The sequence below is a fragment of the Miniopterus natalensis genome, chromosome 12 (genome assembly GCF_054644295.1).
Source record: "Miniopterus natalensis isolate mMinNat1 chromosome 12, mMinNat1.hap1, whole genome shotgun sequence".
Classification (NCBI taxonomy): domain Eukaryota; kingdom Metazoa; phylum Chordata; class Mammalia; order Chiroptera; family Miniopteridae; genus Miniopterus; species Miniopterus natalensis.
The window spans coordinates 37,930,200-38,074,378 of NC_142092.1; the positions used below are offsets into that span (position 1 = coordinate 37,930,200).

The 144,179-nt window shown below is 39.4% G+C and overlaps 1 protein-coding gene across 1 annotated transcript; it reads left to right on the top strand.

Moving 5' to 3' along the window:
- The first annotated feature begins 58,770 nt into the window (after window positions 1–58,770).
- On the top strand, window positions 58,771–120,608 carry RORB (RAR related orphan receptor B). Its single transcript, XM_016223070.2, has 10 exons — window positions 58,771–58,810; window positions 68,582–68,667; window positions 72,935–73,076; window positions 77,923–78,324; window positions 95,019–95,140; window positions 96,114–96,246; window positions 99,402–99,509; window positions 101,043–101,153; window positions 103,930–104,042; window positions 117,432–120,608. Exons 1-10 carry the CDS (start codon window positions 58,771–58,773, stop codon window positions 117,585–117,587), a joined length of 1,413 nt encoding a protein of 470 aa, XP_016078556.2. The 3' UTR covers window positions 117,588–120,608.
- The last annotated feature ends 23,571 nt before the right edge of the window (window positions 120,609–144,179 follow it).

A 144,179-nucleotide genomic window follows, 5' to 3' on the forward strand; every position in this document is an offset into this window, starting at 1 on the left:
AAATGGGGGGGGGGAGTGCGGAATTCACTAGGAAAGCCATTCCTTTAAAAGTATTTACCTATATGCTGTTGCGGGTGCTTTGTGTGCTGGGGAGCAGGTGGTCAGGGTGGGGGAGGGATGAAATGAGGAACAGTCTGATAGTGGAGCTGACCGGGGCCATAGAATTATTTTTATACCAACTTGCTAGTGCTACAATAACTGAAACCCAGAAATTTTGTGACTTTGTTCAGTCAAATGGTTTTTTAATGCCAACCACTGGCATAGATTCTGAGTGTCCTGACTCATATATTGATTTTCTCCCCACTATGGGTACACTACCATGTAGTAGGTACTGTTCCTTGCAACCTAGGATTCATTGCCCCTTTTTCTTCTATTTACTAGAACCCCACCCTACCCAATGTCCCACCTTCCCCCTCCTCCCAGGAACAAACTCCTTCCCCACGTAGTGCATAGGACCCAGGCGAAATTGTCTATTCCCAGGCAGAGTCTAAATCAAAGTAATCCCCTCCCTGCCTTGCCTGGGGTTGGTTCTGGAAACCAAGCTTAAGCCAATCATCACAAGGATCCTCTAACATCATTATTGGCCCAAATACACCGATGGGAAGGACTTTTACCCCATCCTTGGGGCAGCGACATCAGTAAGGAGGCAGAGGGCCCCAGTTGCTGCTGGCAGCCATCCTGACACCACGCGGAAAGCCAGCTTGAGGAGCGTGCCTCACAGACAGAGGAGGGCAGTCAGAATGCTAACGGGATTGTGCCTTGAACTTGCCTTGCCTCTGGACGTTCTAAGTGACTTAAATTTTTAATCAGCTCAGCCAGTTTGAGTCAGAGTTTCTGTGACTTGCAGTTGAAAACATCCCACCTAATGGGCACTAATGTGTTTAGCTATGTGAATAAACCCTATATGTGATCGGGCCTCAGGGAAGCACTGTGCTTTGACAGATGTTCCCACTATCATTGTTAAGATGACCTTCCAGAACTTTGGCCTTAGTTGTGGTAATGGCAGAGAACTCAGTGTGACATCCCTCACAACTCAAGTAGCCTGGAATTCTGGTCTTTTTCCCTTTGTTTTAGTTGTGGTTGTGATTTCTTAACAAGGAGAAAACACCATCTTTGGTTTCTTTTAGGTTGTTCATATGAAGAACATTTATTGGTTTGTGTTGTATTTTCCTCTAAACTTTAAGTTTCTACAACTTAAGATTGATAACCAATTATAACATAACATTTTAAAATATTAAAACAAGAAGAAAAATTAAAATGACCTGTCATATTCCCAGTCTTCAAAGCAAACCATTGTTGGGAGATGGTCACATGTGTTTCTCCTTTCCTGTCAAGGAGTACATATTTTCCTTAATATTTATATATTACCTATATAAATATCTACATAAATGTTCTAACAGCTGTATAAATGTTATTTTATTTTTTATATCGTGTGACGTCTTGACTAATGTTATATTTCATTTGAATTAGAACATCCCACAAAGCTACCTTTCCCTTTGGGGCTGCTCCTCAGGCAGCGACCCTGAGCTGGGTGCCTCTGGATGGAAGGGACAGTCAGTTGGCCTGAGCAGGAGCGGGTGACTGTCGGAGCTGGGGAGCGCTGTTGCTCAGCCCTGAGAACCCGCCTCCCTGGACTGGCACCTCTTGGAGATATGCCTGTCACCTCTGTCACTTTTCCCCCTTTCTCTACATTTTTATCTTAGCTCTCATCATCACTTTAAGACTATATTTAAATAGATACGTGTTGATTTTAGAAGTCTAATGAAAAGAAGATAGACTTTTTATCATAAATGGCTTTAGCTCACTCACTCGCACACGGTAGCCCGCAGCCGGGGGTGAATGGACCCGGGCACCTGACCTCCACGGTTCCCGGTGCCCTGGGGGAGACAGGCTGTGCACACGCCAGAGCGATGCGATGTGAGGAAGGTAGAGCGGGGTGCTGAGACGCAGAAGGGGAAACAGCTGGACTCCGCAGGCCCCCTCCCTTTCAGGGGCTGCTCACGTTTGTATCCCAATGTTGTTTTATGTAAGGCCTAAGGCTGGTTAGCAGCCAGTTATCCTGGGACTTTACCTCTAGAAAGACAGAGACAGAGAACGACAAATGCTGTTGTGATCTCACTTATATGTAAAATCTAAAACAAAGCAAAGCAAAAAAAAAAACAAGCTCAGATATACGCAGAACAAATTGGTGAATAGGTGAAGAGGTCAAAAGGTACAAACTTCCAGTTATAAAATAAGTCCTGGGGATGTACTGTCCAGCATGGTGATCAGAGTTAATAATTCTGTATTGCATATTTGAAAGTTGCTAAGGGAGTAAATCTGAAAAGTCCTCACAACAAGGAAAAAAAATTGAGTAACTATGTGTGGTGATGGATGTTAACTAGACTTACTGTGGTGAGCATTTTGAATAATATACAAATATTGAATTATTATGTCATACACCTGAAGCTAATATAATGTTATGTGTCGATTATACCTCAATAAATAAATTTAAAAGACTGGTTGCTTGCCAGTTATCCTGGGCCTTTAGCTCTAGAAGAGATTGCAGCACCTGTCTGCTATAATAAAATCCCCCTTGGAAAGGGCTCATTGAAAGCAGACACATGTAAATGGTCATTATCAGCAATAATTATGGGGGGAAAATTCTGGGAACAGTGTGACTGATCCATTTAACCCATAGCCTCTTGAACTGGAGTGTGGTTGTCAACTTCAAAATGTCATATTTGGTAGCCATATTTTCCAAACTCAGGACATAAGATTTGATAACCACCATGGGCTAGTGAGGCAGAATGAAATCACTACTATATTGACAAATCCAAGGCACTGGGTCTCTGTAAACCGTATTTCCTTGCATATTTGTGCATGTTGAACAAGTCATTTTATTTACCTTCTATACTAGAATGCCAAATAGTGGCTTCTAAAACTTTGAAAGAGGTAGAGTGAGTCTTCAGATATTTGCTCCCCAGCCCCAAGGTACAGAAATTAATGGAAGACAGACACTTCAGAGCTGCTCCTGCCAGAATGCGAGCATGAGGTTGGTATTGGGTGCCTGTGGCCCATGAAACCCTTCCAAAAATCCTCAGCCACCATCTTTCTTTGCCTGTTTTTTTGTCTGTGAGTTATTTTTTCTTTCTGATAATATAGCCACAGTTTCACCTTTGACTTTTCATATTATTGATAGGAAGTTGATAATCAAAACAAACCCAAATTTTTCAGACTGGAATTTTATACACAAAGACAGGAGCTTTTGGCTGTAAAGTTCACTCAGGCCAGATGAAATAATAATAATGATAATATCCTGGATTTCTATGCCATCCTCCTACCAAAGAGATGAATGCACCTTGATGGCAATATTGAAATATTCATAAAATTTCCAGTAAGTAGATGTAATGCTGTTATCCTACCTTTTTGGTGAGGACTCCAAGGCCTGCTTCTTTTGAAGGTGTTTTTCAAGGTTGTACAGAAAGTGGCTAAGTTGGAACTGTCAGAGTCTTTAAAGCAGGGACACTAAGGAAAGATTTAAGAATTTGATGCAGCTATCATACAACCACATTGCAAACCATTTACAAAATCTCATTTAAATGTATTGATACTTAATAGTCATACAAGCAAATCCTACTTGAATCATGTGTCTTAAACAAACTATAGCAAATGTATTTGGAAAATGTTAAGAGAACTGGAGCATTTGTTTCCTCTGAAATTCACCCATTTCTCTTTATTCTTCAGTGACACGTGGAAACCTCATGGTTCTCATATGATGTGTCATTTAAGAGTAAAAATGTATCTCTAGACACATCCTTTGGCTATTTCTCTTTACAAAGTTCAAATTGCAGTTCACAGCTTCAAGTACAAGATATCTTTAATCTATTGTGTGCTTGTAGTGCAGTATAATGAAAGCATTCAGAATCCAAGGAAGGGCATAAGGCACCTTGTGGCACAATCCCTTAACTCCTCCAGCAACGCAAGAATGTCACCCTACACAGAGCGTGTCAAAGAGCACTGTGGCTCCATGTAGCAACAATTGCTGTGCCCTGATCACCCCAACTCTAAAGCAGCTTATTGAACTGAAAATATTAAGGGAAAAGTATGACTAGGGATGTTGATTCACAGATTTAAGAAAATACATATATTCTCAGAAGTGTTTGGCTTTAGTTAAAAACATTTGAGACTTTTCCAAAGAGAGGCTGAGATTGTTGGGTTAAATCTTAAAGCAGATTCAAAACAATTTGGTCAACATTTTGAAATGTATCTAATAATATGTGAATTTAACTTGATAATCTTTCAGTATTGATAAGATGATATTAACGATTACCCCAATTCACCTATAATTTCAAAATTACTTGCTCTACTAAAACTCAAAAGCAAGACACATAAATAGTTCTCTCCTCTAACCACGTGGGCTTCAGTTTCTCTTACATGATCCTCTCAGAATCCTGTGAGCTGTTTGCCAGGATTCTATCTAAAAATACATGTTATCAGGATTAGGCCTGAAACCTAGTATGAGGCAGGGTCTTAGTTTTCCATCTGTGGAATAGATGAAACTGTTATTCCTCAGTCCCTGAGTCAAATTAAAGATGATGTTGCCTACAATAGATGCAACTTCCCTTCCGTTCTTATATAAGAGGATAAGTCATGCTCTTCCACATACTCCCAGGAGATAGAACAAGAGCAAGAAATATTAGAACCGAATCCCAGCTGTGGAGATTTCCAGCTCCCCAGGATGCCTTCATTGGGTCTTTTCTAGAAACGTGAAGAATGGGCTATTTCTGCTCCTTACCACTCCTAGCATTATATGTTTCTCTAGCTCTTGTTCTAAATGGATATCAGGAAAGATGATAGAAATATCAGGGGAAATCTTGGATGAAGTACCACATTCCCTTAAAAGACAGTCAAAGTAAATATCTTATCTTTGCATAAATGTTATGAGCCTAAAGAATCATACATTGACATCTGAATATACGTACCAACTAAATTAATACCAGTTTAAAATCTGAAACCTTTTATGTTGGGTATAAAATAACATTTTAGGACTTAATGTGCCATGTCTATGCACAAAATTGGAAACATTCAAGACAGAATTGTAATAGTTTTATTTCCTAGAATGAATTCCTGGAAATATTTTATTTTCTATTTTGAAATCATTTTAGACTTGAAGAAAGGTGCAAAAATAGTACAGAGAGTTCACATACATCCTTCACCAGACTTCCTCTAATGTTAACAATTTATATAACCACAGTACTATGATCCAAAACAGGGAATTTACATTGGTACAATGTTATTAACTAAATTACAGACTTTATTCAGATTTTACCAGTTTGTCCTCTAATGTCCTTTTCTCTACCAGGATCCAATCCAGAATTCCACATTTTATTTTGTTGATGTGACTCTCTAATCTGTGAGAGTCCCTCACTCTTTCTTACCTTGAACACTTTTGATGACTGCTGGTTGAGTATTACGTAGAATGTCACTCAACTCAGTTTTACTTTATGTGATGTTTTCTCATGAATAGATTGATGATATGCATTTTTTACCAGAAGATCATAAAAGTAGTTATGTCTTTCTCAATGCGTTATATCAGAGGCTGGTGCCCAATCTCAGTATGTCACATTGCCCGTGGTGATAACCTGGATCGTTTGGTTAAGGCAGTATCTTCCAAATCAATAGTAATCTTGACTCTGCTATCCTTGAGTCAGTGAAACTATCTGTACCCAAATTCAAACCTTTAATATACTGCATATTTTAATCTGCTGTCTTGTTGTACACTCAGTTATATGTCAGGTGTGATTCTATATCTTACCCGTAAGGATATACTAAAATATCACTCTTAGTATCTCAAAGTTCGATCCAGGGGAGTAGAAATTTAAGTCAGACTTCATCATGGACTCTGACCCCTGCAACCATCTCAGTATGTGTGTATACATTTTTATAGATTTAATACGTGACATCATAAGATACATGTTATGTCAAGATTATCAAGAAATTTATAAATTTGCATTTGTCTGTGAATTGCATCTGAGAGCAGAGCTAGGTATCTGAATGCTCTGGGAGGCACCTTGGTCACTCACCTGCTGGTTCATCCCCGCTGGACCTGATGAGCTAGGTGGTCATCTTTTCTTCCCCTGAGCCCTAACCTCAATGTCTCGTGTGGCTCTGATGCAATGAAAGGGTTGAAGAGTGGGACCATCATTCCGAGTAGACAGCTATTAGCATGGAGATTCAAATCCTTATCAGCGGGAGGCCTGGCAGAAATTAGATAACACACTCAGCTAGAATTTTTGGAAACTCATTTAAAATTATTTTTATTTCTTATTTTGAAAAAGTTTCCAGTTTACAGAAAAGTTGCAACAATAGTACAAAATACTCCTATATGCACTTTATCACAAATGCTTTCTCATCCCTTCTCCTTCTTTCTCCCTCCCTCTCTCTTCTCCCCCTCTCTATATACACTTTTTCTTTTCTGCTTCACTTGAAATTCAGGTGAAGACATGATGTTCCTTTACTTCCCTAAATATTTTAATGTGCATTTTCTGGCAATAAGGACATTATCTCATATAACCACAGTACAATCATCCAAATCAAGAGATTAGCGATGATACATTACCATTACCTAATGCACAGGCCTTACTTATATTTCACCTATTTTCCCAGTAATATTCTTTGTAGAAAAAAGTAATAATCTTGCCTGGAGTTCAATGCAGGATCACAAGTTGGATTTAGGTGCCGTGTCCCTTTAATCTGAAATTTTCCTCAGCCTGCTTTTTTCTTTCATGGCATTGACATTTCAAAGTAGAAAGGCCAGTTATTTCGTAGATGGTCCGTCAATTTGGTTTTGTCTGATAATTCGTCGTGATTCAAATGAAGTGCATTTTGACAGTGATGTGTCTTGAAGAGACTCATAATGAAGGGACAATGTACATAAGGGTGGGAAGGATTAAGGAAACCTGCAAGGTATGCAGAGGCACTTAGAACTAGCAAAAGAGGAGGCGGTTACACTCTTGGGGGAGACTGTTACAAGCTAGAGCTGGAGCCTTGGGGGGGGGGGCTGGAGAAAAGCAATAGTCTTAGAGGGAGAGAGATTCTGCAAGAGCTGTGCCAAAGAATGGTGGGGGTGGAAATGGGTGCCTCCCAATGGCTGAATTCTTCAGGAAGCCATAAGGCAAAGAAGGCGAGTGATGTGGTTCATAAATGCCAACCCCCTGAGGCCCAAAACAAGACAGAAAATCAGAGGCCGAGCCAGGTGTGGCTCAGCGGTTGAGCATCGGCCTAGGACCCAGGAGATCGAGGTTCGATTCCCGGACAGGGCACATGCCCAGGGCTCGATCCCCAGTCGGGGGCATGCACGAGGCAGCTGATCAATGACTCTCATCATTGATGTTTCTGTTTCTCTCTCTCTCCCTCTCCCTTCCTCTCTCTGATATCAATAAAGATTTTTTTTTTTTAAATAGCCACTGCAGAATTTAAGATTCATAGTTTTCATTCTTCCTCTTACAATCAACACATTCCATCAAGCTGCGATACATAATGTTCTAGACAATAAAATATAAAGGATTTTAAAGTATGAGTCAGAAAACTTGGGCTCAATTGTTAGCATCACATCTTTCTGGCATGCACCTTAGGCCAGATGCTTATCTCCTCTGAGTCTCCGTAAATTCAGCATCTTAACATCTGCCCCTCTTTTTTATGGTGTCATTGCAAAGATTATTATCAAGATATGTAATAGGTGTAAGCCTATGAAGTTAGCCAGAATTTAACTTAGAGCAAAAGTAAACGAAGCATACTAATGTTTGCTTATGCCTCATGTTCAAAGTTTATTAGACTTGTTTTCCAAGAAGACCATTTTCTCTTGCAGTGTGTCTTTCTTGCATCTGCCATATTACTACTTCCCTGTGAGTGGCATAAATTGTAAAAGCTGTTACTTGGAAGCCCACCGTTTTCTCTCATGTACAGATATTGCTGAAAAGAATGGAACTTGTTTTGACTGCTCTCTCTCTCGTTTTCTGTTTGTCTTGCCCTTTGCATTTCTGCACTCATTCCTTTGTATATGTGACTATGATTCTTTCAATAGTCAGTAGACACACAGTTGGTGGAGGGTAGATAGGATGAATGCAAACATGAATTTTATGTAAGTATCATTTTTCAAAACAGCATCCACTGGAATTTAAAGGGAGAACTTAGAAATGAAAAGAAGAGTTTTTTAAAATGAAATGGGAAAAATAAAATTGAAAATGGGGTGAGACAAAGCACTGATAGGTTGAGATTTAAAGAATCTCAATCTCAGTTCTAGTGCCTTTTTTTAAGGGTGTCAAGATGCCAGGAGTTTAGGCTTGGATTGGTGGCATTAAGAAAGTGTGTCTCACCCAGCCGGGCGTGGCTCAGCGGTTGAGCATCGACCTAGGATCCAGGCGATCGGGGTTCGATTCCCGGTCAGGGCACATGCCCAGGTTGCAGGCTTGATAAATGACTTTCTCATCATTGATGTTTCTATCTCTCTCTCCCCCTCTCCTTTCCTCTCTCTGAAATCAATAAAGATATATATAAAAAAAAAAAGTGTGTCTTTTTGATAGGTAGCAAGCATTCAGAACATCTTTCTACTTAGCATCTTCTCAGCATGTGTTGAGTGACACCTTAAAGCAGAGATGACTCTCAAAAGAATATATCTTTAATGTAACTGGCACTGGTCCGATACATGAAAAGAAAAAAACATCTCTTTAAAATTTCTCATTTTATTGTTAAATGTCTTTCAGTGATGGTTTCTATGTTCTGTTACTTGAATCTGTTATTCAGGACCTAATAACATAAATACCAGATGTCAGTATAATTCTCAGCTAAAAGCACCCACCCTTTGCAAAGACACACCATAATATATGCACTCGGAAGAGAGCCTCCTGTGTAAAATCCATTTATTCACGAATTCACACAAATAAAATTACTCTTAGAGAATTTCCAGAGAGAACAAATGGGTTGCTCTCACCTGCTTCTTCTTTGATTTAACATTTAACATCCTTGGGTATGAGAACAATGAATTTTGGAGATATACCAGTGTCAAACTCAGAAAGTTGATTAAAATCACATAAATGACTTTGTTGCTCAGCTTTCACTTTAGGTGGCTAACATCCCTTCAGACTTTGTCGTAAGCAGTCTGTATCTTAGAGACCAATGTGATTTGATTTTTAAAGACATTCCATTTTGTGGGCACTCACATGACCTCTCAGCAGGAAAACTGAGAGAATATGAAGTGAAGATAAAGATTATTTATCTTTACATTTCTTCAAAAAGTGGAATGCGGAAAGTGGAATGCAATATCTTAAAAACATGCCTTTCCTTTAAAAGCACCTTCTTTTTCATAGTTTTTTATTTAAACTTTTTTGCTTGTGTATTGGCAAAATAAGTCTCCTTCAGGTTACATGCTATTGAACTACGGCCATTCCGTCAGCGAGACCTAGTTTTATCATTTATACTTCGGCATAAGTCACAATCCCCTTCATGACATTCTCTAGCGTGAATACCACAATTGCCTAATTCGAGTGAAACTGCCCTGATTAGTGACAAGTGCTCTTTGAACAAGATGTTCTGATGATCTCTAATCCTAAAATTCCCCTTTAAAAAGGTCTGTGAAACTACTTCATGCATCGTAATCTGCTCTCAAGCACCGAAAGAGTATTAGTGAGAAAGACCATCGTCATCTATCTGTTACCTACTGGGAGAGGTGGAATAGCGCCTACCAGGGATAAATCTGTTCTCTTTCTCTTCTGTCCCCTCATCTCAAATGCTGAAAGGAGGAGTGAGTTCATGATAATATTCAAGACCAGAGAAATGCATTAGCCAGAGTAGTCTCTCCATTAATGCCTTTCATCAGAAGTTCTTATAACTCTTTGGCTTTTTCTGGCTTTATGAAATCTTAACTCTTAAAGTTAGAATCTCAAAATAATCCTGCTTCGTACAGCTGTTGGGAAGTTATGAGATAATGCATATGGACTTCTTGTCATGTTTTAAGAATATATTATTTATGTTATTTCCCATTAGTTTATTGTAGTGTTAATTTTATTAACTTGCCTACACTATTGTGAACAGTTTTATATTTCTATAGTGATTCCTCGCCAATATTCATCTTTTATAAGCCTTCAAGGCTCCTGATGACCCCCTTCCTAAGTTAACTGGACAAAGTGGGGGTAAGATGTAAGGCTGATAGCCCCAATCAAATCGGAGAAGTCATTAGTATGTCAGTAAATCAGCCATATTCATATTATCACTTGATATGCCTTACCTTCCTAGGTGGGAACCCAAAGTTCTGCTTAAAGGAGTGTGTTCTGTGGGTTATTTTGGTTTTCCAAAAAGCTGTTGCTTACCTGCCTCATTTGGGGCAAGGATGCCCTCTATCTGACAGGACCCTCCTGTCCTAGGAAAGCTGGGAGGTTCCAACCAAAGTGAAGCGAAGATTAGTCTGAGGTAAAATTAAACCGAATCTTCACATTTTTCTTGGTAATTAAGCCCACATAAACCAAGATAGGAAAAAGGATAAGTTAAGGCAGGTAATGGCGAGGAATGAAAAGTAGATTTCCTCAGGGTCATAGCTCTGAGAAACAGGAACATGATAAGTGTGGGGGGAAATGATGACCAGGAGTGTCGTGAAAGAAAACACATTTTGACCGGTTACAGAGCAAACATCAGGAACTGTCAGAGGACTTGTCCTCGAGCTTTGAAGCCTAATGTCATTTTGTTTTTACAGCCCAGGGCTTTCCCAGCTCAGAAGGCCTCCTATGTGTTCATTAACCATAATTCTGTAATTTAAACGTACAAATATCTCCTGTGTAATAATATGTTACATCATTTCCATGAAATAGTTTCCATTTCTTTCTGCTCTCAATACGCCAGATAGTTTAAATATACCAAATTCTTATAACACCTTTCACATGTTAAAAGTGTGCAGTTTTGCTGAATGTAACAAAATAAAATAAAATTCAGCACTGGACAGCACTCCCCAAAGCTGCTTGATTCAGGTGAAAAGTGTTATTTCCATATTGGCTGGCAGGATATGTTTATATAAATGTTCTGAAAATAGAAGTCCAGTAATATTACTGTGAGATTTTTTAAGGTCACTACATTGGGGATCTAACCTCTCTCTAGAGATCACCTAATAATGATGAAAATCAGCAAAATAAATATGACTATGAGAGTAGCAATAACTTCTTCCCCCAAAAAAATAAACCAGAAACTTTTCTTAAAAAAAGTTAGAGTAACTTGAGTTAGTATTTTTACCTAGAGTTAATGAACAGTTAAAATAAAACTTTAAAATTATGTTTCTAAATATAAACATATATTTTAAATAATTTGTAGTTTCCTCAGAATATTTATGTCACAATTCTACAGCTATGAAAATCCTTCATCTTTTACCAAATATTAAAAATCATAAACCTCAAAGTTCTCATTACAAGAAATGCACTCTTAAGAACACATAAGAGATGCACTCCCCTAGCCAGACATCACAGTGAATGTACCAACGTTAAGGCTTTTGTTAGTTGAAGAGGTTGTTCCTAAAATGGATATAGACTATTGAGATGTCACAGCACACAAGTGGAAAAGAATTTTAGTGGCCCACAATAAAATGAAATTATTATTATCGTCCAATTTTTCTTGATTTTATTAATGAATGCAAGGACCTACTCACCGTTATTTCAAGCTTTAGCTTATAAAGCTTGTTCATATTTTCTTAGTGTTTATAAATACGCAAGACTCATTTTTGTTGCTGTTGTTAAAAGGACTGTATCAAAGGCGTTAAGAATGAATATGTATATTAAAATGCATACTGTAACCATAGGCAAGGTTTATTAGAAATGCCAATGCTATTTTTTATAAAGTTTATTCTGATGACAGTTTAAAAAGTGAGACCAATCCAAGAGAGTTTATTACATACAAAATATGGTAATAACTTTGTAGGTAAGTAACATTGTCCTTTATGGTGTCTCGGGGGTAAGCTTATTTCATAAATTTGATGTGTGGCCTTAAGTAGCACATAGGAGCCAGTCAGAGACACCTCACCTGGAGGGGAAGTGCTGCCCTGTAGTGAGCCCCTCGTCGTCTTTGAAAGAACCTGGAAACTACAAAAATGGGCTACAAAATTAAGAAATTCTGATATTTTTGTTTATAAATAATTTAAAATACCTCAGGGCGCTATAAAGAGAAAATTATATTCTACATTTTTCACGAATGGGACTCTGACAATGTAATACAAATGCAAATGTCTCTTTCTTTGGCCGGATACACAGAGTGAGCAAAAGTACGTTGACAGTTGTGAGTACGTGAAACACGGAGTTTAGTCTTGTGTTCTTATTTATTAATTACTGTATTGTCTTTCATACAAACCGCGGTAAACTTGCTTTGGCCCACCTTGAAAATAAAGCCAAACATTCAGCATATTCAATCAAAACTTCATCTCCATGTTTTCTCTGCCAAATATTTGGAAACATTCAAAATGTTTATTCCATTTGTTCCAGACCTCATGAAAGTGTTTATTACGATCATCCTTTTTGCAGCACAGACACAGACAACGGTGTGGTGATGGCCAGAGGGAGAGCGGGGTGGGGGCCGGGGGGAGGGGGTGGAAAGAGACTTCGCTTGGGGCGCTGGGCCGCGGTGCCGCGTGCAGATGCTGTTTTATTGAGCCGTACACTTGAAACACGCATGGTTTTGTGAACCAGTGTCACCGCAATAAATCCAAGGGGAAAAAAGATGATCTTTGTTTTCCTTTCTCCCTCTCCATATACCTTAAAAAAGAACAGCATATACCTTCCAATAATATAAAACTTCAGTTGATATTTTTTAGGGCTAATAAATCTGTATCAATCTTGTAACACTCAAATCTTTTCTTCCCCTGAAACCTTAGAAGTTAAAGTTATTTTTAATAATAGGAATTTCTCTATAGCATTTGTCAGATAGCTTTGTTTTACATATACTTTCTCGTTTTATAATGTATCATTATATGCTATCATTTGTTAAATTAATAGAATTCTGCATGTAGGCATATATTGCTGAATGTGTAAATAAATATGTGTTTGTCATCTTTAATGTATTTGAATTTGGCCAATGTGCCCATAAAAAAAGCCTCCAGCATATTTGCATAATTAAGCTACTATGATGATAAAGCATTTCAAGAAAATAAGTTGGTCTTCTCTTCATCATTATGTTTGTTTGTCTGTTTACCCTGTATATTCAGAGTACATTTGTGAAAGGAATTGGAGGTAGAAAAGATTGGCTTTGGTTCATGAAGATAGGCAAAATGTTATTTTAATTAATCTTACGTTATGCCAAAAAAAAGAGTAATTATGTAATAAATATTAAACATGACTGGTACAATTTTGAGGGGCAAGATTATTCTATCCGTTCCAACTTTCACATAAGAAAATATTCCTAGAAGGTGGTATTGATTGGGACTGCAGTGTACAATAGCTGTGTGTGTGTGTGTGTGTGTGTGTGTGTGTGTGTGTGTGTGTGTGTGTGTTTTATAAATGTGTCTCTGCAAGTCACCATGAGGCCTTGTAGATAGTGTTTAATACTTGCCCTTTGATTAATTCTTTTTCTCCCTCTGAATTATATCACCATAACACATGTGAAGGTTAATAAGCAAATGGATCTTTTGAAAGGATATTTTTTTAATTTATTAATATTTTTTAAAATAAACTTAGAAATGTGTAAAATCTGGGAATCATGCTATACTTGTAAACTAATAATAAATAATATAGTGATAAATTAATGTTACATGTTAATGATTTTTAGCTTGATGGGTAGAAAAAATATTCATGAACAAAACAGAAAATCATTTAACCTACGGGGAAGTGGAGCATTCAGGTTTCTCCCCAAGGCTCCGTCAGTGCCGTAGTTATTGGTGACATCCTGTGGTTGATGTTGGTATCGACAACAAAGGCAGAGTTTCTAAAAGCAGTTGGATTACTGTGAGCAAATTTCAATTATACAGTGCAATGTTATCAACTGTAGTCACTATGTTATGCATTAGATCCTCAGGTCTTATTTATCTAATAAATGAGTGCTTGTGCCCTTTTACCAAGATCTCCCTATCCCCCCTCCCCTGCCAGCCCGTCAACCACTTTTCTACTCTCAGTTTCTATGATTTAACTTAAATGTTCTCACAAACACACAGAAAAGATAAATATGTGAGGTAATGGATGTGTTAATTAGCTCGATGAATGGGACCGTGTCTCGTTGTATATGTATATCCATTATCACGTTGAACACTTAAAATATCTTACAATGTCATTTGTCAATTATTCTCAATAAAGCTGGGAAAACATACTGTTGAGCAAAATAAAATCTCTTAAACATATATTGTCTAAATTAAATTTGAAACAAAGTACTTTACCTATGTCATGACTAATAATGTGACCCTTCAATTATAGACTTCTTTTAGGGCAACGGGCAGGCGCTCGTGAGAATTGGCGAGTCAGAGAACTGCACGCAGAATATGCAAGAGAAGCGGCTTTTATCACAGCACTTGCCCCTTTTCATCAAAAGAGCTAACATTTTTAATTACTGGAGTTGGGTACTAGATCTCCTCAAAAGAAAGTAGAGTTCTTTACTCACTATCTCATATTTTTAAGGGAAAAGATGTTACCACCATTAAAAGCATTTTAAAAACTAAATTTTTATCTTATTTTTTTTGGCTTCAATTACCTATGATATTTTAATCAAACATTACCAGTTCTGGAAAACACCTAAGATCATCCACAGTTTAGAAGTATTTTGTCATAATTCCCTTTTCCATTCATAATAGACAAAAAGTTTAAAAAATATTTGAACTTTGAACTTCAGTGAAAGTGCTGGTGTCTAAAATCGCTTTCCCCCTGCAATGCCAGGCTGCTGTGCGCACTCTGATGAAACGGGAGGGCGCTGACACTAACGTAGCCCTGTTCCCCTGGAGGGAGGGCAAGGCTGAGGCGCAGGGTGGTCAGCACAGGTGTCCTCATCGTTGTCTTTGTCATTGTCATTGTCAGAAGGGCCAGCTAAGCACCCTCCTGGCGCAGAGCAAAGAGGTGAAGATTCCTTCAGTCAGCATTCCTGGGCTGTCCCCAGCCCCGCAGGTCTTCCTCCCACCTGTGGCTCTTCCCTGGTTCTGACCTTACAGAGCAAAATACAGAGCCCTCCGGGAACCTCTGTCCCTACCTGGGGAAGGGCTTCTAAATTCCACTGTATCTCCACCTGAGAGATCAATTTGCAACTTTTGCCAGGGTTTGGTGAATGCGCGTTCCCTAGAGGAACGCTTATTGCGCCACATGATACTAAATGAGAAGCTTTCTTTTCCCCTTTCTCTCTTTCAAATTCAGCCTCTGCATTCAATGGGAAGGGGAAGCACAGATAACATTTATTTTATGGGCGATTGTCACTGCTTGTAAAGGAAAATGGAAGTGACGGGTATGTTTGCATTGAAGAAAGTGGGACTGTCAGTTTTGTTTCAAGACCAAAGTGACAGGAACACAATCTTCAGCTGGCTATGAACGTTGCTTAAAGAAAGCACGGGGATCAGAAGTTTTTTTCTTGAGCTTGGATGACTGAGGAAATCTGGGATGTGCCTGGTACTGCGGTGCAGGCTATTTTTGGAGAGAGCCAAGACCTGTAGTTGCTTCTCCCCGAGAAAGATGCCCCACAGCGATAGCCGGTTATTGAACTGGTGGCATTGACAATTGATGAGGCGATGGTATCATTCCTTTAAGTGCGGGTCACAGGAGGAAAAAAGGGTGATCTTGAGGGCAATGAGATACAAAACCAGCAGAACCACACTGCCGTTGCCCAGAGCTAAATTAACAACGGTAAGGAAAAACCCCTCGGAATATATTTCCTCCCACCCTTGGGCCAAGCCAGCCCTGGGACTAGCTGGCTAAATTCAGCTGAAATCCCCTTTTTCCTCACTAGGTTTCACCTAATTACTTCATGTTCCCTCATCCGGGTGTAACACAGCAATGTTAATTTCAAACAAGCCCCAATGCCACTTTTTAAAATATATGTCCCATTTCCCCCTCATGTATGTGGCACAACGGATGAGAACTTCTAGAATGTGAGGGAATTGCTTATCGAAGGAGTATCCAAAAATCAGCAAATTGTAGCTGACTCTGAAAGGGTCATTTTAACCCTTCAGAATCTTTTGATTTGTAGATAACTGACATCTCACCTCTTTTATATTAAAGTGGATCATTCAGCCAGGAGCCCCAGTTTCCCAACTTATAAAATATTTAACATGAGGTAAATGTAACAAAAGTTTTATGTGTATGTCAACTACTGAAAAGCTTGGCAAGTTTTTAAATGTGCTTTTTCCATGTCTTAACTCTATCAGTTTTACTTTTCTGAACAGAGTAGGTGGTGCCATTTTGGACGTTTAATTAATTGGTACATCTTGCAAAGAATTCAAGCATGATCTGTAACTGTTTTGAAGGGGCTAAAACATCAGACATGGATGGAGGTGCCAATCAGCCACTTTGAGTGTCATTTGTACAAGTGGATTTTCCCATTCGATTTTGGTTCCACTCTAGATGATGACTTCAGTGCTTGGTTTTGTTCCATGGGAGGCCAGGAAAGCGCTGTGTTCCCTGAGCTCGATTTATGACAACCTTCAACCAAAGGCTGAGCTTTTGTTGTGGGGGGAAAAAAACAGGGCTTAATGATTGCAGCAAACAGGGCTGGGGTTTTATTGGTGTACTCTGTGTGACTGTAACAGTGTTGACATTAAATCAAATTCAATTAGCATGGGCCTGCTAATGACTTACACTGCTTCAAAAAGTAGCAAGGACAAAGCACTTGGCAAAAACTCTCCTGGTTACAGTCTGGTTTCCAACTCCTTTGGTTGTTTTTCAGCTGCAATAACTAACGACCAGCTTGTCCCCGCAGATGAATGCTACAGAACTTCACTAATGAAACACTTAGTGTCTGTGTGTGATGAGAGGGAAAGGGTAGGGATGGCAGGGGGACGTCTGTCCTCAGGTGCTCTTGAAGCAATTTCGAAAACCACTGTGAAGCGCATGGAGAGAAACAGCAGCTCTGTCCCTAGGGGATAACTTGGCTGGACAGGGTATCAAAGCTGCGAGGGGAAATAAGGTCTGTGGTCAGGATAGGGTTTCAGTAAAGCTAGAGGCACCCTCTCGGAATGCGTGGGAGGCCAGGCCATTATCTGAACAGCATTTTAAAGGAACAGAGGAGCCATTATGATACCTGCACCACCCCAGCAAGACGAAGACGATGTCCACTCTAGATAGCCAGAGCTTTGATTGACTGCCTTCCCATTGTTCCTTCCCCCAGCGTCTGGCGCTCTCATCATCCCCCCCAGCGGGGCCACAGCCGCTTGGAGTCGATATACACCCCCCGCTGTGCTATCAGCCAACAGTCCCCGCGCTGGGTCCTTTCAGAAGCGCTCTGCAAACACAATATTGAATAAGTAAAGTACCATCCTAACTTAGAGAACGAATTTATGAGAGAAAAAGCCAATATCCTGCCATGTTGTCCTGTCATTTGAATACTTCAAGCTGGTTCCTTGAACGTTTATTCTCAAACTGTCATCTCCCTTTCACCCCTTAATGTCTCCTCTGTTCACTTAACTATACTGTTAATAACAATTGCATAAAGGAGTAGCATTAAAGAACTCCAAAGAGGAAATAAAATCAAGCATGGTATCTGGTGAGAACATGCATATTTGTTTAATGGCATCATGTTGTAGTGCCACCAGATTATCGTAAAAGAACAAAGCTTATGAAGTCAGAATTGGGCAAAACCTACAGCTTTCCTGAAACTTTTAAATCTTATAGATAAGTTTATGTTGTGAAACTGGACCTTGAAAACACCAGTAAAAAGCCCCAAATTAGCCATACAAATGACAATCCAAGCCTACAGTGAGGCGATTTTGACATTAGCGAAAAAGGGAGAAATCTTTCCATTCTAGTGACTTCTGAGATTATAAAAAAAGAGGAAACAATAGGGAGAGATGCTCCAGAAAGACGTATTCAAGTTAAAGAGAGCCCCCCTCATATCACCAGTCAGTCATGCTGATGGGGACTAAGGTGATCGGGGACTGAAGCCTGGACCGGTTGGAGGCAAAGGGGTATTTTGTTCAGGAGGAATACAGATGTAAAGAACTATAAGAAATTCAAACTGCTCTGTGTGTCCCAATCCTTTTAAAAGTTGGTTGAGCCACGTGAAAAATGCCTCTGGACACCTCAGACATATGGACTGGTGCAGAAAGAGCAGAGTGTGCCTCGCTCTTCATAACAACTACAAGATTACCTTTTTTATGCCTCTACTATGAAAGACTCACCTTATTTACTCTGTAAAATTACCCTGTAAAGTTATTGTTCCTCTCATTTTACAAAGGAGGAAACTGAGACTCAGCCTCAAGGACGGCTCTAGAATTTCTCAATGAAAATGTCCCCTTAGAAGAGGCAGTTCAAGGAGCAAGGGGAAGCTGGAGGACCCCGCGAGGCTGCATTTGCTTGGCAGTCACGTGCTTCTCACTTAAAGTGACCCTGTGTTCATATGGCTTAGCCTTGCTACTCTCTAAATCAGAGCAGGCAAGAAACTTGTTCAAAGCCCACCTGGTAGTGGTAGAGCCAGGATGATTTGAATCTACCTGCCTGACGTCAAAGCCCGTGCTCTTGTAGACTGCTTACAAAATCTTCCATCAGGGCTACCTTCATTCACTGTGACAAGCTTCCAGCACCATTGTACACGCCTGGACATTCCCCCAGGAAATGACTACTCCAACTCACAGGGCAATGGACACGCACACACACACACACACAAAGTCACACACTTTCCTGTCTACAAGTTAGGGATTTGCCTCCTGAAATTTTGCACAAAAGTCAGAAAGGCAAGAAACAAAGAGCTGTGTCCCTACAGACTGGAAAGGGGAATATTATATTCCACAGAGTAGGAAGGACAGATTGGAGACGGAATTTTGTGAAGATCAAATGAGATAATGTATGTGAAAGCACTCTGTAAATGAAAAGGCGCTGTGAAATGTAAGCTGGCGTTATTAATAATATCATCACACAGGATTTCTCTGCCTCCATTCTTAATGAAATAATGATCTTCTTCAAGGTCCCTAGAAGCCAAGCCAAAGGAATGTGTTTCCAGAGAAACGAAATGTAAAGATGATTGTGGATGTTCAATAAATATTCAACAGCCTTGCTATTTGTAGGAAGCTTCAAGTGCATGATTAAGTTGCAGGTGATGGTAAAGGAAACCAGCATGATCTTTAATTATAAAATACTTGTTAGGTTTGATTCCAGTAAAATGCAATTACCTTGAGACTTCCGGTTATATCTCACAAGAGGTTATGTTCTCAAGATGAAAGCTTTTGTGGATGAATGTTAGACTCCATTGTTTGGGACCATCTACACCGGTCCTGGCTCCTGTCTGCAGCAGCTAATCACCATTAGCTTGGCGAGCCTTACAGGAATTCCCAGTTGTAGGCCAGCCGTTCTGTGGCCGCCTTGAAGTAGGGAAACATCACAGAAGTGGGGATAAGGGCAACAGTGGCAGACCGGAGCATTAGTTAGGCTTAGGGAGAAAGGGACTTAAAGGGAATTCAAGATTTCATAGTGGACAAAAGAAAGCTCAGTAGGAGGGACGAAATGGAATTGTCCTTGTACGTGTCACCATGGTTATAATGCAAACATATTTTTTTAAAGACTAGCAAGGAAAATGATTTTATTTAGGAAAATGATCCATCAGTCTTTATAGCTTCATTTTAAATTGAAAATTTTAATCAGTGTCTATATTTTTAACCTGCTGGTGGAAGCAATTGATGGGCTAAGAAAATGCTATTTTGAAAGCCTTTTTTAGTTTCAGACTGGTAGGGTTCCAAAAGCCTTTTATTAAGAACCTTCTTATATAATAATAATAGCTAGCATTTAACTTGTGCTTGCTATGTGCCATGTACTGGCAAGTGCTTTATACATGCGAACTCAATAGTCATAATGAACCCATGGGGAAACTGAGGCACACTAATGCTAATTAACTCATCTGCAGTCACACAGTCTATAAAGGGAGGCGTCTGCTGCTGTGCCCCGGTGGTCTGGATGCAGAATTCATGCTCACACCCACTACACCTTTCTACCTCACAGGCTGAGGCCACAGAGGTTTCAGGCATGTACAGGTTATGAGAAAGGCTGCATGTCTGTGTGTCTGCATGGTCTGTGTATTTTGTACACTGAAGCAATTGAAATTTTCTGGTTTCTTTCTCTCTATGTTCTTCAGTTTCTTCCTGTATAATTGGTTCTATCACATGGATTCAGTATTTCCACTAATTTCAAAATGGTTCTGTAGAGGAGTTCTGTCTTCCCTTTAAGAATGGACTCAGTGTCTTTTCCTTTCCCTTCTAAATTAATACTGCCTTCGATTAGAGTAAGGAGCTTAGATGCAGGGTGACCATCAGTCTACTTTTAGAAATCTACCTGATTTCATTTGCCTCATCCTACATTTGCTCTAAGGGGCAATCACAAGCATCAGAGGACATGAATCTTCACATGGAACATGTTAGTCAATAGGCAAAGTAGTTTCTCTGTTTCTGTTTGAGAGAAACTGGGTGCTGTGGATTGTGAGGTGAGTGATAGGTTGCCTTCAAAACCAAGAGCAAACATTTCCTCAGAGGAAGTTAGTAGAGGGTGACACCTGTTTGGGATGCAAAGTGAAACTGAGCAGACTCAGAAACCAGACAAACCTGAGTTTAAATCCCAGCTTCCTACTTTCCAGTTATTTAGACTCACTGATCCTCAGTTTTTAACCCTGTAAAATGGGGCAATGAACTGAATAATAACCTGTATGAAGTGCCCGGAACAGAGTAGCTGATTAATTGATTGTAGTACCAAGCAATAATTGTTTTTCTTCAATTTGGTCCCTGGACTAAAAGGAACCTTGTAATCCTCCTTGGGGATGGTTCTGCAGCTCCCCAGGCTCTAACTCAAAGAATTTTAGAAATCCCCAAATATTATCTGGTCTGGCCAGATAAAGCATAAATCCCTAACCACTCTCCCATTATACAGATAAGAAAACTAAGGACCTGAGAGTGTAAGTGACTTGCTCAAGGTCATATATGTAGCAAGTGGTGAAGATAAAATTGGAACTAAACACTCTGCCACCTTCTGAGAGATTTTTCATTATACTTGCTGCTTTTTTTTCTGTACTGAAAGTCTTAGGCCAGTAGGGGTCAGCCAAGAGCAATTCTAGTTATAAATTTTTACCCTGATCACCAAGATCATAAGATAAAAATACGGGTTCTAAGAAGGGCAGAGAAAATATAGGTTATATCAGGCCATCAAATGCTTATGTAAGAAAGAGAACAGTAACAGTTTACAGAGAGCACAATTAAGATTCAAACTGAACACATTCTTTGGGGAGGGTCCTTTTGCCTCATTATTTGGCTCAGTGAAGTGTGTTCAGGTTCACGGTATGAAGGACCCTGGGAAGTCAGTTATAACAATCAAGCAATACAAGTGTCTTGCAAATGAATTTATAAAATTGTTTGTGCCATAAAATGCAGTAAAAATGATTTTATTTTGAATATTAAAAGTTTGCTTAAAGTAGTAGATTCTTTTAGGGATACCTTATCAATGCTGTATCCCACTGACTTAACTGAAATGGTACAAACTCTTTGCCTTTTCTACACCACTACTTCCATATGAAGCCTGTCATGATAAAAAAAGAAAAAGAAAGAAAAAAAAAAAGCTGCCATTGGAACTCTTTCTTTCTTCTGAAGGCTGCCTAACTCATTTGCACAAGTTCTGATTGCCAATCAGGTCCTCTGCCAGTTGACATTGTGTCTTAGCATGTCTTTATCTCTTCCTTCTGCCTGTCCTGTCCTACTTCAGTTCAGCAGTCGGCGATTGTCTGCATGCAAGAAAAGAGCACTCACTGAGCTTGATTTTATAAAGATGAGTAGATGAATACCTCTTTGAAACAAATCAGATTATACACTATATTCATTATATATATTTGTTATATATCATGCATATTTTATCTGATCATTAAGTTATCTTTTTGTGATTTTCCTAATGCTTATTCTATTATTTTCTCATCTAGATTAATAAATAATAATTCAGTGCATAATATTTTGGTTTTATAAGAAATTTTCAGTTTTGGCTTTTAGCAAGTCAGGCATATGAACATGGAACTTAAAACTAAATTTAAGATATTCTGGGCAGTAACAAAACTACTGTTTACTTATACATTAGTAATGATTTACACTTTGCAGACTGTACTTCCATTGTTTTCTTTTTAAGTTTCTTTCTTTTGTTTTAAGTTGTGGCAGCATCTTTTAGCACTATTAAAGGGCTGAATTCCCGAAGGCTTTGCTCCCTGAATCACAGCAGGGCTAACTGAACTCTGAGGGGTAGGCCGTTGCTTTTCTTATTAAAAGCTACCAAGACTGGGATTGACACACAAGAGTAAAATATAGATGGCAAATAAATGGAAGATGGAAAAGAAGTTTTATTTGCCTAAGAATCTAAATTACGATCCTGAACTTGAGAAGCACTTTTCCTGTCATGTCAGGTTCACTACAGTAGAAGGGAGTATCTTATAAAACACCAACTGTAAGAATTTGAAAATACCAGATTTTGATTTCAATGTGTGCCAGTCAGCTCTAGCTTCCCCTGTCAGTGGACAGTTTTTGTTCCTGGGTAGAGTTATTTGTCCAAAGAACATTGGAAGGCATTGACAGTAGCTTTAGCAGGCTTTTATTTAAGAGAAGATAAAATTTGGGAAAGACCTGTAAAATCTAGTAAGCCTCAACAAGAGTGTAACTGGAGAGATGAGAAAACCATCAGACAGTTTAAGATAAAATTCCCTGTGTCACAAAGTGTCTCCAAAATATACATGAACTGCACTTGATTGTTTTTCTATGTTAATTTGCTAAGCTGATATTACCTCTTACCAAAATCTGCATGAATATAAGTAAATGTGAAATTATTCTGGCGGTCTTGCCCATTTTTCACCCGAGTTTTACTGAGATATAAGTGACACATAACATGGTGAAAGTTTAAGGTGTACAATGTAATCATCATATACATATATGATGAAATGATCACCACAATAAGGTTACTTAACACATCCTTCACTTTAGATAATTACCATTTTTTTTGTTACTGTTATGGTGAGAACATTTAAGATCTACTCTTTTAGTAACTTTCAAGTATACAATAGAATATTAACTACAGTCACTAGGCTTTATATTAGGCCCCTCAAACTCATTCATCTTTTTTAATTTATCTTTATTGTTGAAAGTATTACAGATGTCTCATCCCCCCCCCCCCAATTGACCCTTCTACCTCGCTCCCACCCCCTCCTTAGGCCTTCACCCCATTATTGTCTGTGTCCATGGGTTATGCTTATATGCATATAACTTCTTTGGTTAATCTCTTCCCACCCCCCACCCCCCTTCCCTCTTCTCTCTGAAATATGATCATCTGTTGCATGCATCAATGTCTCTGGATCTATTTAGTTTGTCAGATTCTTTTGTTCATTAGCTTCTTGTTAAAGAAGATCCTTCAACATTTCCTATAGTGCTGGACTGGTGGTGATGAACTCCTTTAGCTTTTCCTTGTCTGAGAAGCTCTTTATCTGACCTTCATTTCTAAATGACAGCTTTGCTGGGTAATCTTGGTTGTAGTTCCATGTTTTTCATCACTTTGAATATTTCTTACCACTCCCTTCTGGCCTGGAAAGTTTCTGTGGAGAAATCATCTGAGAGTCGTATGGGTGCTCCCTTGTAGGTAACTAACTGCCTTTCTCTTGCTCTTTTTAAGATTCTCTCTTTGTCTTTAACCTTTAGCATTTTAATTATGATGTATCTTGCTGTGGGCCTCTTTAGGTTCCTCTTGTTTGGGACCCTCTGTGCTTCCTGGACTTGTAAGTCTATTTCTTTCCCCAGGTAGGGAAAGCTTTCTGTAATTATTTTTTCAAATAGGTTTTCAATTTCTTGCTCTCTTTCCTCTCCTTCTGGCACCCCAATAATACAAATGTTGGGCCTCTTGAAGTTGTCCCAGAGGCTCCTTATGCTATCTTCATATTTCTGGATTCTTTCTTCTTTTTGCTCTTCTGGTTGGGTGTTTTTTGTTTCCTCATGTTCCAAATTGCTGATTTGATTCTCAGTGTCTACTCTACTATTGATTCCCTGTAAATTATTCTTCATTTCAGTTCGTGTAGCCTTCATTTCTGATTGGTACTTTATTATGTCATCAATGGTCTCACTTGTTTTCTTAATAGTCTTACTAATATCCTTGAGCATCTTTATAAGCATAATTCTGAACTCTGTATCTAGTAGTTTGCTTGGTTCTATTTCATTTCGTTCCTTTTCTGGAGATTTCTTCTGTTTTTTCCTTTGTGACATGTTTCTTTGCCTCCACATTTTGGCTGCTTCCAGGTGTTTGTTTCTATGTATTAGGTAGAGCTGCTATGTCTCCTGGAATTTGTAGAATGGCTTTGTGTAGTAGGTGTCCTGTAGGGTGCCGTGGCTCAGCCTCCCCAGTCAGCTGAGCTGGGCCTTCTAGGTGCTCCCCTGTGTGGGCTGTGTGCACTGTTCTGTTGTAGTTGAGCCTTGGTTGGTGTTGGCGTCACTGGGAGGAACTGACCCCCAGACCAATAAGCTGTGAGGACCAGCTGCAAATACAGCCAAAGAGCTGCTGTGCTAGAGACACCCCTATGGAGCAGGATTTACTTCAATGGGGCTTTGGTGTTCACTAAGTACACCCCTTGAGTGTGTCACTTGTGGATGTGGTAGGGTTGTAATCCAGCGTGGTTGAGTCTGACCACCAGGTGCACTGTCTCTGGGACCTCCCAGGCGGTGCAAAGTCAGCCTCTGCCAGTGCCTTGCCCAGGGCCACCCAGCATGAGCTACACAGCAAACCGTAGTTGGCTGCTACATGTGCTGGGCTTGGAGGTGTCCAGGAGAGGCCAAGCTATGAGCCAATGCAGCTGCTGCTGCCTGGGGCCACTTATCAAGCCCTATGGGGCTCTCTGCTGCTTGTTTGAGAGATTTTAGGAAAGTCCTAAGCATGAGGCTCGAGAGGCCACTTGCACAGAAAAGGCCCTGGAAATGGCCTGGATGAGCTGCAGGTGGGGAGGGGCGGGGCCTCCAGGATCACAGGGCGGGGCTAAAGGTGTGAGTCAGGTGCTGGTGATGCGAATATGGCGCCTGCCTGCCGGCTGTGTGCGGAGAGGATTCGCCAAAGGAGCCATGGCCTCTGCCAGCCCTTCTGCCTGGGAGGAAGCTGCCCTCTGCCTCTCTCCCGGATTCCAGGCAGGTTAGTTCCTCCCCGAGTGTCCCAGGTCCTTTCAGGCCCCTGCCCGGCGCTGGGCTCCGAGGGAGCGTCCGAGTGAGTCCGTGCCGGGCCCTTTAGGAGGAGCTGCTGGGGCTCCCACAGCCTCCGAGACCCTCAGGGACAGTCCCCGCTGGTTTCACAGCCCGGAGGTGTGGGGACGTCTCTTCCCAGCCCTAGAGCCCTGGGCTGGGGGCCTGCTGTGGGGCTGGGACCCCTCTCTCCTCCAGGAAACCCCCACTGCCGAGATGTCCCTCTCGGGTTTAACCCGTGGCACCGGGTGTGGGCCCGTGACCTCATCTCCAAGATTCAGCCCCGACCCGCCCGCGTCTCCGCCCCTCCTCCCGGTCTCGATGCTCCTTCAGCTCCCTGGTTGTGGGGCTTCTGTTCAGCCAGATCTCAGGAGGCTCTGAGTGCTGGTGGTTCTGTGTTTTCGCTGTAATTGTGATGTGGTTGCGGGGCGGCGGGACTGGGCTACCTGCGCCGCCATCTTGCCCTAGCAGGCTCATTCATCTTATAACTGGAAGTTGCTACCCTTTGACCAACATCTCATTTCCCCCACCCCCAGCTCCTGGCAACCACCATTCTCCTCTCTGCTCTGGGAGTTCAGCTTTTTTAGATTCCACCTGTAAGTGAGATCATGTTTGTTTTTCTCTGATTTATTTTGCTGATTTTGCCCCTCCATTCACATATAGAATCATTTTTCCAAGAATTATCACCTAACAAACAGTGTATGACCAACACTGAAATCTTTTTGGTGTACTAATTCATGGCGGCTATGGGAAGATTAGAAAAGAATGCCACCTTTTGCTGCATGCAGCTCCAACAAAAGAATTCTATAATGATTTTTAAGAACTATACTATTTTTCCAGGAAAGAAATTAAGGTCACCAAAATTTATTCTTCAAGGATGGTAGATGAAGCAGTTAGCTGTATCTTCCTCTGGGGGCTGAAGGAAGTTGTAGGTCCCAAATGGTTTACAGAAATCAGCCCAGTCACACTGCAAGAACACTGTAGGTACCAGTGATTTCTAATAATATCACCTGACCTTGAGGAAGTCACTGAAATAAACCATGCCTCAGTCACTTTCACTGTATAATGGGAATTTCTATAACAACAAACGTAGCAGAAAAGAAAACGTCTCTAGTCAGTTCACAAACAATAATGGAAAGTCACAGCTTTTTTAGAATCAAGTACTCTACTGAATCTCCAGATGTGAATGAAGTTTTGGCCCAGCAAGCTGTGGAAAGGAGCCAGAATCATATGGGGAAATAGCCCAACTTCTTCCCTCTACCCTAAAGGCTCAAGTCCCTGATGCTGGTAGCACAAAACCTCAGAGACACTACTTAACTCCTCTGAGCCCCTATGTGGAAGTAAAGACATGTCCACTAGCTTCCTTCTTCCCTCATAAAAATGCACTGGCATCTTGAGAACATCAGCCCATAGCTTTTAGAGTTCCAAAGCCCCAGACAAGAGGTTTGTGCTGTCTCAGGCACCAAAAATGTCATGCCATATAAAACTGACTGTGATCAATGGTGAGGACATTAAATAGGATCCAGAAGGTCTGCTTTTTCTTGAGCTGTAAACAAACATTTTTTATGTGCTCCACTCCTACATCAACTGATTAATAAAACTAAGTCTAGTTTCAAGATAGAGATGGGAAGAGCTCATTTACTAAGGAAACCAGACTTGTTTTGTTTTTTATCTCGCACCCTAGGAACCTAGCATCAAAGGAAGGCTTCTATTAGCAAGTGAGATTTGCCATCAATGAATTGATTGTCTTCATAGCCTCACCAAAATGACAGGAAATATCTCCATTTGCTTGAGAGGGAAAAGTTGGTAGACCTCAAGCTAAAATACAAAGAGAAAGAGGCATTAACCATAAAATGTGATCCTACATTCTCTTCAGATATTCCGCTCTCTTTACAAGTGTATCTGCATCAATCTATTAAAAGACCCCAGTCTGTGTAACCTGCAATGAAATTCTCTCTTAATGAAGTGATCCCTACCAAGAGCCAAACATCATTTGATATTGAATTCATGGCTACCAGTAGGCATTAGAACACAGGCATTCCTCTGATGGATTAATTCATTACATATTTTACACCACTCTTTCTCTAGAACTTTAGAAACTCAAAGACACCTGCTATACACTTTATACATGTGTAGGTTGTTACTTCACGTTTTAAAAAATAGCATTGTTATTTTAGTTCTTAAAGTCTGTACTCATGAAGTGAAATAAAGAATTCTCACCCATATCAATCAGTTCAAAGAAAAATTGAATTCCTTGGATTTGTGGTGACAATGTAAATATTCTATCATCTATTCACTGTCTATTTATGTCTCTTCTTGAACTTAGCAGCGTGGATGATATATTGCATTCTGCCAGAAGAAATAACACCCAAAATAGCATTATACTTTAAGTGGAACGCAGAAAGTTTATGACTGGTTTTCTTAGTTGATTAGGCCATGATATTAATAAGACCAAGGTTTAGGATTGAAATTATGAGCCTGTTAGCCATTCTAGGATAATTTCCCCCTTTTGTCTCTAATATAAATTTCCAGCTGGCTTTTGCTATGTATACAAAAAGAGATTTAGTGAAGAGGGAAAGTGGACCGGTAGAAGTTGTAACTGATAATAGAAAAATGATTCAGAGCCCATGCCAAGAATGTCAGGTAAGGAATGCCAGTGTCACTTAAAAATGTGAGCAAATTATTAAATGGAAGAGACTTACAAAGGTTACAAATTTGCAGCCTGCATGCTAAGTACCCCCACAATATCACTTTTTTGGACCCTAGAATGTTTTTAAAAACACCTGAATTAGTTACTTGCATTAAAAGATTGGAAGATATCACACAAAAATCTGGGTTGCCCCTTGTGCCTACATTCTTGTTTAGCAACAGTCACCTAGATCTGAGCAGCCGCTGCTCCTTTGGACAGTGCATGTGCTTATGAGTTCACCACAGTCCCAACTACACCCTTTAACCATGTATGTTACCTACCCAAGCCTCAGAAGGTACTTGAGCTTAAAACCTTCTAACTTCTTATATGCACAAAATAAACATTTGTAGAGTCTGAGCAGTTTATCTTTTTAAAATAAAGAACTTACATGCATATATGCATAACCCAAGGACACAGTGGTGTGGTGAGGGACTGGGGAGGGGTGGAATGGGTCAGTGGGGAGAAAAAAGGACATCTGTAATATTTTGAACAAAATTTTTTTTTAATTTTTAAAAATTAAAAACAAAAATCAGTGTTTCCAAATACTCTATGTATACAACACTCTAAGAGTGTGCATAACCTTTGCTAGAAGTTAAAACAATGCAAAACAAAACTAATTCAAACACTAAAAATTGACTTTTCTCAAAAGACTTTGAAGGAGCATGTACAAATATATTGATTTTAGGTTCTTTCATAGAATAATACATGCATTACATCTCTTTTGGAAAAAATAAAAAATAATAAAATAAAATAAGCAATCCACTCTTTCAATAGGTGTCAAAATTTTCTTGGAAAGGATAGAAAAGTTAGAACTGTTTTATCTTTAAGAGAAGACTCAAAAAGTTGTACCACTGTGGCTCTCTTGCTCAGGTCTCTGCATGGGATTGTATGTACTAAGGGCTCTACTCACACATAAGGCAGCTAGCTGTGTGGCATGTAGACTGGGCTCTGGTGTGCACAAATGGAAGGGCGGGGAATGCATATCTAGCTTCTTGAACCAACCCCTTTCCCCAAGAGTCTTCAAGGCTAACCACTTCCAAGACTCACACAAACCCAATTTCAAATCCATAGAAGTGAATCTAAGACCCATGTAATGTTTCTCTCTAGTAATTTACTATTGCCTCAGTAGATAGTTTATAAAGCACCTATGGACTAAAGAAGAACTGGCATTCACCCATGCAGGCAATTCCCAAAGTTGGACATGCCTCAATGATCTTCCCTGAACATCCAGACCTTTCCTATGAATCTAATGATCCATTTCCAGTACATGGTCCTAGTAATTCTGCTTTTCTTTCTTTTTCAAGATTGTTTATATTTCCAAAATTGGTGATATGTTTTATTTTGTTCACTAATTCTATAGGTAATTATTTATTTACCAAATGGTTGTTTTATCTAATCAAATAGACTTCCAAAAGTTGCCCCTAGGTTGATGATCTACTAGTTACAGAAGAAAAGCAGTTCAGACTACAAACCAGCTTCGTCCTTCCTAGAAGGGCATTGGCCGATAGATGAGGTTTATCATCTAAGAAGTCAATTCTACTTAGTACTAAAGCCTTCAACTCTTTGAGACTCTGATGGCTGAATCCAAATATGCTTCATGGTAGTTCTGATTTGCAGTCTACAAGTTAAAGATGTCTCTTCCACCTGGTCAGTGTGGTTCAATGTTTGAACTTTGACCCATGAACCAAGAGGTCACTGGTTCAATTCCTGGGCAGGGCACTTGCCCAGGTTTTGGGCTTGATCTCCAGCAGGGGGCGTGCATGAGGCAGCCAATTGATGATGTTTCTCTCTCATAGATGTTTCTGTCTCTCTCCCTCTCCCTGCCTCTCTCTCTAAAAAAATCAATAAAAACATATTATATTATTATATATGTATAATAATATAATATAATAATATAATATAATAATATAATAAGATATATATATATCTTCCCTCTCAGAGGCAGAATTCATCATTTGCCTAGCCATAAACTAGACTCATTGGGAAACAGCTCAGAACATTGATGGTGTTGCTTAAGTTTATGCGAATATTGTCGTTATGTAGAACTGGTACAAACTGAAACTTTTCTGCAAGGACTCTTATGATGGTGAGGAAACATTTCAGAGGACTTGGCTTGTGCTATCCCTATGTGTGCCTCTCTTGACAGCCGCAAGCACTCTCTCCCAACTTGAAGCTCTATCTGGACAGGCTGAGAATGAAAGACCATTAAAATCATTAAAAGGACTATTACTAGCACTCTCAGTGTAGCAAATCATATAGAATTTTATTCCTATCCCCTGTGCAGTCTTAGCAATTATATGAGTTTTTTCTTTTTTTCAACACTGCTATGTCATTTAAGCAGCACTATATGATGAAGGGAGAGAGGTTTTATGGAGCCAGCCTGTCTGGAGTTGTACTGCCTACCTGAACTTAGACAAAAATTTATCTTCTCTATGCCTTAGTTTCCTCATGTAAAACGGGTATTATGATAGCATAACCACTTATAGGGTTATATCAGTACTATGTATAGATGCAAAAGTTGGGTAGAGAAGAAGACTGATAGAAAGAAACTAATTCATTTGACATATGGTGTTGGAGGAGAGCTCCACTGATACTCTGGATCACCTGGAAGATGAATAAGTGGATCTTAGAGCAAATTAAGTCTGAAATATTGTTAAAGGCAAAAATGACAAAACTAAAGCTGCCCTACTTCAGGCACATCATGAGAAGGCGGGCTTCCTGGGAAAAGACAATAATGCTGGGAAAATAGAAGGCAGAAGGACCAAATATGAGATGGACTGACTCCGTAAAAGAAGCCATAGGCGTAAGTCTACAGAAGCTGAGCAGGGCTGCTGAGGACAGAACATTGTAGACATCACTCAGTCATAGAGTCGCCAGGAGTTGGAGCCAACCCAATGGTATGTAACACAGGATCGTTATAAGAATTAGATGAGATAGCATATGAAACAAGACTTATTACAATGACTGGCATGTAGTAAGCACTCATTTAAATGTTGATTTCTTATTATTCATAAAGTGTAGTGTGCTAGGCTCTGAAGAGTAGTCTAGGACTTTCACAGTGCCATTCATTGCATTGGAAGCGTTGTCTGTCTATTGATTCAGGAGTCTACTTTCTTCACATCAGGTCAGTATCACAGAGGACAGAAGCCATTAAGAACACATCAGCTAGACATTAGTTTATTTTATTTAAAGTCATTGTTCAGTGGTAATAGAGACACATCTTAGCAAAAGTTTTATTTCTCTCTTCAGTAACTATTGTCAGAGACCCTCATGTTGCTGTAAGCAGAGGGAGACAGATGTGGAAGGAATCTGAGGGCTGCCTTTGGAGAGAGATCCTGCTACTACTGGAACTGGCTATCAATGAATGTGAAGTTTGGTTGTGGCATTGGAAAAAACCATATATAAATAAATGCTATGGATCGTGCTGAGAGTGATGGTACACCTAGGGCTCTGGTGGACTAGGTCTCCACTCCCCTTTTCAATATCAACACTAATGCAATGGTCCAACCAGAGACCCTGAGAGTAACGGCAGAGTCCCCCTGCTTATGTATGCACATAATGTTGCCTGGAGACCAATAAATATTGTCTCATGCAGGTAAATGTGACCATTTTTCAAATGTAGATGCTATGAAGACATTGGTAGCATTTTATAACTGTGTCTACTCCCCATCAACAGATTCCAAAAGTACAGTTTAGGATGAATCTGAAAATCTGCCTACCCTAAGCAAGTCTTTTTAGTCCACATTTTTGAAACCACTCACCCTAGCTTGATTTCAAAAAATATGAGGGACAAAAAGAATTATCTCTGAAAACACAAAAGTGAATGGAATCCTTCAAAGGTTAAAAAAACATATTCTGCATGCAGCTATGCACTTTTATAAAGAATATAAGCAACTATCTGCTATCAGATTTTTCAAACAGGTCATAAATTATTCAAGGTTTGTGAAACTGAAGGTCTGCTGCCTTTCAATAATCTTGATAAGTCCTCTCTTCCTGAATTCTAACTGTTAGAGAGAATGCAGCTGACAGCCATAGTTTACACTTTGTCATTAGATCATTAGATTTTGAAGAATAGCTTCATTGGTACTATATTGTCAACTAACCCCTCCTTCTTTCTCTCCCATAAGAAGACATTCCCATTAGACAAAAACAGACTCATGGAAACATAGATGAAACCGATGGCTGCCGGAGGGAAAGGGTTGGGGAGGGATGAAAGGTGAAGAGGAATATAGTCAATAACACTGTGATGAGTGTTTACTGGACTACTAGACTTAGTGTGCTGATCACATTCTAAGGTCTATAAATGTTGACTCATTATATTATATACCCAAAACTAATATAAATTATATTGTATACCAACTATACTTAAATTTAAAAAATTAAAATAATACAGTTAATCTTCAACTATTAATTTTAGGCTTGTGGATATTATCACTCAATTCTCACCCTATTTAAGTTATATACATTTATTTTTATTTTTTGCAATCCTTTTTTTCTTGTTTTTTCTTTTTATTGTTGACATTATTACAGGTATTCCCCGTTTTTCCCCTCTACCCAGACCCTGCCCTCCCCTCCCTCTGGTCATAACCACATTGTTGTCTGTGTCCCTGGGGTATGCATATTAGACTTTTTTAAATCTACGTAACACTTTTTTTGAAGTTCACAGTAAAATTGAGAGGAAAGCACAGAAATTTCTGTATGCCTCCTTTCCCCCCACAACATACCTAGCCTCCCCATTATCAACATTATTCACCAGAATGGTACATGTTTTAACAAGAACAAACCTCCATTGACACACATCATAATCACCCAAAGTCCATAGTTTACCTTAGGGTTCATTTTGGTATTGTACATCCTATGGGTTTGGACAAATGTGTAATGACATGTGTTGATTATTATAATATCATGCAGAATATTTTCAGTGCCCTAAAAATCCTCATTCCTCCCTTCTGCCTACGACACACACAGCACTCTTTTCCACAAAGGTTATTAGCATAAAAGATGCTATAATTTACCAAAGTATTAATGATCTACAGATGCCATTTGCATATGAAATTCTAAAACTAACAGACAACTTACATTGTAGGAAAACGTACTTCACTTATTTTTATTGGTATCATTGATTCAGGTAAATTGTATATGTATGAGTGTGTGTGTGTGTGTGTGTGTGTGTGTGTGTGTGTGTGTGTGTGTGTTACGTGTGTGTTTTCAGAGTATTTTACTTGGGGAATACTTACCCCTGCTTATACCACTCCACATGAACGAAGTTGGAATGCTTTCTCTGAATCTGGTGAATATTTTTATTTGTGTTTTGCCATTTACTTGAATTTAGAGTAGAGATTGTGAGAGAAACTCTAATAACATGTGCTAATATCACTCATGAGATTGGTTAAATTAACAACATTTTTAACTTTGGTTTAATCATAGAATTAACAATATAGTCTCTGTCAATGTAGATGCATTGTTCAGTTTCTTTGTCTAATGCTTCATATTAAAAGTCATGTCTGATATCCAGTGGGGTCCTAACTAACGTGTCCGTTTTCTTGGTGCCAACATTAGTTGGCAATACCTGGCAGAGCAGGTTATTTAACTTTGGCTTTAACTTTCTCCATCAACTTCATCTAAACCAACAGTTGTATGGTAAATGATAAGAATACTTCTGAATTGATGAAAATCAAATAATTAAAAGACTTCAGCCTTGATGGAACCATGGTGTTCTCAGTGAATGGTTTCAGGATTTGGGTCTGTACTGGTCAGGGCTTCAACGCCCAAATCAAATACTGCTCATATCCACTTTTTCCTGACCACCCCCCAGTGGAATCAACCGAATTCTATATTAAAAATTACTGTTATATGAGAGAATTTAAATGCTTTTAAATTTTGAAAGGATTCAAAAATTGTCAAGTGACTGCTTCTGTCAGATTTGCTCTTGTTCTATTGGCCATAGCAAGTCACATGATCAAGACCAGAGTCAGTGTGGGAGGCACTATCCAAACTTGTGGATGAAGAGAGATGTAAGTGTAGCATTGTGGGACGTTACTGCAACAGTCTACCGGGCCACGCCAGGGTGAGAATACTGTTCAGTCTCTGGGCCTTGTCTTTGGTGTTTCACTGAAAAATCACCCCAGTTTAATTCTGCATAATTTGTCACTAGATTCTGGTCATCTCTACCCTTTTACATAGGGCTCATAAGTGACAGGAGTCTATGTGACTCATGGGCCTTTATTTACAATACAGTTTCTCTGGATTTAGAAGACAATGTTCAGAATATCTAACGAGGGCAGGAGGATATGGTGGCGAGAATATTAGACTAGGTGTAAGCAGGTGTCTTTTCCACCGGCTTGATGTGGGGCAAATGGGATAATTAGGGCAAGTTCCTCCCTTTCAGCAAAGAATCGACTTCCTCACCTGGAAAATGAGGGACTTGAGCTAAGCCTTGTCCTGACTCTGATATTCTACCGTCTAAAATGTCCACAATAAGTCTAACAGTACAAAAATTGATTCTGTGCTTCAGTAAACATATGGATGTCTTGCTCTATGAGGAAAATATTAAACTTGGCAAACTCAGGTCAATAAATTTTGATGTTTGGCTCAAAAGAAATCAATACCCACTTTTTTATCTACACATAAAATAATGCTTTTAAGAGCCAAAGCCAGTGATGGAAATGAGTTTACCTCTCATCCTGATAAATGCATCATATACACTGTAATATTATTATAGATCATCATTCATTATAGTTGGGTATTCTTTGATTTAGAACAAGGGTATAATACTCTTAATTCATCATTCAGTTAACTTTTCCTCTGAAGGAAAGATTAAAAAAATTTTTCTCATTCTTTTCAGGCCATTAGTACATGAAATAGTATATTCATTACATAAGAACACTCGGAGCTTTTAAGCTATCAATGGAATCTTGTTTAGTCAGCTAAAGTACATGTATTACCTTGTTGTATGGGTACAAAGTGATTCAAAGCAAGATATCTTTTAATCCTCTGAGGAAAACAGTTGTATATTTCTCTGGCCTGCTTTCCCTGTTAACGTTTCTTATTTCTTCTTGTTTTCCTTTGGATTTGGCTCAGAACCATTAGATGAGGTTTTTTTTTAAACAAAGAGCCCAGAAAGAAGTGAAGGCTTTACATGCATGCCTGGCAAAAGAATGATGCTAACTATAATTTTCCCTTAAAATGAAGCAGAGTGTTAACATTCACACAACAGTACAGGGAGGACTCAGTACAGGTTGGACATCCTATTAGAGAGCAACTCAAAAGCATCTCTTTCTAAAATTGTCTGTGTTTGAGGTCAGAATATCCCTTAAAATCATTTTTCCACACTTAGATTCAGTCTAAGGATTCAGTAATTTTACAAATAGACAAGAAGAGCAGAAAGTGGAATTAAGGAAGTGGAGGGTTTCAGTGATCCAATGAATTTGTGATCCTCAAGGAACTTTAACTGGGTTTCTATGTCTCTCTGATATTTCTTTCATTACTGGAAACATGAGTACACAGGGCCTCTCACTACCACCTCCCCACCCATTGACTTAAAGTTTTCTCTTCAAAACAGGATCCCCATAGTTCAGAGTAAGAGCCCAGACCTGGACTGGATTCAAAACATGACTTTGTCACCTACTTGCTATGGGACTTTGGGCAAGTCACTTTGTAAGCTTCAGTTTTCTTGTTCTTTAAATGGTGTCAAGACCTATCTCACAGGACACACATGGGAATTAAGAAATCATTTGTTGTATGGAATGCATCTAACAAAAAACCCTAACTCACAAAATATTAGTTTTCTTTTTCATTCCTTCCTTCCTCATCTCCATATACATGCAACCAAATTTGAAAGGAAATGGAAAAATCATAGGAGGAAAACAGCACAGGGACTTCTCACTTGCCCTCCTGCATATCCTGCTCTCTCCTCTCTCAAGGACCTGCGGAGCTGACCTCTTCTGCACTTAAACCCAAACTGCAAGCCTCAGGTCTCCCTCAGAGAAACATTGTCCAACTCAGGGACTAGGTTGGCTCCCCAGCTGTACACTCCCCCTTCTTCTTTGTTGCAGTTTGCACACTTCTCTAATTCATTCATTGTAATGGTTGGCTTTCTGTGGGGAATAAAAACATGGACTTTGGAAGCAGACTACCTAGATTCAAATTCCACCTCCTCCACTTACTACCTCTATGACCTTCGGGAAGTTACTTAATACTTCTGTGCCTCAGTTTCCTCATCTATAACCTGAGAATAACAATATTCCCTGCCTCAAGGAGGTAATATATAGAGAGAGCATTTAAAATCCTGCCTGGCACATAGTAAGCTCCAAGCAGTAGTAGTAATGATAGTCGTAGAGGTAGTACTAGTACTAAGTAGTAGTAGTACATAGTAGAAGCAGTGCTAGTAGTAAGGGTACCAGGAGTAGCAGCACTCCTTACTGGCCTGGAATGTCCATCTTTTTTGTTTACCACTCTATCCTCAGTACTAGGTTTGTGCCTGGCACGTAGCAGACACTCAAATATGTCCATTAAAAGACTGATTACTTTTGGATCAATTATGAGTCCTCCTAAAATGTAATAAAAATTATTTTATCAGTAATATATAATATCATTTGCTGTTAGTCTGGGTTGTAGTCCAAGAGTTGTCGTGCTTAAGTCTATACTCTGATGTCAGCTGGATCTTACTTCAAGTCCTGACTTTACCACTTAACGCATTGTGTGACTTTGGGAAATTTACTTAGCCTTCATAACCTTTGGTTTCTTCAGTGAAATTGAAAATGTCATGAAGATTACATAAGATAGCACATGTAAAATGTTAAGCATATTGACGTACACACAGTAAGGTCTTTCCATGATTGGCTGTCATGTTGAGTGAGACCTCTAGCCCATCCAGCTTTGTATTCCATCTCTCACAAGGTACTAAAGGGTATTTGTGAGAGTACATCATTGCTCTTTGGGATTTATTTGTATTTTCACTTTGGAAAATGTCCTAATCTGAGCAGTTTGGTTATTTTAAGAGAAATTTCAGAGCCAAATTTCAGAGAAAAGCACCTTCTACCAAATACTAAAAAGCACTTGACTTTCTATCTGAATTGAGTTCTTATAAAATTAACTTTAATGTGGGCTGAACTTCTAAAATTCAAGTAGTCTTATATTACCTTTGGAAAGTGATCCCAGTCTTGAACTGGGACCATGCTATTCTGTGCATGTGAATGAACGGCTTTCCATGGTATGAGTCAATGCCTATTCTAAAGACAAAACATCATGGCCTTCTCATTGAGTCTTTCAAGATGAAGCCCCTTCGCTTTAAAAATGTTTTAGGAGAACACAAAAGTTATACACACTCTAGCTACAAAGAAAATGAAAGCATATTTATAGCAAATAACATAAGTAAAACAAAGCAATAAACATTCTAATTTAAGGTGGATAGCTGATACTAAGTGGACATAGATCATAAAGTCCTGGCAGCTAGTCTAATTATTCATTTTATTGCCCCCAGAGTAATATGGTTGAGATAATAAATAGATGCTTTCATGGAATTTGGAATTCTTTTTCACATAAAGCATGTTTTTCTCAAAGCTGGATTTACCTAAATTCACTGACAGCTGGAAGCTAAATGTATTCACAATAAATTGTTTATACCACTGGGATTCCAGCAGCCAGATTAAGTACATTTCATTTATTAATGCACAACAAGAAGAAGAGATTCTAACTCCTATATTTAACCAAATATGTCTCTCATTATTTCTATTGCTTAAAATGTTACTGAGAGGGTGCATGTGTATGTGTGTGTGATGTGAAATCAGATGATGGTTGATTTTTGGTTTTGACAGTGTATCATTTTGTTTGTTTCCTGTCTCTTTTTGCAAAATATAAAGTGAATTAAAATCTACAACAGCCCAGATTTTGATAGTTCAGAAACTGACCATAGCTATTCATATTCATTCAGTTTCCCTGGAACTCTCAGTCTTCAGCTTCAGCATTCACACATCCCTGGAAAATAAACAGTGGGAATGCAAAACTTCAAGATGACAAGACAAGTGTTCACTTTATTGCTAGAGAACATGTAGAACCTGGAGTAGAAGAATTTATTAGAAATGCCGACTCTCAAGGCCCATCGCAGACCTACAGCACCAAAATCTCCATTTACAAAAGCACTTTTCATGTACATTAAAGCTTAGGAAGCACTGCCCTGGGAGGTTTTTCACACTGCTGTGCACCTCCAACCCCCAGGTTCTTTGGAGTATCCCCATGATATTGCTGTAGAATTTGTAGAGTTAGAGAATAAGAAATAGCTAAGGGTGTTGAGAGAATGTTTCTCTTACCACTCATTATCTGGATAGTATTTTTTAAAGATTAGGTGACTTAAGGGCTGGTAAAAATGTGCAAGTAGAGAACTCAGTGGGGAAAGCAGATACTAGCTATATGGAATCTGAGAAGCCAGACCCAGGTCGGATAATAGTGGTCAGTAACAGCCTCAAAGCCCAATGGATGACAGGAGGCACTGAGAGCCTTTCGAGGACCTTCCAAAAGCCACAGTTTAGGGGTGAAGAAATATAGAAAACTAAGGGATGTTGTTAGTGACAAGTCTGTGAGGAATTTCCTGAACCCTAGGAAGGTCTTCCTTGTGTCTGTAGTCTCCTTCTTGAATGAATGACAGTCTCAGCAGCTTTCTATACGTGACACCTTCACTCAGCTTCTTACAGTGACCGAATATAGCCCTTTGATTACAACTCAACTACCTGGCAATGTCGTTTCCCCAAGTATGCATCAGAAATTTAATTTAACTCAATTCAACGAATATGTATTAATGGCATGCATCAGGCACCATAACTATTACTCAATTTTTAAAAATTAAAAAAAGAACCTCCAAATAACCAAAATAGGCAAAGAAGTTCATTATTAAAGTGCATCATTCTTCCATGAAGAATCAGAATGGACCTAATTCTGAGTCTATTTTTACTTATTTTATTTTACTTTATACACAGTCCTGGCAAGCTTGGTTATCTGGTTTCCAAGTCCTCCATAGAAAGCCCCTAATTTACATTATAAGACTTTAGCATGAATGAGGCCTCTGCACCAGCTGTACACTGATGAACATTCCATAGCATTTGTCTGTGACACATCTGAGGACTGAGTTGTCAACACACCCTTCTCATATTCAACCCCCATTTCCATGTTCTTGAGGGTTATTTCGATTAAACCTCCCAGGAATCTCCAAACAAAAGAACCATGACCCTTATTTGCCTGCCTCCTTAAGGAATATTCAAAAATAGTGATATCTGGGTATAAAGTAGTGTAGAAATTGTATATACAATCTATAGGTAATATGTATATTGATTTAGTATACTTAATACAAATATATATTTTATATTGCTCTAGCCAGTTCTGCTCAGTGGTTAGAGCATCAGCCATGGACTGAAGAGTCCCAGGTTCGATTCTTGCCAAGGGCACGCACCTCAGTTAAAAGTCCGATCTCCAGCCCCAGTCCGGGGGAGTGTGGGAGGCAACTGATGGATGTGTCTCTCTCACACCCGTGTTTCTCTCCTCTCTCTTTAAAAATCAATTAAAAAAACAAAACATATCTTCTAATGAGGATTTAAAAAGAGAAGAGAAAAATATTTTTTAAAAAAAAGAGAGAGAGAAGAGAAAGGAAAGAAGGGAAGGGGGAGGGAGGGAGGGAAGCTGGTTCACTTTCCTCCCAAATGCCACATGGCCTGTCGGCTTCCCTTCGCCTTTACCCTTTATTTTAATCCTCACCCAAGGATATAGTGTTTGTTTGTCTGTTTGTTTTTTTAATTGATTTTAGAGAGAGACGAAGGGAGAGAGAGCAAGAGAAACATTAATCAATTGCCTCCCACATGCACCTCAGCCAGGAATCAAACCGGCAACCTTCTGGTGTACAGAACGGCAGCATTTCCTCATAATTGCCACTGATTATTCTACACACCCAGTGCCTGAAAAGGTCTCTGTTGGTAGATGATAAATCCCAAAAACTAAGGATAAAATCAGCCTGAAGCCACAAAGCCAGTCTTGGGTACAACCAAAGATCCGGACCCTTCCACCAGCAGGGTCACCTTCCAGCAGCATAAGGGCCTCTGTGACTCTCCTCCTCTGTTCCATAAGCAATCTGGTCACCTTCCTATTCAGAAACACATGTAAGAACCAAAAGACAACCTTTGGCTCAGAAAGACAGCCACCCTGTCGCGGGTTGGTACAAATTAGGACAACTGGAGAAAGAAGACTCTGGGTACAAGCAGCCTCTCATTCGAGAAACCTTTCCTGAAACCCATTCGTGGTTCACCAAAGTAATCAGGGCGTAAGTCATCTCAAGAGATAGTTTTATTTTTTCTCTCCTGAACATGCCCTTTCTTTTTATGCCGTTTAAGGCTAAGCAGCATAAAATGAGATTGACATTATGTAATTACTTGCCTTTTACACCACGCTAACTTAATTTGCTTTTCATTCTCAAGTATTTAAGAGACCATTATTTTCCCATCAGACTTTACTGTCTGCCAATTAAGGCGTTAGATGGATGAGGTAGAGAGAGACCATTGTTCGGGGAGGTTTCAGGTAGATATATTAGAAACAGCAGCTTTGATTCACTTTCCTTTTGTGAAAGACAGAAGTATTTTTACCAGTTTACCAATTTATGTGATACCCTCTGTCTATAATATGTTGTTTTCTGGTTCACTTACAAATAAAAATGTCATAGCCATCATATAAGTTCTAGCGTTTACAACTAAGTGCAAACTAAGTCTCCTCTCTATGGGAAGGGTGAGCTGAAGGGATCAGGTTTAGAAGCTAGGGTTGTTTTGAGGTCACGCTTACCTTCTGGGGTGGCACCCAAGTAACAAAGAGTGCTGTGATGGGCCCAGTGGTTTCACAGGGCTGAGCTGTCCCTCTGTTCTGCCAGGTAAACTTCATCAGGAGCCACATCCCAGCTCCATAGAGCCCCCTTCAATTGCATGACCAAATATGACTTGTGTCCAGGGAAACGCAGGGTTTGAGTTGGTTTAAGTGAGGTGTGATGACCCGAACAAACAATGAAAGTCACTTCTCTTCTTATCCCCCCTCATTTTAAGTAATAACCGTTGTGGCACTGAGGTTTTCCCTTCCTGTACCTTGAAACCCAGTCATTTTATTTTTCTCTGTGTTATTATGGAAAATGCCTGTACTTAGGAATTGCAAGGACTTGCTCAAGGACTGTGGCAGGAGAAAAAGTCCAGGACAAAGGTAAAATCATTTCCAGAAAGCACTTTTTAGAAAAAAGAATTAACAAAACAAACAAAAAAAGAGTCACCATAAACGTAGCCAGATAGCCTGTACCATTAAAAAAATTAATAGACTGTCAGTTATGATAACTCAAGGGCCAAAGGAAGAGAACAGCTTGTGCAGTCATTAATTACAAATATGATTATTGTGTGTCATGGCCTCCTTGTCAGTATTCATGCTTCTACTTCTGACCTGGAAAAGTAAGTCCCTGCGTCTTGATCAGGCAGTGGGCTACAGGTTGTTTTGATGATCCTAATCCTGTGCTTGGAACACACACTGGTTCAGTGAATCCACCTCCACCTCCGTTCTAAGACAGCAGCCCTGGAGAAGATAGGGCTGTCACCTATCAGGTTCCACCTCTGAGTTAACCCTAAACTCACCCCAGGTTTGCATCTACAATCCCTGCACTGTTACTAAACCCCATGCCTGTCTTTAAGAGAGGCTTATTAGATAACCACAAGCCACATGCAGCTATATACATTTAAATTTAAGGTCATTAAATTAAATTGAATTTAAAACTTAGTTCCTTATTTACACAAGTGGCCAATAGTCATGTGGCTAGTGGCTACCATATTGGACGGTGAGAATATAGAATATTTCCATTGTCAAAGAAAGTTCTGTTAGACAATACTGCTGAATTAGAAGCTCTTGTTCTTTTGGCATCCCCCACTCCAAAGAACAACCTTTAGACCTATAGCAGTCATTTTCAGACTTGTGCACGCATCAAGCCTTGATTCTGTAACTAAATAGGAGTATATTATCTAGAGCTGTGCTGTCCAGTACAATAGCCACTGGCCACATGTGTCTTGTAAGCACTTGAAATACACATCTAAGGAAGTGGATATTCAATACTATTTCATTTTAATTTAAATAGTAAAGCAGTGTGAAATATTTTTCCATTAGTCACAGCTGTACTATTTTGGCAGGACTACATATCACTTGAACCATTGAAAATTTAACATCCAAATTGAGATGTAAGTGTAAAATACATATTGGACTTTAAAGATTTATATGAAAAAAAGGTGAAATATCTCATTAATAATCTTTATGTTAATTGCTCGGGTCCCAGGTCAGAAGGGAGGAATTAGTGATCTCTGAAGTCCCTATAAGTCTATAATAGTCTCTGATTACTATAAGACAGACTGCTAGGAGATAATTTGTCTTTTGTCTCTGCTTTTTATGAAAACATTGGGCAAACCTGCCAAATATTTCCCTTTGAAGGCCATGACAGCCCACTCTCCATCATCAGTTTAGAGAAAAAGATGACTGAATCTCCTTAAACCACTGAGGACTACATGCAGGCCACATACCCATGACACATTTTTCAAACTGGGCTGCACTTATTTAATATCTCCCTACATAACCAAATGAGAATGGGCTTGCTTTTGTTGTGTATAGTAAACCATTGGGTTCCAAATCCAAACACCCTTTCCATCAGACACAAAAATATCATGAATTGAAATGCTAACTATTAGTCAATGGTCCCAAGGTAAATATATATATATATATACAAAATTTACTTCTACCACATACAAATGAAATTTTTACAAGTTAAACCAATATCCCCATGCTTGTAGCAGCATTATGCACAATAGCTAAAAGGCAGAAGTAAGCCAAGTGTCCATCCCAGGATGAGTGGGTAAACAAAGTGTGGTATATACATAATGGAATACTATTCAGCCTTAAAAAGGAAGGAAATTCTGGCACATGCTGTAACATGGATGGATCTTGGAGACATTTTGCCAAGTGAAATAAGCCAGTCACAATAGGACGAATGGTGTATGATTATACAGAAATACTGGTGGCTGGCCAGGTGATTCAGTTGATTGAAGCATTGTCCTGTACACCAAGATGTTGCAAGCTCAATTCCCAGTCAGGGCATATATCTAGGTCAGGGCACATGGGGGAGGCAACCAATTGATGTTTCTCACTCACATCAATGTTTTTTCCTCTATCTCTCTCTCCCTTCCTCTCTCTCTCCCTTCCTCTCTTTCTAAAAATCAATTTAAAAAAAAAATGAGTGGTGGTTTCCAGACAGGGAAGAATGGGAAGGTAAGAAAATTTCAGACACAGAGCAGACAAGAAATGAGATATTCTCAAACTTTCAGTGGTGTCCTTAGTCATATTATGGAAACAACTGTCTATCTACAGATGAAGGTCGTATGCAGAGTGAATTAAGGTAAACCTCCCTGTTCACCACTGAAATGCTTTGGCCATCTTGCCAAAACAATGTAGAAACCTTCATTAAGTCCCTTCTGAGCACAGTGGTTGTCCCTTGGATCACTAATGGGCCAGGTGGCCTGTCATTCATAGTCTTCATTTCATATAGTTCTGTGAGCCATGGCTGGTCCCAAATCTGTCATTTGGTGCAACATGGTCTGAGGGTCTCATGCTGGCTGTGGTACAGTTTTTCTTACTGAGATACACTCAGATATCAAGACAGCAAATGATTTTGGTGACTTTGTAAGGTATATAATGTCAAATCACTGTGCTGTACACCTGATACTAATATAATAGTGTATGTCAACTATATTTTAATTTTAAAAGGATAGAAAAAGATTTCAAAGATGAATTTCAGAGCTAGAAACATTAATAAATTGAAATCTTTTATTGAAGTACAAATCTCATTTTATCAATACACTATCTTCTGCATTGACCGTAACTCTGTCATTCATCTGTGCAGAACAAAAATAGTACAAATTTTACCAAAATCATGGGAAACCGAAAGACTATTTCTACCTAGGTCTGAGCAGATTTCCCTTTGAAAATATAATTTTCTAATGCTTTTGGTAATTTTTATCCCATAGATACAAAACATAAGAAGCAAAAACTTATGTTAAGTGACAGGTAGAAGCCAACTTGGGGTAAATATGTTATCATATTATAGCATTGGAAGTTACTATTTTTAAAAAATAGTAATAGTGTCAGGAAGAGTATAATGAGACAGACATGCTCATAACATGCTCGATGTTTCAAAAAACTTTTAAAATAAGTATACCCTGTTTTTTTATAATAGACAAGAGTCTTAGAATTAGCTTAAATATCCACTTATGATGAAATTGAATAAATTAAGGCAAACCACATGAGGAAGTATTACATATCTACTAAAAGAAATGTTTCTTTGAGAATATTTTTAAAATTTTTATTTTAAATTTTAATTTAATTTTGCATAGGAAATATTTGAATAATATATAATATTTATTGATTCAAAATGTATTTAATTAAATGTTTCCCTCTCACCTCTAACCATCTCTCCACAGACACACAGTATTACCAGCTTCTTGTTATCATGTCAGAGGTATTTTATGCATATACAACCTCTAACATGTGTGAACAAAATGTTTGTTTTTTTCTTGAGGATGCTCATATTAAATGTGTAGCTTTAAAAGAGATTACTACTCAACCCTATCTCATTTTTTTACTGTAGGGCTTCCTGTGAGATTTCCAAAATATTCACTGTAGAAGGACTTATATCATGTGGCATTGCCAGAAATCCTATTTGCCCACTTGTCTATAGAAACCTTTTGATTAAGAGCAAAAGAAGTAAGGAGTTGTAGCCATGTGGGCACTTTCCCTCCAAACTCCTAAAAACCTATTGCAATTTGATGAGTGATTGGGGGTGAATTGTTTTCCCTCCTTCTAAGCCTAGACTATAGTCATTAGAAGACTAGGCTTCTAGTATAAATGTGCAGAACAAGCCAAGTAACACCCCCACTCTTGTCACAAGCTACAGTGAGAAGAAAAACTCACATTCTCACCTTAAAACAAGACTAGACCTTGAACTTAGCTTAGCTCATCGTCAGCAAAAATGAATGCTGACCCCCCCCCCCCCCGCACCAATGGTTCCTGCTCCCCATCGGCCAGGTGTCTAGCTCTATCATCATGGGCATTTAACCCCCAACCCGGCCATCAGTGTGCTCAGAGGAAACCACCCGCAGTGTGTCCAGAGGAAACGTCCCAAGTCTGAAGAGCAACCCTCACCAGCTGTCTCCCCAGGCCGAATAAAATATCTTCCATGGGGCATTTTTGCTGAGACCTTGTGCCTTTTTTCCCATATTAAAGTCATAAGATAGAATTGTTTTACCTAAAGTATTTATTGAATTTCTGGATTTGATACATAAGCACTCAATAATGTTTCAAAGAGATGCCTAAATGAATGAATTCGGTACTGTTGCTTCAAAGGATATTTTTGAAGATTCACACATAATACCTTGTGGTGCTGCATATTATAGATAAAAACAGCTCAGGTGGGGGTCCTGGTGGTGAGAAAAGAACTGGCGGAGTTGTGCTTGAGAAAGGTTTGCTGCGGCGTTGGGGCCTAACGCACTGACGACGACAGGATACACGAAGTTACAAAAGCGCTGCTCTACCCTCTGAGGCCGACCTCACTAACAGACTATTCTGTCCCTGAGCCACTTTGTCTGAAAGGAGCCGCACGTGCAGAGTGGAGAAAAAACATTAATGACCGTTGAATTACATGGCACTGTCTCTTTCTGAAGAACTCCAGTGTTTGCTTAGTCAGCAGTTCCTTTCCCCGTATCTGTCTGTTTAATACCTTTCCCCCTGGTCTGTCAAGAAATCCTTCACTCTGTAAATTGGTTTCACTTATAACTGGTAAACATTTTCAAATTTTAAAATGTGCGCGGAAATGTACAGAAACATGTGCTATATAAAGTCATCATTTATATCTGTTATTGATGTTATAATTTGTATAAGAATAATAATGTTTATAACATTCTCTCAAAGCAACAGGCAGCAGGATAACCAGTGAGTGTAAACGGGCACTGGGTCGGGCAGTTAATGGGTATTTGATAAGAATTTATTGCTGAATTAATCGGTTTGTTTAATTTTCCCTGTTGCGGAATTACAGGGAGTAAGAACCCACTTGGGAAAAGAGGTTCCCTTGAGGTAGAAATTCATAGACAAGGGGGATGGCTTTTGTTCACATATGTTACCAGCTCATAAGAGTTTCAGGCATTCAACCCCAAAACATCTGTGGCCCCAGTGGTGGGTTTCTGGGAGGATTCTCAGCCCCCAGCAACGAGGAAAATGCAGGAACCCCGCACACCTAGGGCTGTGGCTCTTTTCTGGCATAGTGACAGCGTGCTGAATTATGGGGTGGGCAGTTTTCTGCTTAATAATGACCACCACATGCTGACAACTTTCTGTGTGCCAAGCATGGGCCAGTTCTCTCACACAGGATTTTATTTTATTCTTTCAACAACTCTGTGAGATAAGAACCATCACACCAGGTTGGTAGATGGGGAAATAGAGGTGTAGTGAGGTTGGTCATCTTGACTAACGATGCATCTCTTGAGTGGACTTGAACACGGGCACAGGTCCAAAGTCCATGCTGTAAACCAGTGTTTCTCAAAGTGGGATCCTCAGTTCACCGGGAGGGCCATGAGTTCCTCCAGGCCAGCCTCTAATTAAATATTACAAGCCCTTGTTTTTCAGTTCTTATTCTAGGAAAATAACAATTCTATAGAGTTTTATTTTCACATAAGACTAAGGACAAATTCACTAATAATTCACTTAGTAGATTGCAAGGTGTTAGTAAAATATTGATATCCAGAAACTATAATTAACGTGAAGAATTCAGACTTTCATATTGTAAAGTTGCCACTTTACACATGTAAATCTAGAGATAGCTGGAAACCCACTAGAAAGAGGGCATGGGTGGAGTAGGAGAACTCTGAGGTCTTTGCCTTGCTTAAATGTGCTATAATTTTAAAAGGCTGAGCACCACTATCCTAACCATTACACAAAACTGGAAAGAGAAAGGGGCCTGTCTTAATCCACTCGAGCTGCTATAACAAAATACCATAGACTAGGGAGGCTTATAAGCCCCAGAAATTTATTTCTCCCAGCTCTCAAGACTGGAAGTCCAAGATCAATGTGCTTGCATGGTCCAGTTCTGTGTGAGGTCACACATCTGTGTTGTGTTGCAGACTGCCAACTTACTGTGTCCTCACAGGGCAGAGAGAGAGAGCTGGCTAGATCTCTGACCTCTCCTTACAAGGACGCTAATCCCATTCACAAGGGCTCCACCCTTATGACCTAATTATCTCATAAACACCCCACCTCCTAATCTATCACATTGGAGGTTAGGATTTTAACACATAAATTTTGGGGAGACACAAACACTCAGTTCGCTGCAAAGAGTTTATTCCATTCCACGTTAACAAAACAGAGTATGCAGTGGGAACTTAAGTACAAAATGTTATTTTACTCTTCTCATATTCCTATAATTTACATAGGATGAGATCCTTTTTAAAAAACACCCTGTTGTTATTTTCTGAACTAACGATCAAGAATCTCAAATAAGGCAGGACACATCCAACCAGTGCTGATGATTAGCTCTGCTTTAATTCTCATGTGGATTCATTTTTTGAGTAAGTGTTATTTGAATTCTTTCCTGTTTTAAGATATCCTAACGACTGTCTTTTTCACACGCTAAGCAATATAAACACCTCAGCGAGGCCAGTTAGTCTCCCTTCGGAAAATCAGAATAAGCACTTTTTTGAAACATACCTAAGGCGGCTGCTCCTCCAACACATCACCCATCAACTGCCTTTAGCAACCAACAGATAATTTTTAGATTCCGAGCATTAACTAGCCCCGGACCCATTAGTTGCATGGGCGTGGGCAAATTGGGTTCTTCACTCCCCGAGTGTCTCTGTCAGAGTGGAAGATACAGATTGTCTTTATTTATTGAGATGATCCTGCAGCATTCATTCTCGACTCGTCTGAGCATTTCAATATTTATTCCTCCAGACCATCCAATTATTTTTTGCTAGTAAGCATGGTGGCATTAAATAGCAATTATTTTTACTTGGCGATTTTATCTCAGCACAATGGGGGAAAATTGTCTAAATAGGGTAGAAAAAATAGCCTTTCAAGTCTTTGACATGACGTTTACCACTGAAAATTCCCCAGGCTTTGTTGACCTCCAACGCAGCAATATTTTGATAATGCTATTCAAGTGGTTTGAAAATAACTCGAATTCACCACTTAGTAGTGCTTAAGACAGCAGATTGAACACCTACTAAGTATTAAGAAGAAAACACAAAATACAAATAAGATGCATTGCAGATGCTGTGACATTCACTAAATTGAATCCACATTCTGCATTCTACACTTTGTTCTGACAAAATGGGTAAGCCTACAGGTTTTACAGTCACCCTTTAATCCTAGGAAGCAGGGGAAGAGATCATCATAAACATGCATTTCTCTTTATTCCTCTCCTTTCTTCAGGGAAACCGAAGTTTAAATCTTTCATTCAGCCCTAAAGTAACAGTCTGCATGAAGTACAGCAAAGGTGCTAATGATAATAAGTGAAAATAGTAATGATGAAATGCCAACCCAGCCAATGTTATATTGAAAAGGTAGCAAGAGAAGATAAGTGACGATTATTTTCTTATTCAGACACCCAGATTTATGACAGGTGATCAGATTTCATGAGGATTAAAAAGGTTCAACTTTAGAACCAAAAACTCATGGTACCATTTGTTGGTACATGACCCCCTAGAGAAACATGCTGTGGGTTTTCAACCCCGGCAACAGCGGCGTGCTCTCGTTTCCACAGTGCAGGCACTCTGTCCACCGCAGCAATCACCAAATAGCCCAGAGAGGAAATAGCCCAGAGAGGAAATAGCCCAGTGTCTGTCTGCTCCTTAGAAATAGAGAGGGAAATGCTTGCCTGATGTGCACTTTTCCTTGTTTGCAGGGATCATCTAGCCCTGCTGAAACCACCGGGCTGAAAGTATGGGCCTTCAGGGCTTCTTCAAATAGACAAAACAAACAAAACTTAATACTTAGTAAAAAGTATGTGTGTCTTTAAGTACTCCTAAGTGTCTCTCACTTTTGTGAACAAGCCTATAATATCTTGTATCTAATTTAGAGTATGGGCCAAAATGCCACAATAGACAGGATCAAAGCCGTTGTTCTCAGACTTTAGCAGTCATTAGACTCAGCTGGAGGACTTTTAAAAACACAGATTGCTGTAATGTTCACTCCTAGTGTTTGTGGACCACACCTCAGTAGATCTCAGCTGGGCCAGAGAATTCTCACATCTAACCGGTAGACGGAGCGGGTGGTGACACTACTGTTGCTCATCGGTGGACCACGTACTGAGATGACCGCTGTAGGTTCCCTTCCTTAGCCCTGTTGTGCCTCAGTTTCTTCACCAATTACTTGAGAGTACAAACACTTAGCTCCCAGAGCTGCCATGATAAATAAGTGAGGTAATGCATTAAAGCTTTTAACACAGAGTCTGGCACATACTAAGTTCTCAATCCATGCTAACTGTTATTAGTGATGAGTTCTGTGGACCCTGCAGGATTCTGCAAATGAAAACACTAAAATGGCTTGATATATTTGCCTCTAATTGCGTCTCAGGATTTTCTGCTTTTAACTTTAGATCAAACTAAACTCCCGTTTTCACCTTTGCATTAGAAATAAAAGATTTTGTTCTTCAAGGAAGCTAAATCTACATTTAACTTTGCAATATGTGACTTGTTTGTATGGCTCTACATTCTCCATATGCTTCTTATTCCAGTCAATAAAACGTTCACAATTTTGGTTGGCCCTAAGGTGCTGCAAGATGTCCCAGGATGAGTGAGGGGGAAACTGCACAGTTCTCCTCTCTAAGATACTTCAGGGACAAATTTCTCTCTACTAATGCAAGTATGGATTGCACACAGAGTTAATGCTACCATTCTTGGACTTTTAAGTAAATTTACTATATCTGGTTGTTAAGTTGTCTCTTGGTGAGTATGTTCCTTAGAAGATACAAGATGAGAAACTCAACTCTTTTACTGAATTGTTTAGCAGTAATGACTTTACCTGAATTCTTTCTGACAGAACTGCCTGGTTCTCATGGAAAATAGGATATGTTGATGGTGCCTTTATACAGAAAGAAAAAAATAGAATTCAATCAATAGCAATAAATGACAGAACCTAGAAACCTGAGGTTTAGAAAAGTCACTGATATTTATAAAAGGAAGAAGTTATTCTTTTCATTTGATTGCCACAAAGGAGAGCTGGCACGGATGAAGGCCATGTAAGAGTACATAACCATATAGGTCCCAGGTGCAGGGTCTATAGTCATGTGTCCTGGATTAAAATAATCCAGCTCATCCTGTGATGTCACATATTTAGCATCCTGTGATGCTGCACATGCAAAAGTACTGCTGTCTTCCAACAGCATAAATGCTGCAGGTAACAGTGGTCTTATTACACAGGCTTAGGAGGGCCTTATCTGAAGCCAACTTCCAAGTCAAGATACCTTGGCTAACATTTTTATGGTATCAATCCCTTGGCGTATTTTTAATAGTGGTGTTTCCTCCACTCAGGGGAATAACTTTTAGAATGGAAGGAGATACAACAAAAGTCAATAATGCAGAGTTGAAGTTCACCACCAAATTGGAGTTTGCCACTTTAAGTAAGCAAAAGTCTCCAGATGAATAATATATTGGGTATTATAGATTCTTTCTTCCTTGATGGTAAACTTTTATATTCTTGGCTTTTCAAAACTTCTAGAAGATTAGAAATAACTGAAATGTCCCACATTCAAAAGCAGACAGAGAAAGACGAATTACATATAAGTTAAGTATTTATATTATACATATGTATACATAGGTATACATAGATATACATATGCACTATAGACAATAGCAAGACCTTAGAACAAATTGGAGCCTAGAGCCATAAGACTAGGCAGGTAAAATGGTGTCACTGGCAGTCATTTTGGGCACAACAGAAATTAAGTAATGGCAAACTAATCCCAAGCACTTTTTGATAGTGTTTATTATATCAATAAGACCAATGGAACAACAGAGATATAGTATTTTTATTTCAGCAAGCCTTGTGGGCATGCTACAGACATGTGGGCTGGAGGAAACTGATTGATCAGTAAAAAGTTGCAACAATGAGATCTGTTGTCTTGCACAGTGCTACATGAGAACCAGGGAAATCTCTTAACCATTCCTGCACCGTAGGCTTACATACAGATAATAGTGGTCTTATTCTATATAGGCTTATGAAAGACCTTAGGGAAGGTATTTAACTCAGTTACTAAAATATTGTACGCACCTGACAACATATATTTTCTGAATGAACAAATGTCAAGTTCAATAAGTGACTGGGTTTTAGCCATTTCTTGATGTTCAAGTCTTAACTCTTAAATAGCTAGTATTTCTGCATAACTAAACACTATTGAATTAAATAGTGTTTGCTTAATATCAAAAATATTAAAGGCAAAACAATGGAGACAATAAAAAAAATCAGTGGTTGCTAGAGAGGTGGGGAAGGGGGAGATGAATAGACAGAACATGGAGGGTTTTTAGGGCTGTGAAAATACCTGTCTGATAGTATAATGATCAATACATGTCATTATACATTTGTCCAAACCCATAGAATGTGCACCACCAAGAGTGGGCCCTAATGTAAACATGGACTTTGAGTGTGTCAGTCAATGTAGGTTCATCCTTGTTTAAAAAATGTCCCATTCTGGTGAGTGGTGATGACAATGGGGGAGGCTATGCACGTGTGTGAGCAGGACTTACATGAAAAATCTTTATCTTTAAATTTTGTTGTAAAACTGCTTTAAAAAATTAAAGTCTTTAAAAATATTCACCACTTGTTAATGTAAATAAAAAATTACTTGTTCCCAAAAATCTACCTTACATACTTTATCATTCTCATAACTCATATAATAAAACGAATCTAGTTTACATAGTACTGGGAAGTTATTCCTGTTAATTTTCTTACAATTCAAAACCTATGTTAGAAGGAGGCTTTAGGAATGTATTAGTACATAAGCAACTAGGGCTCAAGATTTCTGCCATTTGAATTTTGGGTTATACTACTAATGTCAACCAATAAGAATATTACTAGTCTCTTTGTTTTCCATTTTATTGTCTATATCTTTCTTTTGAGTGAGAAATAAGTAGAAGCACTGTTGGGGAAAATCTTAGAAATGTAAGTGGTTTTCATAATGTAGGTTTGAATCAAAGTTCAAGTATTTGCAGGCTTAGTCACCAGAATAATTTAGCTATTGATCAAGGCAATAATTACTACTCTACAAGGCATCAAAATTAAGCTGCTAAAGTTTCTTAAATGAATTGAACAAGATAAATGTCCTCCAGGGTATATTGGAAATATTTGGAAACATTTTTAGTTGTCACAACTAGTGAATAGAGGCCAAAGATGTTTACAATTTTGCTGTTGAGCAATAGCATAAATGCTGCATTTGCAAAATCACCAAGAGATTAATCTATTCCTTTAGCCTTCTAGAGAATGTATAGTTTTGACAACATTAATATATTTAATTTACTAAGTACGCTTAAAAACCTAGTTTTTCAAATGCAATTTTGACAGAATACAAGTTAGTGTGACTGGAGAAACTCTTTTCGCTGCTTACCTGTCAATTTAGATGAAATTATGCCATTCGAAGTGTATATCCCTGAAGACAGGGACTATGCCTACCTTAGTTTCCCACTATGCTCTCATCAACTATGACTTTAAGGGAATGGAATCTTTATTGAGTGCCTACTGTATACCAGGATATTGGCTTATAAACTTTCACATGTATTACCTAATATAATTTTTATGACAAATACATGAAATAGTAATTATTTTTCCTGCTTTACAAAGGAGAAAACAGTGGTTCTGAAGGTTGTCACTTCCTAAAAGCACATGGCTAGAAAAGGGGGGAAGCAGAACTCTGTTCTGATTCTGACATGCCCTTGATCTTCTCCAACACCAGCTGTAGACCCTAAGATGTATATGAGTATTTAGTCATTCTGATTCATTACTAGAGAAGACATTGATGAATGGGTATACAACTTCTTTGTAAGGACTTTAAGAGAAGGGTTTTCCCATTTTCCCAGGGACGTGGAATCAATATAAGACTACCTATCTATCATCTCTCAAGGGGAGCTGACGTTTACTGAATATGTACTGTCTTAATCTGTTCAGGCTGCTATAACAGAGTACCATAGACTGGGTGGCTTGTAAACAACAGAAGTTTATTTCTCATCGTTCTGGAGGCTGGAAGTCTAAGATCAGGGTGCCAGCATGGTCAGATTCTGGTGAGAGGGTTCTGGTGAGAACCCTCTTCTAGTTGCAGACTAGATACTTCTCACTGTATCTTCACTTAGTGAAAAGGGACCTGTAGAGCTCTCCAGGGCCCTTTTATAAGGGCACTAATTCTATTCATGAGTGCTCTACCTTCATGACCTAATCACTTCCGAAAGGCCCATCTCTTAATATCATTGCATTGGGAGTTAACATCTCAACATATGAATTTGGAGGGACATAAACGTTCAGTCCATAACATTTGCCATGCTCCAGATACTGATCTCAGTGCTTTATTTGTATTTTTCTTTTATTTTTCAAATGGCATAAAAGAACTCTCTCATATGGCTATGACTCTTACTTCCATTTTACAGGAGTGGAAACTGAAGCTCTAATCATACAACTGTTAAATGATAAAGCATGAATTTGTATCCAGGCACTGAAACTAGAGAAAAACTAGAGTTGTCAATTGGGGGGTATTTTGCTCCCTCCCCAGGGCATATTTGGTCATATTTAGAAACCTTCTTTGGTTTTCACAGTCAGTGGGGTGGGGGGTAATATGTCATCTAGTAGATAGAGACCAAGGATGTTTACAATGTACAGAACAACTCCCCTAAAAACAATTATCTAGCCCCAAATATCAATAATGGTAAAGTTGGGAAACCTTGTTCTAGAGCCTACATTTTAGTATTTCTCTGTACTTTTCTACCATTAAATTGGGGCAACATCATGGAAATAATGAATACATCTGGCATTACTGATGATTAATTCTTACCTGTGTTTAATCTCACACCTTTTTCTTGGCAATACTGATTTTAACATATAAAACAGTATATTGTTCTGTACTTCAGAATTATTTTATCTTTTGTAAAATAAAAATCCCTGGTCTTCCAAAAATTTTTACTGAAATAGTCTACATATGTCTCTTAGGAATCAGATATTTTAACATCTCACTTTAAATTCTTCAACACTTCTATCAGGTAGGTATTCTTATGGCCATTTTACAAATGATGAAACAGATATCAGAAGATTGAATGATTTGTCCAGACCACACAACCAGTATGTGAGAGCTGCAAATTTACTCTTGCTCCTCCTGATTGGAAAACCCACACTGTAAACCAGTGGCTGTGAAACATGCGTGTGCATTGCAACCAGCTGGAGAGTGAAAATGTAGACTGCTGGACACACCCTCATATACGTACACACACCCACATACCCCCACCACCACCACACACACACATCAGTTTCTGATTCCGGAGGCCTTGGGCCAGGCCCCAGGAATTTGCATTCTAACAAGTTCCCAGGCGCTGCTACTGATCCAGCTGTTCTGGGGAACTACACTTTGAGAACCACAGTGCTAAACAGGGACAGTTTCCTATAAAATCAAGCTATCTCTCTTTTATGATACTTCTTTGTTTAAGAAGATTCATGTCTCATTTACCCCCAGATCTTAGGAGGTTTTTAAAGAACATTTTTGTCCCATTAGCTTAATGTATTATGATACCAGGGACAGTTTAAGTACTATGTTGGTGTGACAAGTGTTTAATAGCCACCACCTATAGTGGAATGGGGTCAAGGGAGAGCCATCGAGGAGAGAGATCAACTCCCTCTTGCCTCTAATGATAGTACTCCTACCCAGAGAAAAAGAAATATACCTACTGGACAGAGAAAAAACTAGACCAGTGGGACAATAATATAAAGTGGACATTAAATGCCAAACAAAGGGGATGAAAGGAAAGGTAGTCGATGAAGGGAAAACAGGAGATCAAGAGAAGTTTTTTGTTTCAACCTCCTTGCTCCTATACTAAGAACCAATTTTGATTAAATAAAGAGCAAAAAGAGGCAAGGGCTTTTTTCTTAACCTCTCATCTCCACTAAGTAAGTACATAAGCTTAGATGCCCCAAAGATGAGCTACCAAAGTGAAATGCAAGTGAAAGGAAGCGGTGGGAGTGGGCAGTGAGACTCATCTGTGGTCCCCAGCGCTGCAGTCGGCCAGCAGGTGTGCCCTCACCCACTGATCCACTCCATACATTGCACGGACTCTGAGCTAGACACTGGGAGACACCCAGAGGGAGGGCTTTAGCCCTAAGGAGCTTACAGTCAAGGTGAAAGGCAAGCATATAATGAGGATTAGTGAAGAACACCAGGACCAAATGAGTGGTGGGGACAAAGGAGCCCAGGGTGATCCCTGTGGATGAAGTGGTCAGGGGATGCTTTGCGGAGGTGGTACAAGTTGAGTTGTGTTTTCAAAAATAAGCCAGATGTGGGTAGTTGGAGCACAGTGAAGTGAGGCCTTCATGAGGGCCAAGGAGGAGAGAGAAGTAGAAAAAGGTAAAGAAGTGAGGAATTGAGGTCAGAATTTGAAGGTAGATGGATGCCTTTGGTCCTGGATCACAGGGTGTGTTCCTGAAGACAGAGCTGTCCCAGCGTGAAAACCCGGGCCAAGGAGGGGATTAGGTTTATCTTGTGAATCATAGGGAGCTGAAAAGTTATTAGAAAGAAAGTGATATGATAAAATTATAACTTTAGAGAAATCCCAACAATTTCTTCCTTTTTTCCTGACCATATGCCCCTAATATAGGCTGAGTCCCATCCCTATGCATGTGCTCCTATCTCCAACCCTGACCTTTGTTTTCAGGGGAATGAGCATGCTCTGGTAATCAAGATGCCAGTGAGCCTGTTTTGATGTTCTTGGTACCCACTTTCTTTCTCCGGAGCAGGAGCTGAATATTTCTCAAGGCTTAGGAGGCATGAGGATGTGTAACTTTCTAATCCTGAGATTTGGCTTCCAGCACCCTATGAATGGTGCCTATAAATTTATATGCCACACAAGTCAGTATTTAATACCCTTTAAATAGTTCACAGAGAACAATTCTGTCTCCTCATTTAAACTATAACACAGGAAACATCTGGTATCCCCAAATATGTTTATTTTCTGACCAAAAAGAGTTTTTAAATGACTTTCCTACTTATTATCAAAAGGTCCTCTAAAAATATTATTTCTAGTATTATACAGAAAACTGACAATTACAATGGAAGAATTTAAATAGGATTAAATTTATGTATTTTCAATACACATGGACTATGGGCTCCATAATATTTATTTCTCAGTGCCTAGTACAAATAGTATTTATTATTTTTTTAATGGAAATCTTTTTTTTAATATATCTTTATTGATTTCAGAGAGAGGAAAAGAGAGGGAGAGAGAGAGATAGATAGAAACATCAATGATGAGAGAGTCATTGATCAGCTGCCTCCTGCACGCCCCCAACCAGGGATGGAGCCCACAAGCCCGGGCATGTGCCCTGACCAGGAATCGAACCCCGATCACCTGGATCCAAGGTCGACGCTCAACCACTGAGCCACGCCTGGCTGGGCAGTATTTATTATTAATTTATTAATTAATTATATTGGCTGAATAAACAATGATAACCAGAGTTAATAGCCAAAATGCATGTGTTTTTCATAAGCAAAGGTAGGCAGATTTATTTTCAAGTATATTTCCAATATGTACCAGGCTCTGTGCTAAGAGCTATCACATTTACTCCTCACACAACTCTGGTGGGTAGGTGTTATGATCTTATTTTAGACATATACAACTTGAGGCACAGAAAATGTTAAGTAACTTATCCAAGAATTCAAATCTAGATGTTCTAATTCAAAGTCCAAGGCTCTTTCCTCAAGTTTTTCCCGAATTTGCCTATCACAGCAAACACCTGCACGCTTATTACTATACCTTTCCAGGCCCCTCCTCAGAGGATTCTGACTCACTAATTGGTGGGGACAGGGATCTATCATTTCACACATGTCTCTGGTGGTTCTGAGAAACATTCTAGGGGTCTTCAGTCCTGGCTGCCCAATAGAATCACTTTGGAAATGTTTAAAAACCCCAGACACCTTAGCCTCACACCAGACAAATCAATGGGAGGTTAGAGAGAAATCTCTGAGCATTGATATTTTTAAATTCTCCAGATTGTTTCAATGGGCATCCACTGAGCTCAGCTCCACCATGCTGACAATAATACTTGATGGGTTTACCTGGCCTCCTCTAACCACCTCTCCACCCCCGGCCTTTGTTCCCATCAAAAAGTAGTTCTACTACAATGCAAGCCAGGAAAAAGCAAAGGTGTTTATGAGAAGAGAGGAACAGAAGGAAGGAGATCAAGAAACCATTTGTGCTCGGCCGGGTGTGGCTCAGTGGTTGAGCATCGACCTAGGATCCAGGAGGTCACAGTTCAATTCCCAGTCAGGGCACATGCCCGGGTTGCGGGCTCCATCCCCAGTCGGGGGCGTGCAGGAGGCAGCTGATCAATGACTCTCTCAGCATTGATGTTTCTCTCTCTCTCTCTCTCTCTCCCTTTCCCTTCCTTTCTCTGAAATCAATAAAGACATATTTTTTAAAAAGAAAGAAAGAAAAGAAACCATTTGTGATAAAGGATTAGTGAAAAGAAAATGAGAGGGGTCGAAAGTAACGGAGAGGTGAGGGGAGAAGAGAATGGTTTGAGATTCATCCTGGAAACAATTGAGTAACTCTAAGCAAAATTTCAATGGAGCTCATACTCATGTGTGCATTTTGCTCTCGGATAAAGGTCATGCACTTTCCTCTGTCAGTAAAAGCAAATTTTACGTATTCACATATTTATCCTTCCTGGCGACAGGGGCTCAGGATCAGAAGTTTCTGTCTGTGTGTCTGCATCATTCTTATAAGTGTGAGCACTGAGGCGTGCTGGGAGAATAAAGTCACTTTGGACCTCAGGGCTGGGGCCAGGTGACCCACCTAGGATGAAGTCCCAAACTGGTTCCCAAGCTGAGTTGCCACTGCAGCCGTAAGGGACGCACATTTTCTTTGCCTTTAAGATGCTCATGCGCATAGACAACTTCCATCCGGGATTTGGGGGGACAGAGCGTGGTAATACGTTTACAAGATCCCTTGTCCCTGGACCTCAATAGAGGGTCCAAGCTAAATGTGGAAAACGAATCCTGAAGGAAATTTGTGTTGTACATTTATAATCACAGAGGTGACCCTGTTACCTGGCATATGCCTATTCCAACGGGATGAAAATAAAAAAGAGTTGAAGTGCAGAAATTCTATGTGTCTGTACAATTCCGGAGGGGGGAAATGATGTTTTTAAACTTCTGATTGTGATTTCAGCAAATGCTGCATTCTTTCATGAATAAGTAGTATCCAAAAGAAAAGCCAGCACCCTCCCTCCGCCCCCCTTGCCTGGGCGGCCCTTCACCCTGACTTAATGAAATGGAACAGTCGATGCCTTTAACCCCCCTTTCATTTAATCTCATTAATGCAGTCTGTTGGGATTCTAGTTGTGAGGGAGCAGAGGGGCAGTCGTCAGACCGCCAGCGAAAAGTGCAATATTTTTCAGTTAGACTTTTCATTGCAACGTCAAAATGTGTGAGAATGAGCTCAAATCCAAAGCTGACGCCACTGGTGAGTTTTACATTTTCTCCTCTTGTGACACTTGGCTGTGTGAACTGTTCCCAGGCAGGACAGTAAGCGTTTAGAAGCTGTCAGTAAAATAAATGAGTGGCTAGGTGTGGGAACAATAAAATGTTTTCTGACTTGAGAGTGTATATAAGAAAAAGTCACTCAGGCTCTATTTTACACTGGAGAACATATTTGTATATAAATATTATCACATCCGGAAGTGAATTGCTGAGTGCATAGGTTTTGAGACTGAACTGAAATAGTCATCTGCCACATTACACTAACATGCAGTTAGCAGGATGAGCAACTTCATCACAGTTTGCAGTTTTGATTTTAGTTATTGGCATTGCTGTCCTCATGATCATTTTGATGTTTCTAATTTTTTTAATTCTGTTTATAAATATACCAGACACTTTCTCATATGTAAGAAACCTATTTTCCAAAAAATTCTATTTTGTTGAATGATAATTAACAATGAGATGAATTATGTTTGTGGGGTTTTTTCTCCTAAATGTTTTACATGTAAGTTAGTGCATAATTCTCTACACACGCATTATTTCATAATATAGGCAGGCTCTGGGCATTCGTTTTAAAATATTTCAGGGCAATATGATGCATGATTTATTGTCTTTTTTTTTGTCATTACTACATAGCATGAACAACAGTTGGAAATATTAAGATGTGAATTGATATAATCATTTTTTTCAAATAATATGAACCTTATGATTGTTCAAAAAAAGTTACTAATCAAACTAAAACTTCTTCAGATATTATATAAACTCAGAATTACCTCTTTCCATGATGCTTAGAACTTCCTAGTGCTTGTATTTTTAGAAAAGAATATTATTTTAATACAATTATACACTGGTTTCAAAATATATGTATTTAAAGACTTTATGGGTGAAATAAGTGATTATGAGCAGATTGCAGTCCTGACATCAACGGAGTCTTTAAACAACTGTTTATACTTACAGCTGACAGATTTACTCAGGATATTGTTGCTATTATTGCTTAGAAATTAATAACACTGGACATATTAACGTCTATGTACTTAATCCTCTTTGGGTTTGAATTACAATTAGCAGAGGCTGATAGGTGAACATAAATGTTCTTCTCTCCACTGATTTAGTGTTAAAGGAAAAAAACATAAATTTTCCCTCTCTTGTAAAATTACATAAAACACAGCGTTTTATTTTAGGAACTTGCGTTTCTATACACACACACAACTCATTTTTAAAGGAACTATATGAATAATTGTCTTTATGTTTTGCAAAGAGAAGCTGATATTTTTTTCCCTCTTAACTGTGGGGAGAATTAAAAGGAATACTCTAAATTAAAGCTGCAGAGTTTTTCAAGTTACTACAGTAGAATACTTGGCCTTATGTTTAGCAATTTCTGGTTTTCACCAGTCTTTTTCCTCTATTATTTTCCCCCAAAATAAATATCTCTACTGCTTTAGAAGTATTTCAAACCTCTAAAGAAATGACAAAAAACAAAAACAAAATAAACACTTTCTCCTACCAGTTCAGTCCACCTGGAAGCACCCAATGCCTTTGGTAGAAATTAATGTATAAGAAACACAGCTCGCAAAAGACAACCATAAACATCTCCATGCGAATATTATTACAAACTATCAAGCAATGATTATCAATGTTCTGCTTGTAGAGAAAGAATGTTCAAAAGGAAGAAACTTGCTAAAGTGGAACTTGAAAATCACAGTCCCTATTCTTACTACTCGGTCATCGCGTTCGTACAGCTCCTTCCCCAGCATACGTGAACGCTGCAGAAAGCCGGTAGGGATTACGTGCAGCGTGCTGGATCTGATGAGCTCAAAAATAAGACAGCTTGGGTCCTATAATATTTTGGATTATGCTGGTAATCTCTTTAGGGAAAGTGTGCAGTATCAGCAGAACGGGCACTTCAGTCCGAGGGAGCCGTGCACTACTAATTCCACGTTTGTCAGGCGTGCACTGATAGGGCCTTGTGTTGGTTAGCATAGAGTGACAATATGAGAGCTTCTAAAGTGACATTTTAACTAATCATTTTATCCCTAAAATAATTTCTGCTGCTGTGTGCAGATGAGAATACCTTCCTTTAAATTCTATATCTCCCCTCTTTTTTAAAAAAGGCCATCTATGTAAGAATGAACTAAACCCAAACATTCTTTTCTCCAACCTCTGAACTCGTTCTTGTTTCTAGAGATAAAGTACAAATTAAGATGGTCTCTTCAATTCTATAACTTCTTTTTATTTCAAGATTCAGTGCTGAAGCAATGGGGGCTGAACAGTAAATTTGGTAGAACGTAAGTGATATAATAATGTAATTCCTGATGCAGAAACTTGTGATATATTTTGATACTGCAGCATTGTCTATGTTAAAAACAAAATCAAAGCTCTTGCAGACAGTCCACAAAATGAATTCCCAAAATCTGTGTTCATGTACAGTGATCACTGGTGCCATAATATGTCCAAAGTGTTCTCCTCTAAGTGAAAACTCCTTAATGTCACTGTAGGAGTGCCTATTCACACAAATTTTTCCCTAAATCAACCCTCTGATGGCAAAGGAAGTCTTTGAGGCTACTGGGAGTGATTTGTTTTTTTCCATTTCCTCTCTCTCTCTGTCTCATACACACACACACACACACACACACACACACACACACACACACACAAGCACACACACATATACACCAGGTTTAAATATCTCACCTATGTTCTAAATTTTGTTTATGTAACTACTTGTTGCATCCATGGCTAAGAGCATATTAAAAAACAGAGAAGTGTTTGTAAATATGACAGTGTGACAAAATACAGTGCTATTTAGTTTTTGGCCATCCAAGCAAATTATAGGATGTTAAGAGCCAATTAAATAAAGTTATTATTACATTAGGAAGAAAAAAATGTTAATATGATACAAACATTCTCATCTTATGTGGATATAATCTACTCAGGTATCTCATTAAAAAATGAGATGCCAATTTTATTTTACAAGGTTTCTCTTTTCAAGTAAAAGGCACTGAAGTTAGATTGTGATCACTGTATTTTAGAATACGTATGTCATTGTTCTTTCCCTCGTAGCTCTACCTTGTCTGTTTTTAACACACTCCAAGAAATTTAGTGTTTCTTTGTCGCTAGGCAGAAAGAGACATGTTTCTCTTACTTTCATACTTTCTGAACAAGTGCTGAGAACTTCAGGGATGGCCTCCACTGCTGCTATCAATGAAGAGAATGGGAAGGAACATTGCAGGCTTTCCACCCAAATTTTAGTTACTTGGGGCTTTCTTGGGGTTTGTGTCTTCAATGAATGATCCTGTTCCAACCTTTGAATTGTCTACCGTCAGATATATAATTTAACAGCTTTATTTTTCTATCTATGAAGCATATCCCTGTTAATTGGTCTTTTCAAGTATTCTCGAAAAAGAATGTAGAACAGTGACCACAGTCTAGAGCACAGTGTGCGGCTCCTCCCTCCCTGCTCTCCCCGGGGAAGTGGTGCTGCGGGAACGCGACCTTCCCGTTGAAGGCCTCAGCTACATGGACACTAGGGAAAGGCTCAGAGACAAATTAAGGAACTAAGGACAGACAAGGTTTTCACTGCAGCAAAGTAATTGCTGTTTTCTTCTTTTTATAGCTGGAGAAAATAGCTATCAAGTAGCGTACATGTCTTCTTTTTTTATATAAAGTTCTCTTTACAGAGAGCTGGTGTTTGGGGCAGACACCCTGAGAGTTAAGCTGTAGAATGTCCTGCCTTCCTCTCTTCCAGATCCTCTCAAGCTTTACTATGCTCATGCATCACAGAGACACCGGTACTGTGAAGATTCTGATTAAGTCGGTCTAGGGTAGGACCTAAGTGCCTGCATTTCTATCAAGCACCAGGCAATGCCAGTGCTGCTGGTCAGGAGCCACGCTTTGAGTGCATGTCTAAGGACAGCGTTGAGATGGATGAGAGGAAAGGCCTGAGTACCGGCTTGACGGCTTCTCAACTCTGTGTTAACTAATCTGCCCCCACGAGGCGCGGCAGCTTTCCAAAGATTTCATTTCCAGAATTAACATGAAGAGCAGAAATGAGTTCATTTCTGTTTCAAACATTACTTGACCTCCTTACCGCCACCAAAAGAAGGAAACTTGGTGCAATTCAATTTTTAAAATAGAAAAACTATTTTTAAAAATCTTTTCAAGAGAGGCTTTTTCGTACTCAGTATCCAGAGAGTGAGGTCGTGGCCACGACCCCAAGAGCAGTCCACAGAAGAGGGAGGACACACTGCCACACTGTCAGGACGTGAAGAAGATGCAGGCACAGCTGACAATCGTTAAATCTGCAAAGGAAACCCGGTACACTGGGTGTTAGTTACAGTAATGCAAGATGTTTCTGTGAATACACTGGCTTCTCTTTCTTCTGCCTTGTCAATTAATGACCAGAGTTTTTTGTAAATAATCCTTTAATTGTCTTACTGTCTTTTGAACAAAAAAGAAATGCCTAAAAACAATAGCAGAAACTACTTTTCCAGAATCCTGTGATGTTTTTAATTTCTCCTAGTGCCAGAGAAATTGAAAATCCCATCAATTCTCAGGGTAGCTAGGACTGAATTACCTGGGCGTCACAGAACAGTTCTTCGCAAACCTGAACACTGTCCTGGGGAGCTTGTTAAACAGCAAATTCTGATTCAATTGGTCTTGAATAAGTCTCAATGGTCTGCATTTCTAACATGCTCCCCGGTCATGCCAGTGCCAGAGTCTCCAGACCACACTGTGAGTGGTCATGGAAGGCATTAACTGCTTTCAACCTGAGTGAATGTCAGCTCCTACACACACATTATCGCATTATAATTAAAACTTTGGCAAGACAAGAGGTATTAAATGGAAATTAATTCATAAATTATTAGTTTAAAATGATTATGACTTATAAAAGTGATTTGCTTTGTTTCCAAAGGAGATATTTAACTTATCAGTAATTGCCACTAATGATAATCCTAATCATTGTCATTGTTCTTTGTGGGTTACATTCTCTGTTATTTCAGTCTTCTGGGGAGTGAGAGTAGGCAGGCACTTCAGGGGTAAATGTTTCTATGGAAAAGATAAATCCACTCTCTTCATGATAATTTTACAAATCCTGTCTTTTAAAAAGTCATTTTTATGTCACCATCATGTGACAGTAATATTTTTTCTTACTCTGGTTTCCAATGATACATAGGTTAGGAAATTATAACATTGTAAAAGTAAATGTTATCTTTATGTCCTTTAGAAACTATCCACTGAATGGAATAGAGAGATACAGACTGCTACCCAGAATGTTACAGAGAAGAGTGTGAGAGAAAGGGAGGCCCTAAATGCTGATAGATGGGAGGGCATTCTGGTAACAGTTCGAGTGCACTGAATTTCATGTGCTGTATTTGGTACTTAAGCAGGAAGCTGGGATAAAGACGTCATGTGCCTGATGAGATATACACAAACACAAGCCTGACCCAACATCAGGAGTCTTTACAATCACCATATAGCATGAAATAAGGACAAAAGCTCAAAGACTTACTTTTTCCTGAGGGTCTCATTTTTCCACACTTCGATCCCACCCCAGTCTTGGGGTTCTTTTCTTTCCTTTTCTTTTTAATTTATCTTTATTGTTGAAAGTATTACAGATGTCCCCTTGTTCCCCTTGGGGTTATTTTCTGATGAATCACAGTTACAGTGGAGCCAGATCTTAGGAGCGTTCACTTCATCCTTTAGGGGAGTTGTTATGTGACATCAGATGGTCTTATACTCGCTTCAGACATTTACTGGCCTGCCAGAGAGAGGACGACAGCGTGCAGACAGGGATTTCAATGTGCATTTGCCACAAAGGAGGGATGAGATGCAATTTGGGTAGAAGAGATGCAACTTGGTCTACTGAGACCATCTGCAAAAGGATTTTTAACCAAAATAGTCATCTTTATTGGAAGTTTTTATATGTGTGAATTGTGCTTTACTCAGACATGAAGAGTTTTTCCTTCACTGTCTGCTTTTAGCATAACTAAAATTCTCAGAAACAGAAAGTGAGAGGCAAACCTAGTGCCCCTGGATGGGAGCTATTGTAGACTGAGTAGATGCTTCTTATTTCCCTTAAGGAAAAAAACAACAATGGTGGGTGGGCAGAAAACAAGATGCCACAAGTATAGCCCCAAACCAAAGGTCAGGAAACAGAGAAAGAATTACTAGTCACTCCCAAGTATTTTCAAATTCTAGCCTGATCCCAGGTTTTATTTCTTTACAGATGGTTTACATGCTGCAGAGATTTCCTACTTAATAACTTGATTCATTGAAGACTCAGTGGGGCCTTATCATGTCATATCTGAGTCACCTGGGGGCATACTCCAAAGAACGTATCTACCCCCAATCTCAAGATTCTGACATTTTTCTCCTCACCTCATATATGGGAAATCAGTACTGCATAAAGCCTCTTTTATAAAAGGCAGTGTGTCAAATCTCTCAGTTGTACTGAAAGAAAAACAATTTTAAGACCATTACTTTAAAGAGTTATAAAAATTCTCTTTTGGTCTCCACGGAAAATATAAAAAAGAAATATAACCTGGACCCTGTCCTCAATGGACTTATAATGCCCAGAATATAAGAATGTCCAGGTTGAGTTGTCAGAGGTGGAATGATAGGAACTGAGAGTCAGAAGAGCACACACAGTAGAACATTTTCTCCAACCAGAAAGTACCTGATCAGCCCATTCTTATTACCATTCCCGATGGTTGCTTTTAAAAGTTAAGGTATTTTGATGAATCAAAGTGATACATTTTCTAGTTTAACTCATTGGCCTATATTGGTTAATCTAACTTAACACCTCTCTTCACAAGCAGAGGGTTCTAAGAGATCAGAACAAAAGATATGTACATTTTGATAAGCAGAAGGAATTCAACACACACGGTGGATTTGTGAGATGGGAAGGAGCTCTGAGCCAGGACAGGCCCTCAGGAGGTACTGGGGAGAGAAAACTGTCATCTTCAAACAAGAGACAAATTTTGACTACACTATAACTGTTAAATAAGACCTGCATGCCAAATCATGGGGTATTAAATTAATTGTACTCCATAGATTGTTCTAATACAAGGTAAAACATGAAATAATTTTAAATCTTTCATGATTTTCTTTGGCATTGTAAGAATATCATTTCAGAAAAACTGTATCTGATTGCTTTTATAAATAAAAACTTTAATTGGTAAATGAGATTTTAACTAGAGTTTCCACAAAGGATTACCAACAGAAAAATATAAGCAAGAAGAAGATAAAAGAAATGGAACAACTGAGAAATGAGCATATCTCAAGCCATCTCTCAGATCGTTTCAGCCCCTCTATGTTTATCTGCCAGAGAATGCTATTTTTGAAGTAATCCATGAGTTGAACTCTCTCCTCAGTTTCCTTATCGCATCATCATTGTAACAGGTGGTGAGGTCCAAGCCACCAAGTCCTCCCTAGATGTTCAGTTTGAAACCATGATAGATCGCATGTCACCAGATCTGTATTCACTGCAAGGCAATTGCACCAAAGACTATGGCTGGTATCGTGGTAAGATGTTTAGAAAAGGCAAATATTGGAGCAGTCATGTGACCTGTTGTCCTAATCAGCATCTGAAATACTCTGTCTGGAAAATGTGCTTTATAAAATACATTGAATGAATTATGAAGTTGTAGCTCAGAAGCAGTTCATTTTAAATGAGAAGAAGATTAGTACTTCAAATTATTTAAGTTTATCTTCATCTATAATAGACCTCAGCTGATCTATTCTGCCGTGCTAAGTAAAAATGGTTTTCCAAACCAATGATCCCTTCCTACACACAGCAACACACATATACCCTTTTAAGTGCTTCTTTCTCTTTAAAAATACTGTTCTAATGTTTATGGTTCTTCAGGATTACATGTTGAGCTAAGATTATAAATATGTATAAATATGCAGATGCTCTATCGAATCATCTTATCCCATTTGTATTTCCGAAGTTGTATAAGATAACCTTTGTGGCTTTCAAAAACATCTTCTCACATCCCAGGGGGCAAATTACCTCTATTTTCATTTCCTTTAGAGTTAGATCATTTTATAATTAAGAACTTATTGAAGCAGATTCTCCCCACGTGTAAGTTACTCCCTGGGGAGTAATTTATGCAAAGAGTCCCTCTGACTTAATATTATATAAGCCTAACAACTGTACGATGGATACCTGGGATTCTTAGTCAATTTTGTAATTGTTGCAAAGAATTTACTGTTCAAAAGGTTATCACTTTTAAAAATAGTACAAATAGTTTATAGTTTTATTCATTTGTTATTTTTAAAATAATATTTTTAATAAAGGAATAATAATGTGGCATATGATATTTCTTGTCCAAAGCAGGAGTAATACCAGTTAACAATGATGATGCTGATGATGGTGAAGGCTGACAATTTGTAATTCTGCTATTTTCAGGGCACTTCTACATAAAATATCTCATTTAATCATCACAAAACTATGGATTTTGTCAGCTAAGCTTTATAAACCAGAAAACAAGATCAGAGATTTTATCTTTGCCATGGCTCCAGTCACTAACCTATTAGGGACTGGAATCAAGGAAACCAGAACAGAATGCATGACATCAAATTTCTCATTTTCTCCACGTTATGAAATCTTGATGTTCTACTAACTCGTGTGGTCTTAAAGCTAAAAGAATAGAAGCAAATAAACACAGTTGCATAAGTATTTCAGTTGACTTTGTCTTTTCTGATATTTTTATCAATATCTCTATATCCAGTGTTCCTGGAATAATATAGAAATTCAAAACTGTATTCATGTTTTATCTTTGTGGGAGGCCAAGAAAGGGTTACTGAATGAAGTATCAGGAAAACTGGCTAATTTCTGGCTGCCATCTCCCAAGTCAACTCAAGGGCATCCTTAGCCACCTCAATCCTCAGTTTTCTCATAGAACATAACATTGAATTTTTTGCTTGTAAAGATGATTTAGACTTACCACGAAATATTTAATTTTTAAAAAATTTAAAGTAAAGTGTTATCTTTTTTAAGTGTAGAACAGTAAGAAAAAGAGGATTATGTCTTGCATTTTTTTTTTGTTTGTGTTGTATATTTAAGGGTTAGAAACTGTAGAAAAGCATCCAAGTGGCACATTGATAGACAAAGCATTTTGAAGCATATTTTGCATATTTTAAATCAGGAGTAGGAAAAGCAAATCTTCCTAGTGTGTATATTGTATCTTATTTTAACAACGTTTATTGTTTTCGTGGACATATAGAGTATGCTCAATAAACATTTGACTGATTTATCACCAACATTTTCACAAGTGAGCATTCAGCCACATAATGTATAAACTCACCACCATCCCCTCCAGTTTTGCTCTATTTACCTATCTTCAAAATTATTGAAATAAGGCAACGTGGTAGCTCTTCTTGACTTAATTTTTGAACAGCAAAATAAGAAAACCAAAACCTCAGGTCCCAGGGATTTCTGACTCACAGTATTTCAAGGTCAAGTTTATAAAGGAGAAAATGATGAAGGCAAGAGTTTACAAAACTTCTGATTTCTGGTTTTATTTTTTGGTTTGAGGGGGAAAAGAAAGCAAACAAGGTGGAGCCCCTTTCAATTAGAAGAGGCTTAGGGAGGCCATTCAAATAATAGCAGATGACCCCACCCCACACCCCTGCTCCCACCCCAGCGGCTTTCAACACTAAGGTCAGGGCAGGGGGCGGTGGAGAGGGAGGTAAAAGGGTGAAAGTGAGAAGATAACTCTGTGAGCTCAAAATGCCTGTTTTCCCTTTTCAGCACAAATTGAAGTGATACCATGCAAAATTTGTGGCGATAAGTCCTCCGGGATCCACTACGGAGTCATCACGTGCGAAGGCTGCAAGGTATGGGGCTGAGACACCGCAGCCCACAGCACCCGCCTTGCCTCAGGCACCCGTGTCCCTCCTGATGCACGCGGTGACACCTTTCTAAAGGCCTGCTGCTGACATTCAGGAATTCTTGCTTGATGGGTGGGCGGGTTGGTTTTCCGTGTCTTGGCCTTTCACCTTTTAGCTATTGTCTAACGGGTCAGCAGATGCTTAAAAATCGCTTGTTATGTAAAAGCGTGAATTATTCACATTTACTGAGATATAAATGCTGATTCTTTCTTTTTTTAACAGTACTGTCCTCAGTAAACTCCAGGGCACTTATTGCTATATGATAGAACTGAAGGTTAAAATAAAGATTTTAAGCTAATGGGCCTTTATTTATTTATGTTTGAGTAATAAGTCAAAGTAACGGTTGCAATATGCATATGGCCACCCTTTACTCTCACACTCTAGAAAAATTTTAAAAAGAAAAAACTGGAGGCATGAAACATTAGAAGTAAGCCAGGTAATCTCTAAATTAATTAAAAAGCATCTGCCCAACCTCCTCATTTTTCAATGAGGTCCTGAGGTATAAACAAGATTATGTCATTTGGCCAAGGTCACTGATCTGGTTGGAGAGAGAGTAGGGCCAACACGCGGGGCGGTTTCATTCTTGATGCAGTTTCCCCTCCAGGGCAGAGTCAACCAATCCTTCCAAAACAAACCCATTCCTACCGACAAGTCGCTTTTAACACCTTGCTAACCGGCTATTTTGAGCCGGAATTCGCCCCTGCGGCCGGCAAGGTGTTTAAAATTACTTAAATTAATGTAAGTGCAGACACAAGTATACTCTGGACCAGTCTAGATAGGTGATAGATAGATAGATGATAGATGATAGACAGACAGACAGATAGATGATAGATAGATGATAGATAAAACACAGTTGGGGAGATGGTAGTTAACATAGACCTAATGTAAAATAAGAGAAATTTGAAACTTAACAGTAAATTTGTTAAATTAATCCTTAGAAGGAAAGAAAGAGCTAGAGACCAAATATCACAGGGGAAATAAAAGCAGTTCTACAACTAATTTTAATGGGCACTGTGGAATCAGAACAAATAAAATGCAGCTATTGTCTCGCAAGAAAAAGAGATACACTGGCAAAGTTACTGATAAAAGCACTTCTGTTTTTGATCAAAAATGCAAGAGAGTAAATCACTCATTTATGATCAGTAAACTGAAAGAGATGTAGCACAATCATAGATTCTAAGAACCAACCTTACTCTTAAGAGACTTTCAAATATAAATAAAACGAAACAGGCAATGTCTTATCATAGCCTCAAAAAAGCAGGATTCCTGGAATTGAAACTGGATGGAAGAAGAGAAAAAAGAAGTGAATGAAAATAAAGTTAGGGAGGGCTGCAGAGAGGGGAGAGTAACATTGATGCACTAACCCACCAACATACTGACCTGCTTTAGAAGTGGTTTGTAATAATCCACATTCGAATATCACGAGATGTGCCTTTCATTCTTCTGCAGACCCACCGTTAAGAATTGCATGTTACCACCTTCATGCAATTTTTTCAATTCATCAGAAGGGGCAATAAAGCAAAATTACAAATCAGCAGTGTTTTACTCTCCCAGGATAAGTTATTACTACCCCTGGGCAAGTAGATAGTTTTCTTTGTAAACGTAAATAATTTTGGAATCAGAACCCTCTCCAGTGAAAGTATTTCCACCACTGTGTTAGTTTATTGTGCAACTTTAAGAGGCCTGTTCTAGTTTACACAGTATACACACACACACACACACACACACACACATACACACACGTGCACACGATTTTTAGACTAGTTTTAAAGCGGAGATGTACTGTGTTTCACTGCATAAAAGCTCCATTGGAAAATATCTGATTTCCAAACATGAGGATATGTTCATGTTAAGAAGCAAAACATTTAGAACAGTAATTTCCAAACTACTGAACAAATATATTCCAACAGGTCCATAGCCAGGAACAAGTGCTTAGGCTCCTGTCATCTCTTCTATTTAAAGGAGGAATCCACAATCAAAGAAATGATGCTGCTATTCTGGAGCATACTCTGAGGTTTTAGTCCAAATGACATTGTACATCACACTATTTTTTTTAATTTCATGGAAAAACCCACATTTGTAAATATGCTACACTTTCCTCCAAATAGAAAGCTCAAGAGATTCTGTTTAGAATAAGATGTCACTGTCAGCACATTTAGTATCAACCTCTGAATTTTTATAATACTGTTTCCCAGTCAACATAAACAACCCATTTTAAATAACACCAATTCAGCTTGTGCACTTATTCCCATTTCTATTCATTCAATAAAATTTGAAACAATTTCTTTTTCATGCCAAAAACCTCATTTACAATAATGAAGAACACAAAAGCAAGCAATGCCTCATAATTAATGTCAAATTGGCCTTAAATTAAGGCTGTAGCTCTGACTTCAGAAGAGCCTTTTCTGTCAATTCATTTGTTAAGTAAGTGGCACTAGAGTATCCAAAGATTAAAAACTACCCGATCTTTCCCAACATGTAAATTCCAAGTTATCTTTCATCAGTACCAATGGGCTCAGGTTATGCTTTCTGACAGCTTTCGTGGTATATGAAATACATCGTTTCCATCCCTGGGGCTCAGTTGGATATGATCTCTATTTTAAGGGGCTCCATGAATTCATCAGAACTGGACAATCAAATATCGCATTCTGCCACCACTGGTCCATTAAATAAATAATACATATGTATTTGTGGTGATGAAATTAGTGCATGTTGTTGTATGGCTTGGGGCTTACATCACAAAACTAGTTGGCACTCTTTCTCCATGAACATAGTTGACCACACATCCGTTTCTGAGGTTCTTCATAAGGTTGGCGGAGCTCTCTCCACAGTACCATGCCAGGCTATATGGAAGCCTGAAACAGAGGACAATACTAATCTTGATCCTGTCTTTATTCAAACTCTTGGGAGTTTTTTGCATTAGTGTTGATTTTTAACAAACTGTGTTAAAAATCCTGATTTTAAGTTATCCTGATTACCAAGTCTTTTGGCAACCCTAAAATGCTGTGGCCAACGGTATTGCCTCAATAGCCTCACCTAGTCCCAGCCCCACTCTATCTCTGGTTGACAGTTGAGGAGACATGGGAGCTGTTTGATGGAAGTCAGGTGACCGATTCCGGGCCTCTCAGCAAGATGGGTATTGGGCTTGCCACCTGGAACTTTTCCAGTTCTCCTCTTGCAAAAGATGCTACTGTGGGTTATCTTTTCCTAAAATTCCTCTTGGTAAATCTGTAGACCACCTCTTTGTTTGTAGCACTGTGCCCTTTTACTGTGTTGCAATTCAAGAGTAAAGGGGGATTAGGGAAACTGATTAAATAGGTGAATGATGCTTTCATATCTCTGGAGAAAATGTTTCATTCCCAGTAGGGCTTTCTATAAGATAATTAAGGCAAGTGGTATCCAAAGATTAAAAAATTAATAAACTCAGACGTGGGTTTATTCAGAAGGGTAATGTATGATCCATGGTATTTCCTTTTGTACCAGAAGGACCCAAACTTATTTACATGAAAATCTTTTATATTGCTATAGCCTGAGGCCAAGAAGAGAGCATTGATTCAGCTTTTACTTATTGCTTATTTTTTATTGAACAGTTTGTATGCCTTATTTTCTTATTCGAAGATGTGATTGATTGTAAGGTACATCACTGGTTCAAAAAAACAACCTTCCAGATGCATTCTGGACAAATTCAAAATTTTTCAAATGGGCAAAAACGCACCTTACAAACTAGGAAGATAGAGGTACATACCGAGCCCAAACTCCTCAGTTCTGCTCTTGCAACCAGTACCTCAGCCCTTCACCCCCACGGCACTTGACATAAACCTGTGTTACTGTCCCCATCAAGTATGGTCATATTTGGCTTAGCAGTTTTGTCATAATCGTTTTCCTCTGCCACTCCTTTCCCACTCCTCTTTGGGGCAGAAGCTCTGTTCTGCTCTTCTTTGCATAAAACAGGATAGCTAGCAAGGTTTTTAGTAAACATTGAATGAATGAATGAATGAATGAATGAATGAATGAATGAATGAATGAATGAATGAAATCTTCATATTTTCCCTAGTAGAAACATCTGTAAGCTATCCAAGGAGAGGTATCTAAAGAATTTTAAAAATTAAACTCAGTTATGTTCACTGTAGAAAATGTAGCAAGGGTATATGTTAATGGTCTCTGTTCCCATTCTTATACATCTATCTCCCTCCCATTCTTTCTTCCCCTTCAGGGATTCTTTAGGAGGAGCCAGCAAAACAATGCCTCTTACTCCTGCCCAAGGCAGAGAAATTGTTTAATTGACAGAACCAACAGAAACCGTTGCCAACACTGCCGACTGCAGAAGTGTCTTGCCCTAGGAATGTCAAGAGATGGTAAGGCATTGCCCTCCTAGTTCTTACATAAAGACTTTCAAATGGATGCTTTGCTGGAGTCTCTTTAAGCTGCTGGAGGAGTTATAGACAAAAGGAATTAGAAATAAGAAGGAGAAAATAGAACATGCTGGTAGTGCATTAAGAGGAAAAGTAAGAACGTATAAAAATACAGTATTGCCTATGAAATAGGAAGAAAGTAAAGACTTTATTGTAGCTTGTGGAGCAACCTGTGCTAACTAACTAGATTAGGTGAAAGCCATATAGGCCAAGATTGAAAGATCACCACCTGTCCAGGTCTGCCTGCAAATGAGGGGTTGGTTTCCTTGGATATGAGACTTTCAGAGCTAAAACTGGGAAGTCCTAGGAAAACCGAACCGTTTGGTCACGGTGCACAAGTTGCATAGTATGTGGAGATGCTAAGGAACAGAATGTGCTTCTATAGGAAGCCCAGAAGCTCCACTGGCAGGTCACAGCTATTCAGATAAGGGTGCAGACTCTTCTGAGTCATGATGAAGATCCCAAACACTACAGCAGCAAGTCAAGTCTTAGGAGGGTTGTGCAGGTAATGTCCTTCTCAGAATATGACTCAAGTGTACACTCACCTTCATGCCCAACCCAACTGTGTGGTTTGACTCAAGAACTGAACTTCTAAGATTAATAAAAGAGGACAAGTAAACTCAAACAAAGAATTCCATCTAGCTTTTTTTCCATTTTTAAGCATTCATCTAAGCTAATTATTTCCCCACTGGCATGGGCCACTGCACTCCTGTGTCAGACTGTGAGCAGTCCTGAGTCTTGGGGCCATTTCTGTCTTGTTCCCACTGTATCCTCAGGGTCTGGTGAAAAGCAGGCACCTAAATGTTTGTCTAATGAACCATGGCAGTCTCTTTTACCTAGAGCCTGAGACACACACAATGCCCCTGATACTTACTCTCTTTATGTGAAGCACTATGGACTCTATGCCTCTGGTCACACTGCCTCTAATGAAGTTCAAGGTGGTGTGGACTCAGCCCCACACAAAAATCAAAAAGAAAATAAATACTTCCAGATTTTTTTTAAATGGATAACTGGCATGTAATGCATCTTGGTATAAAGGGATTTTATGAATTATTAAATTAAATGTGGGCCTTTTAGTCATTCGGATAAATTCAACTCCACATAGGCCTTGCTATCTAAGCATATAAACTGTTACTCCTTAGCTTGCAATCTCCAAATAGTTATATCTTGAATTTTTGTTTACTTTTTCTCTAATTCTCAACCCAACTAAACTTGTCTTGCACAAAAGTACACCTATGAGATAAATTTGACAAAAAGAAAAAAAGAATCTGACTTTGAACTCTTTAGTTTAGAGGTAGCTTCTAAAGATGCAGAGATGTAAGTTCCCCAAACTTTTCTATTTATTACCTAACTGATTTTTTGTTTGTTTATTTGTTTTTCTAGACTTACTAAGCACATAAATTTACTCCTGGGATGAACTTGTAGCACTGTACTTCCACATAACTGAAATGAGGAAAGTAGAAAGTGGAGGTTAAGTGGTTTTCAAGACTTACTTAGTAAAATTTTATGGGAATTTGAGTTGATGATTTTGTACTTTATGTCTTCCATATGGAGGTAGCATATTAATTGAAAGTATCTGGAAAAAAACATTAATAATTATCCAAAAAGAATAAGTCACTGGGTATTTGTCTTTGTTACTTCTTCCTACAATAAAAGGAAAGACCCCTTTTGGAAGTGCGGATCTTGTAGGTCTGTCTGTGCTGGTAAACAGAATCATAGGCAAGGAATGGGCAGACGGTCCCAGGAAGAATCAGTGACAGACATCAGCCCACAAAATCTGGAAGACTGCCTGAATCCCATGACATAAAAGCATTGTGCTGGGAGAGGGAGGGTCACTCAATGGATACAGCCACAATCTATACTCAAGGGGAAGAAATTTACTGCAGTATATAAATTTCTGTGTAAAAGTGAAAAAGTGTCTAAGGATACTGGGGATTAAGGATAATGATCCATCTTAATATTTGATTCAGAGACCATGCTGAGGATACCAGAGACATCTTCCAAAATGCCTCCTGAGCACATCTTGTCAAAGTAGTGATGAGAAATGCTCAAGGATGGGAGAGGTGGTTGGGAATGCAGAGAAGGGGCTCCAGCAGAAGAAAAGACTGATTCTTTCCGTGGCACATATATGAAGAGACGACAAACTCAGCAATAACAAAGTTGTTCAAATTTAACTCAAAGACTCAAAAATAAATTCCACTTGGAATATATACACGTGTTTATGTGTATAATAAAGTGAAGGTATGCATGTATATGTGTGTGTGACTTGATAGCATGGATATGCCTATTATATCTTCTCCACCACCTTATTTTTCTTTTTAACCGGATCCTTCAAAAATGTTAGTTGCAGGAATATTTAATGGAAACTGTTCCCAATCATACTACTACAAACTACCAAACAAAAAATAGAAAAATGTTTAGCATTAGTAGGAAGATATTGGGCTCCAAAGAGAAAACATGACGCCCACACCTTGCAGTAATCGAATATGTGTCTTCCCCAATGACATGCGCCTACGAAAAAATAGAAGCTGTCCTACAAGGACAGATTTCACAAAGTAAGCTTCTTATTCAGAATGGCATTATCCAATATGGTATTCAAGTGTCACTATTTAAACTTAAGTTAATTAAAATTAAATAAAGTTTAAAATTCCGTTTTTAAGTCATACTAGTTATATTTCAAGGGTCAATAGCCACGTGTGTCTGTGGCTACCATATTGGAAAGAGAGAGAGCCTTCCATCATCACAGGGAGTTCTGTTGGATGATACTTGAGGAGGAGGAAGAGAAGGAATATCTCTAAATTATTAATAGGGTTGAGTAGATTGAATCAGATTTTTTTTCTGCTAAGCTCAGAACACTATAGAAAAGGCACATCCTTGAAATTTAAGAGTTACATTAATACCAGTTTCCTTAGTAAGTAGAGAGATGTAAACATAGAGAACTTTACAAACAAGAATAGTAAGAGAAAATAATTGCCTAAAGATGATGAAAAGCCATAGATGATAGTTCTTCCGTTGTGTTATCTTGAAACCAGAAACAAGTGGTAGTGAGTAGAAGTCTTTGAAGAAGCAATGCCTGTGTTTCATGGTTACTCCCAAAACTTTCATTCCATTTAGAATCCCACAATCCAAATAAATATGAAAAGATTTTCGATATTTTGCGTAAAATTGTTCTTTGCTAGTGTGGGATCAAAATGAGGGTTAAGAGCTTATCATGAGCAAATATCACCACCACTGAATATTTATAAAGCACTTGCAATGTATACAGCATTGTGCTAGTTTCTTTTGAGAGCTAGCAGTTTAACGAGAGACTGCCTCTATACTAAAGTGAATCTCATTAACAGAGTAATTCAAGTTCGAGAGGGGCGAACAATTAAAATATGTGCCATTCTGATTGATGGTTAGTGGTAAGAAGAATGCTAATATTTGACAATAGAATAGTAATACAGCCTTTGTGGAAATAGGTCTATGAATATAACAAATGTATGTATGTACGAATAATGACAAAGAATTATTTATATATTAGGAATGTTCAGTAGGTTTATTTTTGTCATGTACTGTAATTTTTCCCAAATATGTCACTACATTTATTACAGAAAGAGGCATAAAACTGAAATTACTGGCTCATCAGTATTCCTGAAATAAATGGAAAATTCATTCTAAAATAGTATTATAGTAATTGTCAGTAAAGTCAGTGATTTAGGATGAAGCCTGATAATTCCAAAAGATAGTAGGGTTTTAAGTTGCTTCTCTGAAAGTATTTCAGTTTGCTCAGTGACCTGATAAGTTAATTTCTTGGAAAAGGCACAATTATTCACCATTGAGTTTTCAGATGTTCACCAGGCACAGGTCTTGACAGCATACTTATTTGACATTGTTAGCTTTGATTTCGAGATCTATGGTTAACAGCAGAATTCTGAACTTAACATTGTTAAATGTAGGGTCTTGACTGGGCTCATTCACTCATCTGTCATCAGCTACAGGTCAGTCACTGCCTGGACTGATTATGGATGGCCTTGGCTGGGATGACTGAGCGGGCTCGGCTCTGCTTCACATATCGTATCCTTCAGCAAGCTAGGTTAGGCGTGTCGTTTTGATGGTGAGACACTCAATCACACAAGCACTTTGGAAGCCTCTGTTTGTGTCACATATGTCAACATCCCATTGGCCCAAGGCAGGCCACATGAGCCTGAGTCAAGGGGTGGGGTAGGAATGCCTACGCAGACGAAAGGGCCCTGCAAATTTACATGGAGAAGAAATGGAAGGAAGTGAGAGAAATCAGGGTCATTAATAAAATCAATCCACCACAATGTATAATCCACCTAAACATAGAGTATATAGAAATCTAAAACAAGGATTGAACGGAAAAGAGTTTAAGGGAGACGCTGCCTTTCCGTCTTCATGTTAGAAGCGTTTCTCGTTATCAATTTTTTCTCCCTATAATTTTTAAACTAACAAATGCAAAACTATTCTACTGAAGCGAGTCAGAAAGTAGATAATACTCGTGCCAAAACAAAAATATACTTTCTAACTTCATGGCAACAAGAAATACATAAGGTTTCACATTTCTCCCCAGCTTAGATTTAGTTCTCGCTATGCACATAAACCAGTGGGGATGCCCAAGGACATAGCCTTGCACCGAGGATGGAGCGTCAGTGCCTCGGCTCTTGGGCTGCAGGGCCGGGCGCCTGTGCCTTCGATGTGGGGGGGCCGCCCCCGGGGCCCCTCCGACCTGAGGTGCTTGAGGAGAATGGTAACCACAGTGGTGCTTCTGCTCTTGTCTCCGCCCCAGCTGTGAAGTTTGGGAGGATGTCCAAGAAGCAAAGGGACAGCCTGTACGCCGAGGTGCAGAAGCACCAGCAGCGGCTGCAGGAGCAGCGGCAGCAGCAGAGCGGGGAGGCCGAAGCCCTCGCCAGGGTCTACAGCAGCGGCATCAGCAGCAGCCTGGGCAGCCTGAGCGGCGAGGCCGGCGGCACCTACGCCAACGGGCACGCCATCGACCTGCCCAAGTCCGAGGGTTATTACAGCGTGGACTCCGGCCAGCCGTCCCCGGATCAGTCGGGACTGGACATGACTGGCATCAAACAGATAAAGCAGGAGCCCATCTATGACCTCACGTCTGTGCCCAACTTGTTTACCTATAGCTCTTTCAACAACGGGCAGCTAGCGCCGGGGATAACAATGACTGAAATCGGTAAGTGGAAGCCTCCTCCCCGCTCGTTCTGTGGAAACCCCGCTTTGAAGTTGCCTGGGTCCTATTTCTATGGTCATTTTCGTAGGTTGTTGAGTTACTTGCATTCATGGCTTCCAGTGAGAAAACGAATTGATTTTAAAATATATTCTAATAACTGTCCTTGTTCCCCTGCCCCATAAAAGTTCGTCTCGAGCGAAGGAAGAAAGGAATTATAAATAGAAAGATGCTATCCGTAAAGAACAGATGCTATCCATTAAATTCGGGTTCATCACTAAAAGAAAAATGTTATTGGTATAAACAGGAAAATTTCAGGAAGGATTCAAGGTGGTGCTATTTAATGTGAAATAACTAAAGGATATTATTACAAACAATATATAATAATTGAATGAACGGGGCTCCAACTCTCCCTCTAAGATAAGTGGGGACAAACCGTAAGCAAATGGTACCTCCGTTTCCTTCTTAGTAAAGGCAGAGGGATAGACCAGAAGGCCTCTAAGGCTCTTGTAAATCTGAATTCTAGAATTCTGCACAGGAATAGTCTGAATGACTGGCAATGAAAGAGTACAATCGGGAGTGTTACAGAGCCTAAGAGCAACAAATAAGCTCTGGGAGTAGGGCTGGTCACAGCGTGATGGCATCAGCAACCCAATCCTCTTTCTGCTGTGATGTCCTTGGAGTCCTATGGAGTGGCCTTCAAGAGTGTCCTGTCCTAGGATGCTCTCTGTTGGCCTGTCGTAACTGTTTTACCCTGTGAAGCTCGGGAGCCTAATAAATGTTTAACCAGTTGATCTCACTATCTGTCATAAAAATATTGATGTAGGTTTAACACCTTAGCCTGGTGGGTAACGGAGTTGCGAGTTAACAGTAGCCTAGAAGAGCTAACCGAGCAGAGGCCACCAGGCTTTGCTGCAGCGGTCAGTGTGCTGGGGAAAACCAGGCAGCGCTCAGGAGCCCTTGAGGCCGCACATCCCACCCGGAGAGACTGCAGAGCACGAGCGTTTAAGAACCAGGCCACTGAGTTCAAGTCCTGACTCTGGCTTATTATTTGCACTGGAGCAAGTTTCTAAATCTCAGTTTGCTCATCTTTTGTTGTTGTTTTTGATTGTTCATCTTTAAAAAGAGAAAAGTATTCGTTCACAGAGCACATGGTTGTTGTAGGAATTAAATAAGTTAATACTTGTAAAACAGAGCAATGTTTGGAACTCAGTAAGTGCTCAGGAACTCTTGGCTGATATTGCTTATACACCATGTGCTCAGGCACCTTCTCTGTCTACACTGCGAGCAGGAGCCTAAAGCCTACAAGTGTTTTAAATAAAGTTGATGTGAGCACATAATGAAGTACATGCCATATGTATCTTGGCTACTTCCACCATCTGGTTGAGGGAGAAGCAATGTTACGGTTATAAAACCCAAAACATGATTTCTCTCTTTTAGCAATTCAGGGTCTGACAGTGAGTAAAGAAGTTGTTGACAAAACATCAGTAATGACGTTCACATCAAGAAACATAGAAAACTGAACATCAGCTATAATACAAAAATATTTACTACTATTCCTGTCCTTAACCTTGCCTTTTAACAGGTCACAGGTACTTCACATACATTTAATTTTCACAAGCATCTTATAAAATAAGTAAAAATGTTATTCCCACCCTGGCCTGTGTGGCTCAGTGGTTAGAGTGTTGACCCCCCACACCGAAGGGTCTCGGGTTCGATTACCAGTCGGGGACACACACCTCACTTTCAGGTCTGATCCCGGGCCCGTCCAGGCACGTGCAGGAGGAGACTAATCGATGCACCTCTCCCACACTGATGTCCCTCTCTCTCTCCCACACTGATGTCTCTCTCTCTCTCTCCCACACTGATGTCTCTCTCTCTCTCTCTAGTGGTTTACCAAGTGAGAGGGAAGGAAGGAAGGAAGGAAGGAAGGAAGGAAGGAAGGAAGGAAGGAAGGAAGGAAGGAAGGAAGGAAGGAAGGAAGGAAGGAAGGGAGGGAGGGAGGGAGGGAGGGAGGGAGGGAGGGAGGGAGGGAAAGAAGGGAGGGGGGAGGGAGGGAGGGGGGTAGGGAACAATCAGCACCATTTTTCACTTCTATGCTCCTTAATATCTAAGTACAAGAGTCTGCTGTAGATTTGAAACACATGTTTGAAACCTAATGAAAGAAAACTCACAATTGTTGGGCAACCATCTGCCCCATTCCCAAAAAAATGAAGTCCCGTAAGAATTCAAAAATCACAGTTTCCTTGTAATTCAGAATCACTAGGAAGTATGGAAAAAGAAATACAGCCAAAACCATCAGGCCCGGGTATCCCTGGGCAAGTCACTTTTCCTCTCTGGCCTTCAGTCTATTCATCTCAGAACTGATGCCTTTGGACTAAATAATCTCAAAATTCATCCAGATTTTCTACACAGACGGTGATGCCCAAAATGGACTGGCATATTTTTAAAATTATTTCAAGGTACCTTTAGTCTTTAGAATATCTCTAGGTCGTCTCTGAATTCTCTTCCATCAGACTTTTAGGGATGCAATTAGATTGTCCTGGTACTTCTCCCATATTTAGCAGGCTCTTAAACCTAAACGTTGACTCGGTTCACATTTTGTTAAAACAGCAATGCCACCTAGTGGACACAAGCTCCTTCTATGGGTGTCAAATGTAGGTACCTATGACAAGCCACAGTAATGGGACACACCATTCTTTCCTGCACCATCCAAAAACCAGCCACTCATTTCACTAAAACACTGAGTCCATAACAGCATCATTGGGCGAGAGGCATCAGCGGCATAGCGCTGGCGGTTAAGAACTCTGGGGCTGGAGTCAGGCTGCCTGAGTTCAAAACCTGGTGGGCCTTTCCCTTCAGCAGTTTACCTAACCTCTGGGCCTCAGATGTAAACCTGAGACTATTAATAATAGTCCCTACCTGTGTGTGTTGATTAAGTGAGTTAAAATTTGTAAGTTCTTAAGACAATCTATCATGCATAAGCCTCATTATAATTCATATAATTGGTATTATAAATGTTATTAATTTCATTATTACTTAATAACATTGCTTGCTATTACAGGTCATATAATTACTGTTCATTGAACACCTACATTGTGCTGAGCGATGTCTTTTAATTCTCATAACAATCCTATTATACCTATTATATGAGTATTTGTATATCCATTTTACAGATGAAAAATTGAGGCTCAGAAGCTACAAAATTTGTAAAAAGCAAAGCAAGCATGTAAGCCCAGGTCTGAGCAACATCGAAACCCATTCTTTTAACCATCTTACTGTATTTTCCTCCCATCAACAAAGGGAGCCACAGCTAATTGGCATTCCCACCGCAAAGCATGTTTGGTGGCGTTGCCTGCCTGGCGGCCTTCATGTAATAGATGCTACGAAGGAGCACACAGTGTGAACATGCTGACGTTTTGACTTGACTTGATTGATGAGCATCTGTACTAATCGGGCTGGTGGCAGCTGTCAGAGAGAGAACCTTATGCAGACAAAATACAAAATCTGACTTTAGCCCCATTTTCACTGGGTGAATTCAAGGCCATTGAATCACACTAAAGAAATTTTTATCATCAGTCTTGGCTACTGGAAGTCCTGGTCAGCTTCCTCCAGTTTCTGAGAGAGCAATGAAATCTGTAGAATCCAGTCATTATTCTAATTTTGGGTCATCTTAAGGCAGTTGTTTTTTAAACTCTTTTTTTTTTTATTAGTCCATGTAGAGTATGGTCTTACAATTTGGAAACTTTTAATCAAAACATGTCTAAGAACCATAAAACAACTATATAAGCAACAGTATGAAGGTCCCAAAAAGTCAGTTATATAAATGTTATCAGAGTCAGGAATATTCCCTCAGAAAAACCCAACGTGTCTTTCTAAAAGTGCAGCCAAAAAACTACACACTTTCTAGGTTAGGGAGCCTAATAATAATACATCCTGTATGGGGAAGATGTAGGAAGACCTTTCAGGCATGTTAGCCAACTTAAGCCTCAGGCCAATGCCTTCAGATGGGCAGTGAAGAAATGATCCCATAGTGCAGATGAAAAAATTAAGGCTAAGAAACAGTGAGCGATTTTCCTAAACCACAGAGTTAGTAAGAGGTAAAGCCTAAATTCTGACGTGGGGTTATTCTACTACCTTAGACAGCCGGGCATTCTTTCAAAAACAAATTTTCAAAACATGCCAGGCACTCAAGGCGAGCAGCCCATGGTTCCTGACCTCGCTGTCTAGGAGCCAGACATGAAAATAAATAATTGCTATTCAGGGTCATATTCTCGAAGTCCTGGGCATGATGGTATCACAAACCGCCTGGATGGGAGGGAGATGGGGCCTATTGCTTACTCTGAGCCACATCTCTTATGAGGAATAATTTATTCCTATAGTTTGGGGGATAGAAAACAAAATGTGAGTAAGTAAAAGAAAACTGGGGGGGAGGGGCAGGCTGGAATGGGTCATTAGGGAGAAAAACGGACATCTGTAATATTTTGAACAAAAATTTTAAAAAAAGAAAACTATTGAACATTATATCCTTGAGTTTTTCAAAATCCCATGGGAGAAAAAGACATGAAATAAGAAAAGGGCAAAAGTAAGCTTCAAATTAATATTTAGGAAACAGTGTTAACTGGGTTTAGTTGGAATTTTCCTTCAAACTGGCATGTGGATGTGTTTTATATCTCTGGAAATAAAACACTGCAGCCGTTGGTGGCAGGGAGAGGAGGCTGGCTAAAGCATATCTGGCACACAAGCAGAGAAGGAACGTGGGCGCTGGTGTTTTGGCCCCCCCACCATGGCCCTCAGATGGGCTGGGAGATTCTGCAGGACTAATACTCTTAGCAGAAGCTCATTTAAGCTCAGAGATGATTGACAATGTATCTGTGAGTTTCCAGACAACAAGGCGATTCAAACTGCCAGACAACATCCCCTTAAAAACAGAAAGAAAAAATGCCATCGAATTGGCTGCGATGCGAAGGGGATAAGTTGCCTTTTACGCACATCACCTGAGTTTGCGGTTCTATTCAGTAAATCTCTCCAGATAAAGACAATGAAATGCACATTAATTGATCTCTCCTATATAATCTTAAATATAGATTTACTTTCATGTTTCTTTTGTGTCCTATTTATGGAACCTGGAATTTTAAGCAATGAAAATAGAAATTTAAAAATTCACCTCTTGCCCAGCTGGTGTGGCTCAGATGTTGAGCATCAACCTATGGATCCAGGAGATCGAGGTTCCATCCCCATCAGGGCACGTGCCGGGGTTTCTGGCTCGATCCCTGGCAGGGGGCGTGCAGGAGGCAGCCAATCAATGGCTCACTCTCCTCATTGATGTTTCTATCTCTCTCTCCCTCTCTCTTCATCTCTCTGAAATCAATAAAGACATTTTTTAAAAATTCACCTATTACAGAAGTTGAGTGTTAATAGAGAGGATTACAGAAGGGAATTGGCCTAAAAGTGATCTATTCCCCGTAGCGTACAACTTCATTCAATCAAGTCTATATAGAAACATAAAAATAGGAGTAGTGCTGTTTTATTTCAGGGAATTATATAAAAGTTGGTGATGTTTCAATTGTTATTTATTAAGAACCCCAGTGTGTGCTGTGGTCTTAAGGTAGCAGCTTTAATGACACGCTTCTACAGATAAATATTTTCTAAACTGCTTTAATCTGTTTATGCATATTTATATGTATATTAGGTAAATATGCATTTCTCTATCTCTACATATTTAACTACTCATTAAGAAATGGCACAGAGAATAGAATTTAACTCTAGCTATGTTCTATGTCCTCTGATCGCACCTGTATCAAACATAGGTAGCCTTTGATTTAGGAGCAACTGCCTAGTTAGTCATTAAAATGAATAAATGTAGACTAAACTGTGAGAAAATCATTGAAGCAATATGGAAACAGGAAAATCCAGTGTCTTTAGTTCTTCCTTTCTTACTTTGAGGGACATCTTGTGAGCTGCCACTGTCCTCTAACACCTCCTCCCACCCTCACCCCAACCACAAGCCCTCCTCAGGCAGCTTAGGAAAAGGACATTGAAATGCAGAGTCCTGACTGCACATACGAGCCATGCGAGCTTGTTCAGAATTAGTTCAGCTTTCTGAGGCTCAGTCTCTGCATACGAATAATAAGGTGGTTGAACTAAATGAGTTTGAAGGATTATTGTTCTCCCAGCTCCTGGTGGGAGCTTTGGCCACATGAACAAATATTCCCTTTGTTACAGCCACTTCCCAAGGAGAAAGGTAGGGTCGTGGAGAGGAGGGGATTTGCAGGCAACCGGGCAATCCTGAAGCACTTGCCTATGGCAGTAGCCAGCCACACCTCCCTCCCAAGAAGCAGGACGACATTTGGGACTTTCCACAGGGCTAGATGACCCTGACACTTAAGCGTTCAATAACTACATTCAAATCAGGATGGTGCACCAGCCCCTTCTCTCCAACCACCCTCCTGAAAGCAAACAAACAACAAAACAAAATCAAAGACAGTCAGAGGCAGCTCAAGAAGAGGGTGGTGGCCAACCCCAAAATACCCCAAGTTCATGTGTAAAGAATGAGCTGCTACACAGGCAGAGCTTCAGGGCAAATCCACCTGTCCTCTCTGGCCCACTCCAACCTGACTACCTTCCCACACCCCTTTTAAGAGAAAAAGGGAAACTATAAAATGAAGATACATCTTGACTACTAAGGGACCAGCCTTATCCCCAGACCTACACAGGTCACCTTGGTTATTGAAGAGGCACCTGCTTGACTCCTCTGAAATTTTAACATCACCTTGTTCTTTGCCACCCGCAGAATATCTCCCAAGAGGCTATTTCCAGAATTCTGCCTTCTATCTCAAAAAAAGAATACCCTGAGCACAGGAACTGGACTAATCAACTTGATTTGTCACCAGTCCATGGCCATGAATTATTCTAGAGCATCCTGGGACAAAGAACCTTATAGTTTCTTGCTAGGGTCGTTCTAATCCATATCATTCTAGATATCCTTTAACAACCTCACAAAGATGGAGTAAAAATCACCTTGTAATATGTTGTAATCACCCTACTGTCATGCTCAAGCAGTGATGACCCACAAGTGGAGTAAATGCATAATGCAGACAAAAGTACTTTGTGATCAGCAAGGCTCTACACAAATATAAACATGTGATACACACGTATATATGCTCAATTCAAGTACTTATGCATATCTGTTTATAGTACTTGTGTAATATTAGTCACTACATGCTTGTACCTCCGTTAATAAAGCTTTCCTAATGTGTTAGCATTCACTAGATTAGGTAAGTCTTCGAAATCACCTTTTCTATTTTGAGTTGAAATTGTGCAAAATTGATCTTCCTCAGTGGACTTCCCCTAGAGATATGAGTTTGGGATTAATTTTTTACTCAGAATTCAGAACTTCGTAAGAAGATTCTAAAATCCACTTACCTGAGGGGGGGAAAAGGCTCTTGGAAAGCTATTGGAAAACCAATTCCATTTGATACACTCAATTTCAAAAGCCATAGTAGATATGAAGTATTCTGCAGTAAGGAGGAGGAAAGAAGATTTCACGAGGTTCTGCCTGTGACTGATGGAGGGAGGGGATGTTTATGCTTATAAGATAGCCTCTGCTACAGCCCCGCTGTACAGTAGCACTTCAAGCCATTCAAGCTCTGGCGCTGGCCCTAAGCAAAAAGCTCTGCATTGCTTTCTCACTGGTTGGTGTGGACATGCACTGCCTTACCTCAGTGTCAAGCACCTATTTGGGGAAGAGCTGGCACTTGGGTGTTATTAGCTCCGTATACAACCAACTTATCAGGCTCTATCAACCAGTACAGGATTTATTTCTGTGATGTTTACAAAACTGGGGAAACGTGTTGGAAATGTTCCTAACTAGAAAGACTTGGGTTTATTTGTTTTATTTTATGTTTATTTTAGGTTATAAAGTTTCTTTTGACAATATACCCTCAAAACCGAGGAGAAAGAATTTACTGTTTAAATTTAACCATATTTATGAGGTCCATTATAGAGCAGCTATTTGGGTTTCAGATAAGTTTATTCCAGGACAATTTTGTGCTAGACTATTTAGAAAACACTTATTTTAAAACATCAGTTGATTAAATGTATTATTTAAGTAATCAAGTTATTTTTTAAATTTTAGATCAAATGTTAGAAACTGTAAAATTTGCCTCCAAAGATTTCCTCTGAATTAGTTCCTTCTAAAAGTCAGAAATACATTGACTAAATTTCCAAAGAGGGGGTGGGGTAGGGGAGGAATTGCTTGTGTTTAAATTAATAGTCAATCCATATGTCAACAAAATCCAAATAGTAAAAGTCAGTCTTAATTATGACCTTGAGCAATTTTCATAATTAGATTTTCCTCATCTGTGACCCACTAATTGTGCTTCAGGTAGTGTGCGGAAGTACAGTTCTTTAAAGAGAGTAGGGAAATATTTTAATGAGCTCTGGATTATATTGTTTTTGTTTATTCTATAAGATTCTTCAAGTGTTTTTAGGTCTGTGAGCTGTACTCTCAACCTCTGTAACTGCAAGACTTCTCCTCCCGGAGTCAAAACAGAGAGAAATTCCTGGGTAGACCCTCACACTCAAGTTGCCATGCTTCACACAGCCCTAAAAAATGTCTCTGCTGCCAAACCCTTCTGTAGACAGAAAATTAAATCCAAAGAAATTAAGACTTTAAGATGTTAAGTGATTTTCCAAAGGCACAAAATAAAAGTCTGAAGGGGGCATATTGGCTTCCTCTTCTTACAACTCACCAATTTGACATTAAAGTAAGTTGATCTTTGCAGATTACTCTGTGAAGGAGGTCTTTTACTATGAAAGTTAATTTTGAAATGTAATATTTTCATAATAGGTTCTTTCTCAATTTTCTTAGCTAGTTTGAACAAAGAGAACTATAATTTTCCAAAAATTAGACATGCACTATTGCAATAAAACAAAACACTTGTGATCCAAAACAGCTTTCCATTATTAAATTATTAAGAAAGCACCCTCTTAGTGCATTTGCTTTGCCTGTGATTTGTTTTTTCCCTTTGCATATACTCTGCTTAAACACAAAGGCTGTATAGATTCTTTAAATTTTTCTTTCTGCTTTCCTTTCTGCTTTCTTGTCTTCTGTTAAAATGCTCTTACCTAAGCTTTTTGGAATTTGAGAAAATATTAACCTTTTTATTTATTTGTTCAGTCGTTGCCCAGATATTATCATTATTTGTATTAATCTGACTTTTTCGTTATTTTTCTCTGTTTATATTTTATTGAACTGTGTTTTATCACATGTTCATTATTTTTTATAGTTAATAACATAATCTTATATTTTATTAATATATTTTACTGAAGAACTCTAAGAACATTTCGGTTCAGATCTTCATGAAGTAAAAATCAGTTATTTTATTCTCTGATACAATAATGGGCAATAGAATCTGTATGAAAAGGAGACCAGAAGCTACCCTAATTCATTGGTGGGAAAGTAAAGAGTGGTTGGACCATGAATCTGAGCCAACAAATGAGTTATAGGTTATTTTTGCCCCCAACTCTTTCTTTAAAAGATCTGAGGAACTTAAATGCTAAAAAAGACTACTTTCCTATTGACTCTGTGGATTACTAAGAGATGGCTCTTACAAGCTTAAATGTTACTGATGTTTTTATGCTGACAGTACAATTCTATTTGTACTAAAAAATAATAATAATGATGATCTCTAAGTAGAGATTAGAAAAATCAAAAAGGTCTTGAAATTGACATTGTCCTTTCTGACATTGTCATCTATTATACTCTAGCCAGTGGACTTGTTCTACTAAATAATAGAAAACTTATAAAACTAGTGGCCTATTGTCAAAACGACAAAATGCACACTTGATTAAATGTTTCACCTTTCAACCAGTTGTTCTAATATATTCTAGTTACTGCCTCAGAGTGTGGATTCTGAGGAATCTTGATATTCTGCAAACCTAATGCAGGCACTTGAAACTTGCCTTGAGCAAGTCCGTAGAGATATCCTGGCATTAATTCAAAGTGAATCCCCTAAGACTTCCACTTTCACACTAGTTCTATAAACTAAACAGAGAATTGAGTGGTTCTCTAGATCCTTAAGGCAAGTGAAAAATTAAAAATTCATTAATCATTTTGAATGAGGCTGAGATACAGTATATTAGGAAGAATGCTTCCAAGTTTAAAAAAAAAATTCCTTTGTGGAGAAAAATGGATGGGGGCATATAGTTCAACAAGAAGAAACCATCATTTCTCTTGAGAGAGAAAAAGCGGGGGCGGGGGGAGAAAGACTTAGGAAGCTTGATGCAACCCCCTCTAATGCTATATATAACTTTGAGTCTCAGCTTCCTCACCTTGGTTCAGTTGGACCATGGGCGCCCTTGATATTAACACTGAAAGCAGCAGTTTTTAAAGATACACTCAACTTTCCCCACTCCCGGGATGTGGGATTCTAATGAAGTCACCCGTGCAGGCCAGGGCTGTCTGAGACGCTGGAGCCTTTGGAGAGCGCCACTTGCTGAAATGTCTAGTGAGAGCTAAAATAAGCCCCTTTGGTGGAAAAAACCCGCTGAGTGGTTGAAATCAGAGCTGCAGAAGGTCACTTGCTATTTTAGTAGCTGCAAGCTGGTCCTCATTTTATAGCATTACAGTTATAAACAAGAAGTTGTCACCTTGCTTGTCAGTTTACTCATTTCTCACTGAAATAAGCAGATATCGCCTCTTTTTCTGTGTGGAATTAGGTAATTCTGATGACTTGTTTCCAAACTTCACTTCACTATGTGGATCAATGTATAAGAAAAGTTATTATTTGTGTATGTCTTTAAACATTACTTCAAAATATTATTTTTACATTGTCTAATATGATTCACCTTTAAAACTTCATTTACCAGTATGAACTTTCTCGTATACATCTCAACCATCTGTAAACACCTTAAAGGGGATTTCCTTCCTATTTATTTCAGTAGATCACAATGAAGAGTGATAAGGATGGGGGAGGGGTCTGGAAGTCCTTTACAGTTTCATAGAATAGAGACCCAACTAACTTCCAGAATTATTTAGACACAGTCCATTTGGAAATGGAGGAAAGAAGTTTGTTTCAGCCCCGGGGTCCTATAATTTTTGCACACACTATTAAAAATTACCATCAATTTTATTCCAGTTTTCCCTTTAAAAATTTAATTTCTCTTTTCTTAGAATTGCCCATATTGTAAGTGCAATTAAGCCCTGAGTGGGTTTAGGATTACTCTTCTAGGGAAGTGAGACAATTTTAACAATACTTTTAAAAATTTTTAACAAAAATGATAAAGCGTCACAGGGATGTAAAGTACACATAAGAAATATAGTCCATAATATTCTAATAACTATGTATGGTGTCAGATGGGTACTAGAAATATCAGAGAGAACAGTTTGTAAGGTATGTGAATGTCTAACCACTGTCCTGTACACCTGAAACCAATACAAAATAATACTGAAAAAAATTATAAAGCATATTTGCCTATGTCAATTATTTTTAAACCTCTTTATTAAGATATTATTTGACATACAAAAAACTGTATCTATTTAATGTATACAATTTAATGAGTTTGTTGATAAATATATATCAATTAAGCTGTCACCACCATCTAATCCATAAACATACCCCTGTATCAATTATTTTAAAGATTTATGGAATGGTTTTTTCACTTGAATCCTACATTGTCATTTCTATTTCATAAAGAGTTACTTAATACATGAAGTTACAAATTTTATTAATTGTTTATAAGTCTTAGGTTCCAATAAGCCTTCCTTCAAAAAAAAGTATCAGTGTCAAAATCTAAAAACAAAATAGCAATTTTATTTTTCAATAATTATATACATTTACATGGGGAAATAGAAGAGAGAGAGAAAGTGAGAACAAGCTTTTGTTCATGAAATTAACAATAGAAAATAAGGATCATGGACTTAATATAAACCTGTAATCACACACCCAGTTTTCCCTTGCCAGCATCAATATTTACATTTTATCTCATCATGATTGAAAGAAGTGACTGAACTGAGCATGTAAAATTATTTTTCTCAGTCCTTGATATCATTTTATTAACTGTCAGGGCAGCCCACATACTCTTGGTGGTTGGACAAACCTCTCTCACTGAACATATATACAGAATCTTAACTTCTGAGATGTTAACTGCATTTTATTTTCCACTTAAGAAATCTCTAGCCCGGTCCCTGGTTTTAGGAAGAGCGGAGTGTAGGGCCCATGGCCTCACCCTTGCAGGTGGTAGAGTTTCCCATGAGTCAGTCGCGTGGCCACGCTCCCGTTGGACCCATTATCCCAGCGCCCTGCGTGCCGACTCCAACATGGGCCTCCTGCGGCCCAAGGCAAAGAGTCCGACAAAAACTGGGCTCTGAGAGCAACTGCAATCCAAGTCGGGGAAACGGATGAAGGGTATGTGATTGCCCAGAAAGATTCCGCATCCTCTGCTCTTTTACCTCAGTCTCTTTGTCTGGACTTTCTCATGTGGTTGGTCCCTGGAGATGATAGCGTTTACTATTACCTTTTCTATTTTTCCAGGCAAGGACTCTTGAAAGTTCCTTTGGCTCCCAGCAGGAACTTTGCATACTGTATTCATTGTCTCTCCCTTTGTCCCTTCTTTTTAAATCTTTCTCCCCTTTTCACAACTGCAGACTCTCAGTTCAAGCAGACCGTCTTCTCGGTTGTGCATCTTTCTACTTGGCAGAATGAGCTCTCAGGCCTTGCTCCTATGGGACCAAGTCTAGCTTTACCTTGTGGTTTATTGATCTGAGCTTTAAGAGGGTCAAGTCAGGTTTTTGCACAAGTCAGGTTTTTGCACGTGGCTCACCTTTGCTCTGTAGACTCATTGGAGGAAGTGGAGGAGGGCTGCTTCTGCAACAGTGTCTGAGCTTTCATTGCTGTTTACAAGTCTTATGTCAAAAAGAGATTTGCCTTTTGTTTCTCCCCACAAGAGTATGGGAAATAATTATGCATGTTTAATGTTTGACATCAAAGCCATTGTAAGTGCTTAGGCTTTAAAATCATTAAACAAATGCTCAATCTAAGCTTGTTAAAATCCTTTGGGAAATAGAGCAGAAAATGGAAGGATAGAAGGAAGGATAGATGGATGGACAGACATTTTTAACATTATTTTTACTAACTCAGCATTGGCTGAGCACCTCCCATATTGAATGTTGTCTCTCTCTCTCTCTCTCTCTCTCTCTTTGTGTCTCTCTCTCTTGGTTCCTGTGCAGCACCCTCCTTCAGAATTGTCTTGAGTCCAGCCCCTCCACTCCATCTCTGTCATTCTTCCCTAGTACATAGCCTCCTCAGATCTTGCTTGAATTTTCACAGCAGCCTGATGAATCTCATATACTCTCTAATTCCATCTCCTCTTCTTTGCCATGACCAGGACCATTTTTCTAAAGCCAAAACCCCACCACATCACTCCTCTGTTTCACAGATTCCATAAACTCTCACATGCCTACAAGATAAAATCCAAGTTCCTTTCTCAGCTCTTCAGTCTCAAGTCACAGTTTCCATCCCTAGCCTTATATCCCCTTATCTCTTCCATGCATCCTATGCTGCAAACACTATAGACTTCTTGCTAGAAAAGACAGACTCAATTTCAAAACACCATTTGCTACCTCTGTAAAAATGGGTCTAGAGTCACTCACTCTGAACCTCATATTTTTCCTCAGTAAAAGGGAAATTGGTTCTAAAAGGTAAGGGTTGTGAAGATATAAAATAGAATGTCAGGAATTATCAAGCCAATAGCCAGTTTTCCTATCTATCCTTTGTAATGTCATTCCCTCTACCTGAGGTTCATCTTTCTCTTCTTCGTGTGACAAACTCCTACTCAGACCCAGGTCAACTGGCATCTTCTCTGTGTTTATTTTTCTGCCTCCCCCAGATTGAGTTAGATACTTTCTTCTTTGGGATCCCACAATAACTCAAGGCATTTATTACATCATGATATGATATGCTACTATTGCAAGATCCTGAAAAGAAAGTCTTTTTAAAAATCTGTACCTGAACCTGGCTTATAATAGTTTCTCAAAAACTGTTTGCTGAATGAATATATGAAGGCACTATGCTGGGCTCTGCAGTCTAGTTATTGAAGAGCTCACAATCTTGAAGGGCATGGAACAAACAAAATCCACACAAATAACCACAATGTGAACCTGACTAGTTTAATTGGAGGGTTTAATTGGAAGTAGGGTCAAAGTGTAATGGTAGCCTGACTGGCTTGGCTCAGTGGTTGAGCATCTACCTATGATCTAGGAGATCATGGTTCGATTCCAGGTCAGGGCACATGCCCGGGTTGCGGGCTCCATCCCCAGTAGGGGGCGTGCAGGAGGCAGCCAATCAATGACTCTCTCATCATTGATGTTTCTATCTCTCTCTCTCTCTCCCTCTCTCTGAAATCAATAAAGATATATACATATATTTTTTAAAGTGTAATGGCCGCTGGCCCTACTATCTAAGGACATAGAAAAGCAGGGAGACTGTCACCAGGAATGGACATCTGAGCTGAGTCCTAAAGCATGCATGAAGGGTTTAACTTCCAATTTTGCTTAACTTGCCCACCTGTTTATTATGCCCACTCCTCATACTCCACAAAACCCTAAGCTTTGGTGGCAGAAGACTAGAGGATTCTAAAACTTTGGCCAACAGTTCCCCAGATGTGTCATAAACAGATAAAGAGTTTTTCAGAATGCAATTTTGAGCAGCAATTGTAGTTTTGCTTATAAACCCTGAAGCCTATAAATTACTGACAAATCAGCATATCTTTGAAGATGAAAGCAAACTACACCAAGAAGATAAAATTTTGAAAACTATAGAGCTATAAAAATCTTTGTTTTCATTATATACCTACCCAGGAATAGATATGTGTTTTTTTCTATTCTAAGTAATTAGACTGCCCAAGTGAAATTGAAAAATGATAAACCATGACATACCAATCTATTTTAATATGATGTATAGGGTAGTTCCTGCCCTTTTTTACAATACAAGAGGATATTCAATAAAATTTTGAATATAGGATTTTTCAAGAAAGTATTTTATAAGATAATAAGCCATGAAAGCCTAGAAATGCTCAATGCTGAATCAGATAGAGCATAACTATAATCATAAGTTAGCATTTGTAGCACCTTCAACATCTACCACTTTATAGTTCTGATTGAGAAAGTCTAGTAAATATTGAAATATCTTCCTTAGTGTAGCAGTGATTCCAAAATTAAATTTCTTTGCTCTGTTTCCAATGGAGTCATCACACTGCTTCCCTAATGACAAACTATATAGAATGTCCTAATAATGGTAATTTATTTATTCAGTGTTTATAATATGCCAGGCAATGGGCTATATGAGATTATTTTATTTGGGAAGTTAATTAGAAGTTTAATAAGCTTACATTTTTTATTCTCTCCATCACTAAAACTCAATTTATTTCACACCATATATACCAGAATCTTAGCAAGGTATGAAAAAAGTTCTAAGTACTACTTTGAGATTATCGTGGAGAAATAAAAAAAAAAAAAATTGCTATTTAGGAGAAAAAAAATTGCCATAGAAGATATTACATTTGAAATGGCACAAATTGAAACACAAGAAAAATTCCATTTCTGTATGAGCCAAGAACAGTCATTAAGCTGAAAATCAGTCATCATCTTCATTCTACTCACACCCCACATACAGAATTCCTGTGTACTTTGGTTTCCTAAGATATTACCTTGTTCATATGTTCCAGCAGCAGATGGAATTAGGAGGGACTGTCCTACCAGCTCTGTCCAACTTCAGGGGATTCACAGTAGGTTTTTAAGAAGCACTCTTTTGTCTGGTTCTGTTGTTCAAATTTCATACCTCCAAACCCAAAGTCATCAGTATTTAAGATACAATACCAAATGCAATTCATTTGGAATAAATGGCCCCAAAAGACCGATTATGTTTGTTACCACTTTTTTAATGAATATAATCATTTTCTCTCTTTTAAAGAAAAAAATTCATTATATAAAAAATTATAAAGGAGAATATAATGCCCCCATGACCCAACTTCAATAACTCATGAGTCCTATTATTTCATCTGTAACTCCTCTCCTGTTACTAATTATGTAAGATATCTACATGGTTCCAAAGCCAAATATACAAAAATAATATCATCAGAGAAGTCTGGCTTCTATCCCTGTCCCTCTACTCTACTCTCCTTCCTCCACAGAAAACTATTTTTTTTTAGATTATTGCTTAATCCTCCCCTTTTAAAAATATGAGCAAATACATTTGTATTTTAATTCCCCCTTTCTGAGATAAACAATGGGGGGGGTTCCAGGATTTTCAAACATTTTAAAATATTTGGAGTGTAAATGTTAAGACTGTTAGGGGAATTTTAAGCCAAAAGCAAGAGCCATGGTAATTTGTATTTATTTTTAAAATAACTAATTATTTGAACACTTTACAACTTGTAAGACCTAGGTGTGTAATCAGTCAGAGAAGAAAAAGGCAGTAAATTTTGATTAAGAGGTTGAAAATTGAAAATAGACAATAAAGAGTTTGTCTAAAGATTTTAAAAATAGATAGTAGTGTTAAAAAAACAACAAAAAAAACCTCTAATATAATTGAAGTACCTCCAAAAGGCATTCTCATAGCAAACACATTAAGAGCAGGTTTCTTTGAGCAGAGTGGGATTTCATTTACAAACCCTCAAATTGATTGATCTTTTTTTCTTAGATCGAATTGCACAGAACATCATTAAGTCCCATTTGGAGACGTGTCAATACACCATGGAGGAGCTCCACCAGCTGGCGTGGCAGACCCACACTTACGAAGAAATTAAAGCGTATCAGAGCAAGGTACTCTGGAAAACTACAGTTTTCCTGTTGTTTTTCTGTTTTTGGCTTTCTCAACCTCAGAAGTACTGACATTTGGAGCTGGACAATTCTTTGCTGTAGGGACTGTCCTACGCATTGTAGGATGTTTAGCAGCATCCTTGGTCTTACCCACTAGATGCCAGTCGTATGCCTCCTCACACACAATTATGACGATCAAAATATCTTTGAGATTGAGATCCTTAATTATAAGTTCTACCAATAAATGAAATTTTAATTAAATGTATAAATGTGTCTGTGTCTAAATATATAATTACAGCATATATTGGAACAATTAAATCTTACCACTTCTATATGAATATAAAGACAAAAGCATAGTTACAGTCAATGAAAACCAGAATTAACACAGTTGGATTTATGTTTCCCATCCCAAGATAAATAACCCAAAGAGCAAAATACATTTCTGGGATTCGATATTACTTAAGAGAGCAATTTTATTTGATATATTTTCTCTTGAAATTCATTTTATACCAAAAAAACTCTGTAAGTTCTGTGAAAAGAACACAGAATAAAAATATTACTAGTGTCCATCAGGTACACATGAAAATAACCTTATAAAAGCCTGTGAATGAAATCAGTATTCCTCAGTGCAAGAGTTTGTTTTCACAAAATGGACTAAGAGCTTGAGTTTATTTAGATGAGGTGATGGAGGAAGAGGAGAGGGGAAAGTAAGGAAACTATAAATAGCTATCTTTACATGCTATTATAATGTTTCCATGATTGTAGCCTCAATACTTTGATCATTGTGGTGTATCAAAGTTCAAACAGGTCAAAACAATATCTTGGAAAATATTGTCTACCTCTTTTAAAGGAATCCAGTAAACTCCCACCTTGCTCCCTAAGTGACAGGTAAGCACAGTAGGGCGACCCTGAATACTTCATTGGCTCTCCAGGTTGTTCTTTGCTCCATGTGCATTCTGTCTTTTCTCTCTTGAAGTCCAGGGAAGCACTATGGCAGCAATGTGCCATCCAGATCACTCACGCCATCCAGTACGTGGTAGAGTTTGCAAAGCGGATAACAGGCTTTATGGAACTCTGTCAAAACGATCAGATTCTACTTCTGAAGTCAGGTAAGTGAGGAGAAGATTCATGGGGTGGGCCTGTTTTAGGCCAGGATGTGGTCAACCCTGAGCTCAATGTTGGTTCTAGAAAAATCCTCCTTCCAATGAGTACCTCATTTTTACCACCCACGCTGTCAGCCAACTCCCAAAGGAAATTCTCGGCAATAAAAATGCCCTGATGCTCATTCAGATCCCCTTTGAAATCAAATACAATTTTGCTTATTGAAAGGAGAGCTATTAATTGTGAAGGTTGAGATACCCAGCTTGACAGGCAGTGCAAGTAATTAGCGTGTCAAGGTGGCTGAATTGCTGAGCTGGCTCTAAAATGTACTTCTTGCCTTCTGTTGGTGGGGGTAGAAAAATCCAGGCTAGCTGAGCTCTGCCTCTGTGGTCATTTCCAATCATTTTAATGAGGATAGCCTGCAGCCAGAATACACCGGCAGAAACTCCACCATGCTCTCATCTTTCTCTCCCCCTTCTCTCGCATATACTCTGACACACACACAATTAGGAAGTAGCTCAAGAAACTGCATATGATTGACTTTACAGATGCTATCACCCAAACAGGAAAAAAAAAAGTATTTGTCTTTCTTTGCCCTATTTGAAAACCGAAGACAAGAACCACCATTCAGTGTACGTTAACCTCCATGATCCTGGGCCATAGTAACAATAATGATAAATGATATACCCTTATATCTATAATAGCATACATATATATGTTTATGTTTACCTATGATATCTCATTTAATCTTGTGAGATCGGTATTGTTTCCATTTTATAGAAAAGGAAGTAAAGGTTGTTAGGAGTGAAGGGCTGTGTTCAGTATCACAAAGCCAATAGACAGCAAAGATGGCATTTGAACTTGGGCCACATAGAATTCTAAGTTATTCTAAGTTCCTGCTGCTTCTTTACCAAATGATACAGGAGGGTGTAAATCTTGACTCAAACATTAACTTGATATATCAGTTACCTACTGCTGGGTAAAAACAACACCAAAACTAGTTCAAACAACAATAATCATTTCTTTTGCTCTCCCAAAGCTACAATTTGAGCAAGGCTCAGCAGGGATGGCTTGTCCTGCTCACTGAGGCAACTTGATGGGGGAGGTGGGGAGGAGGCAAGAGAATCCACTTTCAAAATGGTTCACTCGTGTGGCTGACAGTTTGTGCTGGTGAACAGCCCAGAATTCAACCAAGGTTCTGGCCTGGGCACCTCGGTTCTTATCCATGGGAGCCTCTCCATAGGCTGCTTGGACTTTCTCACAGAATAGTTCCTAGGTTTCAAAAGCTAGCACTGCAAGAGAGCAAGACAGAAGGACATGGCATTTCTCTGACTTAGCTTCAGAAGGTAGACGGTGTTATTACTACTGGATGCAGTCATGAAGGCCCACCTGGGCTCAAGGGTAGGAGACATGGACTCTACTTCTTCATGGGAGAGTGGTAAGGCTCTAGAAAACATGTGGAATGGTAGATATTTTTGTGACTTTCTTTGAAAAATAAAATCCACCACACTTGATATGTGACCTTGAGCTAAACTCTCTAGATGAAAAATAAAGAGATGAGCCAGAAATAATGAATTCTGAAGTTAGAACTGCATCCACAGCATCGGAGGAGGTTACTCACTGTTCTCAGTCACAGGCAACATCTGAGGCCCATGGAATATGAATCTCCTAGAAGGGAACCCAGTTTATTTCATTTTTTACTAAGTCTCAGATACAACTGGTCCACAGACTGACATTCGGGAACCATTGGGTCATATAATTTTTATCATCTCTGCCTACTGTAAAAATGTTAACTTTAATATAAAAGGCAGAAAACTTAACCTATCTTTAAGCCTCCTGTAACTCATCCATAGAAAGGGGCTAATAAAACTTACCTGAGGTGGTATTGTAAGGAGCAAATAAAATAATGAATGTAAGGGGCAACAGAAATTGCCTTCCACATTGTAGATAATAAATGGTACCTATTGTTTTTGTTAGAAAAACATCGTTTCAATTAATATTTACAAATCCCCTCCTATGTGTAAGCCCCTATTCTAGGTCACATATGAGGGAGAGAAATCAGCAGAACAAAAGAAATAACACAGAGATATAAATATAAAGTAGCAGCATAAGGAGAGCACCATGGGTACCCCTGGGTACACCACAAGTGTGACCAAGTTACCTATATGATGCCCTCATGCAAACTTGTGGCTGCTGAGTCTAGCTGTCACCTTCCAACACTCTACGGGGCGAAATCCCATTTCTCCAAAATGAGGAGAAGCTGTGCAGCAGTAGCTCCTCAGGATGTCAATAAATGTTCAGGAGGAAAAAACAAAGGTAGTAAACTCATTCAATAAATATTTATTAAGCACCTACTATGTGCCAGAGACTTTATTAGGTCATGGAAATAAATGAGTGGCTAAAATAACCTATGGCTAAAATGCCTATGGCTGCAGGCAAGGGTCCTGTCCTCATCGGGCTAACAGTGAAGTCAGAAAAATGCCAGGTCTCTCAAGGCTGAACAAGCTCCTTCATGTTGGAACTTCTCCAAGCCTTTGATCTGTGATTGTTCAGACTCATTCCTCCCATAATTCATTCCTCTCTGGAGAGACATAATATTCGGCATTTTGCCAAAACTTATTTGACCAAGAAACTCTCATTTCAAAAAACATCAGATATAATGGTGCCCCAAGAAATACACTGAAGGAGTCCCTATTTAAAGTCATCAAGTGCTAAAATGTATACAGAATATGTCAACTGAAAGCAGGCAGCTAGTTTTCCCAATATCAAATCATCTACAAAAGTTAGCAACCTGGGCTTGCCTGCCGCACAGCTCCTTTCTGGGTCACTACCATCACCTGTGAATGCAAGAGCTGAAACTAACTTTAATATTAGACAAAAAATAGAGAGAAATATCGCTTTAAAAAATGTTTCTTCCCTCCACTTGAGCCACCTTTTAAGTGTATTTTCTCTTTAATTCCTCACATAAGCATCAAGAGAGCTGTCTTTCTAAAATAGGTAGTTTTACTTGGGAAGGAATCTTGAAGGATTTCTGTATATGTGTGTCTATATGTGTCTGTGTGCGTGTTTTAAAGTTTTTGAAAGTCTCTTGACCTATATGCAGTAATAACCTCTTTATGGCTGCATACATTACGCATAGTTTCGTTGTTGTTTTTACTCATAGGTTGCTTGGAAGTGGTTTTAGTGAGAATGTGCCGTGCCTTCAACCCATTAAACAACACTGTTCTGTTTGAAGGAAAATATGGAGGAATGCAAATGTTCAAAGCCTTAGGTAAGTTTACCTTTGATGATGACACAGTTTTATTGGCTACCTGCAGTTTCTCCACTCAGCTTGAAGTTGGTAAATGAAATAACTTGATTCTTTAATGTGAGCTAGTAAATCACTTCTGATAAGGGTTGCATTAGGTGGGCCTCCAGTGTTTTGTCTAACTCTTCAGATCTTGTAATTATGCATCCAAATATGAAAGGAAGGAGAGAACCGTGAACCCTATTGAGACTGACCAGGGCTCATTCGGAAATCAATGAAGACTCTTTCTAAAAGGTCTGGGATGCAGTATAGGTTATTCTTTGTAGGGTCAGCTTTCCTTTTACCTTCTAGCTTACTGCTTCACAAATACATTATGTAGACCACTGGTGATCCATGGGGTGACCTCTTACATTTTTTTGTTAATTCATAATCATTAGGTAAGATAGTTAAAAGAGGGGTTCCTTCATTTATTTCTCACTCAGGGAGGTGACTCTCTCCCTGTTAACTCATGAAGTCTGAAACCACAGAAAGAGTGGGTGTCAACCTGCCCAGAATGACCCCCAGGCCATGCTCGTGGGAGGGCACGATCAGAGTCACTCTGTGGAAGTCTGTGGATCATTCGCATCAGTCATCAGCACAAGGCTAGGATAAGGAGAACGTTAACAAAGATGGGCTAATGCCAGGAAAGGTTTTAATGACTGACAGTACCATTTGTTCCATATCCTGCCCGGACATCCAAGAAGGCCACCGCCCTTTGACCTCTTGTGCTGTTAGGTGATATGCAGGCAACAGCGCCATCGGGGCTGGCAGTGTTTCCTTCTGCAGCTGATACACATCCATGTCATCTCCAAGGCTAGATTTTCAAGAAAGGAGGAAAAGCCTTGGCAAGCAACTTGGGGATATTTCCAGCTTCATAAAATAAACATTTACCAAGGATCAGTTTAGGGATAAAGCATTATTTTGCCAAAATTCACAATGGCTAAGCAACTGGCTTGCAAATCATTCATTAGAAGGTAAAAATAAATGAATGCTTGTTCCTCAATCAAATTTCCGGAGAATTTACCAAATTGAAAGGTACCTCATCTCTGCTCTATTGGTTTCTAACATCTCAGTTTGAGGCTCCTGGACCCCCTACATTACCAGGCTCAAGTGCCACCAAGATTGATAGCTCTCAGCCCCTATACAGAATGTTTTAGGTTTTCTATGAAAGCTGTCTCTATACTAAAGGATCCCCAAGTCACTTATTTAATTTTTTTTAGTTGGAACTAATTTCAAAGTTAGACAGTTAGAGTTGAGCTATATAGTCCCACTTGGATATTACATACCATTTCCATCTGCCCCTTATTGGTAATATTCACTTCCATTATCTGGACAAGATGTTGCCCAGATTCCTTGTTCTATGATTACTACTAAATCACTTCTTATGGATAGAAACTTGGAAATATTTTTCTATGTACCTACTAGGTAAAACCTTGAATAACTTTTTGATTTGGGGACTTTTCTTACTATTGCGCATTCCAATCAAGTGTTTTCTTTTAATTTGCCTTTTTTATATAGGTTCTGATGACCTAGTGAATGAAGCATTTGACTTTGCAAAGAATTTGTGCTCCTTGCAGCTGACTGAGGAGGAGATTGCTTTGTTTTCATCTGCTGTTCTCATATCTCCAGGTAGGAAGCCTGAGGTTTTTACCTTTTCTTTTTAACCTGTTTTACTATCTTTCACATGGACTACACCTACTTCAGCCTAGGTGCTCGAGGGGAACTTTAAAAGAACCATATTCTCTTTAGCAAGCTTGTGATATTTTTGGACAATTCAAAGGAAAGTAGTCTCAAGTGAAATTAAATGATCAACTTTGTCTCAAAAGCAAGAGTAGAGCATGTGGTAAGGCTCACTCCAAATTCAGAGAAGAAAAATCATTCTTTAACAGATAAATAAGAACTGACAGTGACTTGTTACAACTAAGTTTCATTTTGATTTTAAAAATAAAGGACATAGGGGAAAAATTTCCAGTAAGGTGAAACTCAGGAGGAATATACCTGAATGAAAGATCCAGTATAGGAACTAAAATAAGTAAAACATAAACTTTCTCCTCTTTAAATATCTTTCTCTGGCTTTTCCACCCAGAGTAATGTTGGTGTGCTCATTTCAAACAAATGCCGGTGCCTCTACTTTTCTCTCTCTTTCTTTTTTTAGCCACATTGGGGTCTTTAAAGGGAGGTGAGGACAGCAAGGGAAAAAATAGCCCTTGACCAGAAAAGGAAGAACCTCTGATGTGGCAGCACACATCCTAGTACAGGCTCTGTCACCACTCATCTGGGTGACCATCAGCACTGACCCCCCAGAGCCTCCGTTTCCTCATGCATAAAGTGAGAGGGTTGGGTTTCATAATAATAAAGACCTTGCTTAGCTCTAAAATGCAATAAAACAGCAAAAAGTTTTCAAAGAAGGTACGGTGTGGCACTTATAGATAGAACTGTAGCAACTGAGATTCTTTTTAAAACTATGTGCCAGCTTGAAAATGTGGAGAATCCTAATACAGTCGTGGCTCTTGCTTCAGCCTGAATGGGAACCCAGAGTCACGCACTCAGTTAGATTTGGGGTCAAGGGATAGCAGTGTCACTGGAAGTTCTCTGCTGACAGAAAGACACGTTCTTGCTAATTTTTACTATCAAAAGACTCATTCCTTCAATAACCCATTTATCTCTAGAGACTAGATCATTTTTCTTATACCATAACATATTTTTCAGGGAAGCAGGAAAAAAAATTAGTCTTACCTATGATGATACACTTTGACATATCATTCTAGCTGTACCTATCAATAATACCGGCCTCTACACTTTTAGCAGTTAGTCTTTATTTATTTTCAAAATGGAAGAAGTGACAAGACATATTTATTTCTTCTGGTAGCAACCAAATGCCAAATAATTTTTCTCCTACCATTTTCTCTCTGCATTTTATCGTTCCCATAGAGCGTAGTTCAGTAGAATTCAATTCTAAGCCTTGTGGATCTACGCTGAGGGAGGTGGTTTCACCCTGATGTCTGCTTGCTCAAAGGAAATGTTGCAAAATTCACTGTCCTATCTCTGGCAAGTCAGTAAATTCCTAACAGCAAATATTTAAGACATGATATGTCAAACCTAAACAAGCCTTAAAGATAACTACTCCAGCAGGAAGGCAAGGCTGTACCTTATGAGTTAGGAATCAACTGAATTATGGATCCATTCTCCAGAAAGAACAAGCTGTGGCCACCAAATTCTGCTGTTTGGAAGCTCTATATTTGGCTTACTCTACCTAGTGGGGAGTCTTCCAACCCCGGTAACAGACCCACACTCAGAGGCTTTAGCTACTCCAAATGCCTTGTTTGCCACTCTGGCCTAGTGCCATATTCAAAAAGAGGGAAGAGAGATTTCCAGACTATGTAGGCTCCATCTCGTGCCAGAACCCCCCTTTCCCTCCCGCAGGTTCTTGCCATAATGACCACTGTCTATTCAGCTCCAGATAGTTTAGAGAAGGGAGAGGGAGGGAAACTTAATTTATTCTGACTGACAATTGTCAACTGAAGGCTTTTGTGCTCACTTACGTAAGGGTTTGCTTAACTGTTGGCTAGGCTTGTTCTTGCCCTGTCTAGGATTACAGAGTCGAGTTTCTCACCTGACCTGAACTGCGTTCAGAAGGATCATGTCCGGGTTCTTTTCCATGAGTATTTTTCAGCATTTGGAGACTCCAGGTGTCTCTCCACTGAAGTTCCCACCTGAGGCATTGATGCTGGGCTGAATTTTGTCACCATGGTGTCTAGAGCTTCTAGGAAGAAAGGAAGGAAGGAGGGAAAGAGGGAGGGAAGGATAAAATGAAGAGAGGGAGGGAGGAAGGACGGGAAGAGAGTAAAAAGGAAGGAAAGGAGGAAGGGAGACAGGAATAGAGGGCTTATCCTATTCACCATTGAAAAATTCAATATAGAAAAAGAAGACTCAGGATAAAATTTTTAAATTTGATTTATGTTTATGCTATAGAAATGATAACATAGCTTATAAAAGGGAAAGGGGGTCCTTAATACCAAAAATATTCCTGTACAATAAATTTTCTTCACTTCTATAGCTCATTTCTTCACAAATCACTAACCTCCACTTTGAAAGAAAATCTCAGCATATGTCCAGAAAAGGTGTGAGAGATATAAATTGTCACAGACAATAATAAACATGAAGGAGTTTATTTAACCATGGGTTCCTTACCGCCATCCTGATTTCTTATGTCGATGTATTGTGCATCCCTGTCATCATGGAGATGCTTATAGAATATTTATGTTCTCTATAAAAAGTTACATAACTTCAGAAGTAATTTGGAACTAATTTGAAATGGGTCCAAAACTCAGCCCTTGTACATGTAGGTGAAATAAAACAAAGCTTACGTTCCAGCCCCTGCTTACCCATTCCTCTCCTTTGTCAGACCGAGCCTGGCTGATAGAACCAAGGAAGGTCCAGAAGCTTCAGGAAAAGATTTATTTTGCACTTCAACATGTGATTCAGAAGAATCACCTGGATGATGAGACCTTGGCAAAGGTAGGTCCTCAGGCCATAGACCCACTGTCACTGAAACTGAGTGCAGTGAGCAACAGAGAGCTGCTTGTATAAACCAAGAGTCATTTCTCAGCAACAACAACTTCTGGCAGTTACCAAAGGTGCATAAATTTTGAGGTGCACATTTTAAAAGGGAGACTAGTAAATTATAATAGATGGTAAATTATAATGACATCCTTAGGGAAGGATGATATTGATGTACCTGAACCTCAGGTATAGGAAAACAAATCAAGGAAACTGAGGTATTTCATCTGAAAAACAAAAGCTTGAAGCAAGTAATCAGGTCGTCAGAATTCATATGTGACACAAGAGGGGACTTTGTGTCACATAGGAGTCAGGTTTGGGCAAAAGTTAAGAGGAGGTTGGTTTTTACTTAAAAAAAAAGGAATAACTATAAAATGATGAGGGCTGCTGAACAGAAGGGTAGAACACTGTGAAGGAGTGAGCTCCCTGTCATTAGCCATATTCTAATAGATACTGCTTGGTTTCCTCTCAGGTCTATTGTAAATGACAGTACTACCCAGAATAGAAGATTAGACTGATTCCTTGTAAAATTCCCTTCAACTCTAATCTCTTCACTCAAGATTTGCCCTGGGGTTCTTTCAAAATGACAAGTGTCTCTTGGGCAAAAGCAAGCAACACACCATCAATTTCTTGATTCAGTTTTTAAATAGTGATGTTTAAGGAGAGTACTGAGAAAAATTGTTTACCAAGATAAAATGATCATAAAAAGGAAAAAATAATTTTCTAATAATTGACATTTAGCACTATTTTAGATTTTAAATTATCTCTGGTTTCTTAAGAATTGTAATATATTTGAGGGCCAGAATTATTTTAGATTTTTAGGTATCTTTGTTCTCTTAAAATCTGGAATTGGGGGGGGGGAGTGCAGGGGGGATGAATGGTGATAGAGACTTGACCTGGGGTGGTAAACACACAATATTTTTTCAACAGATGATGTGTTGGGGAAAAAATAAACCTGGAATTTTTTAGAGGGTAAACAACTAAGGAATGGAGCTTATTCATGGTAAAGATGTTAGAAATCTTGCTCTTTGGGTTTTTTATTAAAACCCTCTCACTCTGCTTTGAAGTTCTTTATTTTAAAAAGAGGGGAAGACTCTGCTGGCGATACTATCAGATTTTACTTTGCACATAAAGAGTATTGTCACTTAAACAATACAGTGGTGCCTCGGTTTTCTGATGTCTCTGTTGACAAACATTTCGGGTTACCAACGCCGCAGTAAACCTGGAAGTGAATGCTTCGGTTTTCGAACACGCCTCGGAGTCGAACATGCCCCGCGGCTCCCCTGAGGGCAGGATCCTGAGGCCCAGCTGTGGGCTGTGATCCCTCGGCTTTCGAACCTTTCAGAGCTCGAGCGGTCTCCCGGAGCGGAGTCCATTCGGAAACCGAGGCACCGCTGTACTTGACTATGGTAACATTGTGTTAAAATTAACCACATCCCAGGAAGAACATTTCCACACTGTGGAGCGATAGTTCTCTTTGGTGTAACTTTGACTTAGTGGGAAAGGACAGATCACCTTCTCTCTGCACCTCAGTTTTTTCCCAGTTAAGAGCAAAAGTACGGATATTCTAGACAGAAAAGGTGGTAATATATGCATCTTTCTCTATACTTGCATATATAATTAGCCTATATATGCGTAAGTATATCTAGTTAATTAATTGGATTTGGGGTCCTGAATTTGGGATCTTCCAAAGACTTTGGTCCCCATGTTTACCACACTAAAATTAAGGTCTGGGTAAAATTCAGAGTTAGACAGAAGTTGTTGTTATTCTGCTTAGGGGTACTGTTTGCTTTTCAGAAAAGTCTGGTTTCATCATGTGTCAAATGAAAATTATAATTCCTTGCTCCTGTATAGATGTGCTTTGAGGTTCAAATGAGATATACACACTGCGTGGATTCTAACACACTGGGACATTGTGCTGATTACTATTATTACTATCCTAGGGTAGTAAAACTCTCATGCTTACACCATCTTTTACCTTCTGGTGTCCTGGTGCTGGTGAGCAGAGGTATTTGAGATAGGAAGGAGAGAGAGAAATTGAAGAATGAAAGGTATTTAATGGCAAGAAAAAAAAATTAAAACACCAACTATAGGTCAATTTAATTCTCCTTTACCTTTAGTGGGAAAAGTGCACAAGTCAATTCTTCTCTTAAGGTTTTTAGATATAATTGACATATAACATTATATAGTTTGGGGTGTGTAACATAATGATTTAATATTTGTATATAACGTATTGCAATATGATCACCACAACAAATCTAGTTAGCATCCACTCAGTTCTTTCTTATAGAATAATGTTACAAAGCTGGGGAACAGAGAAAGCATTAGAAGAGGGGAATTTCTTGTATAAAATTCGCTGGAGCCAGATGACAGAGCTTTGCTTCCACAGGTCATGTGTGGATATTGGGTGTTTGGGTGGACTCTTCCTTGTAACTGTCATCACTTTAATAGGATGTTATTTGAACTAATGTGGAGGGATCGTGAAACAGAATGAGAGCTGGACTCTCAGTTATCCCAGCCCTGAGCTGTGTGGCTTTGGATAAGTCACCCCATTTGTCTAAGACTCAGGCTCACCAACCGTCAGGTGCTGTGGTAGGGATGGCTAAGCCTCTTGAGCTCCTGAGCTTGAAAGCTATAAGGATAATGGCACCATCAACACATAGGGACACCCTCTCCTCAAACCCACTCTCTCCAGAGGGAATAAATGTCGCATTTCAATCCAAGAAATCTGTTCTCCCTACCACAGAGTCTTCCCATCTTTCCCAAAATGCTCCACAATACCTATGAGACAGGGACAACCCTTCTAATGTATGTTATATACAGACCCCTTGGGGAATCTGGCAAACATTAGGAAACCTGTCTCTAGAAAAATGCACACATAGCTAACCATTGTATTCAAGTCCAGGGCTCAGGTTAAACCCCCAGTAGGTGAGTTAGATCTGCCTTGTGTGTACTGTGCAAAAACTATTTACACTGCCAACCAGCTAGACCCCGAACAGGTGTAGCAGACGTCAGGTGAGAGGTGCAGGACTCACAGTCAGTGGACTTGGTCCTGAAAGAACAGCCCCAGCATACTTTCTACATGCCCACCTCCTGAAATTAAATCCAAGTAACAATGCCTTATACTTTTAACCAGATTTAGACCAAAGGAAGGTTTGAAATTTCAGGAATTCTGTGCCCATTAACTAAATGGTTTTAATCTCTATATATTAATCAGTTTTCATTTATTTATTTGTTTGTTTGTCTAAAAAAGTACCCTATTAAAGAATCCAGTTTTCTTTTTTCATCAGCATAATGATAATATGTAGCACATTTATAATAAACCATCAAAAACACTTCTTAGCTGAGTGACCCTAGAAAAGTGATTTAACCTCCCCGTGCCTCAATTTCCCCATTTGTAAAATGTGACTACAGATAGTATCAACCTCAGATTGTTATTTTGAGGACTAAATGAGATCAAATATAAGCAAGCAGCATGGTTCATAAGAAGTAGTTTGTAAGTGCCGTTGTTGTAGTTGTGGACAAAAGAAATTTTATTTTGGCAGAGAATTTTTATCAAAGAGATGGTATGCTTGAGCTAATCACCAATGGATGAAAGCTGTTTCAAAAGATGGAAGTTGGGGGCGGGGGGGTTGTGAAGAGGTGAAGTAGGGCATTCCAAGTGATGGGGGGGTAATGTGGAGGTAAGAAAGTATGAAGTATATTCAAGCTGTGAATATCAGTTAGATTTGGCTGGATCCTGGACTTGAGAAGCCAGGAAATGAGATGATACTGGTCACTTTCACTAAAGCTCATGGGGAAAAAATACACATATATATTTATAATATATATACATATATATTTTTAAGCCCCATCTGACTAGGGGAGACAGCCCATCTGTTCTCTGGGCTTTACTTTTCTTGTCTGGAAAATGAGTAGGTTGCACTGGGTGGTCACTAAAGTCTCCTTCAGCATAATATTCTTTGACTCAAAGAGAGAAAAATAAAGGTTTCTCCTTAAGATCTTTGTTGGCCCTCCAATGCTCAGCCCAGTGTGATAGTTTTAAGGATGCTTTAGACTTTCTACCATTACAGTAAGTGAAGAAACAAATTGATTTCACCTAGTCTTTTAGATTCAAATCAGTACTGTGTGCACTATGGTGATTTAGTCTAGGATGATATTCAGGGCACACAGTGTTTATAAACCCTGTGTCCAGAAGTCAACATTCCTGTCAGGCTTCCCAGTGGGCTCTGTCGCCTTGAGATGTAGGTGCTACAATGACTCCCTATGAAATGTTTACTTCCTGGGTGAGGATCACTATGGGGACTAGGAATTTGTGACGCCCTTTCTCCATTCACTTGAGAATAGCATGACCACTGCTGTGGGAGGGATGGGGTGGGAGATAAAGCAGTGAATTTTTGTTGTTGTTGTTCAAAATATTACAGATGTCCCTTTTTCTCCCCAATGACCCATCCACCCCGTCCCACCCCCCTCCCCAGTCCCTCTCCAAACCATTGTCTGTATCCTTGGGTTGTGCATATATGCATATAAGTTCTTTGGTTACTCTCTCCCCCTCCACCCATCTGCCCTCCTCCATCCCTCTGAGACTCGTCGCTGAATCATTTCTGTTCATTAGTTTATTAAGTTCTTTAGGTTCCACATGTAAGTGGGATCATGTGATGTTTGTCTTTCTCTGCCTGGCTTATTTCACTTAGCCTAATATTCTCCCGTTCCTTCCATGCTGTCCCAAATGGTACGAGATCCTTCTTTACAGCTGCGTAGTATCCATGGTGTAAATGTCCCACAGCTTTTCTATCCACTCATCTACTGATGGGCACTTGGGCTGTTTCCAGATCTTAGCTATTGTAAACTGTGCTGCTATGAACATAGGGGTGCATATATTCTTTCTGATTAGTGTTTCAGGATTCTTAGGATATATTCCTAGAAGTGGGATCACTGGGTCAAAAGGCAGCTCCATTTTTAATTTTTTGAAAAACCTCCACACTGTTTTCCATAGTGGCTGCACCAGTCTGCATTCCCACCAGCAGTGCACTAGGGTTCCCCTTTCTCCACACCCTCGCCAGCACATGTCGTATGTTGATTTGTTGATGGAGCCATTCTGACAGGTGTGAAGTGATACCTCATTGTGGTTTTAATTTGCGTCTATCTGATGATTAGCGACGTTGAGCATTTTTTCAAGTGTCTCTTGGCCATCTGTATTTCCTCTTTGGAGAAGTGTCTACTCAGGTCCTTTGCCCATTTTTTAATTGGATTCTTTGCCTTCCTCTTGCTGAGTGCTATGAGTTCTTTGTACACTATGGAAATTAGCCCCTTATCAGATACATCCTTGGCAAATATGTTTTCCCAGACAGTGGGGTTCCTTTGTATTTTGAGACTGTTTTCTTTTGCTGTGCAGAAGCTTTTTAGTTTGATGTAGTCCCATATGCTTATTTTTTCTTTTGTTTCTCTTGCCCTAGGAGATGTATCAGTGAAAATTCCACTACGTGAGATGTCTGTGATTTTACTGCCTATGTTTTCTTCCAGGACTTTTATAGTTTCATGACTTACATTTAAGTCTTTTATCCATTTTGAGTTTATTTTTGTGTATGATGAAAGCTGGTGGTCTAGTTTCATCTTTTGCATGGACCTGTCCAGTTTTCCCAGCACCATTTATTGAAGAGGCTCTCTTTTCTCCATAGTATGCTTTTGCCTCCTTTGTCAAATATTAACTGACCATAATGGCTTGGGTCTATTTCTGGGGTCTCTGTTCTGTTCCATTGGTCTATATATCTGGTGTTGCACCAATACCAGGCTGTTTTGATTACAATGGCTTTGTAGTACAGTTTGATATACAGTAAAGTAATCCCTCCCACACTGTTCTTTTTTCTCAAGATGGCTGCAGCTATTTGGGGCCTTTTATGGTTCCACATAAATTTTTGAAATGTTTGTTCTAGATCTGTGAAATATACTGTTGGTATTTTAATAGGAATTGCATTGAATCTACAAATTGCTTTGGGTAGTACGGATATTTTAATGATATTAATTCTTCCAATCCATGAGCATGGTATATTCTTCCACTTGTTTAAATCTTCCTCTATTTCTTTTTTCAATGTCCTGTAGTTTTCCAAATACAGTTCTTTTTTCTTTTTTTTTTTGGTCTTTTTTTTAATATATCTTTATTGATTTCAGAGAGAGGAAAGGAGAGGGAGAGAGAGATAGAAACATCAATGATGAGAGAGTCATTGATCGAGCCCGCAACCCGGGCATGTGCCCTGACCAGGAATCGAACCCCGATCGCCTAGATCCTAGGTTGACGCTCAACTGCTGAGCCACGCCTGGCCGGGCCCGAATACAGGTCTTTTACATCCTTGGTTAAGTTTATTGCTAGGTGTCTTATTTTTTTAGTTGCAATGGTAAATGGTATTTTTTTTTTAGTTTCTCTCTCTGAAAGTTCATTGTTGGTGTATAAGAATGCCACCAATTTCCAGATGCTGATTTTGTATCCAGCTACCTTGCCAAATTTGTTTATCAAATCTAGTAGTACTTTGATGGAGTCTTTAGGGTTTTCTATGTACAAGATCATGTCATCTGCAAATAATGACAGTTTTACTTCCTCCTTTCCAATTTGGATGCCTTTTATGTTTTCTTCCTGTCCGATGGCTGTGGCAAGGACTTCCAGTCCTATATTGAATAAGAGTGGTGAAAGTGGACATCCCTGTCTTGTTCCTGTTTTTAAGGGAAATGGTTTTAGTTTTTGCCCATTGAATATGATGTTGGCTGTAGGTTTGTCATATATGGCCTTTATTATGTTGAGGTATGATCCCTCTATTCCCACTCTGCTGAGAGTTTTTATCAGAAATGGGTGCTGGACTTTGTTGAATGCTTTTCCTGCATCTATTGATATGATCATATGATTTTTGTCCTTCATTTTTTTATGAGATGTATCACATTTATTGGTTTGTGAATGTTACACCAGCCTTGCATCCCCAGAATAAATCCCACTTGGTCATGATGTATGATCTTTTTAATGTATTGCTGGATCCAGTTTGCTAGTATTTTAGTGAGGATTTTAGCATCTATGTTCATTGGGGATATTGGCCTGTAATTTTCTTTCTCTGTAGTGTCTTAATCTGGTTTTGGGATTAGGATGATGCTGGCTTCATAAAAAGAGTTCGGGAGTTTTCCCTCCTCTTAAATTTTCTGGAATAGTTTGGGCAGAATAGGCGTTAATTCTTCTTTTAATGTTTGGTAAAACTCATCTGTAAATCCATCTGGTCCAGGACTTTTGTTTCCTGGGAGTTGATTACTGCTTCAATTTCATTAGTTGTTATTGGCCTATTCAGGTTTTCTGCCTCTTCTTGATTCAGCTTTGGAAGGTTGTATGCTTCTAGGAATGTGTCCTTTTCATCCATGTTGTCCAGTTTGTTGGCATATAGTTGCTCATAGTATTTTCTTACAATCCTTTGTGTTTCTGTTGAGTCGGTTGTTACACCACCTCTTTCATATCTGATTTTATTTATTTGAGCCCTCTCTCTTTGTTTCTTAGTGAATCTGGTTAAAGGTGCATCAATCTTATTTATCTTTTCAAAGAACCAGCTCTTGGTTTCATTGATTTTTTTTGTATTGTTGAAGCAGTGAATATTTGAACTGCAAAGACTGGTGATGATTCTGCTCTCTGGCCTGTGGGCTTCCTTATTACAATTTACTAAATCTGCCTTTCTTGTTGCCCTGCACGGAGGGGCAGAGGGTGAAGATGAAAAGGAGCCAATCCAGTTAGTGCCAGGTTCAGGCAGTGCACTCATGGCCGAGGGCAAAGCAAGGGTTTTCATGTCTGCTCACATCCTGCCCTCGGGTGCACATTCCCAGCTCTTTCTTAGGTGCAGCCTCTGGGTCAGGGCCATAGCTGGAGACTTTTTCAAAATAGTCTTCTCCAGCCCAGCCCTTCCTGCTGTGTCTTCTGGGTAATTAGACTCATAAAATATTGCTAAGTGGCGTATATGCTTTTCCCAGCACTTCTGCAAATATATGCAACACTCCTGGAGGTATGTTCTCACCCAAAGCTGGACTGAGGAGTTTAAAAGTAGCAACTCCACAACAACACATACATATGTCCAATGGGAAGGCGTGCAAAACTGGTGTAACTCAGACCACAAAACCCGCTCACCTCACCTTATGCGGAGCTTGGAGGAAGAGTCATTTTTTTGTTACCACATCTAGAGCACTGCAGTGAGTGCCATGCCTTCAATCTACTTCTCCAAATGGTGTGCAAATGCTTGTGCCTTGTCATGTGCTATAGAGGCCACCTTTCCAACAATCACGGGCCACACCACCCCTCTGGGGGTTTTTAACCCATAGTTCTATGCTGATAAACCCCTCTCTTTCTTCCAGAATGTGGAGGTGTCTATGTGGAGGAGTTAGTTTGCTGAAGCTCCGAATCTCTGTCACTCCTCTCTTTTCCCCTATTCCTGGCTGGCCAGAAAGTTACCTGCCCCCCATCCACTGGGCTCTCTCTTTTCTATTATTATAGAAAATATTATTCCTTCAAGGAGAAATACTAGCAATACTATTATTATTCTCTTTCTATTATTATTAAAAGTTCTGTCTTTTTAAGCTCTTGTCCATGAAGATGCCACACAGCATCCTTTCCTCCATAGGTATTAGCCTAAAGTTATGTCATGTTAATGAAAATGCAATGGAGATCTCAAGCTAGCTATGAGAAGAGAATGACCTGGCCAAGAAGAATGGCTGCACTGTGTGGTGACAAGTCTGTCCCTTTGAGGTTCATCTCCTCCTCAGGTCTGAAGGCTTCAGCCTTCCCTGGGGAAACTGTGAAAGGTCAAGCTGGGAGAGGTACAAGCCAACAGGTTCATTAACTTCTTAATTCCTACATCCATTTCTAGCATAACAATAATAAAACTGTGTCATCAATATAGAGATGGAAGTTTGTCTTTCTATTATCACAGTACCAAGTTACTAAATAAAAGCTTAAAGGTAAAGGAACTAGTGAAATGGATGTATTTAGCCTCACTTGTGCCCTGTTTTTATCAGTGCTTCTGAAGTTTCTTACACTTTGATCAAACCTTTATCAGCTTCCTGTGTCAGGTTGGAGGGTGTCTTGATGGCCTGGAAGCCATATGAACAAGATCACTAGTTTTACGCTCTTCATGTTTCATGTTTTCAACATCAAATGTGCCAGGCATAAAATTATGGATTTTTCTCATAAAACTACTGTCTGGAAAGAGGCATAGGATTATTATCTCTTCTCAAACAGCTGCTTTTTCTTCTTGTAGACCCCCGTAGGTATAAGCTAAAGCTTCTTCTTATAAAAATGCTTGTATAAGATAGAGATGAGTGTGAAAATGCCTTTTTATAGACCCTCTGCCTACACCCACTATGGGGATTATTTAAACATGAAGAAATTTCATGATTTGAAATTGACTACCCCCTCCATCTCCAAGTGCTTCGGGATCACCTCCCCAGCTGTTTAAAAAGTTGTTGAGCCATTAACTGCTGCTGAGGCTGCTCTGAGCTCCCTTTGAAATGGGGTCCCCCAGCTGTAGTACACAATGTTAATGAGCAATAAGTGATTGCCTGCTGCTTCCTCCACCAGGCCCTTCTGGGCGCTGACAAGTGCCACTGCTGCCTCCGCGTGGCCTGGCCCACCACGCCTTTGGCGTGATGGATGCCCCTGTCAGCACTTCTATTTCCACAGCTGATTGGATGCCTTTAAACCATCCTCTTCCGAGAGCATAGAGATTGGGGAAGCTCTTTGCCTTCCTCAGTGCTCCTTGTTCAAGTGGTTCCAGTGCTCTTTAACAAATAGCAATTCTCACAATTTGGCCCATTCTACAGATGAGCAGCAGGGACGAAATCCAAATCCCATAGAAGAGGGGAGAACAAGTTTCTGAATCAGATGCCTCTTAAACCCAGTTTTAGGCAGAAAAGAAGCAAGAGTCCATATTCCCTTTCCCAAACCAAACACGTGGTTAAATAGTTCTGGTGCGAGTGAGCAAGGGTAAAAGGGTTTCAATCCTCCTCTCATACATTTAATTTCCCACACTACCCTTTCTCTAAAGAAAGAGGAAAATGCTTTAAGAATTATAGTACCTAGAATTCTATTTTATAGGTCACAGTTTATTAAATGAGCAACTTATTTTAATTGCTGCAAGAAAACGAAAATCAATATGTTGCATTTCTATTTCACTAAAAGTAAATGGCTGATTTTGTATTCACACATGATATACAGAGATTCGATTTTTGGTGCTTGGTTAAGAACTAAGCTGGTGTCTTGCCCTAAGTCCCATTTGGCTAAACAAGCGTGCCCTTGACTACGTATTTCTCTCCTTGGAGGAAGCATTATGTGGGAGCGGAAGCATGATAACCTCACACGTATGTCACCATTGTGTGCCGGGCACTGCTATAGACAGTTTGTGTTGTCGTTTATTTCTCACAACTCTCTGAGATAGGCGCTGCTATAATTGCCATCTGACAGAGAAGAAAGCTGAGAGGTTAAATGACTTGCCCAAGATCATATAGCTGGAAACAGCAGATCCAGGATTCAGTCAGGCTTCAAACCCATACTTTTTTTTTAATCACTACGCTAATCCTCTCTGTGCAGTATTTGTGTGTCATAAGGGACTCAGGAATCTCATTACTTATCCCTCACCAAACTAATAGAACTAAACACAGAGACTCTTCCCTCTCTAGGTATAACTTCCTTGTCTGTCTCCTGAAAGGAGCCGGCTTTACACTCAGCTACCAGGACTGTTTCAAATATGATAAAGTATTTACTTTTCTGTTTTGAAAAGCAGTTGTAAATATATAAGATTTGAAGATCTGAAGCCGTGTTTCTCAAACTCTATTTCCTGGACCTACTACATCAGTATCCCCACAGGATGTTCATTTCAAACATAGAGTCTGAGCTCCACCTGGGCTTCCTGAAACAGAACCTCTAAGGGCAGAACCCAGTAATCTGCATTTGTGGGAAGCACCCCAGTGACTCGTGTACACACTAAAGATCGACACACATTCTAGAGTTGCTTCTGGAAGCGTCAGGAGCTCTGCACATCATCAATCCAACTGCAGATGATTATAAAAGCTTTCAAAGCCTGTCTACATTCAATAGCTATTTCAGGGAGAATTGTAATGTGTAAGGAGTGTTCTGAAACTGTTATAGTCTCCTTCTGTGTGAACCAGCTGGTAGGAAAGCTTGAATAATTTCCCAAGGAACTCTAGTTAAGTGGACATTTATACATTCTTTACCTATGAAAACACAGCAAAGATGCCGTTTTCCACCCTTGACCTTAAGTAAATCTTTCAGAATGGGATTCTGATCATCTTTTTCTTTTTTTTCTGAAAACCCTTACAAAGGCCTTAACATAACTGAGACCTTGTGTGATCTGGCCATACCCACCTCTCCAGCTTTATCCTTGAATATGATCACCCACTGCTCCTGTGACGTTGCACTTCCTCCAGTTCCTTCCGGTGCCCCAAGCACCACAGCATCTTGGCATATGATCCTGGAGCATCTTATGGAACCCCTACCCTAGTGTCTAGTTAAATCTCACTCTTCTTGCAGAGTCCACTATCAATGGCACTTTCTGGGGAAGTCTTCCTGGCCTGCCAGAGGAAATCAGAATGTCCTACTATCCCCCACTTCTAGCACCATTCTTCCCTAGCACTCACCACAGGTTTTCAGTCTGCTTTTGACTACATGGTAACATTACTCACATCTGTCTTTCCAAGTAGACTATTAGCAAGAATCAGTCTGTTTTGTGTCTTCTGCTATTTAGCAGAGTGCCTTAAACTACAAGTTTAAGTAACATTGTGTTGGACAGAAGTCTTCATTCTCAGTCTAAAAATTTAACATTCATTCGATAGACAATGATTCCACGTTTTTTATTTCTATCCCTATCAGTAAATAGCAGTGGAAATGGACAGTCTGAACACCAGACTTCTTCATGTGTTCTAGATCCCTTCAATAAATATGTCAACAGCTCTCATTATGCTATTTTTAAATTGCTCATAGTATGGTAATATCATCATCAGTTGTTAAAATGGAAGTTAATGAAAGAGTGGAAATTTCTGATTTTGGAAAGCCACAAAGTAATTATCTATTTCCTTTTCTACTTCAAAGACTGAAACGATTTCTTATGATTAAGTAGGGTAGGGAGCACAGTGAGCCTAATTGGTGATTAGATGGGTTTTATTACATTTTATTTTATCATCACTTTCAAGTGTACCTTTGCTGAGCTATATGAGCTATCAAGGTTATCTTTTGCAAAATTGTGCTCTATTTGAGGACATATCTTATTCCCACAGTAATTTGACCACAATGACTTTTGGTTTTCAGCTCATTTTGACACTAAATGATGGATTCTAAGTGTCCCTAAATTACAAGTATGTTCAAAGCTAGAATTGTTAATCTCCTAGGACTTCTATAGCATTTGGCAAACTGTGGACATTTTAAATTATTGCGAAACACTGTCTTCTTGTTATTTGAACTCAGAATTACATCCTACATTATCTATATATTTCAAAACCTAGCGATTATAAGTGAACATTCTCACCCAGGTTTTTCAAACATCTCCCTAAGAGAGCCAAGTGTCAGCGACCTCCTAAACTTTCCCTTGATTGAATACAGGTTTCATTTCGTGCATTACAGCAGAAAAGGGGGTGAGGGATGTAGGCAGGCCAGTGAGCCTGACAGCAAAGCAGTCCAGGTAGTTGTGAATTACACCTCACACAGTTTAGGCCACACCTTCCTAACATCGTCACCTTCCAAAACTAAAAATCGAATATTCACACCATAAAAGTCGGGGGCGGGGGATAGAAAATAATAATATTAGCTAACAACGGTGTTTCCTGCCTGCAGGGTTCTTAACACTTTTATATGAATTCCTTCCTTCAGTCCACACAACAACCCAATGAAGCAGGTACTGTGACTAAGCCCATTTTACAAATGAGAAAACTGAAACGTTGCATGTGTCACAGCCCCACAGCCAATTAGCTATTTTGGAACCAGGCTTCCAGCTCAGTCAGCCGGCCTGCAGAGCACCCACTCCTGATGCTTAAACTGGACTGCCTCCCATACATATTTTATTTCAGAACAAGGAATCAGGAAGCGTGGTCCGCCTTTCTCTCTCTTTATTTCCCCTTCAGAGGGTGGGGGTGGGAGGGCGGGATGAGTATTTTGTTTTGTTTGTTTTGTTCTAAAGGAAAAGCTGAAAGTGAGCCTTCTTTCTTTTCTGAACATCTTTTTCCAAAGCCCATTTCCCTTCATCTGGGGCCAAGAAGGACACTGCTTGAGAAGACAGAGCACTAATGAGCCTCCCCCTTTGTCTCCTTCCCTGTCCCTCCATCCTGCAGTTAATAGCCAAGATACCGACCATCACGGCCGTCTGCAACCTGCACGGGGAGAAGCTGCAGGTATTTAAGCAATCGCATCCAGACATAGTGAATACGCTCTTTCCTCCGTTATACAAGGAGCTCTTTAATCCTGACTGTGCCACCGTCTGCAAATGAAGGCAGCGACAGAACTGCCTCACAGCCCTGGAATGCATCACCATTAAGACGAAAGCAATGTGTTCATGGAGACTTAAGGAAAATGTCACTACAGCAACACTAGGAATGTCCTGCACTTAATAGAATTACTTTTCACCGCTACAGTTTGAAGAATGTAAATATGCACCTGAGTGGGGCTCTTTTATTTGTTTGTTTGTTTTTGAAATGACCATAAATATACAAATATAGGACACTGGGTGTTATCTTTTTTTTTTTAATTTTATTCGGGTATGTTTTGGGAGACAACTGTTTATAGAATTTTATTGTAGATATATACAAGGACAGAGCAGTACTTTACATGAAACTTTTCCTGTTGATTGTTCAGATATAATTTAAGAAAATTCCACTTAATAGACTTACCTATTTCTATGTTTTTAGGTAGTTGGTGCATGTGTAAATCTGTAGCTGTCTTGGAAAGCACTGTGCATGTATGTAATAAGTATATAATATCTGAGAATATTATATATGACCATTACTTATACATGCACATGCACTGTTGCTTAAAATATCATACCTACTAGCAAAGGAGGTTCAGTCAGGCTCTCTTATATTATTTACCTTCTGTGTTATATGTTACCTTTATGTTAGACAATCGGGAGTTTGCTTTCCCAACTGGAATTTTTATTTATAGTCAATGGCAAGATGGTACCAATTCAGAAATAAGTCTATAAAGGAAGAATTATAATGCATGGCCTCTATCAATGACATCAAAGCCTTGTCAAGATGGTACATATTGGGGGGGAAATAGAAGTATTTGTAGCCATTTTCCTGTTTTAAGAATTAGGCCATAGGTAATATTATGGAGTCCAGGACTTTTTTGACCAAACAATAGATTTTTCACCAGGACATGCAAAACACATTTTTTCTTTGGATTTCAGGTTGTGAAAGAAACTTGATTTTGGTGCTTACTGTGTCTTCAACAGAGAAATACAGTCTGCAGGTTAAAACCACCAGCAATTTTTTTCTGATAAAATTAAAGTAAAAGAAGCCAGGATCCCAATGCCATTTCATGTAAACATTTTCTCTCTGACCATTTTTTTCTTTTTTTTTTTGCAAAGAAGTAAAAAGAAAATATACAAAGTGAAGAAGTAGTTCTTTATATCCATTCTCATTAATAAGTTTGTTAGAAAAAGCAGCAATAAAGGGGGAGGCAGGACCTTATATGTCCTTTAGTCTGGAGTCTCTAATTCTTTCCAGCTCCAAAATACTGTATTATAAAAACATAGCAACTTGACAGATTGGAAAAAAAGATGTTAGGTATTGTATAAAACAAATACACCCCAAAGCCAAAACGATTATCTTCTTAGCAACTTTTAAAAGAACAGAATGCAAGAGGTGAGAAGAGGATTGGAGAGTTTAGGCTTCCCAGTACAAATTCTCAGTTCCCCACCTGCTCTTCAGAAAAGGCAAACTGATCACCAGAAAAGGCGTAAATTCTAAAGAGTTTGTTCTACCTGTGGTCTGAGGCCTTATGCCTTTGGTCTTATCCGATCCAAAATAAGATTTTTTAAAAGGAAGGGAAAGGAGAACTTTATGTATGAAACAGTGAAAATTATGATATCCTGTAAGTGTAGCCCAGCCATCAACTCATGGAGACCTGCCCCTTTTTTCTTGTCTGACACACGCACATGCATGCACACGCACACACACGCACGCCTGCTTTGCAAAGTTTCCATCAGTGGAAACTTTGAGTTCTGGCCCATCTCTCAGGCTTTCCTGAAGTTACGTGGTCGAGAGCGGTCGCCACGATGCCACAGAGCTCCTCCACAACAATCAAACGGTAGTGCCAGCATTTCCTTTTAGAAAACAGAGCCTTTCCCACCTCATGATTGATGAATTCCAGACCAATGGGGAAAAACAAAAAGGCTTTAAAATAATGAATCTCTTTCTCAACTACTGTTATATTCAATTAATTTAACTACATTGAACCAAATTAACTTCGGTGTCTGAGAAGACAGCTGTAGACAGCTTATTATGCTACTACAGGGACTCAGTTCTTTTTGGTGTAAATGTCACTCCTGCTAGCTCTTTGTATAAAGAATTAATTCCAAGAGTCATATTTCCTTCTAATGGAAAGATTACTTTACTGATTGCTAGGAAAACAGGGTAATGGAAGGCACTCAATTAAACCAAGCTGTTTCCAAATGCAATGTATGTTTTATGATTGGCTTGTGATAGGCGATGTTTAATGTGTCTACTTGGTGTTTCCCTTTGAGCTTTGAACTTATGTCAAAGTTTGTTTTCATTGTTCTCTTGGCCTAGTGTTTTCCGTTGTCAGCCTGTAATTCCTGCTCCATTGCAAAGGGGATCATTTGTTTCCTCCAATTTACCTTAGAGGATTTAAATTGGCTCAGTTGATGAAGAGGCTGAGGATTTTTTCATCCCTTGTCCCACGGGTGATGTAGGAAAAAAGATTGTTCCCCACATTTGCCTCAGGAGGTACTAGATTTGAGTTTGTGTCATTTCCACTAGTGCAGGCATTTAACTGGGACGGCAAGAACCTTTTGAAGCTGGGGGATCGGAAACAGCTAGAGACTGAACCAAAACAGCACGGTGGAAACCGTCCACGCTCAGCCCACTTCAGTTGAGAAAAGAGATTTCCGTTTCTCGCCACAGTTGCCAAATCTGTCCCTTAAAAGAGAATCGAGTCATATTTTCGATGGTAACAAAGCACTTTTAAAAGCTGCCCTTTAAACATCTGCTGTGACTCCATCTCGAGGTATTTTGAAATTTTGGTAAGAGCAACTTCCTTTACCACATGTGATTTCCATCCCTTCCCCGTGAACACTCACCAATGTCCATGACACATTCATGACAAAGTGTGCACTGGAAAAAACACCCCGCGCCCTCTACTTTCCACCCCGTGCTTCGTAAATGACAATCACTGCTTGATGCAGATGTTGCACTGTATCCACTCAGGGATGTTTTATTTTTTAAAAAAAATTTTTAAAGGTACATCAAGAAGGAAGGGAAGGGGGGAAAAAACAGGAAAATGACAACAAAATGTAAATGGCATAAATTAAATATGCCCACAAGAGAACCTCTCTGACAAGGCTTTCAGACCAACGAGCAGTGATTTCATGTTGTAAACTGAACTTACTTTACTACTTGGACTTGCTGACAAGTGGCTCATGAGGAAGGACAACTTAGTCTCATTTTCTGAAATCTGCTAAGCGCCAAATAATTCAGCTGCTCCATTTACAGGAATATGCATCTCCCAGTAAACCGAGGCTTCCTATACAAATCCTGAAGGAAAATACACAAATCTCCAGGCGTTAGATGAACCAACAGGGGATGTGGAGCTGTACTTGTGAAAAGAAAAGCAAATTTTGGAGGAAATATAGTCGAAAAGGGGATCCCAGATCCACCCACCATCTCACATAGACCCCTACAGTCTGTGACTTGGGTGATCTTTGTGTCCCTTTTTCTTCAACTCTTTTATCCCCAGAGCCTGAAAGCTGAAGGTAGATATGTGCTCTACAAACATACCCTCCCCGGATTTCCCTTGTTTTAATACTGTCTTCAGGCTCTGGACTAAAAGACCACTGATTTGATAAAAACAGAGAATACAGTGGTCTCATGGGTAATTAGACTTTTTTTAACAGAATCTAAGAGACCCTAAATTATAATGAACTCTGAATACTAACAGGAGGTGCCAGGGAGGCATCAGTCCATTTTCTGTCCTAGCTGCCTTGTTCGACACATAACTTAAAGCAGTCAAGCTGAACCATTTGTAGAAAATCACACACGTGGATAATCAACTCACACCCACTCTCTACAATCCCACGTGCTCCAGGTTTGAATGCAAAATCAATTCTTGTGTCCCAAGGACGACCTAAAATTTAACCAGCTTTTTTTTTCCCCTCAAAAACATCAGATGCAAATGATGTGAGTTGTGTTCCGTGTTCTTTGTTTTTGTTTATTATAGATGCAAGAAAAGTTCTGCTTCTATGGGAAATTAGAAGAAATAATGTTTCCTGGCTCTTTTTTCTCTATAAACTTTTGTTTCCAAGGAAGTTAGTACGATCGACAGTAAACTCAGGCAAGGATGTCTGTGCCCTGACAACCACCATTCAGTAGAAGAGCAATAACTGTAAAGTGTGCATCTGTAGTGAAACTTGGCACAGAGACAAAAGCCCACCATCTGCTTTAGATGACGTGGTATTTGATTTTCTTTTCCTAATTGTTAGCGCAAGCAGCAACCTGCTGTAGGAAAACCATGTGGGTCTTATTTAAGAGTTGACCGCTGTTTGGGGTGGGGAGGATCTCAGGACCAGAGATGCATGTTCATGTAAAGCAAGGGTTAACATTCAAAAGCCTAAAAGGGCCAGGGAGTTGATGCAAATGAGTGAAGCAGTCCAGCGGTGAGCTGGCAAGGAAATGGCCCATCCAGAAATGGCCAACCAATGTGGCTAGAGCTTCTGAACCTTGTAAAAGCTCTTGTGCTGTAAATTAAGTCAGCTGGCTCAGAGCTTAGTGCAGTCCAAACAAACATCTCCGAGCAGAAGGGGGCTCACAGTTTGCAACCTCTGGCTTTAAAGCATGGTCAAATTAAGGGGTCTATTTAGTTGGAGAAGCCGGGCCAGATGCAACTCTGAGTGATTTTAGGGTGGGGAATAGGGGTAGGGGGTGGAGATCTCGCCCTTCTGCTACTCAATTTGGTTTCCATATTTGACTGTCACTACTAGAGGATATAGTAAGAGGTCAGTTGGAAAAACAGCAATCTAAAAATGAAAACAATTTAATGATGGCTTATAAAAGACACTTTTTTTTGTCTTGTGCAAACTCCCAGCTTCACAGAGCCAGGTGGCTAGATCTCTTGCCACTTTTTTTCCCCCAAAAGTCAGATGCATGATTTTTATGCTTTGGGGATCTGCAACCGGTTTTTATTTTCCCTCAGTTGTATCTAAAGGACTTACTCTAGAGTCATGATCATTAGTTCTCCATTGTTCTGAAGTGCGGGACCATGGATTCCTATGCAGCAGACGGGGGCTGGCCGGCTGTGCACTTTTTCCCAAGCTGCTGAAACTCCTCCGAAGTGACTGGCCACAGTGATTGTGCCTCCTGCGAGACTGTGAGCACGACCTCCAGTGGATCAGAAACAGCAGCTCAGTGACTGGCCTCGCGGCCAGAAATAAAGCACAAGGTTACGGGAATTGAATAAACCCAGCTGAGGGCCGGGCGGGGTATCTGTCCCGCAGCTGGGCAGCACGATCCTTATATCCAACTCTACCCTCTGGCCGTGGCTGACGGCCTGTCACTCCTCACGCAGCAGACACACACCAGGTATGTCCGAAAAGCCACCAGTCCCACATCCAAGCACAGCACCGTCCGCCTCATCTGATTCACACACACACAAGAACGGAAACTACACCCACGGAAAACTGAGTATGTATTGTAGAAATGTAGAGGAAAAATAAAAATATTTTTTCAAATGTAATTACTTTTAATATATGCTTGTGGAAGGTCTAATATGATGTACGCTGTCTCTGTAATTTTTGCTGTAAATAACTGGAGACGGTGAATACACTGATTTTTCTATGTCTCTGTTTAAGCATAAGACTTTGTAACAATTTTTTTAGAGGGGGAAAAAACCAACAAAAAGCAAACATGTACTTGCTTCCTTTCTGCGTGTTATGTGCTTCTCAGAAACTGGTTGTAACAGTTTAAGCATCTTGACGGGTCATTGGTGTTAACTGTACGTTTCTTTGTGTAACACAGCTGAGAAAGGGACAGGGCTTTCAGTTAGATCTGCTCCAAAGAATTTGCATTGAAGATTGGCCCCAAACCTGCAAACTCTACCTGAACTAGACGATATAAAAAATAAAAAAATTTTTAAAAAAAAGGACAGTTAAAAAAAGAAAGAAACGTTGCCTGAGTAAGTCATCTTTTGTGGTAGCAATGGCTTTGTCTAAATCCTCTCTGCATGAAATAGCTTAAGGAAAACAAACTCTGCTTTCTGATGAACAAAATATTTTTGTACGCGTTTATTTCTTATTAATAACCTGAGGTCAGACTACTCATTCGCTGAAGCCATAACTGACCTTCACCAAATAAATGCTGTAAAGGACCCAGGGGAGGGTCGGGGAGAGACGGAGGGAGGCAGATGGAAGGTGTCGTGAGCTGTAACAACACAGGCAGGAGCGAGTCTGATGAACCTGATGCTTTTCCTGCATCCCAAATATGACTTTAAAAGGCTAGTATTTTATGATGATCAATTTATAATAATAATAAAAAAAGATATTTAGATTTAAATGAGACTTTCCAGTATTTTTGAATTCCCTGACAATGCTTCCTTGCTTTTAGGATTGAGAGAAATGATTTTCATATACTTCCAACTTTCGGAGATTTAATGTTTTTTACCTTAGCTCCAGCCTACACGTGTACAGGGAAGAGATACACTAAGTCCTTCAGCAGTTGAAGCCATGGGCAGTCTGGAGCTTGGCTGTACCTACCAACCATGACCGCACCCGAGGGGCTGCCCGTGAGTGTGCAGGGCCTCTCTTAGCACGCGCATCGGGTTGGCAGTGCTCGGAAGTTGCATTGCCAGGCATGTGTAACGTGAAAGCATTCACTCTAAAAAGCATACTAATTATACTTTTTTAAAAGAATCATGCCATCTAGAGTCACCATTGATTTTTCTGGAGCTTAATTACATTATTACCATGTATTCTGATTGCCCTATCGAGGCAAAAGGCAAACTACAAATAAACCCAGTGACATCCATAGTTTTAAAATCTACAATTTTCTGATCTCTCTCTCCTTGTTTAATATATAAGCCCTAATTTCTGTGTACGTGAGTAAAACTGCAGCCTGAGTCATTTAGGAAGTAAGCATTGAGTTTTTTTCATTATAAATACACTAGAATAAAACAGCACTCCCTAACAATTAAAAGAAAGAGTTTTATATTACTTTAGAATGTAATCGGTTTTGTCTTTATTTCATGTCCTGTAAGTTATTAGTTGAATACTGTTAGCATTCCCTGATAATGCACACATGATTTCTGAATGTTTTCTGTAAATGACAATCAATGTTTATGAAGTTCCCTCCTTTAATGCTGAAGAAAATTAAAAGCAGAAAAAAAAAGTCTTGCCTAATTGTTTTCTTTTCCCCACAGGGAACAAGGAGAGAATGAAGATGATAGACTGGGCTTTGAAATACATGACCCCATGGACCCTTACCTATACGGATACCCTTTTTATACTAAATAATGGAGTTTTTTTTCCTGAAAATTTTTCTGTCCTCATGGACATGACTTGAGTTAGAAATGAGGGAAAGAAACAGACTTTTGAGGTGGGAAAAACAGACTTCATTCTAGCCAAAGAGTTTACCAAGTCGCAATTAAAATAAGAGCAGCATCTCTTGAAGACAATAGCTCTCCTTTTCTAGAAACTTTCATAAAAGGAAACCCCAGCTAGAAGAGACATAAGCAACACCGCTGCAAAAACTTTGTTTAAATAAGTTGCAGCAGGTTTAAAATAGGTGTGACAACCCCTTCATCAGATGAAAGCTTTCATGTAATAATTCATAATCATCTCTAGATCTGATTTTTTTTTAATTTATCTTTATTGACTTCAGAGAGAGGAAGGGAGAAAGACACAGAAACATCAATGATGAGAGAGTGCCCTGACCAGGAATCCAACCTCGATCTCCTGGATCCTAGGTCAATGCTCAACCACTGAGCCATGCCCAGCCGGGCCTGATTTTTTTTTAACAAAGCATCACCAAACTGCTCCACCACCCAAATCAATTCTCACCAACATCTGACTAGTTTGAATCTTTATTTATTTATTTATTTATTTATTTTTTATTGATTTAAGAGAGAGGAAGGGAGAGAGAAGTAGAAACATCAGTGATGAGAGAGTCATCTAACGGCTGCCCCCTGCTGGGGATCAAGCCCACAATTCAGCATGTGCGCTGACCAGGAACTGAGCCTTGACCTACTGGTTCATAGGTCGATGCTCAGCAGCTGAGCCACGCCAGCTGGGCAATGCTCTGAATCTTGTCTGAAGCTGTAGCAGGAAACAGTTGAGGACAATCACAGACTCAGAGTAATACTGACAAAGGCAGTACTAGGAAAGGTCCGCAATTTTTCAGGTACGTGGAACTTGTTGCAGGTTAGAGTCCCTGGAGAAGAAATAATTTCAAGTATAGAAGTTTAAAGCAAAATTTAACACCTTTTAAAACTAGAAGCACTAACCCATATAAAAGAATGAGCCTTAGAAACCCTTCTGTAGTTTCTCCCAACTTCAGTCTTTGAAAACAGTGAAACCCTTCCAGCATATTTCAATGGTATCTGTACTCGAGACATGCAGACCCCACATGACCTGTTCAGAGGCCAAAGAAGCAGAGAACTGTGCAGAGACCTGTGTCTGTTAGAGCACCATTCATGTCCTTTGGTTTCTAATCGGGCCTTCAAATGACTAGTCAGAGACAGCAAATATATTATCACAACCTATCCTGAGCTCATGCCAATTGTCACCAGCAATTGACCATAGAACTCTTTACTGTAAAATCACCTAACGTTTTCTTTCAGTAACCTAGACAGAGGCAGCATTGAAACACAAGATGAAATTTACCATTTTTAAATTCAAGTTGGACCATATAAAATGACAATTATTAACCTTTGGTAGCATTACTAAAAATTATGAATTAAACCCTTTTTGTGCACAAATGTTCCATTCATAAATCCTTTTCTTGCAGAGGAAGAACTGGCAACATGTTCCCATAGTCACACCAGGCTAGGGTGATAAGGCATTTCTAGTTATCAAAGAACTCACTGGGGCTTGGGGTTCTACTCCAAGTGGTAGCAGCTCCTTGACCAAATTAAAAAGGCAGAAGTGAAGTGAACCCTCTAGTGCCATCTTGGTAGGGGCATGTCTCAGATTACCAAGGCAGCACGCTATAAAAGCTTTCTCTCACTGTTTCTAGAACTTGAACTTGTTAAGCTTAACTAGTTGAATAAACATTATTCTAAGAAATTACCAAACTTCTGACAGCTATGTCTCGTGGATCTTGAACTCTCCCAAGTTCATGGAGCAGTGCAGAGCACAGAGGAAGCATTCAATAATTGTGTATTAGAGTAAATTCTCTAAGACACAATAGAGTCTACTACATGTATTAGAGTCCATTCTCCTTTGGTAATTTGAGCTGCCCAACTATCTCCTTGCTGTCATTTCACTGATTTTGCCCTTAAGCAAATCATACTCTAGCAGAGACATCAGATACAGACATGCTTTTTACCAGAAGCAATAAGATGTGGAAATAGCATTCCATTGGCAAAGACATTGAAAGTATACTCTTTCCCTTCCTTTCTTCCAAGAATTAACCGAAAGCAATAAGAGAGAGAGCTGGGGTGGCTATTAGAGGTTAGACATATCTTCCCACATTTTCAAAGACCTGCTGAGCAAGAACAAAAAGATAGAGAGACCAATGAGCCTACTTTGTAAAACAAATTGGACATAAAGGCCTGGTCTTGGCATGTCCCTTTCATATTCTCCAATCTGAATTTATCAAATCTCAAAGTCTCAGCCAAAAAGAAGAGAATCTGATGTAATGAACAAAATATACTAACAAACAAAATAGAAACAGACTCATAGATACAGATTATATATAAGAGAATTGTACCCCTGAAATCTATATAATTTTATTAAGCAATGTCATCCGAATAAATTCATTTTTTTAAAAAAAAGAGAGAATCTGGAGAAGTTATTACTTCTGAGCTATATCATTGCAGAAGTAAGAAATTTTAGAGAAGATTCTATTTTTTAAGAGGTGGAAACCATGATAGCTGGGATCATGTGTTCCTGATGCAACAGTCAAGACGGTAGGCCAAATGTCATCTGAGATGTCATCTTAATCACCGGATACTTTGCATGTGGCCACAGATGAGAGAGGCAAGAGAGAGCACACAAGATTACATAGCAGGTTTGCATGGGTTAGGCCCACCCACATTCCACATTCCACCAGTCAGAATCAATCCCATGGCACCACATAGCAGCAGAGGTGAAGGGAGATGTAGTCTACGTGTGTGCTCACAGGGAAAAGAAAACCAGGTTTGGGAAACACTAGACACAAATGTGAAAGAACTCCAAGAAAGTCTCTAATTTGATTTCCCATCAGATACTACAATAAACATTTATTTCTTTAACAAATATTTATTTCCACTACTATATGCCAGGCACTGTTTACTGGGAATACAATAGTGAAATGTGACAGATATAGAGTCTGCACTAGGAATCTATGGTCTAGGTTCAAGAAAGGTGGACTCACAAGAGCACAAAGACATAATACAAATAACTATAAAAGATAAACAACTGTTATACTAGCTCCAAAAAAGTTACAGGATGCTCCTACAGATGGGCATTTATTCTCTATTTAATTGGACTCTTGAACTCATTTATCACCCATCATAGCTTATTTTTTAAACAACATTAATTGTTCAATTAATTTCTTAATAGTGAAACAAAAATCTTCCTTCTCACATCTTTTACCTCCAGTTATTGCTAATTCTGGCTCATTGAGATTAAGCATAACAAGTGTATATCTAAACCTATCTTTGTCATTAACACCTTAACTAAAATAGATACATCTTTCACTCCTCACTCCCAGTCTCATTTTTTTCCAACACTAAAAATTCTCAGTCATCCCAAACATTTCTCACAATGTAATCTGCTCATAAACTCAAGTGTTGCTCATTTGAAGAATCTCATCAGAACAACCAGTAACACAGATCAGTGACATGGGACCAATCAGGGACCCTGTCTACATCAATAATGTAAGTCATTTATGCATTTAGAACAAGTGGCTTTTACAGACACTCGTGTTTTAAAATGTAGGTTTCATTATTATTCAAGTATGGGAAGGCCAACAGATCAGGAGATGGTCACCATGGAAAAGAGTTTGTTACTCACAGTTCCAAAGAGGAGGGTGCACACCATGTTGTGCCACACAGGGCCACATATGAAAGCACCAGGGCTGATCAGGAGGCAGGAGTGAGGGGAAAACCTGGGCAAGAGCTTTTATTGTGGTTTCCATGGGAAAAAGAGGTGAGGCCAGGTAAGCAGACTTGAAACTGGCTAGTTTGTAGGGGCTCTCTAGTTTCTGGTACCTGGCCCTGGGGTGATCAAGTTTGGGAGATAGTAATGCATAATGTGAGGACCTAATACAGGAGGTAGCTGGGGCATAGGCTCTAAACTGGTTGGTTTGCGTTTGAAAGGGGCACTCCCAGGCTAGTCTTCACTAGCTGTAGGAATTGACTAGCCCTGGGAGGTGCAGTCTTTAGTCTTCCCAGGACCAGCAAGTCCTCAGATGTCAAAGCACCAGAATAAAAAACAGCTTAAGCCCAGCCAAGCATGGCTCAGCGGTTGAACATCAACCTAGGATCCAGGAGATCGCGATGCGATTCGATTCCAGGTGAGGGCACATGCCCGGGTTCCGGGCTCGATCCCGGGCCGGGGCGTGCAGGAGGCAGCCGATCAATGACTCTCTCATCATTGATGTTTCTCTCTCTCTCTCCCCCTCCCCTTCTCTCTCTGAAATCAATAAAGATTTTTTTTTTTTAAAGACATCTTAATACAAATTGATTTGTGCATGTTGATCCATGGGGGGAATATCTGGTCCATTTCTTGTATGCGAAGAATAGAGCAATTTCTACCTATTGTAAAAGGCCATTTTTTGAGCTTTTAATCTGTTTTTCCCTATTTTCCTTCCTCTGGGTTCAAACTCATACATACCTTAGGCTACTCATACTTCCCTCCTTCAAAAATTGTTACAAGGTAGAAAGCTGAGCCTTAGGCTTCTAGTTCTAGCAAAGATTATTGTTTTTCACACAGGACACCAAAGAAGAAAATTTTCTATCTGCAAGGTTTGGGTCATGAAGTAATATGCAGTGACTATGAGGACTAGAACACAGAAGCCTCTCGTGGGAGGGGCATCAGTTCATTAATTCAATCAAGTTATTTATTAAGCACCTACTGTGGCCAGACATTGTGCCACTCATTAGTATATTAGTTTGCTAGGGCTACTGTAACAAAGTGCCCCAAACTGGGTGCCTAAACAGCAGAAATGTGTTGCCTCGCATTTCTGGAGCCTAGAATGCAAGATCAGAGTATTGTCAGGGTCGGTTCCTTTTGAGAGCTGTGAAGAAGCACCTGACCCAGGCCTCTCCCCTAGCCTTTGGGGGTTTGCTGGCAAACTTTTGCATTCCTTGGTTTGTAGCACTCTCACCCCAATCTCTGCCTTCATCTTCATATGGCGGTCTCCCTGTATGCACGCCTGTCCCCAAATTTCCCCTTTTATAAGAACACTTGTATTGGATTAGGGCACACCTTAATGACCTCATTTTAATTTGGTTTCCACTGTAAAGACCCTATGTATAAATACGGTCACGTTTTGAGGTACCAGGGATTAAGCTGCCAACATATGTTTTGGGGGAACATAATTCAACTCAAAAATTAGGGAGAAGGCCATGAATAAACAGTTTCCTCCTCTGGATAGTATGCTATCCAGTAATATCCATAACCTCCCACCTGGCCAATGAGACGATGGCACTCCAAATTGATTTCAAGAAAATAAAGGTATTCCTTGAACATCTATGTTTATGACCTGACCCTCAATCCACAACACGCACAGCTTGTTTCTCAAACAATGGAAAAGTGTCAAAGCAACATCAGAAAATACAGGACAGAAGGAAGAGATTAAGCCATTTGAAGAAAGCTATAAGAGATAAGTGGATTAAGTGGGAATTCTGAGATTCAGATATGGAGAGCCAATCCCAAACAGCCCCTCACCCTTCCAGGCACTTTTCCCAAGGATCAAATGCCTCACTTATGTATTCAAACATGAACTCAGAGGAGGGAGAGGGAATTAACAATTCCTTTATAGCTCCAAGTGGCAGGGAAGTTGTACCCAAGCTGTGATCTATACTGAGCCACCACTTAGTATCAACCATTCTAACAACTTTCTCCTCTGTACTTCCCATCCTCACCAAACATTACAAACCTAAAGTTGTGCAGACAGATATCTAACATGCTTGAGTAAGATGCCATTTGCATTTTCCCCTTGGGAAAGAAAAAACATTATTTTTAAGATGGGATGGAACTGACTCATGGGTAGGGGTAGGTGAGTGGGGAAAGCAAAGTCAAGAAAGACTTTCCCAAAGAAAATAGTAACTCTCGTGACCCACCATTGGCAGAAACTTTCCATCCTCAAACCCCACATCCACATTATTGGTCAAGGAATTCTTGTTCATTACATGGTGAAAGTCCCTGTGCACATACTAGGCAAGATAAAAACACAACACACACAGAAACTGCTGATTTTTATTTATTTATTTTTTTGCCTTGTGCTTAAAGCATTTGAGTCCTGAGATGTTTGTAGTCTTGAAAAAATAAATCATAAAAATGTTAGCTATTAAAATAACCCCTTGGCATACATCTTAATTCTATATCATCCAACTAAAAGAAAATCTTTATTATTTTTGTATTAAAACTAACAATTTCAGGCTAATAAGGGGGAGTTCTCTCCCCTAAGGTTTATATCTGTAAATTCTTCTTTTCAAAATGCCATTCCTCCCTGAAATTAGGAATTAAATTCCTAAAAGTAATTTTATATGAACTTGTAGAGACTCAACTCTCAGATGGTTAAATGACACCATTCTATGAGAAATTCTCATCTAACTCTTAGCAGAATTTAACTCTCTTCACCAGACAGGTTCAAGGTAGCAGTCAGATCGCTCTAATTCACATTCTGGAGAGGAATCCCAGAGGCAGTTCCATTCAACTTCTAGCTTTTCGCCTTCTCTTCAGCAGGAACAAACTCCTGCCCAATGGTCCTCAATGGGCTGTGCAGTCAGCTATGCTCTAAAAATAGACTTCAAAGAAAGAACCCAGACATTTGTTCAAAACACCCAGTAAATTTTTTTCACACTGATTTTCCACATAGATTGTATCAGCCATTGTTTCTGTTTGTCCCCAAAGGTCAGGGGTAATAATTTCCAAAAGGCAAGGCATTGTGATCAAATGCAGAAGAAAAACCTGAGAGGTAAAGAGGAGAACGGAGAACTGAGCTCAGGCCTCACATGCCAGGGTCTTGTCATTTCCCTCATCCGGTCAACAAAGACTGAGTGCCTGCTATGTGCCAAGCGTTAGATGGGGTCCTGAGGATAAAAAGATGGTTAACATGGCCCTTTTCCTTGAAGCCGTCATAGAGTAGCAAGGCAGGCAGGCCAGCAAACCAATGCAGTGACGCCTTTTGGAGGAAGTATTCAGAGAGAGGGCTCTGGGAACTATGAAGAAGGGCTGATGAAATGTATTTGAGAGCAGCTGCAAGGGAGAATGGGGGAACTAGAGAAATGGTGCCATTTGTACTGAGCCCTGAAGGACGACAAGATGTTTATCAGAAGAAAGAGTATTCCTAGTAGTGGAAGAAGCAAGCTGTGGAGAGAGGGAGAGAGAGAAGGAGGGGGCAAGGGGGAGAGAGAGAAAGGGCGAGAGAGGGAGGGAGGGAAGGAGAGAGACTAGAATATGGAACTGGCAGCTTACATTCCAAACATTACCTACCCCTAGACATGTTTTGTTTGGATTACACTTATTTAAAGGACATTCCATATAAAACCAGAATCTCCAGATTCTTTTATAAAAAAATAGAAGATCTGGCAACATTGTTTCCACATTCTAATATGGAAAAACTGACCAGTGCCCAGTCAAGGCTGCCCCTTTTAGACAGTTCCTGTTTTTTCTAATTTTACTCTTTACTCATTTCCTACTGGCCTGACTCCTTAGACAACTGAGTCCATGGTGAGCAATAATGGAAGGTGAGTGGAGAAAAGTCTAAACTAGTCTGGTTATGAAGACTCTGCAATGCCTACTTGAGAAGCTTATTTTTAGCTCAATGTTTGATAACCATGACCTCAAAGAACTGGGTATCCACAAACTGGATCAAACCATTGATTTGTTTTGTTCTTATAAATCTTTTTTAAAACATTGGGACTAATTGCCACCCATTTAAATTGGTGTACTGGGCGGGGGGTGTGGGTGGGGGATACCTGTTATTTATTATCACAACTACCTGCTCAGGAAGACAGTTTCTATTAAATAGAAAACCCTCAGTTCTGTTGAGACTTAATAGTTTTGGATGTATAAGTTTTGGCGAAGAATTCCGAGTCTCCAAGGCTCTCCAAGAGGAAGGAAATACCTCAGGTAAGAAGGGAGATGACACTGAGAAAGGAGCCAATGAGATCATGAAATTTGGGTACTGATGGGCCAAAGGATCAACGAGAAATTCTCAGTCTTACAATGTCCCAAAGGATTTTAAGAACAGGAATGGCAAAGGTATGGTTTTAGGTTGTCTGCTGCTCCATGAACAATATGGTACCCCACCCCCACAGTGACTCCTGATTTTCAGTAAAGTCAACCTCAAAATGGTTTGTGTGACCTCGAGGATTTAAATACCCAGAAATTTGCAGAAATCTTTAGAAGAGATTTAGACTTTCATGGGGCATGGAATTGTGTGCTTAAACTAGATCTCACAGAACAGGTAAGCCCTGGTTAGTATTAAGTTTATACTAGACTTTCATCACTGACAAAATAATATTTAAAACAAAATTATTCATTAAATTACTTCAAGACTAATCTTAATATTTGATAATAATGTATTATTTTTCTATAAGGAGCAACATGACTCCCAGGAGCTCTGACATCTGAACACATTTGATGAACACAAAGCTGGGAAAGACTTCATGAGGATCTCCAGTTCTCTACTTGGGAAGTGGTTCATGGAACTCAATCTGGGAGAAACCAGAGGGTATTTTCTCCAAGTCCCTACTTGTTTCCTGGGAAGATAGTGCCCTTATAGGCAAAGACCCTGGCAAGATCTATGCCAGCTTACCTGATTGCCCTTTAATGAGAGCAACTCTACCTGTACTGGATTTGAATTGCAAAGTCTCACCAGCTGGTGAAACAGCTTTGGCCTATAATTCACCTCCTGGCTCCTGCTCCTTGTGCCTGATAGATTCAAATCCCCAAGCTTCCCATTTTGAATGGTGCCTATAGTAATTCCTGGGTCTCAGAGTAAATCACCAGCTCATAATTCTGCCTTCAACTGAATGAAATGTGTCCCTTGGATTTCCCAGTCTGGAGACTCTTGCCAAGACAACAAAGGCCTGCCAGGTGGTTGAGGCTCAGTAAACATCTGCTCAGCTTTGTGTTTGACCAAGATGACCATTGGGATGCATGTATTCCACATGTGTTGTCAGAATCAGCAGAAAAAAAAAAAAAGACCCCAACATCTGCCTTTAAATGGAAGCTGTATGTTGTAATTCATTTCTGAGTAAATAATTTCCATATATCCACTATGTCCCTGGGCACAGGGCCTCATATCCGTTTTGAACAGGGCATAGATAATTGAAAAAGCAAATGTGAAGTGAAGGTGGCCAAGCTGGTGTCAAATCAAGTTTACACATACTGATTGAGCAGCTACTCTAATAATGAGTAACCACTGTAGAGTTCTTTACATCTTACAACGTCTTTCACATATATTCTTCATTTGAGCATCACAACAGGCCATTAAAGGAAAAATAGGTATTAGAGGGGGCACCAATACCCTCTTTGGAAGTGGTTCTTCCAATATTCAGCAATAGAGTAGTTTCCCACCATAAAATGAAATATAACTGAGAAGTAGAAAAAATTCCTTCAAATCTTAAGAGATTTCAGATCAAGGTGATTCATAAAGTTATTAAAATAAATTCTACCACTAAAATAAATTATATGTCACATTACATTATTACTGTATTAATATTACCCCTTTTTACATATATCAGTAGTGCCAAAACAATACTTCTTAAAAGCTATAAACTAAATGTCATACCTAACAAGTCTCGGTTCAAATAAATGTTATATTAGAATAAATTCAAGGAGAAGCATTTACAGTTTTACTAATAGCTACCAAAAAGACATTTACAACAAAAATTCTAATTAATATATGAATAGAAGAAAACTATGTATATCTGATTAATAGACTTAGATGATCAGTACAAATATTAGGGGGAAAGAAACAAAATCATCTTTATATTTTAAATAACATAATTGCATGTCTAGAAAATCCAAAAGATTACTTTTCAAAAATCAATTCAAATTAAAAAGATAATTTCATTAGATGGCTGCATGGATAATAAATATGTAAAAATCTACATTTTAAAATACTATCTCAGTAACAAATAAAATGGGGGGGAAATCTCATTCACTATAGTAATAAATACTACAAAGCTCCAGTGAACAAATTTAACAATAAAAGTAAAGAATCTATCTGAACAAAATTATAAACTCTTACTAATAAGAGACCAAAAAAAGACTCAACACACTGCATTTCTGGAGGAAAAGGGAAAAAGAAGCAACAGAAAGGATAATACATAAAAAACAATAAAATGACTCAAAAATAAGTTTATGCATACTAATAATTTATAACAGATGTGTTAATTCCCCTTTGTAAAGATAGAGGCACATGTCAGGTTTTATAAAAATTTAAATATACAATGTTTTAAAAGAGAACCTTAAAACAAAATGACAGAAGTAAAGAAGTATAAAAAGCTGCCCTAGATAAATGCTAATAAAAAGATTTTTTAAGGATGTAGAAATAGCAATCAGACAAAATAAAATTCAAGAAGGTTATGGTATAGATGATATATATATTTTTTTTTAAGTTACAAATCCACCTGGAAGATTTAATAGTCATCTACTTTCATGTACCTAACAATGTAGCTTTGAAATATATAAAGCAAAATCTGAGTTCCAAGGAGAAACTGAAAAAGCCATAGTGGACAAAAATCACACAGACCTCAGATCCTAGAAGATCAAACAGTTTTTTCCCAAGAAAATGTAGGGAAGATTTTAATAACACAGTTAACAAGTTTGATCTAAGAGATAAATATTTAACTCTGTACCCAATAAACGAAGAATTCACATTATTTCCAAACACATGGAACATTCATAAAAATTGGCTGTGTATTGAGTTACAAAGAAACTCTCAATAAAATCCTGAAAGAAGTTACTCACCACAATGGAAAATTTAGAAATAAAGCAACAAAATAAAGATCCCCAAGCACCACCAAAAAAAAATAAAAATAAAAATAAAGCACTTAGAAATTTAAAAATAAATTTCTAATTAATTCCTGGACTAAAGAGGAAATTGAAACTTAAATTACAAATGACTTAAAAATAAAAATAATGTGAGCGCTGAATACCAGTACTTATGAGATGCGACCAAGTGGAACTTTGTGGAATATGTATGTTTTAGAAAATAAAACTAGCCCGGCCGGGGGTGGCTCAGTGGTTGAGCACCCACCTAGGATCCAGGTGATCAGGGTTCGATTCCAGGTCAGGGCACATGCCCAGGTTGGGGGCTCGATCCCCAGTCGGGGGCGTGCAGGAGGCAGCTGATCAGTGACCCTCTCATCATTGATGTTTCGGCTCTCTCTGAAATCAATAAAGGTATATTTTTTAAAAAAAGAAAAAAGAAAAGAAAACTAAACTTTCAGCTTGAGAAATTAAAATAAGATAAACACAAATAAAATGGAAATTATGCAGACAAAAGCAGAAATTCATCAAAATTAAGTGGAGTTGATCAATAAACAAAAAGTTGCCTTATTAAAAAACTATAAAATGAACAAACCCCTGACAAGTTGGATTCTGGGAGATGGGATGTGGGGAGAGCTACAAATGTCAGCAGTTAGTAGGAGAATTTAACTACATATACATCTGTGCTGTCGTTTTCTCCATTTTTTCCAGGGACTCTCACCTCTGCCCTTCACTGTTGCATTAGTCTTCTAACCAAGCTCCCTGCTCTGCTCTTGCTTCCTGCAGACTTTTTTTTTTATATATATATATATATATCTTATTGATTTTAGAGAGAGGAAAGGAGAGGGAGAGAGAGATAGAAACATCAATGATGAGAGAGAGTCATTGACCGAGCCCACAACCGGGGCATGTGCCCTGACCAGGAATCAAACCCTGATCACCTGGATCCTAGGTCGATGCTCAACCGCTGAGCCATGCCCGGCCTGGCCCTGCAAACTATTATAAACCCAGGACCAAGAGCCAACCTTTCACAACTCAAGTCATAGCATGTCTTTCCTTTGCTCAAATCCTCCTAGTGGCTTCCCATCTCCTTGAAAATTAAAATTCAAAATATACAAAGGACTATAGGATCTGCCTTCCTCCCACCTCTTTTGATCTTCTCCCCTGCCACTCACCACCTCTCCCCCAGTGCCTACACAGGGCTCCCCCCTCTTTAACTAAAATAACTCTTTCCTGTTGCTTTCCAACTATGTGCCGCCTCAGTGACTCTGATCTTGCAGTTCCTTCTGCCTGCAATGCTCTTCCCCAAATGTCCACATGACTGACTCCCACTCTTCTTCCAGGCTTCAGGAGAAGCCTTCCCCGCCACCCTCTCTACAAGAGGAACCACCTCCACTTCCCTCTCTGTCCCCCTTATCCTGCTTCACTACTCTTCATTGCATTTGTTGTATATTTATTGGTGTGTAGTAAAGAAATAACCACACCCAAAGAGAAGCCTGGATTTTGCCCTTGGTTACTAGGAGATGATCTCCTGGCCCCTGGAATGTCCTGTGTGATAGAAGTATCTTTGTCTGCAGGCTTTGGTCACCAGACAGTCTAACAATGTGATTGACAATGGGAGCTTTGGGCCATGCCGTATCAGTCTGACTTCCAGAGGGACTGGAGACTAAGAGTCAGCTAGGTAGGCAATATGTGGCTGGGCACAGTAAACACAGGACACCAAAGGTTCAGATGAGCTTTCACGATTGGTACAATACATAAGTATCATACACTATGGTCAGGGAAAGAAAATGCTACCATGACTCTTAGAGGAGAGGCAACTGGAAGCTTCCCATTTAGACTCCTCTAAGACTCTATCCTGTGCATCTCTTCCTTTGTCTGGCTCTAATTTGTATATTTTTCCTGTAATAAGCCATATCCATGAGTATAATAGCTTTTAGCAGGTTCTGTGAGTGCTTCTAGAGAATTATCAAACCTGAGAATGGTTTTGAGCATACACCAAACTTACAATTTGTGTGAGAAGTGAAGTCGGTCTTCTGGGAACTATTCCCTCAGTCCTTGCCCGTTAGCTAACTCTGGGCAATTGGGTCATTGTCTTTCCCCCACCTCCACCCCACCTAGTTCATCAGCTTCACAAGGTTTGGTTCACTGCTATACATGGAGAGCATAGGACTGTATTTTATACAAAGAATGAGCATAATACATATTTATTGAACTGATTAATTAATCCAAGAAAATAAAACAATTCACCTTCAAGGGACAAAAATCACATTGAATTTTGCAGCAATAAATGCTAAAAGACAATAAAATGCTATTTATCAGATTTCAGGGGGAAAATAAAAAGATATTACACAAGAACCTTATACTCTACCAATGTCTTGTTCCTAAGTGAAAATGCAAAAAGTCATATCCAAAGATGCAAGATTGCAAAATAATAGCAACTATATACTTTTCCTGAATAAAGAAAAAGATACTTTTCAAAGACATTTACCAAAACACTGAAGACTGAGCCAAACACAAAGAAAAGAGAAAATAATAATAGTTAATAATGCTTGCTTTACTCTGGACACTCTCCTGGATGTTTATTATGATTCATTTGAACCTTTTTGTGCAAACTAATGAAGTAGCTACCATTGTCATTCCCCATTTCCAATGAGGAGGGCATACATGGCGGGGAGGTAGAGGTGCCTCCCCTAAAAACACTGGGTCACAACCGTGACGGTCTTGTATGCTACGGGAAGGAGTCTGACAGTGTCCCAACTGAATGAGTGAGACAGAGCATGAGAACAAACCATCACAGAGCACCTACTGTGTGTCAGACCATTGCTAGTTACTTCGTGTGAATTATCTTCATCTACATGAGAGCCTCAGGAGGTAGATATTATTAGCCCTGCTCTACAGATGAAGCAACCAAGAGACTCAGAAAATCACAGTAGATTTTCTAAGGCCACACAGCCGGTAACCATCACAACGAGGATTCAAACCCAGACAGACCTGATTTTAACTATCTGCTCTTTCCAAAACACCTCACCATCACATTTTTGAAGGACGAAAAGGCATGTGAAATTCTAAAAGCTATAGTTTCATCCAAATTGCTTGCAGGAGTTAGGGGGACCAGCATGAAGGGTATTGTAATAAGCCAGGTGAGCAGCGATGGTACTGGAGGTGGTGAGAGTGAACGTGCTCTGAATAATTTTGTAGGTAGGGCTGGGAGGACTTGTGAATAAACTGGCTATGAGGTGAAACAAACAGAGGAATCAAGGGTGAGCCCAAATGCTTGCCTTAGCCACCAAAAGGATGGGTGGCATTAACTGATACGGGAGAGCCTGCGGGAGAGGCTGACTGGAGCATAAGCATGAAATTGCCTGAGGTGTCTGCTATCCTGCAAGTCTAGCGAGCAATGTCTGGCAAGCATTTGAACACAGGAGACTGATATTCCAGAGAGTCTTTTGTTTAAATGCGTGTGTGTTCATTTTCCATACTCTTCTAACAACATTTAGATTTGCTTATAGATGGCAAAAACGAATGAATGAAGCAATCAATCAGTGCACATTTACAGAGAGAGAGGCTTGGATAGTTTTAATAATAGGGGTCTCTATGTGGTAAGCTAGTGGGTGACTCTTACTTTCTTTTGGGTGCTTCACTGAATCTTTTGAATTTTTATAGTGAGCACTGGATTGTTCTTCCAAATACAGTAAAAGTATTTTTTAAGGATGTCAGAGGAAATTCATTTTACATACAAAGCCTGAAAGTGAACATGTTCTCTGACATAGGAAGTGTACAGTTATGAAACGTTAGCACTTGTCTTCGGTTTCACACAAAGAGCTAAAATGAGCATGTACTGACATGAGGTTTAGACATTACAAGGTACTCACTCTCAGGTTATGCCTGGACCAGATGCCCTTTGTGGAATATAGTCGTTGAGCCCAAGCCTGTCTGCAACCAGGTGAGTACATGTGTTATGTACGTGAGTGTATATGAGTGTGTGTGTCTACAATCTGTGTCGGGGTTGGGCAGGTGCCTCCTACCCCAGTGCTATGAGACTCCGCTGGGGGTGAGGGGGGGAATTGGACACTGCCTGGTTCCATAGTGTTAAATGAAAATAACATTCAGCTGAATTAATCTGATTGCATGGAATCTATTTTTCCCCCTTGCTGCAAATCAGAGCAGTCTTCAGCTAACAAGGATGGGTGCTCTACTTGAATGGGCAGCGGGCACTGCTGCTAGTCAGAGCGGCACTTAGCATGGCATTGCCATCATTACATCCCCAGGTTCGAGGCAATGAAACTCCAGGAGTGGCAAAGTCAAATCAGTTCAATTGTCTGATTGTTCATACTCATAAAGTGGGGAAGCTGGCAGGGGTCCGGCATAAAACTTGGAGCTGTGCGGTGGAGCTCCTTTAAGGTAATTCATTGCCCTCTGCAGAAGCTTAAATCAGAAGGGCCAGCATGGTCACAGTAAATGCAGCTCCCCACACTGCTTGAGAGCAATATTGCAGATAGCCGGCTGCTAGGCCAGATGTCAAAGGTGCACTAAAAGCCCTTGTGTTTGATCTGCCCCATTCCCGAGAAGTACAATGGATGGGCCTTTAAGCACTGCCATAAAAAAAAGATTGTGATTAATGAAGCAGCACAACTTAATAAACCAAGTTGACTCCCGCTTCCTTCTCCTAGGCGTTTTCACTGTCCACAAAGCAGTTCTTTTACTTAGCAGCAGGGACATGTAAAATGTTAATCATCAATCTGTGGGCCATTAAAGAAGTTGCTTTCCCTTTCTCAACTTGAAAACCAAGGGGGAAAGATAATAGGTTTGGTTAACAGAGCCGTTCGCATAATGGAAATTTGCAGAGGAGAGCTTTGATAGAGTCAGCCGGGGAGCCCTGAGCGCTAATCCATCCTGCTCTCGGGACCACGAGTTCAAATCCTAGTTGGGGCTGGGAGGCTCAGGATGGAGGCTGGGCTGAGCCTGTTAATCCAGCTGAACCAGTGGGAGGTTACTCTACCTGAGTGGGGCCAAAATAAGATGAGAAAGCATGGAAGCTTTCTGTGTCAGAAGAGAGGGACAAGGGCTCTTGGTCCTGCCTGAGCTCACCTAGTCTTCCTCCCAGAAAAAAGACCAAAGCAGCTTTCCCAGGTAGGCAAGTGGCTGTGACTGGAGCCCTGGGAGTAGATTCCTCCCGTGCCCAGGCACCAGCAGAGTTTTTAGTTAATTCTCCAAAGCCTAATGAAACACTCTCTCTGCAGGAGTCAAAACAAAAGTACATCACTCAGAGATACATAATTTAAAATTTCACTCATGATTTAGGAATCGCTTTTGGCAGAGGCAAGAGTTAAAGACAAGAGGATCAGGCACTGGCCCACAAATGCTTTATACAATCAGTCGGTTAATATCGGAAGGCCAAGAAAAACTACTGGAAGACAGCATCAAGTTAGGACATTTTGAAATGTCCATGATTAGGGAAGTTGATGCTAAAATTAAGAACAGTTCTCACTGCATCTCTTTTCACTTTTAGGTAAACTCTTAGTCCAGTCTTGCCTTGGTGGAAAAAAGTTTAGACTCTACCTGGCCACATGGCCAGAGCAAGTATGAGGAGATGCTTCCCACTCCTAGAGTGAGTGTGTGCCTGATGGCCCAGTGAAGAGAGGCCAATGGTCCAGAGCACTCTGAGAAACTCTGCCTGGTCAGCTGAAGTGCTATTTCCCTGCTAGAACCTTTAACCTTCAGTTTTCATTGCTTCCTCTGAAAATTAAATGGGAGCAAGGCCATTTTCCATCTTTTAAAATCATGCACGCTTACATTTTTCATGTTTTCACTCAGTACGCTTCTCCTAAGTTCCCAAGTTCAGATCCTCAGGTCCCATAAAAATTGGTCTCTTACTAACCTGGGTGGTCCATTTGGTCTGAGAGAAATCAACCAGGCTCAAAAATGCAGACTCTGGCCAAAGAACTATTTGGCAGTTTATACTGGGGTCATGATTTTCATTGTTTTATGAGATTTCTTGGAGCAAGAACATGAACTTATGAGAGAGCTATGCTGAGTCAATAAAAGTGGGCTTCCTTTCTCTCCCCACAGCTCACTTCAATCCACTAGATGGTTATCAGGGAACAGATGTTGGTCAAATGAGCCTGAACATTCTCTTCAACACCTTTTATTCATCAAGGTGACCACTGCATTCTTCAACCTTCAGCCTCCAACCTCTCCTCCACAGAGCAAACACAGCAGTCGCCTGAAACACTTGAGACACATTCCAGTCAAACCAAACCTTACTCCTGTTCCTTGGCAAGCCCTTCTAGAAATGCCCTTCCCCGTTCTCTTTCCCAAAGTCTTCTCATTCCCTATGACTCAGCATTGGCTTGAGCTCCTCCAGGAAGCCTCCCTTCACCATGCACATTAAGTACCCACAAGAGAGCCCCTGCGTCTACTTTCTGCACATACCACCTTGTACTGTAAGAATTGATTTGGGTCTGTGTGTCCCTCAGCACACACCTGTAGATCAACTTGCCTCATTACACAGTGAAACCTGTCATTGTTGACTGCTCCAGACTTCCTATAAAGGGCCGGTATGGAGAGGGGGTTATCTGATTGAAAGGTGGACTAGGGATCTTTTCTTGCTTGTATACTAAGGACATTGTTTTTATATAGGTTTTATGTTATAGATCAATAAAACAGCAGTATTTCCCAAAACATACTTAACATAAGATTGAGGAAACTTCCATCAGCCTCTTCAAAGACAATGATGATGCTAATGGTGATATGAAGTGAATTTGGAAAGGGTTGATGGTAGGAGTAATTAAAGTCCTTCCTCAAAAAACCCCAGAGCCATCTCTATTGGTTGTAATCACTCAACAAACTGCAAGTTCACTATGGGCTGGTCCTACATCACATTCTGTTATACTTCTAAGGCCAAGCAGTTTATACTCAGGGGATGATTAGTAAATGCTGCTGTTCCCGCCACCAGGTAAACTTCCTCTTATTCTCTGTGAAGCTTTTCCTCCCCTCTTGAGAAAGGGAGTCCCTCCTTCACTGAACTTCAAAAGCATTTTTGCAAATGCCTCAATTGCAGCTTTGGGGGCAATCAGGTTGCTTTTCAAGCCTGTCTTCCTAGGACCCGGGAGTGCCCACCTTGCTAGATCACATGTGCTGCTTAGTCTGCCTCTGTCAGCCCTGGTTCTTAGTGGGCTTAAAAAGGAGCAGATCATAAATTTTCCTAATACTACTCTAGAAATGCCTTCAATTGTAAATTTTGATATATTGAAATATTTCATTAAAATATTTCAACTCCCCCAACCACTGCCTTTCAAGAAATAATCCAAGATGACACTTAAAAATCATTTTGAAATTTATGCATCCAAGCTTTAAAGTCAGAGTACCCCTTAATGTCTTCTACTTTGTGGAAAATGTACATAACTCTCTTCATAAAACATATTCAATTCCCATCTCTCATGTATATCCAAGTTTTCTCCCTCCATCTTAGCTCTTGCCATGGTGGAAATTTACAGTGATCATGGCCATTCAGTATAGGAAATGAATTAACATTCTCCACAGGACCCTCACTTGTATAGTACACTAATAGGCTCCTTATGTAAATTTTTACACTTACCTCATTGCTTATATGCTTGCTAGCTGGTTGTATACAATTCAGAAATGAGGGCAAGAAATGTTTGATTTCACATGGTGCTTAGACGAATGATGGGGGTGGAGGATGCATGGGAGTCAAGCAGTGAGAGACAAGTTATAGTTGTCACCAAACTAACAGTGCTCAATAAAGTCAACTCTCATCCCAGTTAGATTTGACTTCCTGTGTCCAGTAGATTTTACCACTATAAATAAATTATGGGAAAATAAGAGAATATATCTGATGATATTTTGAAAATATCTGGTGAGAGATATAGAGTTAGGCAAAAGTGTACCACATCCTAAATCGGGGAATTTTTTATTAAAGATTTCTAACCCAGGAGGCATAGCTCAGTGGGTGAGCATCGATCTATGAACCAGGAGGTCACGGTTCAATTCCCGGTCAGGGCACATGCCTGGGTTTCGGGCTCAATCCCCAGCACCGGGGGCGGTGCAGGAGGCAGCCGATCAATGACTCTCATCATTGATGTTTCTATCTCTCTCTCCCTCTCCCTTCCTCTCTCTGAAATCAATAAAAATCATATATATATAATTTTTTTTTTTTAAAGATTTCTATGGAAAGAAAAATTCCACTCTCAAAGCCATACCAAAGAATACTCTTCCATCTTCAAAGTTACACTCAGATGAGGAACTGGACCAGAATAGATAATCCCTAATTTAACAGAGATTGCTAATTGTTCATCAAACTCCTTTTCTTCTTTTTGGGCATATTGCTAGACTGCATTTCCCAGCCTCTTTTGCACATGGGCATGATCTTGTTATTAACTGAGTTCCGGCCAAAGGTATATGGACAAAAGGATGAGTGTCGCTTCCAGGACTTGCCAGTAAACTTCCCACGTGTCCCCCT

Coding starts and splice junctions, on each gene's coding strand:
- RORB (XM_016223070.2), top strand. CDS start 58,771: ATGTGTGAGAATGAGCTCAAATCCAAAGCTGACGCCACTG. Junction 58,811..68,581: donor ATCCAAAGCTGACGCCACTG/GTGAGTTTTACA, acceptor TTCCCTTTTCAG/CACAAATTGAAGTGATACCA. Junction 68,668..72,934: donor TCACGTGCGAAGGCTGCAAG/GTATGGGGCTGA, acceptor CTTCCCCTTCAG/GGATTCTTTAGGAGGAGCCA.